A 144,179-nucleotide genomic window follows, 5' to 3' on the forward strand; every position below is an offset into this window, starting at 1 on the left:
CAGGTGTTGCAAATAATACAAACTATACCAGCAGGGCACTGACTGAATCAGCTATGTTTTATACATTACTGTATTGGCCATTTGGAATTATCTTGTGAAGGCTGCGTGCATTTCTAATAATTCCCTTTCCAGTGCAAAAAATCCTGAAATCTAATAATCTTAGCACATCTACAATATACGCGGGTGCGTTCGTAAATTCACTCTGGCAATCTTCCCGATTTCAGAGGACTCTAGTGTGAGGGTACCAGAGCGCAAAATAATTGATGTATTTACGAACGACCTTGAATCCGGTTGTTATGACACGTGTCAGTAAACATCAGCAAAAAAAAACAGAAATAAATTGGTGCCAGTTACACAGTTAGTCATTAACCCTCAAGTTAACATGAAAACTGTATAACCAGCTCTGATAGGGCAAGTACAATGACCAAGTCTAAATGGGGACCATTGCAGGCTCTCGGAGGATGAAGGGGAATACTATCCTCCTCAGTGAATTTCATGAAAATAAACCTTTACTAAATATATTCACGTCACCAACATTTTTTTTTTTTTGCAATGAAGGTCTACAGTAGCCTTAACAGTACTCTGTAGGGTAGTGTCATAGTGTAGCTAGAGGACAGCTGGCTTCTGTCATACCTTTGCAGATTGAAAACCTGTGGTTTGAATTGGAGACTTGTTTTCCCTCGCTCAACGTTTTTCATTCAACTTTTTCACTCCGGGCGCAGTATCTGGACGTGGTTCGTCAGGACCTCCACCAGCCGAAGCTAAGTAGTAACATTAACATGATGCCTTCTAATGCAGTCGCTGTACTCATAATATACAGGAGAACGATCGCCTTCCGGCGAGTATAGCTGTGCTACAGGCCCAGCTTCAGACGCAAGGGTAATTTAAGTGTAGGAAAGTATGAAACACCGTCTGTGCCACCAGTAAGTACAGATAGTAGTATAAATCCCCTCACACAGTTCCCGCAGCCGGACAACTGGAATGAAATGCTGTAGGAATGCTCCACCGGTGTCGCTCATTCAGCCAACAGAAACTTTCAACAGTTTCTCCCCATTCAGCAGCTTGCTCCTACCTATCTTTCCGAATTTGGTCCTGCCGTACATACCTACACGTACGCTACGGTCACAAGACTGCAGGCCTCCTAATTGTCCGTAGAATTTCTAAGCAAACAGCTGGTGGCAGGGCTTTCTCCAATATAGCTACATTTTTATGGAATGGTCTGCCTACCCATGCGAGAGACGCAGACTCGGTCTCAACCTTTAAGTCTTTACTGAAGACTCATCTCTTCAGTGGGTCATATGATTGAGTGTAGTCTGGCCCAGGAGTGTAAAGGTGAACGGAAAGCCTCTGGAGCAACAAACCACCCTTGCTGTCTCTGCCTGGCCGGTTCCCCTCTCTCCACTGGGATTCTCTGCCTCTAACCCTATTACAGGGGCTGAGTCACTGGCTTACTGGTGCTCTTCCATGCCGTCCCTAGGAGGGGTGCGTTACTTGAGTGGGTTGAGTCGCTGACGTGGTCTTGCTGTCTGGGTTGGTGCCCCCCCTTGGGTTGTGCCGTGGCGGAGATCTTTGTGGGCTATACTCGGCCTTGTCTCAGGATGGTAAGTTGGTGGTTGAAGATATCCCTCTAGTGGTGTGGGGGCTGTGCTTTGGAAAAGTGGGTGGGGTTATATCCTGCCTGTTTGGCCCTGTCCGGGGGTATCATCGGATGGGGCCAGTGTGTCTCCTGACCCCTCCTGTCTCAGCCTCTAGTATTTATGCTGCAGTAGTTTATGTGTCGGGGGTCTAGGGTCAGTCTGTTATATCTGGAGTATTTCTCCTGTCTTATCCGGTGTCCTGTGTCAATTTATGTATGCTCTCTCTAATTCTCTCTTTCTCTCTTTCTTTCTCTCTCTCTCAGAGGACCTGAGCCCTATGACCATGCCTCAGGACTACGTGGCCTGATGACTCATTGCTGTCCCAAGTCCACCTGGCTGTGCTGCTGCTCCAGTTTCAACTGTTCTACCTGCGGCAATGGAACCCTAACCTGTTCACCGGAAGTGCTACCTGTCCCAGACCTGCTGTTTTCAACTCTCTAGAGGCAGCAGGAGCGGTAGAGATACTCTCAATGATTGCCTATGAAAAGCCAAATGAAATTTACTCCTGAGGTGCTGACTTGTTGCACCCTTGGCAACTACTGCGATTATTATTATTTGACCATGTTGGTCATTTATGAACATTTGAACATCTTGGCCATGTTCTGTTATAATCTCCACCCGGCACAGCCAGAAGACGACTGGCCACCCCTCATAGCCTGGTTCTTCTCTAGGTTTCTTCCTAGGTTTTGGCCTTTCTGGGGAGTTTTTCCTAGCCACCGTGCTTCTACACCTGCATTGCTTGCTGTTTGGGGTTTTAGGCTGGGTTTCTGTACAGTACTTTGATATATCAGCTGATGTAAGAAGGGCTATATAAATACATTTGATTTGATCAGAGCTCTTGCAGCGTGAACTGACATGTTGTCCACCCAATCAAAGGATCAGAGAATGAATCTAGTACTGAAAGCATAAACTACAGCTAGCTTGCACTGCAGTGCTTAAAATGTGGTGAGTAGTTGACTTAAAGAGTGAAAGACAATAGTTGAACAGTTGAATTACTTTTTTTTGCCTTTGTTTACTGACACCGGTCATATTCAACGGGTGTTGCATGTTCGTAAATTCATCAGTTATTCTGCGCTCTAGCACACTCAGATTTGAAATCAGAATAAATAGCCAGAGTGAATTTACGAACGCACCCACGTGTTAGAAAGTATTGTATCTCGCAAACTAGATAGCTTGGGTGCTTGACTGCTTTGTGAGGTCAGAACGCTTGCCCTGAGAGCGAAACGATCTGAATTTACGAACAAACAATATGACAACGCTCTAAATTTACGAACGGCCCAGAGCGCACTCCATGGTGGATTTATGAACGCCAACTGTGGCCTAGTTCAAGAAGGTCGGCCTGAGCTAGGCGCTGCGTGGATTCGATTACAAAATACAAGGTGTATGTGTTCACCACATGTTGTTTGATATTAAAGCGATGTACAGATTAAATAATATATTATGTGTACTAAAATAAATAGCGGACAGTCTGAGACCTACTCAGATGTTTTTGTTGGAGATTATCTTGCTACATCGACCATCTTGAACAGGCCATGGGTTGACGTCGTCACATAATTGTCAATGACATGCGCATTTGGGTTGTTGTTGAGTTTGTTATGAGAGGTTGAGGCCTCGGACTAAATTAGGAACGGAACCCTGTCTCTGTCCAGGGAAATCCACGATGGAGGGCATGGATTTGGACCTGGACCCGGAGTTAATGCAAAAATTTAGCTGCATGGGCACTACCGATAAGGACATACTCATAGCCGAGTTTCAGAGAATGCTTGGGTTTCAACTGAACCCCGCTGGATGCGCCTTCTTCTTGGACATGACCAATTGGTGAGTTCGGGGAATTGTGGCCTCTCTGTGATTGCTAATACTAGGATTTTGTTAGTTGCATGACGGATAGTCAGCCAACACGGTTTATTTGTGACTTTCTTTTTTATTTACAATTCAACGAGACAAAACTATATTGTCATGTATATTCTTAATTGTAAAATGTAATTAAATTGGGTTGACATTTGGATTGCATGCTAGCTAATTAGCTACAGCCAGGATAGTCCTTCCTTGGTTGAAAAATCATTGACAGATCTGGGTCTATTTTCTATCATTTTATACAGGGGAACGTGTCAATTACATATCTTTATTTTCCAGTATTCAGTTGTGTTATGGTCAGACTAATTCTAATGTCTGGAGAGGGTCTTGAATTAACTGAGCCTAGTATAATTAGCTAGAGTAATCATAGCTAGCTAACTACAACAGAAGGCTTCAACCAACGAGGTTCGTTTGTCCATTCTGTTTTTCTTTTTCAGCTATGAATTTCTTACCACATGAAAGTGCCCAGTCATTACAAGATCGCTAGTGCTATACGGGATATTTGGGACGTACCTACCCTAAACACTACCCTTAACAATTGTAAATGTAAACTTCAATGGAGTAGGGACATTTCAAGGATCACTGATAGCACGGCCTGCCTCACGACAAGGTTCCAAGACCCTCCTTTAGATCAGGGAACATGCTGCAGCCTGTGTTATGTAACAACTTGGTGCAAATCAAGTTTCATGGGCAACAATGTTACTGGTGGAAGCTTTGCCCCCACACAACTGTGTTCTGCAGTGGAAACGTGTCACAATTAGTTTTTTAATGTAATTAGTTAGTAATTGCACTTACAGAATGAGCTGTCTAAAATTAGAACCGCTGCACACACAGCTATATTATGACAGTTGGTTTGTTGCTGCACATTCAGATTTCTGTAGTGTTGCTCTGACAAACATGCATAATTCAAAAGGTCAATGTCCACTCGGACATCTGGCCAAATTGTATGAGGAAGGAATGTTTGAAAACCCTCTTATGTCAGAGAATTTCCGAAATATTTATAATATTTGGTTTAATTCCTGTTGACCAGCTTGTTAGCAAAGGCCTTTAGGGGTGGTGGCTTAAGTTGGCTTGGCTCCCTGTCATTATATCCGTGTGTCACGGGAGGGGTCCAAGAGGTAATACAAGTTTCACTGCTGAGATTCATATTTGACAAACTGACTTGACTTAAACCAATTTATTCCATAAGGAGCATAGGTCATCCATACATTTTCTCCATGCACTCTGTTTTTGGCCAGTTCAATAAGCAGGCCTTTTGGTAAAAATATGATATTGATTTTTGCTTCTAGTTTCCCCCTCTTTTTAACCTCTGGGGATTGTTGTATTCTACTAGCTGATATCCATTCCTTTCCCTAAATTGTTACGTCTCTTATAGGAACTTACAAGCAGCCATCGGAGCCTACTATGACTTTGAAAGCCCCAACATCAACGCACCATGCATGTCTTTTGTTGGGGATGTGACGATCGGGGAGGGGGAGTCTGTGCCCCCTGACACGCCCTTCACTAAGACGTGGAGGATACAGAACACAGGTTGGTTGTAGTGGAAAAACCCTTTAGGAGCTGCACACAGTCATAGACAGTGTTGACAAGGCCTTACTGTTAGCTTTCAGGCTTTGAAGTTCCATCCTAGTAGTAAACAGCATCCCAAACAAGCTACTGATAGTCACTGGAGCTGGCAATTGAGGTTATTGTTTATTAATTTCATCATGCATGTTTTGTTTATTTGTCTCTTGCAGGAGCAGAGTCTTGGCCCCCTGGGGTATGTCTGAAGTATGTTGGAGGGGACCAGTTTGGTCATGTGAACATGGTGATGGTGCGCTCATTAAACCCCCAGGAGATGGCTGATGTCAGCGTACAGATGCGCAGCCCCCTTTCCCCTGGCATGTACCAGGGCCAGTGGAGGATGTGCACAGCCACCGGACTCTTCTATGGGGGTGAGAAACTTCATTTGGCAACCAGCTTAATGATAAGCACACAACTGTTGTTAACAATTTAAACAATTATAATAATCTGTAAATTAATTTATAATTTAAAACTTTTATACATCCTTTATAAAGTATACTTTAATGTAAAGTGTTACTGCAGTCTAATGTTGAATTCACCAAAGTTAGCGTTTACATCACTTGAATATATTCAAGGTCTAATCAGGGCTCTGAAGTGTGACAAAATATTTTGCTGTGCGACCAGGATAACAATTTTGGGAGCACTGTGCAACTAGGGAAAAAAAAATCCCAGATAATAATTGTTGATAATGATAAGGCTTCGCTGTACTGTTGTTTCCGAGTGCCCCAGAAAAAAAGCATCCTGGTTGCAACATTACTATAGTGAAAACGGCTTGCTGATAGCCTCCAGTGTGTCAGAGTGCACTCTGTGCCGATCGTACGTTGAGTGTATTCAGATTGTTTGTTTGTAAATTCAGAGCATTTAGTTCTCGGAGCATTCAGAGCGCACACTGGACACTGGCCGATGAGTAGGGTTGATCCGAGCATTCTGACCTCACAACGGCAGTCAATGGCCAAATCTAACTGGCTAAAGTTGGCTAGCTTGGAAGCTACTTTCAGACACAAATGAGAGATCACCCCACTCTGACCAATTTACTTGCCATAGCAGAGCTGGTTAGACTTTTCATGTTGTCTAGAGCTTTAGTAACTGTAACTGCTGCTGGCAGCAATTTATTTATAAAAAAAATTTGCCGACGTTTACTGACACCTGTCATATTTAACGTGTGTTGCGCTTTCGTAAATTAATCGGTTATTCTGCACTCAGGCACACTTAATCGAGAGTGCTCTGTAATCGGAGTAGATGGCAAAAGTGATTTAACAAACGTACCCGAGGTCAAAAGATCTGACCCATATTACAGGCGCAACATTTTTTATCTTCCTATTATCCGGGAATGCATTTTACATTCATAAACCATGTTGTGGGCCGTTGTAAAACTACTTGCTCGTTAACCATTTGTTTACACTTTGTTCAGTCATGCTGCTTAATTGGCTAGCTAGATAACATTACCAGTATATCCAAACATTTGGGGGCACAGAAACCTAATATTCCACAAATGACTTTGTAATAATAACAGGGATTTGTATCAACATTTGAGCTTTTATAATAAACGAATGTCTTTACAGTGTTACATATTAGTTTCTAGGGCATAACATGTGCTTTAAAATTAGGTAGAATTCATATAGGCTGTATCTAAATCTTATTTTCTGCTGTTTTAACGTTCAGCGCACCAATTCTACCAATGCAAAATGTGGAGTGTTAATGTCTCTCCCCACTGTAGATGTGATCTGGGTAATCGTCAGCGTGGAGGTGGGAGGCCTCCTTGGCGTGACGCAGCAGATGTCCTCCTTCCAGGCCGAGTTCAACACCCAGCCTGCCCGCAACGTGGAGGGAGACTACAACCCCTTCGCCTCGCCACAGAAACACGCCGGTGCCCACGATAACAGTCACCGTGACGACAGCGGCCTCGAGGACCCCGCGGACGTCTGGGAGGGTGGCCCGGACCGAATGCAGCAAGAGCAAAATGGACTGTCACACAACTCTGTGAATATAGCAACAAACGGGCTCCAAAGCAACCTAGTGACTTACAGTCAGGTAAGGCCTATGTGAAGCAACTGCAAACCTTTTAGGGATACCCTTCATTGTTCAATTATACCATATCTCATCAGTACACAACTTTGTACTTATAAAAAAAATCTATATCCACAAAATGGTCCTTTATCTTTTACCCACAGGGTATTCACGAACCCTATCCTTTTGGGCAGTCTTAAAACATGGGAAACATCGTCACATCCAGGCAGCGCTGTGTTCCTGGATCCACAACATCTATTGTGGGAGGAGGCTTTACTTGTGGCTGGTAGAGTATCCTGAGATTCATACAAACACTTATGCAAAGTTCCCCCTCCACTTTACGCAACACAAACGGAAACCAGAAGACAAAGCTGCTCTGTTCTCCCAGCATACGACTCAACCAACAAGATCCCACATCCAGTGTATGCATGTGTGAATGTTAAGTTAAAAATGAGTGCTACAAATCTTTTTTTAAAGAGATGAGATACAAGTTTTTTTTTTCTGGTCTTTATTTTTAGTTATTTAGTTGTCATGTCCGAATGCTGTTGAGACTACAGTGATGAAAGGAGGAGTGTGTGTTTGCGTCGGAGTGTGCATGTGAGTGGGTATGTGTGTTTGCTTGGTTTATGCAACCTGAAAGAGACAGACTAGGGAGGAAAAGCCATTTATTTTGCGTACTGATCCTCTAGTTCCTAAGCTGACTTTAAAAAAAAAAGTAATCTCTCTTCTTTTCATACTTTTTAAAATCCTAATTTCACAGTGTATACTTTTTAGGGACAGGAGAATAATTCAGCAAATTTAGCAGCCTGATAAGCATGTATTGTTTTGGATGTTTTTCTAGTAACAACAAAGGAAGAACAGCTTATTTACATGCAAATCCCATTTGCTGCAGCTTCACTTTTGATTGTTGGTTGGTTCTGTTACTCTGAAGTTGAGCTACAGTATATCCATCCACTAGAGGGAGGTCTTTATCAAAATTGCAGTTTCCCACTTACCAATTGGTGAAAAAAAAGAAACATTAACTAACATTTACTCAAAGGACCCTCCATGTCAGGATCAATACTTGGAAAGTAGATTATATCACCACACTGTAGGTTCAATTTGTTTTAATAGGGCTTCATCATTTTGTTCTGTGAGATTGCAAAAGTTCACATGTTGCAAAGCAGTGTCGTTTCTTGGTTTTGTCATTTTGAGTTGAATGTATTTACTGAATGTAGAGCTATGTTGTTTTGAAGCATTTTTGTTTTATCTGCCCAAAGATCTTATACATTTGCCTTGAAGACACAGCTTCATTTAAGGTTTTCAGATTTCTAACTCTTTTTGTTCATTATTATTTATTCCAAAGCCCAGGAAAATGAATCTATTCTTGAGAGAAAATTCTGAAATTACAATTACAGTGTCCTCTTGTTCAGACAATGTTAAACTCAACCATTTATTCAAATATACAGGCATTCATTTTGTTAGTCCCTCTAAATACTATATTTTAAAGAATGTTTTAAATTACATGCACTAACTGGCAAATCTCTATGCACTGAGTAGTTTGGCCTCCAGCCCAAACGTGAGATATTTTACTATTGCTCCTTATGATGCCAGTTGTCTTTATGCTTCAGTTTCATGCCTGGGACACTACATGCCTGGTAGGCTACATGCCTGGGACACTACATGCCTGGGACACTACATGCCTGGTAGGCTACATGCCTGGTAGGCTACATGTGTGGTCCTCCTCGGTTTTGTTATCTTTCCATCTGCAACCAGGGATTGACTTTGAAAACCTGGCTTGCAAGATTACATTTTTCAAATATTTACTATTTACTTCATTGCATTGGGGCAGTTGGGCAACAAACGGCAGAAAACTTATTTGCACACAGGGATGATTGACTGTACTTTGTCAATGTGACAGCAGTGTCATTGTCCAGAACCACACCTCCTGTCATAGCTAATCTGCTTATGTTACAGTTTTCCCCTGAAGGCATTTGGTAATATCTTAGATCAATTGCATGTGCTCTTCAAATTTATGAAGCAAGTTAATGACAAATGTTTCTCCTCGTCGTAACAGGTATACACTGCCCATTAATCTCCTTGGTTGTGTCTCAAATTGCCCCCTATTCCCTTTATAGTTTCCTTACTATATAGGGTACCGTTTATGACACACCCCACATTCGTATGTTTTTTGTTTACAGTCGGATGTCACATATTGAGTGATACATTGCTTTTTTTTAGGGGGTATGATAGATTTTTTTTCTGTGAAGTTTTCAGGGGTTAGAATGGTGAATGGATGACTTTTGGAATTCTACAGCAGAACATTTATGAGACAGAGTCAGCAAAGATATGAAAGCATTTTTCCTGTATGTTTGAAAGAACGTTTGTATGATTAAATTATCACTGAAAACAAAATGCTGGGCATTTCTCCGTGGTCTTTATTTTGCACATACTTTAGATATATAGACTCAGTAAATGTTTTTATTTTATTTTAAAGTTAATATTCAGTTTTATGATTTTTAAAAGAACTGGAATGTTAATTTATCTTGCCTTGAGTATTGTTACAGTAATACATTTCTCTCCAGATTAATTTCTTCAACTGATTAGCTTTAATCATGCACTAAAGACGCATAAGGACAAAAAAACATTTATTTACTGTGTATAGGTAGTGGAAATGGATGCCTGTAATATTTACCAAGCAACTTGAGAATGAATAACTTGCATTCATCAACTGTACATTTTCCTCTACTAATGTCAATAAGGTGTCCAAATCAAATGTCCTAAACTCAGGTTATGACGACGGTCACTGGTTTTTGTTTAGGTTCCCACTCCACGATAATGGATTATTTTCCCTGCACCAAATGTAACAGAGCCTCATTCATAAATTAATCCCAGCCATCAGTCACCTTGTGGGTGATTGAATCTCAGGTAGCATTGATCTACATGTTTTTGGCATGGTAAAATTTGACTGAAAAGTCAGCCAATCTTATGAATAGCCAATACATGTCCAATTAGACCAGGATATAAACGTCATTATTGTAAGGTAAAACTGCATAGGTAAAAGGCATGGATAGTGTAGAGCTCTGACTGAAGGGGGATAGCTTCCACATACAGTATGCTGTGTCAAACCCCCAGGGCATAATTGATGGACAGGGTGGGTGGGTGTTTCAACCAAAGTGCTTTTTCAGTTTAAAGAGGTTTTTGGTTACAATCACTAGGTCTGCAGGGGCTAACTTGCCAAAATGCTACGGTTCACTAGTTTCTGTTTATCTGCTGAGCATACAGCCTCAGGGAACGCTGCTCATTTGAATGTTGGCGACCTTGAGCATTATGTAAATATCTTAGAGCTCATCCACCTGAGACAGCAGGGGAGAAGGCTATAGCAGAGCGTGATAATGACAGTGAAAATACGTTTGAAGACAAGATGAGTTACTTACTATGATTATATGTAATAGTAGGTTGGATCAGGGGTTGAGTGGATGGAAGAGGTTACCCACCCAGTTCAACGGTTAGTTTTGATTTCCTTTACATTTTGACAAAATTCCCTGACATTGTTTACTTTTTGCAAATCCAATCATTTTCCCACGTTGATTAAACGTCATTACATATATTTATTTGTTGTTGAAATAACATAGAAACAACGTTGATTCAATCAGTCAGTGTAACAGTGTTACTCTTCTGCACCTTCCATTGCAACCAGTGATTGACTTTGAAAACCTGGCTTGCATGATTGCATTATTCAAATATTTACTATTTACTTCATTTCATTGGGGCAGTTGGGCAACAAACGGCAGAAAACTCATTTGCACCCAGGGATGATTGACTGTACTTTGTCAATGTGACAGCAGTGTCATTGTCCAGAACCACACCTCCTGTCATAGCTAATCTGCCTATGTTACAGTTTTCCCCTGAAGGCATTTGGTAATATCTTAGATCAATTGCATGTGCTCTTCAAATTTATGAAGCAAGGTAATGACTAAAAATACTAAATTCCCTGACATTGATGGCTTTTTGCAAATCCAATCATTTTCTCACATTGATTAAACATCACATAGATTTTAGTTGTTGTTGAAATGACGTAGAAACAATGTTGATTTACCTAGTTAGTGTAACAGGGTCACTCTTCTGCACTTTCAACTCTTCAATGAAAATAGATTACAAAAATAAAGTATATGTTGTTTCAGAGTGGAGCCCATTGAAACTGTGCATCGACAAATTCAATAACAGGTTTTTTAACATTTTAATTGCTATAGGCAAGGGGCATAATCTGTCATTGGCATCAAACCAACACTGAGATGTTAGATATGTCTATTAACTTACTCCGATGATTCATCCAACTGTGTTGGCACATGGTAGCTCTTTTAGAATATTTCAACAGCACTGCACAAACATTGCTCTTTTGTTTAAGCAAATATTTGTGCTCTCTCTCAATATTGCTGTTACACAATTTCTCTGAACATTTAAATGAAGGATATCGCCTTTTCTGTGGCAGATCTTTCAACATTTCATAAATGTCTCCGTCTTTTCAGTACAGCTCTCACACACACATAGTCTGATTGAACACACAAGTCCCTCAATTAATTTGTCATTGTGATTCCGTGGGCTAAGCTTTAGCCTCTTGTGTTATACCTCTGTCCCCTGGCTCTGAGCATGTATGTTAATCAAGAACACTGGCTGTAACTTACCCCTAACCCTGACTGGTTAGTTAGTTCTCAACCTCACCAGACTGCTCAAACAATTCTAAAGCGCGTGCTTGTCATCTCTGTATCCCTTCAAAATAGTTTGACCTAAAGTTGCCCCCTTTCCAAATAAAAGCATACCCTGGTACTATGACAGTTTCAACTCATGACAACTTTCCAAGTAGATTTGAATGGCATGATTGTGGTAGATGGAATATTGGTAGAAGTTCCAGGAAGATTTACAGATTGGGAAAGAGGTGAATTTGCATCTTAAACTTCCCTTTGGAAGTCTGCATTTCCTATTGTCATTTTATCCTGGTATCCTTTATCCTTATCCTTTATCACTTTTAACAGCAGTTCATCAGAAAGTTGCAGATCCTCAACTTCACCGCAAACTGTTGTCATGAGAAAACATAGTTTGGCTAGTGACCACATCAGACAATAGATAATGGTGCAATTAATTATCTTGGATGCCACAAACCCAGTTTGAGTATATCAAGAAAGTGGGTTTTAAACACATTTAGGGAATTCCTGGATCTATACCTTGTGAGTTGGTTTCTGGCAGAAAACTGCTTTGCTTTAATGTCCTGTTGTGCTAGTATTTGATTTTAAATATACTTCAGTATCAAAAGTATCAAAAGTAAATGGAATTGCTCAAATGTACTTAAGTATCAAAAGAAAAGTATAAACCATTTCAAAATCCTTATATTAAGCAAACCAGACGGCATTTTTTTTATTGACGGATAGCCAGGGGCACACTCCAACACTAAGACATAATTTACAAACGAAACATTTGTGTTTATAAAGTCCCACTGTGCAAGTCAGACGAAAAAAAACAAGCTTTGAGGTCAAAATAATTGTCAGTGGAGCTCCGAGACAGGATTGTGTTGAGGCACAGATCTGGGGAAGGGTACCAAAACATTTCTGCAGCATTGAAGTAAAAGTGATAGTCACCCAGTAATACTACTTGAGTAAAAGTCTAAAAGTATTTGATTTTAAATATACTTCAGTATCAAAAGTAAATGGAATTGCTCAAATGTACTTAAGTATCAAAAGAAAAGTATAAACCATTTCAAAATCCTTATATTAAGCAAACCAGACGGCATTTTTTTTATTAAGGATGACCAAGGATGTTCTGTTGACAAGTGTATGAATTGGACCATTTTCCTGGCAAGCTAAGCATTCAATATGTAACGAGTACTTTTGGGTGTCAGGGAAAATGTATGGAGTAAAAAGTACATTATTTTCTTTAGGAACATAGAAAATTGAAAGTTGGCAAAAATATAAATAGTAAAGTACACATACCCCAAAAACAACTTAAGTAATACTTAAAAGTATTTTTACTTAAGTACTTTACACCACTGGTCACGTCTGGAGGAAACCATACACCGCTCATCAACTGGTCAAAACCATCCCTACAGTGAAGCATGGTGGTGGCAGCATCATGCTGTGGGGATGTTTTTCAGTGGCAGGGACTGGGAGACTAGTCAGGATCGAGGGAAAGATGAACGGAGCAAAGTACAGAGAGATCCTTGATGAAAACCTGCTCAAGAACACTCAGGACCTCAGACTGGGGCCAAGGTTCACCTTCAAACAGGACAATAACCCTAAGCACACAGCCAAGACAACGCATCATACCCAAGAAGACACAATGCTGTATTCACTACCAATGGTGCTTCAACAAAGTACTGAGTAAAGGGTCTGAATACTTACAGTGGCAAGAAAAAGTATGTGAACCCTTTGGAAATACCTGGATTTCTGCATACAATTGATATATTCATCTAGGTTACAACAAGACAAACACAGTCTGCTTAAACTAATAACACACAAACAATTATACGTTTTCATGTCTTTATTGAACACACCTTGCAAACATCCACAATGCAGGGTGGAAAAAGTATGTGAACCCTTGGATTTAATAACTGGCTGACCGTCCTTTGGCAGCAATAACCTCAACCAAACGTTTTCTGTAGTTGCGGATCAGACCTGCACAACGGTCAGGAGGATTTTTGGACCATTCCTCTTTACAAAGCTGTTTCAGTTCAGCAACATTCTTGGAATGTCCGGTGTGAACTGATCTCGAGGTCATGCCACAGCATCTCAATTGGGTTGAGGTGAGGACTCTGACTGGGTCACTCCAGAAGGTGTATTTTCTTCTGTTGAAGCCATTCTGTTGTTGATTTACTTCTGTGTTTTGGGTCATTATCCTGTTGCATCACCCAACTTCTATTGAGCTTTAATTGGCAGACAGATAGTCTTACATTCTCCTGCAAAATGTCTTGATAAACTTGGAAATTCATTATTCCGTCGATCATAGCAAGCTATCCAGGCCCTGAGGCAGCAAAGCAGCCCCAAACCATGATGCTCCCTCCACCATACTTTACAGTTGGGTTGAGGTTTTGATGCTGGTGTGCTGTGCATTTTTTTCTCCTCACATTGTGTTCTGTGTTCCTTCCATATAACTCAACTGTAGTTTAATCTGTCCACAGAATATTTTGCCAGTAGCGCTGTGGAACATCCAGGTGCACTTTTGCAAACTTCAGATGTGCAGCAATGTTTTTTTGGACAGCAGTGGCTTCTTCCGTGGTGTCCTCCCATGAACACCATTCTTGCTTAGTGTTTTACGTGTCCTAGACTCGCCAACAGAGATGTTAGCATGTTCCAGAGATTTCTGTAAGTCTTTAGCTGACATTCTAGGATTCCTCTTAACCTCATTGTGTAATGCGGTGCGTGCTGGTGGCAGGGAAGTCAGGTGCAGGAGAATGAACTTGGTAAAAACGGAGCTAAACATTCAAAAAACCTCCGACAACCAAAGTATACAAAAGTTACATAATAGGGTGCAAAACCCGTCGCACACCAGAACAAATAACACACCTACATACAACAAACAATCTCTGCCAAGGACATGAGGGGAAACAGAGGGTTAAATACCCAACATGTTATGAATGGGATTGGAACCAGGTGTGTAGGAAGACAAGACAAAACCAATGGAAAATGAAAAATGGATCAATGATGGCTAGAAGGTCGGTGACGTCAACCGCTTAACACCACCCGAACAAGGAGAGGGACCGACTTCGGCGGAAGTCGTGACACATTGAGCATTCTGCGCTGTGCTCTTGCAGTCATCTGTGCAGGACGGCCACTCCTAGACAGAGTAGCAACAGTGCAGAACTTTCTACAATTATAGACAATTTGTCTTACCGTGGACTGATGAACAATAAGGCTTTTAGAGATACTTTTGTAACCCTTTCCAGCTTTATGCAAGTCAACAATTCTTAATCTTAGGTCTTCTGAGATCTCTTTTGTTCAAGGCATGGTTCACATTAGGCAATGCTTCTTGTGAATAGCAAACTCAAATTTTGTGAGAGTTGCACCCCTTCTGAAAAAACCTACACTCGATCCCTCCGATGTCAACAACTACAGACCAGTATCCCTTCTTTCTTTTCTCTCCAAAACTCTTGAAAGTGCCGTCCTTGGCCAGCTCTCCCGCTATCTCTCTCAGAATGACCTTCTTGATCCAAATCAGTCAGGTTTCAAGACTAGTCATTCAACTGAGACTGCTCTTCTCTGTATCACGGAGGCGCTCCGCACTGCTAAAGCTAACTCTCTCTCCTCTGCTCTCATCCTTCTAGACCTATCGGCTGCCTTCGATACTGTGAACCATCAGATCCTCCTCTCCACCCTCTCCGAGTTGGGCATCTCCGGCGCGGCCCACGCTTGGATTGCGTCCTACCTGACAGGTCGCTCCTACCAGGTGGCGTGGCAAGAATCCGTCTCCACACCACGTGCTCTCACCACTGGTGTCCCCCAGGGCTCTGTTCTAGGCCCTCTCCTATTCTCGCTATACACCAAGTCACTTGGCTCTGTCATAACCTCACATGGTCTCTCCTATCATTGCTATGCAGACGACACACAATTAATCTTCTCCTTTCCCCCTTCTGATGACCAGGTGGCGAATCGCATCTCTGCATGTCTGGCAGACATATCAGTGTGGATGACGGATCACCACCTCAAGCTGAACCTCGGCAAGACGGAGCTGCTCTTCCTCCCGGGGAAGGACTGCCCGTTCCATGATCTCGCCATCACGGTTGACAACTCCATTGTGTCCTCCTCCCAGAGCGCTAAGAACCTTGGCGTGATCCTGGACAACACCCTGTCGTTCTCAAATAACATCAAGGCGGTGGCCCGTTCCTGTAGGTTCATGCTCTACAACATCCGCAGAGTACGACCCTGCCTCACACAGGAAGCGGCGCAGGTCCTAATCCAGGCACTTGTCATCTCCCGTCTGGATTACTGCAACTCGCTGTTGGCTGGGCTCCCTGCCTGTGCCATTAAACCCCTACAACTCATCCAGAACGCCGCAGCCCGTCTGGTGTTCAACCTTCCCAAGTTCTCTCACGTCACCCCGCTCCTCCGCTCTCTCCACTGGCTTCCAGTTGAAGCTCGCATCCGCTACAAGACCATGGTGCTTGCCTACGGAGCTGTGAGGGGAACGGCACCTCAGTACCTCCAGGCTCTGATCAGGCCCTACACCCAAACAAGGGCACTGCGTTCATCCACTTCTGGCCTGCTCGCCTCCCTACCACTGAGGAAGTACAGTTCCCGCTCAGCCCAGTCAAAACTGTTCGCTGCTCTGGCCCCCCAATGGTGGAACAAACTCCCTCACGACGCCAGGACAGCGGAGTCAATCACCACCTTCCGGAGACACCTGAAACCCCACCTCTTTAAGGAATACCTAGGATAGGATAAAGTAATCCCTCTCACCCCCTTAAAAGATTTAGATGCACTACTGTTCCACTGGATGTCATAAGGTGAATGCACCAATTTGTAAGTCGCTCTGGATAAGAGCGTCTGCTAAATGACTTAAATGTAAATGTAAATGTGAGTGTTTTTGATGGGGCAAGGTAGCTCTAACCAACATCCCCATCTCATCTCATTGATTGGACTCCAGGTTAGCTGATTCATGACTCTAATTAGCTTTTGGAGAAGTCATTAGCCTAGGAGTTCACATACTTTTTCTAACCTACACTGTGTATATTTAAATTACTTATTCAATATAGGCAAGAAAAATACAGTAGTTTGTGTGTTATTAGTTTAAGCACACTATGTTTGTCTGTTGATGATCGGATCAAATTTGATGACCAATTTATGCAGAAATCTAGGTAATTCCAAAGGTTTCACATACTTTTTCTTGCCGCTATGTAAATATGATATTTCAGTTTTTATTTTGAATACATTTGCTAGAATAAAAATCAAAAACAGTTTTTGCTTCATCATTATGGGGTACTGTGTGTAGATTGACTTGGAAAAAAATACATTTTCGAATAAGGCTGTAATTGTCACGCCCTGACCTTCGAGAGCCTTTTTATTTCTCTATTTGGTTAGGTCGGGGTGTGACTTGGGTGGGCATTCTAGTTTTTCTATTTCTTTGTTGGCCGGGTATGGTTCCCAATCAGAGGCAGCTGTCTATCATTGTCTCCGATTGGGGATCATACTTAGGCAGCCCTTTTTCCCACCTTAGATTGTGGAACCTTGTTTTTGCATAGTTGCTGTCTAGCCTTGCAGAACTTTACGTTCGGTTTTGTATTTTGTTGTTTTGTCTGAGTTCAGTATTAAAAATCATGAACACTTTCCACGCTGTGCTTTGGTCTCATTCATCTAACGACGGACGAAACAGTAATGTAACAACATTTGGAAAAAGTGAAGGGGTTAGGGTTAAACAAACATGGTTTCCATATGTTTGATGTGTTTGATACCGTTCCATTTATTCCATTCCATCACAATAAGCCCGTAATCCTATAGTTACTCCCACCAGCCTCCTCTGGCGTGTGTGGGTGTGAGTGTGTGTTTTCACGGGTGTGTCTGAGATGTAGTTTGTAAGCTGCTTTTTCTGTGCAAACAGTGATATACAGACATACTGTATGAATACGATAACACTGTAGCGATCCAAAGAACCTCCAGGTGTGGTTCTGTTCTCTTGCAGATCATGGCTCGCCTCCTGCTGCCTCATCACATCTGATATGGCACCGTTGAATAGGCTGGGTAACACTATATCCAGGAAAAATACAAATATTTATGTGGTGTAAATTACTATGGTAATTTGTGCTAGTAAGGACGGTTATTTTGAAAAAAAACAAAGCACACTCTATAGCACGTGTCAAACTCATTCCGCGAAGAGCCGAGTGTCTGGTTTTTCGCTCCACCCTTGTACTTGATTGATGAATTAAGGTCACTAATTAGTAAAGACACCCCTCACCTGGCTGTCTAGGTCTTAATTGAAAGGAAAAAACAAAAACCTGCAGACATTCGACCCCCGTGGAATGAGTTTGACACCCATGCTCTATTGGCTTTATACTCCAAAATATTTAAAGGAGAGAAATATACGGTATATGTAGAGAGTTTGTGACTTTCTTAATTTTTTTCTCAACTTCACCTAAAATGGCAAAAAGTAGAAAGCATGTCAAAAATCACTGCATATTGTAATATTGTAATTGCTCATTTGCTCATTTGGTAGACAAATTTGTTGCCTCTTATTAAGACAATGCAGCCTGATTCATTATGCCCATTTTTAAGTGATGAGAATTCTTTGAAAAATCCCCTCAGGCTAATGGAATGTTTTCTTATTCACAAATCACAAACATTGTATAGATTATAACAAATACTGAAGGGAACACTTTTAGAGAACTCGTCCTTTCACTATGAGAAGGCATGGCTGACAGCAAAGAGTTAACTGCCACTCTTCTTAAGAGGGGAGGGAAGCTACAGATGTCATCACAGAGTTGCTCATTCACCTGTGGCTAGGCAGAACTACATTATTCATACTGTTTACATAGGGTAAAATGGCGCCTTATAAATATGACTTGAAGTCACATTGAAGCAAGTATTCCTATGCGCACGCTTGCTTGGGCACACACCCTCCTCTGGCATGAATTTGTCAGTATTGTGAGAACTTTATTACAGATAAGGCTGGCCGGCAATGACCAATAACCTCGCCTTACACTCAACCAATCAAGCCAGCTGAGGACTCCCTCACAACTGTCAGAGCATCAGACAGAGCTTCGACCACCTGAAAGTGTTTGAGACACGTCTCCAGGCATCCTAATGACCCTCTCTTTGAGACATCACTGCCTCATGACCTGAGGGCCACCTTCATCTGTTACAACCTGACGACTGCGACAGCCAACCAGAGAGGACCACTGAGGTAAAGCCTACATAGACTCATCCACCACCAGAGGAGCTTGGGACTTGGGCTTCTGACTAACCGGTATCTGTACTGTGACTCACTGTGGAACTCTTCCGCACTTTGACAAGAAGACAGTCCTTTGACTGACTCAAAGACAGATATCCAGAGTGACAGTATATCAGCTCAGACAGCATCAGCAGCCTACACCTCTGACCAGGTAAGTCTACGGGCACACCTGGGCTTGGGAGAGATGTTTATAATTTTGTAATTTTTTTATTTAACCTTTTATTTAACTAGGCAAGTCAGTTAAGAACAAATTATTGTTTACAATGACAGCCTACCAACCTTGTTCAGGGGCAGAACGACAGATTTGTACCTTTTCAGCTCGGTGATTCGATCCATCAACCTTTCAGTTACTGGCCCAACGCTCTAACCACTAGGTGGATTTTTAATGATGAAGTGGTCGACTTGCTTGAACTATGTAAGGATGTAGAGGTGGTGGTTTTGATCAGTGTGATTTCAAATTAGTTATATTCATGAGGATAGCAAACTATGGAACCAGTTTGATAGGATGTGTTTCAGCCAGGGACTGAGACTGTAGCAGTGGACAATTGGTGTTGTAGCTACAGTACCAGGCCATTCTTTACAGAAGGGGTCACAGTTCAAGACACTGATGATGCATGTTTGAAGGAAACACTAAGTTTATATTCCCTTTTTCAGTTTTTGAGCATTTACAAGTTCCCTTGTTTTTACTCGCAATATCAGAGGTGATTCTCTTTTTTATGGCATTTTCATGCCCCTCAGATATAAAGTGCAGGTGATTTTCTTTCCTTTTGATGCACTGACATTTCCTGATCTTTTCTTGCATCCATGGAAAGTGCACAAAACTGCTTGTTAGTAATCACTCACTAGCAATGTTTTTCATTTTTATTAACAATGCCCCAAGGGGAACAAAACCAGTTCAACAGGTTGTAATGAGAGTTTAACCACTCTCTGCTAATGATAATGTGTGCCTGAATTCTGATTGAAAGTTTAGAACAATACAAACACACTCAGATTTTTTTCTATGTTGGTAAAGTAGCTAGATAAAGAAATAGGTGTGCATTTTAAAGTAGCCCTCCCTTTGATTAATGTGTGGGAGAATGCAATGAGTAATACATTACCAAATATCTTCATATCGACTGAATTCCTCTGATATCAGTTTACCATTGTTATCTAGCAAGGTATATTTTTGGAGCCAGTGCTTTGTTCTAAAGCAGTATTTCTTTCATGTGTAGTATAATAGTCACACGTGCATGCACACATACCCACAAAGGAACACATAGAAATGGAGCATGACTGTAAGACACTTGAATAAAGGAAAAGTATTCTTTGAGTATAACACCATGTAAAAATCATTAATATTTTAATAGTTTTGAGAATCAATTGAGATGTATTCATTCTAATGAGCTATTTCATTTTCCATAGAAGATGAAAGGCCCCCATTTTACAGTATTTAGTCAATTAACTTCCCTGTAATAACTCACCAATTATGTTACACTTAGTCTTGGAAACGATAAGCCATATGATCTGACCAAACCCCTCAAGCACTAAATAGTAATAAAACCCAGCGGTGTAAAAATACTTAAGTAAAAATACTTAAGTAGTTTTTGGGGTATATGTACTTTACTTTACTATTTATATTTTTGACAACTTTTACTTTTACCCCACTACATTCCTAAAGAAAATTATGTATTTTTACCCCAAACATTTTCCCTGACACCCAAAAGTACTCGTTACATTTTCAATGCTTAGCAGGACAGGAAAATGGTCCAATTCACGCACTTATCAAGAGAACATCCCTGGTCATCCCAACTGCCTTTGATCTGCCGGACTCACTAAACACAAACGCTTTGTTTTTAAATGATGTCTGAGTGTTGGAGTGTGCCCCTGGCTATCGGTATATATATAAAAAAGCTCAAATATTGTGCAGTCTGGTTTTCTTAGTATTAGGAATTAGAAATTATTTTTACTTTTACTTATGATTTAGCAATTACATTTACTTTTGATACTTAAGTATTTTTTTTAACCAAATCATTTTAGACTTTTACTCTTGTAGTATTTTACTGGGTGACATTTTCTATGAAGGTATCTTTACTTTAACTCAAGTATGACAAGTGGTTACTTTTTCCACCACTGTAAAAACCTTTCCCATGTGATATCTGGAAGGACAGGCATTTTAACAAGCCATGTCAGTCAGCAGTAAAATGTTATTTGATGTGATATGGATTTGCTAAGATAATTGGTGTGAAAACGTGTCATGGTCTTGCGTGCCTAGTCCATCACCCAAAGACAAAAGCACCTGAAAACACACACCTAGGGGTAAATATCTCTTCCATGATAATCTCTCTCAACTCTAGTCATTTTGGGAGGAAAAGCTCCTAGGCTCAAACAGCTGCGCTATACTGTCGTTTGTACACCTTAGTGTCAATGGCAACAGTACAAGCTGCAGCATAAGTCATACATAAGGATGGTGCATTCTGGTTTTAGTGCCCAGAGGCACAGCACTTCTCAGCAGTGTAATCCCTCCCGCTAAGTGAGCATGGACAGGGCAGCATTATGAGCTGTTGCGGTCACACCATGGATATGGGCTGGGTTATTCATTATCCACCTTTTATCGAATATGCCATGACGGCAAGGACTTTCTTTTTTACTATTAAGCTCAAATCAATCTTGGTGCCTGAAAAACTTAACTCTGTCAGTGTCCAACAGCACATAAGCAACCAGCCAAACTTCCTAGGCCTAAGACCTTAGTTAATAAGTGCTGATTCAGCTGTCATTGATACAGTATTGTATGACATTATTCCTTGACATTACAATATGTCTGTTACCTCAGGGTAAGATAAGAGAGTCAGTGTCCCCCCCCCCCCCACCCCATAGAATTCTGTTCTCACTGAACGAACTGTCACTCTGGTATCCAACTGAACTGTCATGTTTCACCTGCAGGGTTTCATCCTATAGGGTTACTAATTACATCACAAAAAGTCAGGCATTCAAGATTCTTACACACCATACTCAAATGTGCTACTCTACATAATGAACTGTTGTTTTTATGAAAAGAGATTGTTTAATTCAACATTTTGAAGAAAGTACCAACAGACCAAAGAAAATGTATGAAATGTCATATTTGCTTTAGGATTACTACTGTTTAAATATTTGGGCATTTGGTCTTGGTTTCAATGCATCATAAAGACAGTACTGTCTGAGAGAAAATAATTCCATGTAAATTTAAGGAAGATAAAACAGTCAAACAAAGTGACTAGAAAGTGTAAATAGAAAGTGTCACTCATGGATGACAGTTTCTGTTCTTCATCAGATATTATTTAAAAAAATGTTTGTTCTTACTCATCTCATTTACTATGTCAATATATTAACAGTTTGCCATTGAGTTCGCTATTGTTTCCAATTGAGCCTCATGAGATACCGAAATTATATTTAGGTGTATCCAGTAGAAATCCCTTTATACAACATGACTGATGAAAGTCTTCCTTTGTTTTCTCCAGCACTGTTGAAGCTATGGGGAGTCCAGGCTGTGACCGCGTGGGGAGCACAGTGCCCCTTCCCCTGATGAGTTTCAGTGACTACTCCCACAGTGGGTCTGCCCTAAGGGCCTGGGAGGAGGAGGAGGACACCAAGCCGCCCCGGGGACTGATAAGTGTGCCTAAACACACCGCTCCTGAACGCAGTCTGCAAGGGGTCTTCCTGCCCTGCTTCGACATGCTCCTCACTGAAAACAGCTCGTGGCTGTTGAAGAAGTCTGACGCAGCGCCCCCTGTGCTCCCCTGTAAGGCCCTGGAGCAGTGCCCTGTCATCAACAGCCAGGGCCTGGGGCTCCCCCCTGGGCTAGAGGGACAGGTTGAGGAACGCTGTCTGGAGCAGGTTCAGAGCATGGTGTTGGGAGAGGTACTGAAGGACATAGAGACTGCCTGCATACTGCTCAACATTACTCCAGGTAGGAAAACGGTTAATTACCAAGCTATTGTTTGCCTATAATTTGATACAACACCATGTTATTACCACCTTATCCTGTGCTATAAACTGTACTACCGTTTCATATGTTAAATTCTCAGAAAGGTATAGACCTCATGCCTCTATCAGTCTCAGGGTCTATTATGTTCACTACAGTTGAGCATGTGACCTGTCACTGTCAGTAGATTGGCTGAGGATAAGGTTTAAAGAGCACAGAGAAAAGAGCACCTTTCATGCACTACTTTAACAGTTGAAGTAGCTCCTTATGCACTGTTGGATCTTACTTACAGCAAAGCAAACTAAACAGTGAAGGTCACCATTAAGGTTGGTCTTTCTTTATGCGACACTCCGACTTTATGGCAATGCTACTGACGATAGGCTAAACCCAATGAAAGGAAGTGTCTAGGGCCTCCCCGCCCTGTGCAAATGGCTCTGTTGACAATTCATCATTTCACACACTCACCAACTCGGTACTTGTCATAAAGCAACACAAATATGAGTTCAGAAATTGCGTACAGTACAATGCACACACACCTCATCTCCTTCTCCTCAAAGGCTCCTTAAAGATGCACTAGCTCACATTTGAATAGGTAACCTATGCATTTGCATGAGTGCCAACCAGTGATTTATATATAGACTAGATGACTGACGGGGTGCTGACTCCATCTTGACACTCCCCCCACCATTTTTAAGCTATAAAAAAGCATTTGTTCATGCTTACATTTGTTTTTCCCACATTTATTCGATTACAGATACCTTATTAATGCATACATTTAATTTAAACCATTCACAGAGACAAACTGCAATCTTTCCGACAGATAAGATCTAAACCAGGCCAGAACTTGTCCGTGTAGACCAATTTGGGTTTCCAATCTCTCCAAAAGAATGTGGTGATCGATGGTATCAAAAGCAGCACTAAGGTCTAGGAGCACGAGGACAGATGCAAAACCTCGGTCTGATGCCATTAAAAGGTCATTTACCACCTTCACAAGTGCAGTCTCAGTGCTATGCTGGGGTCTAAAACCAGACTGAAGCATTTCGTACACATTGTTTGACTTCAGGAAGGCAGTAAGTTGCTGCGCAACAGCCTTTTCTAAAATTTTTGAGAGGAATGGAAGATTCGATATAGGCCGATAGTTTAAAAAAATATTTTCTGGGTCAAGGTTTGGCTTCAGCCAAAATCTCAGAAAAAAATGGTAGACCTCCACAAGTCTGGTTCATCCTTGGGAGCAATTTCCAAACACCTGAAGGTACAACGTTCATCTGTACAAACAATACTACGCAAGTATAAACACCATGGGACCACGCAGCAGTCATACTGCTCAGGAAGGAGACGTGTTCTGTCTCCTAAAGATGAACGTACTTTGGTGCGAAAAGTGCAAATCAATCCCAGAACAGCAGCAAAGGACCTTGTGAAGATGCTGGAGGAAACAGGTACAAAAGTATCTCTATCCACAGTAAAACGAGTCCTATATCAACATAACCTGAAAGGCCGCTCAGCAAGGAAGAAGCCACTGCTCCAAAACCACCATAAAAAAGCCAGACTACTGTTTGCAACTGCACATGGAGACAAAGATCGTACTTTTTGGAGAAAGGTCCTCTGGTCTGATGAAACAGAAATATAACTGTTTGGACATAATGACCATCGTTATGTTTGGAGGAAAAAGGAGGATGCTTGCAAGCCGAAGAACACCATCCCAACCGTGAAGCACAGGGGTGGCAGCATCATGTTGTGGGGGTGCTTTGCTGCAGGAGGGACTGGTGCACTCCACAAAATAGATGGCATCATGAGGACGGAAAAGTATGTGGATATAAGCTTGGTCGCAAATGGGTCTTCCAAATGGACAATGACACCCAGCATACTTCCGAAGTTGTGGCAAAATGGCTTAAGGACAACAAAGTCAAGATATTGGAGTGGCCATCACAAAGCCATGACCTCAATCCTATAGAACATTTCTGGGCGCAACTGAAAAAGTGTGTGTGAGCAAGGAGGTCTACAAACCTGACTCAGTTACACCAGCTCTGTCAGGAGGAATGGGCCAAAATTCACCCAACTTATTGTGGGAAGCTTGTGGAAGGCTACCCGAAACATTTGACCCAAATTAAACAATTTAAAGGCAATGCTACCAAATACTAATTGAGTGTATGCAAACTTCTGACCCTCTGGTAATGTGATGAAAGAAATAAAAGCTGAAATAAATCATTCTCTCTACTTTTATTCTGACATTTCACATTCTTAAAATAAAGTGGTGATCCTAACTGACCTAAAACAGGGAATTTTTACTAGGATTAAATGTCAGGAATTGTGAAAAATTAGTTTCAATGTATTTGGCTAAGGTATGTAAACTTCAAACTTCAACTGTATATACATTTTTTCCTTAAAGTATATATTTTTAAATGTAAAATGTTACTTCCCCCATTACAACAACAAAAATAATTAAATACATGTTATTTTGTCCTTGAAACTGACTGTTCCTTCGGGGCAGTGCCAATATGGACGACTGGTGGCTTCAATGCCTCTCACTGGGCAGTACATAGCATCAGCAATACAGCGTTTATATACATCATTGGTGCCACCAGTGCCATTGTATTTAACTGTATATATAACTTGCTGTGGATAAATGTTTACCATTATATTGGTCCATCATGAACAACTCATCTCCTGTGCAGACCCCATGGAGTGGAATTGTGGGAACGTCCAGAAGTGGCTGCTGTGGACAGAGCACCTGTACAGACTACCCCAGGTGGGCAAGGTGTTCCAGGAGCTCAGTGGAAAGGATCTGTGCTCCATGACAGAGGAGGACTTCAGGCAGCGCTCAATGCAGTGTGGAGACCTGCTGTACGCTCATCTGGACATCTGGAGATCAGGTAGGACAACTGACAACCTTCAATGGGTCCGTACTTGTACTGTGGTATATATAACATGGCATGTATTTCATCTTCGGTGTGGGTCATTCCATTGTAAAAGTATTGCGTGTTTTATAGCCACAAGCAGAAGGAATACCTGGCTCATTCACTACACAGATTGTGCTGTAGTTTTCAGGTATTTTCTTGTGTAAAGATCACAAATGTGTAATTCTGTTCTATGTTGTTTTGTCACAGCTGCATGCATGAAGGAGCCCTGCACACCAGGAGATAACAGGTTACATGGTGCTGAGGAGTCGTGGCCAAAGGCAGACTCCTCCTGCTCAGGCCAGCCCATCCACCTGTGGCAGTTTCTTAGAGAGCTGCTCCTCAAGCCGCACAACTACGGACACTGCATCCGCTGGCTCAACAAGGAGAAAGGTGAGTGAGCAGGGAGAAGCCATAAGGGTGGAGTGCATGCGGGTGTACGGCGTACATTTTAGGGCAACCCTCCTAGGTTTGAGGCTGAGGGTGTCCTAAAATGTACACCATACGGGAGAGAAAAGTTTGCCATGGGAGCTGACTTGGATTATTCAACATTGGGGCTTATTGTTCATTGGTTGCTGAAAAAGGTGAAATGTTCCATCTCTCAAAAGTAGTTTTTCTTATAATCAACAGGAATCTTCAAAATAGAAGACTCAGCTTATGTGTCCAGGTTATGGGGCATCAGGAAGAACCGTCCAGCTATGAACTATGACAAGCTGAGTCGCTCTATCCGGCAGTACTACAAGAAGGGCATCATCCGTAAGCCTGATGTGTCCCAGAGACTGGTCTACCAGTTTGTCCACCCTGTATGAAGCTGTGGGGCAGCCAGTCAGAAGAGAAGATTAGTGTTGATGATGACTGGAGACCACTATCTAGCCAAACAGGTTTTGGCTAAAGGATTGTTTTAGCTCCAGCAACACAATGTATAGACTGCTTCCTGCATTGTGCACTCCTGCCTAATTCCAATATTATTAGCTAAACTGAATGGATATGGGGTTTTGTTCTTTTTTATTGCCACATTGCATTAGATATGCAAAGTTTTACATTTCAAATATTTTTAATACTAATTGTCCAATATTTCATTTTCACAAAGGTCAAAGCCATATGTCTGTATTCTTTTTTCTCTGATTGTGACTTCACATTACTGTAACCACCATTATTTACTTTTTAAGGTGGTTCCTCTTTCATTACCATTACACAATGTCCCTCGGATATAAAAGCATTCGTACAGTTCATGGCATTTTGTTACATGCCGGGTGAATATTGGAGTGAATGTGTGCAATGTGTTTACTACTGATCTGTAGTGGTATTCCCATGTATGGGGCTCTTCATGAGTCACAAGTAACCACAGCTGTTAATCACACAGATCTGATGTTTACGTTGGTAATTTCATTTAAGTATAGAGAAATTATTTGACTCCGGGGCCCGTTCACTGGCGGAAGAATCAAGTCTAATAGGAATTTGTGAATACAGTAAACTACTGTAATAGAAGCATTTCAATATCATTGCCACATTTCAAGTGCTAGAATCCATATGTAGAGACAAACACCAGTGATAGAAGAGCTGTTTATACCTGGTTCTAAGATGCTGCCTTTGTCCTGATCTTGTCCACATTCTGATTGTGCCCACATTTTTAGTGAAGACGATTAAAAGAAACATTGTGATCAAATCTTATAAATGTAAACAGGCAAGATCAAGTCAAGATCATGACGAAGGACGCGTGTTAACGGCAGGTATAAACAGGGCTAGAGATTAGTGACTGAATACATACTGTACACATGTTAGAACATAATATTGAATATTTATGATGAGAGTGTGAGCAAGATGTCGTTTGTAAATATTTAGGTATAATGACCTAATGCATACTGTATATCCTTCTATGTGTTTACATACTGAATGTGTCTAAAATAAAATGACACAATAATGTGTATTTTTTCTGCTTTCTCATCAAGCACCCTGAGACTACAATCATAGCATATCCCAATGTACAGTCAAAATCCATTCAAGAAACACACAAATGACACAAAACGTTTTGTTTGTATTCTCAACAAACTTGTTTTCCCCTTTCAAACCAATATCGCAATATTGACACCATCACAACAACTTTGATTTAGGATTTGCATTACTATCATAATTATTATCATAATCATAATCATCTTTATGCATATTTAAATGAACCTTTTGTTACATTAAGATGAACAGGCACTACACCAGTTAGGAGATCCAATTACATCACTAACTAGAAACATACATACACTGCTAATACAGGGGTTTCACGACATGAGCCGTGTCCCCCTTGTGTGCATAAGGAAGAGAGAAATCAACATAAAAAAGCATTTACATATACACTGTTTTTACTGCCTCAATGTAGTTAGGTTTCCTTTCCAACTCAACACAGTTGTACAGTTACAATAGAATATAATCTTTAAATTACATCATCATATACAAATTTGACAGCGTGGGGTAACGTCACGCTCTGGTACATTGACAATTCCATTGCAATGAAATTCATACGATATGGTACCTATTACTTAATATGCTTTTCCATTGCTGTTAACACATTTACATGTATGACACTTGCATTTTTTTCTTTTTTTTCTTTACAATTACACAACTCATGATGATAAGGATGTTTGACCCCAAAATATCTACCCGAGATGTGTGTGTTCCTGTGTGTGTGTGTGTGTGTGTGCGTGTGTAAAGGACATAGGATATCTCAATGATATGAGTTATTTTTGCTAGGCTGTACAGCTTACACTAATACACATTACTTGTGAGCTGGTGATGTGATCTCTCAACAGTGATACCAAGACCTGGTGAAGTCTCCTCTTAAGCCTCAACCTAAACACATCCTGTCGTTAGAGAATGTTCTACGACATCAAACTTGAAGAGAGACCTACTGCATAACCTCATGTTCATGAGCATTCTGCTCTCACAACATCATTGCATGTCTGATTTAAACAGCTTACCATTGGCAACCATATTTGCATCGGACAACATCTGATAAGTTTGATTTCTCAACAAGTACTGTAGTGTTTTCTGTATATTTAAGCAATAAGGCACGAGGAAGTGTGGTATATGGCCAATATACCACGGCTAAGGGCTGTTATTATGCACGAGGCAACTCGGAGTGCCTGGATACAGACCTTAGCCGTGGTATATTGGCCATATACCACAAACCCCAGAGGTGCCTTATTGCTGTTATAAACTGGTTCCCAATGTAATTAGAGCAGTAAAAGTACATGTGTATTCAAAGCGGGGGCTGCATTAGGTGTGAGAATGTGAAGTATACTACTGGGAGCAATCTAAAGTAGAGTTAATTACTGTAGACAAAGAAATTAGTTCTGATATACTGTGGTCACTGTTGTATGCAACTGGCCTACCTGGTTAAATAAAGATGAAATAAAAAATAAATATAAAATGCTCTTGTCTTCCCCATGTGGATCGCCTATTGAATGAACACAGAAATATTCAGAGGACAGGAAGCAGTTAGTTGCATGAGTTGCATCTTGACAAGAAAATCCTTGACAGGGTTATGTGAGTTATTGCATGGATAGAGAGAGTTTTATGCATTTTCGGATTTCGGTCATTCTTTGGCCTAAGTAGGTAAAGGGGCTCAAAACCACTTTTTTTTCTGGTAGCGTTCTCTATGACAATGGAACAAAACATGCCTAGTTAAATACAGCATGTCTCCTTCCATGCCCCTACAATAGTACATTCATGTCCACGTTTCCATTTTAAGACAAGGATCTGCAGCATGGTACCGTCAAGATTGATGTTCCTATTTTACCAGGAGACAACCATCGAACAGTAACATAGTTCAAAGCCATTTTTCCAAATGCTGTTTTCCCCCTACAGCAGGAAAACAACTAAATTCACATTAAATATGCCTGAATACTTCACCTGAACAATCAAATTGTCCAAAACGTTCTTGTCAGCATGACAGATTAAATCAAAGCAAGCTGGTGATAATACCTTGCCTACTGACCCTAAAATGTTCCCTCACAGGTATTCTAGATAGAACTCAGCAATAGATCCAAATGAACAGATATTCTACAAATACCTCGCAATGAAATGGAAATGAGACAATGGTGGTGGTTATGATTCAATGGTGGTGATGGGGAAGAGAGAGAAAAACAGCTATCCAGCCTCTCCACTTCCGGAGATGAAGGCAGACACAAGCTCATGGTGTTATTCCAATGCTGTGTCTGTGTCTAATGGTGAACTCTGGTCCTCTGCATTGGTCATATCAGGGAATTAGTTGCATCTTGTAGCCGTAATATGGCTTGGAGGTTAAGGGAATGCATGTTGCATAGCACATGCTGCTATTGCAAACCAATTGAGAAACAGAGACAACAGATACTGTACCACTGCACAACTGGTAAAAGGGATGAGACCAAATCACAAAAGAGAAAATAATAAAATCTAGGATACATTTTGTGGTACTTTTAACACTACACAGCATTCCCAATGTAAGGAGGAGGACTGAACACACAGCATCGAAACTGCTACACAAAACGGTGTCATATATACACAACGCAGGCCGAGTAGCTTGTTCTGGTTAAACCGGCAGGTAAATATAATTGGTTACATTATCGTCACACTGTTATAGGAGGATATACTGCAAAAACGTTGAATCATCCGCATGATCTTTATATTGAACACAGCTACACAAATGTGTCCCTGCATTGGCTTGATGTTACAGTATGTTTGAGTGTGTGTACTCTGGAATAAATGCTGCTCCTCCTGTTTTAGTGTTTATGTCCTCCTCACTCCAAATACTGGATAAATATAATATAATATACTACTAATATACTAAGATTTTATTTAGGCAAGACTCTGATTTGCGCATCTGTTGGGCAAGGGATGTGTTGCTCATAAGTCTCAGGCTATGTGCAGTGCGATTGGATGAGACAGTCCGAGCTGCCTCCAATGGCATGTCCTCCTCCTTTGGGGTCATTAGATCTCCTCGACGTAATTGGCCGGGTACAGTCCCTCTCGGCCTGTATCCAGGCGACCTCTACACCAGCCTTGGTCATCTTCATCCTCAGTCTTGGTCAGTTCATCACCTGTGAAGAACATATGTACATTACTCCTTAATCAACATGCATTCTATGCTCTTTTCCATGGTCAATAGTACATCTGGTCACCTTCATCGTTTCCTTTATCATGTCACTATTAGCAAAGATCAGGCAGGATGTGCATCATGTGGTTATGAAGGCCCTACTAACACCATCTAACATAGGGACATTTAGAAGACAATTGCTAATAAGTAGCAGGTGCCTGTAATTGAAGGAAGTGGAATATGGCCATTATTGACAAACCACTACTATCTTCCTCCAGGAATAGAGGGGCTTCGAAATGGGATGAACAGAGATAGCGGGACATTTCATGTGACCTCATCTCCAACCCCCTATCTAGCCAGCCTGTCCATGATACACCATGTGATACTGATAGTGTCAATTACAGAGTTTGTCTTACACTGTTTGACTCAAGAATAGGCTTTAGCTGCAAATGCATTGTAGCAAAAATGAAGAGACATCAAAGATGGTGAAGTGTTGTCGTTGCTTACCAGCTTTGAAGGTGAGTTCGTCTTGTTCCTGTCCGTCATAATCATACAGAGCACGCACTCGGACCCCGGATGCGGTCCCGGTCCCTGCACCCCCTTTCCCTGCACTGCCAGAGTCTTCCTCGAAGGAGTTTCCATTTCCACCCCCGTTGGTCTCACCGCCTGAGTAGGCTGCAGGTGCATCGTCATCGGACCACTCAGTGGAATAGGCCTGGTTCTTTTCATAGCTGCTCACACTGCAATGGAAGAGTTAGGGAAGATACAGGGATTTGATCTAGGGAATTTTATCAAGAATACAAACATTGCTGTACCGTAGACTATAGCAACTGTTATTAACAGACTGAATGAAATACATAAATAATCAACATCAATCCAGTTAATTATATGGAGACTGCAAAAAAAGTCATGGCATCATGTTAGATCCCAGGGTGTTTAATTAGTTGGACTAGGGTAGGTCCCGGCGTTGCAGTAGCTGGTGTGTGGCAGTAGCAGGTGTGTGTGGCAGTAGCTGGTGTGTGGCAGTAGCAGGTGTGTGTGGCAGTAGCTGGTGTGTGGCAGTAGCTGGTGTGTGGCAGTAGCTGGTGTGTGGCGGAAGATGGTTTGTGTGGCGGTAGCTGGTGTGTGACAGGAGCTGGTGTGTGGCGGTAGCTGGAGTATGTGGCAGTAGCAGGTGTGTGTGGCAGTAGCAGGTGTGTGTGGCAGTAGCAGGTGTGTGTGGCAGTAGCTGGTGTGTGTGGCAGTAGCTGGTGTGTGTGACAGAAGCTGGTGTGTGGCGGAAGTAGCTGGTGTGTGGCTGTAACAAGTGTGTGGCAGTAGCTGGTGTGTGTGGCAGTAGCTGGTGTGTGTGGCAGTAGCAGGTGTGTGTGGCAGTAGCAGGTGTGTGTGGCAGTAACAAGTGTGTGGCAGTAGCTGGTGTGTGTGGCAGTAGCTGGTGTGTGTGACAGAAGCTGGTGTGTGGCGGAAGTAGCTGGTGTGTGGCAGTAACAAGTGTGTGGCAGTAGCTGCTGTGTGGCGGAAGATGGTGTGTGTGGCAGTAGCTGGTGTGTGGCAGTAGCTGGTGTGTGTGGCAGTAGCTGGTGTGTGTGACAGAAGCTGGTGTGTGGCGGAAGTAGCTGGTGTGTGGCAGTAACAAGTGTGTGGCAGTAGCTGCTGTGTGGCGGAAGATGGTTTGTGTGGCGGTAGCTGGTGTGACAGGAGCTGGAGTGTGACGGTAGCTGGAGTATGTGGCAGTAGCAGGTGTGTGTGGCAGTAGCAGGTGTGTGGCAGTAGCAGGTGTGTGGCAGTAGCTGGTGTGTGGGCAGAAGCTGGTTTGTGTGGCAGTAGCTGGTGTGTGTGGCAGTAACTGGTGTGTGTGACGGTAGCTGGAGTATGTGGCAGTAGCAGGTGTGTGTGGCAGTAGCAGGTGTGTGTGGCAGTAGCAGGTGTGTGTGGCAGTAGCTGGTGTGTGTGGCAGTAGCTGGTGTGTGGCAGTAGCTGGTGTGTGTGGCAGTAACTGGTGTGTGTGGCAGTAGCTGGTGTGTGTGGCAGTAGCTGGTGTGTGGCAGTAGCAGGTGTGTGGCAGTAGCAGGTGTGTGGCAGTAGCAGGTGTGTGTGTGGCAGTAGCTGGTGTGTGTGGCAGTAGCAGGTGTGTGTGGCAATAGCAGGTGTGTGGCAGTAGCAGGTGTGTGTGGAAGTAGCAGGTGTGTGTGGCAATAGCAGGTGTGTGGCAATAGCAGGTGTGTGGCAGTGGTGTTTGATCAATGTTTTGGTCCTCTCACCTGCCACGGTCACCAGGTGGTGCCACATGATCAGCGCTGATGCTGATCAATTGAAGGAAGACAGAAAAACAAATGATATGGCATCATAGGAGATATCGATATGAACCCTGGCATGTCATTGTGTGTGTGTGTGTGTGTGTGTGTGTATGTATGTGTGTGTGTGTGTGTGTGTGTGTGTGTGTGTGTGTGTGTGTGTGTGTGTGTGTGTGTGTGTGTGTGTGTCAGTAGTAGTTTGACCAGTGGAGTGGTCCTCTCACCTGCCACGGTCTCCAGGTGGTGCCACATGGTCAGTGCTGGGGGTCGGTGGGGCCCCAGCCGGCTTCTGCACCTTCTCCCTCTTAACAACAGCAGCAGTAGCATCTGGGTTGTACTCCTGGAGGTCAGAGGAGAGGATTAATACTTCTGAAAGTCTATACTGAAGCAGAGCCTCAGATCTGGCCAATGTCCTTCACTTTTCCTTTTAAATCAGAAAGTAGGCTAAATCAACAATCTTACAAATATAAGAAATGGTATTAAGAAGTCGTAACAAAAAGCAATATTTGCATCTGTGGGGGAATAAAAAAAATACCTGAACCTTTGCTACATGTTGTAAATAATCCTGAAAAACAAGTATATGGATGAACTACAGAGTATATAGGCCGCAGTACCTCAAACATCGGCCAGTTCATATGCATGCCAGGGCCATGGTGGTTGCTAAACCACTGCAGGTCCTCCTGTGTGTTGGCACCCAGGATGGTGCGCTCCAGTTCTCTGTAAACTGTGCCATAGCTGGGAAGAGGAGGACAGAGAGCACATTGTGACACGCAGAGAGAGAAGGAGCCTGTTTAATTAAGCAATAAGGCCCGGGGGGGTGTGGTATATGACCAATACACCACGACTAAGGGCTGTTCTTAGGCACAACGCAACGTGGAGTGCCTGGATACAGCCCTGACTGTTTTGTCATACCCATGGTATACGGTCTGATATACCATGGCTGTCAGCCAATCAGCATTCAGAGCTTGAACCATCCAGTTTTTATGGGACAATAACACATTAGGGCTGCCAGCGCCAACTGTCCAGCACTAATGGTGCTGTTTCCTGTAGAGTTTCTAGTTGTTTATGAAGCTCCACTACTCAGAACAGGGTGAAATAATTGAAAGACAAAGCCATTCAGTCAATACATAGCATGAGGTGAAGCTACACAGAACACAGACACGACATTTGCATTAAAATTGGCGTAGTGAGGTGGAGTCTCGACAGAGCTTCAATGCCATACAACACTCCTTCCGTGGCCTCCAACTGCTCTTAAACGCTAGTAAAACCAAATGCATGCTTTTCAACCGATCGCTGCCTGCACCCGCATGCCCGACTAGCATCACCACCCTGGATGGTTCCGACCTTGAATATGTGGACATCTATAAGTACCTTGGTGTCTGGCTAGACTGCAAACTCTCCTTCCAGACTCATATCAAACATCTCCAATCGAAAATCAAATCAAGAGTCGGCTTTCTATTCCGCAACAAAGCCTCCTTCACTCACGCCGCCAAGCTTACCCTAGTAAAACTGACTATCCTACCGATCCTCGACTTCGGCGATGTCATCTACAAAATGGCTTCCAACACTCTACTCAGCAAACTGGATGCAGTCTATCACAGTGCCATCCGTTTTGCCACTAAAGCACCTTATACCACCCACCACTGCGACTTGTATGCTCTAGTCGGCTGGCCCTCGCTACATATTCATCGCCAGACCCACTGGCTCCAGGTCATCTACAAGTCCATGCTAGGTAAAGCTCCGCCTTATCTCAGTTCACTGGTCACGATGGCAACACCCATTGCACGCGCTCCAGCAGGTGTATCTCACTGATCATCCCTAAAGCCAACACCTCATTTGGCCGCCTTTCATTCTAGTACTCTGCTGCCTGTGACTGGAACGAATTGCAAAAATCGCTGAAGTTGGAGACTTTTATCTCCCTCACCAACTTCAAACATCAGCTATCTGAGCAGCTAACCGATCGCTGCAGCTGTACATAGTCTATTGGTAAATAGCCCACCCATTTTCACCTACCTCATCCCCATACTGTTTTTATTTATTTACTTTTCTGCTCTTTTGCACACCAATATCTCTACCTGTACATGACCATCTGATCATTTATCACTCCAGTGTTAATCTGCAAAATTGTAATTATTCGCCTACCTCCTCATGCCTTTTGCACACATTGTATATAGACTCCCCCTTTTTTCTACTGTGTTATTGACTTGTTAATTGTTTACTCCATGTGTAACTCTGTGTTGTCTGTTCACACTGCTATGCTTTATCTTGGCCAGGTCGCAGTTGCAAATGAGAACTTGTTCTCAACTAGCCTACCTGGTTAAATAAAGGTGAAATAAAAATAAAAAAATAAAAAAAGATGGATATTATTTCACCAGAAGGTGGAGACAAAAACACAGAATAACTGACAGTCCAGCCCAACAAATGACGACATTTCATGGTGATAAAACTGCCAAGAATTGAGGAGTAAGATGCTATAATGAACAATAAAATGGACGATTCAAATGCATCCACAGCACATAAAAGTTACAAGTGATTTTTCTCTTTTCACTGTCTGTATTTGCATAACTGTATGAGAGGGAGCTGAGGACTGGGTTTTTAGCTATTAGCTTACCATTACCCTGTCTATGGTTGATTTATGGGTTATCACCAATACTGTGGCTGAAAGGCCCATGTTAGTACTCCACACCACACTATACAAGCCTATACTCATCCACCATTCAGATCATAAACCAAGACTATGCATCCAGGAAACAGCTTGAATTAACTCCTTATTCCAATCACCATGGAATCTGGCTTTGTATCACATGCAATTTGATCCACAGTCAAGAATATGACAAGAGTTCACTCTGACATGATGTAATTTGGCTGAAATGTCATTAACTGCATCCTCTGTATAATTGGTGTTGTGACTCTGAAAGACTGAAATGTGTTGAAACTAATCTATTTGACAGGAACTGTAATGAAAGCAATATCATAAGCACATTGGAGTAAATTCCCTCTGAATGTAATATTTCAACTAATCCATAGACTCGACTAATAACAAAAAGGAATGCCGACGAGCGCTTAAAGAAGAGATCAATACTGTAATGAAGGTATTCTGACTATATTAGATACACTAATGTGGAAATCTTTTCAAGGCAGACTTGCTGTTGTGTAGATGACTCCAAGCTGATAATATGTACATACGTATACGTACTGTACCAACTGAAATTGAAGACAGACATGTTTTTCCTCTATAACCTTTCAATTCAAAGGCCATGTGGGAGGAAAGGTTGATGGAGGTAATTTAATACAGCAGGATGGGCTACAGTATGTATGGGACGATAGAGGATAACACCAGTCACTGACCTTTGGTTCTCAGTGAGATTGAGGTGGCGTTTGATGTCCAGCAGGATCTCCTTGAGGAAGGTGAGTCTCTTGACCTCATGCTGCTGGCACTGGTCAAACACCTGCTCCATGCTCTCCTGGTACGGGGGAGTGACAGCACTCAGCTCTGACAGAGACTTCTCATACTTCTCCTTAGCCTGGGGGAAGATAAGGACAATATCAGCTCTGAGAGACTTCTCATACTTCTCCTTAGCCGGGGGGATGATAAGGACAATATCAGCTCTGAGAGACTTCTCATACTTCTCCTTAGCCTGGGGGAAGATAAGGACAATATCAGCTCTGAGAGACTTCTCATACTTCTCCTTAGCCTGGGGGAAGATAAGGACAATATCAGCTCTGAGAGACTTCTCATACTTCTCCTTACTTCTCCTTAGCCTGGGGAAGATAAGGACAATATCAGCTCTGAGAGAGAAGATAAGGACAATATCAGCTCATACTTCTCCTTAGCCTGGGGGAAGATAAGGACAATATCAGCTCTGAGAGACTTCTCATACTTCTCCTTAGCCTGGGGGAAGATAAGGACAATATCAGCTCTGAGAGACTTCTCATACTTCTCCTTAGCCTGGGGGAAGATAAGGACAATATCAGCTCTGAGAGACTTCTCATACTTCTCCTTAGCCTGGGGGAAGATAATGACAATATCAGCTCTGACAGAGACTTCTCATACTTCTCTTTAAATGGGGGAATGATAAGGACAATATCAGCTCTGACAGAGACTTCTCATACTTCTCCTTAGCCTGGGGGAAGATAAGGACAATATCAGCTCTGAGAGAGACTTCTCATACTTCTCCTTAGCCTGGGGGAAGATAAGGACAATATCAACTCTGAGAGAGACTTCTCATACTTCTCCTTAGCCTGGGGGAAGATAAGGACAATATCAGCTCTGACAGAGACTTCTCATACTTCTCCTTAGCCGGGGGGATGATAAGGACAATATCAGCTCTGACAGAGACTTCTCATACTTCTCCTTAGCCTGGAGGAAGATAAGGACAATATCAGCTCTGACAGAGACTTCTCATACTTCTCCTTAGCCGGGGGGATGATTAGGACAATATCAGCTCTGACAGAGACTTCTCATACTTCTCCTTAGCCGGGGGGATGATAAGGACAATATCAGCTCTGACAGAGACTTCTCATACTTCTCCTTAGCCGGGGGGATGATAAGGACAATATCAGCTCTGACAGAGACTTCTCATACTTCTCCTTAGCCGGGGGGATGATAAGGACAATATCAGCTCTGACAGAGACTTCTCATACTTCTCCTTAGCCGGGGGGATGATAAGGACAATGTCAGCTCTGACAGAGACTTCTCATACTTCTCCTTAGCCAGGGGGATGATAAGGACAACACGAGGAGTTGGACACAGTGTATTTCATCCACAAGAGGTGAGAAGAGCTGTGTTACTGCAGATAGATGTCATGTATCATTATAATCAACAATAGGCAGTGCAAACATTTCTGCTATTTTTGTTACCAGAGCTCCGTGAATAGAGTGGGAGATCCACCTTCATGGATGATTGTGGTGGCAGGTAGACTAGTGGTTAGTGTTGGGCTAGTAATCAAAAGGTCCTGGATCGAATCCCCGAGCTGACAAGGTAAAAATCTGTCGTTCTGCCCATGAACAAGGCAGTTAACCCACCGTTCCTAGGCTGTCATTGTAAATAAGAATTTGTTCTTAACTGACTTGCCTAGTTAAATAAAATGAATGTCCTGTCTGATCACTAGAGTAATCTGCCACACTGCATTGATTCTGTTTTTCACAGCTTATTTCACTTAAGCCGCTAACAGAAACAGATGAATGTACTTATGGTAGTATGGAATTTTCTCCTGTTTGATATGGAGAACGTCAAATGGCATCGTGTAAAGTCTCACCTTTTCATACATTTGTACAGAAAAGGTTGTCATGTCATTTTGTTGCTCTATCTTCCATTTGCCAGACCCTGAGCCTCTCTGTCTCACCTTCTGAACGTCATGTTTGCACTTGTCTGTTTTCTCGTGGAGTTTCTTCTGCTGGTCAGTTGTGACGGAGGCCTGTGTCTTCCCATCTGCCTCGCGGGTGGCGGCCAGTTTCTCCTCCTTACATGCCATGTGGTATGTTTTCTTAGCAGTCTCCATCTGTGGAAGCACCCACAGAATCTTAGTATCCCTATAGATAAACTGTATAAATACTAATACATCTAAGCATGACAGTGACTTAATTGAGTTACTTTCGCAAAGGCAATGTTGTTCTCTGATGCTAAGCTTGGATGAGTGATGCAGCAAGAGTCATTATGGTACACAAAACAGAACTAACACATATGCCAATAGCTACAGTACCTAGATGTTTGGCAAAGCAACTTGTATGTTGACTCAGATGTAAGTTAAACAGCCATTGTTTTTAAGATGGCCTCTGTAAACCCTATTAGGGCTGATTCAAGTGGGTCCTAGTCCAAGGACAACTGTGTAGTGTGCGTCACCTATCTTACACACATGCAGTACCTTTGTAGCCAGACACACACTTCGGAAAAAAGGAGCTAACTAGAACCTTAAGGGTTCTTCGGCTGTCCCCATAGAAGTACCCTTTGAATTCCCTTTTTCATTTCAGGTAGAACCCTTTTGGTTCCCCTTCAACAGAGGGTTCTACCTGGAACCAAAAAGGGTGCTCCTATGGGGACAGCCGAAGAACCCTTTTGGAACCCTTTCTTCTAAGAGTGCAGACTGATGCACAGCCAAATGAACTAATCTAACCAGTTGTGGTCTCAGAGGTCAGTCATGAAAACAGCCAAGTGCATCAAATGCCTACTCACATATCAAATATAGTGTCCCCTGTATTGGATTTAAGAATAACGTGGTTTTCCTGTTAGAAATCCAAGTACACATGGAGGATACAACAGATCCCCTTCCCTAACCCTTCCAGTCAATTTACCTCTTTGAGCTTCTTGGCCCATGGTTTCTGGGCCTTCTTGAAGCCCTCGTCGGCCTCTTTGGCCTCCTTGAAGCCTCCGATCATCTGCTTGTGGTACGCCTCCTTCTGCCAGTTCTTGACCTTCTCCAGGTCTTCGTTGAGCAGGCCGTTCTTCACCTCCTGGTGCAGCTCACTCACCTTCTCAGCCTCGGTCATCACACCCAGCCACGCCCTCTCCACGGTGCCATACTGTGGTCCTGGGGTTAGAGAATATCACAGGGGGACATTCAATCACAACATATAGGTGGCAGAAAAATATGATGGAAAATATGAACGTGACCAACTCAGTGTTAGCCCTGAGATTGGAAGGTTGGGAATTTGATCCCTGACCAAGTCATACCAAAGACTGTAAAAATGAGACCCAATGCACTTGTGCGTGGCACTAAGCATTAAGGAGATAGATTGGGGTTAAGGCCCTGCGATAGACTAACATCCTGTCCAGGGGGTGTACTTGTACATCAAGCTGCCTCGTGCTACAAAAACAGGAAATAGGCTCATTTAAGTCATTTAGCAGAATGCTCCTGCTCCTATGAGGTGTTCCGGCTCATGCAAGGCTACTTACATTCAATCAAAACATATAGGTTTCAGAAAACATGACTGTTGTCATCTTACAGAAAACACTCACAATACAGCTGAGCAGTGAGATGAATCAAATGAATTTAATATGGGATGAAGACCTCAAAACAGACTGCAACAAAAGCCACCATATGAGTAGCTTCTAATCCACACAGTAAGATTTGGTTCATTGATTGAACCTCTCCAATCCCGATATTGACCTTTCTCGATCAGCTGTCTCCATCTCTTGGACCAGGCGGTCAGCTGGTCACCATAGGCCTTCTCAATCTTGGCACGTTCCTGAAGGCAGCCCATGAGGTCATTGCAGAGCCGGTGGCCGTCGTCAATCCGCTTGACGGCACGCTTGTAGTTCCCCACCTGAGAATAGTGAGAGGTTAGATTAAAGGTCCAAGTTACATAAAATAGGAAAACACAAGGCTTCCCTTGAATTGAAATACTGGTATCAATGATTGAGGATGAGGATGCAGTCATTTGCACACAAAAAAAATCTAAAATATGTAAGTGCAACACGCCAAATCTCTAAGACCACTAAGATATTTTGAAATGGAAATAACTAATCTGATGGGCCAACATAAACTGTAAATTAATTTTCTTTGTCGAGAGAGTCAAATTAGAAATGGAGTTAAATACTACAACTCTGATGTAGTGATAAAAATGATATATTATCTATTAATACCCTTGAGTAACAAAGAATCATCTGTACTCTCTTTCATCATTCTCATACTACCTTAAGATATGCCACCTTAAGAGATGGCACCGTAAGAGATGCCACCTTAAAGACGTCATCCAGTGATTTTGGAACTATTCCTGCTGAAAAGTGATATCCCAAGAATCAATGACAGTGAATACCACACACTAAAGTGTCAAAAAACATGTTTTTAGCTAAATAATGTTTTTTAGACACCTGCAAACTTCAAGGAGTAGGCCATTCTAGGAGTTGGTCTGATGGTGACTTTGTGATTGCATTGGCCTTCCCCCTTGCTTGAGGAAAAATAGAGGAGCGATAGAGAACAAAATAGGAAAGGCCCACCCCCAGCTTGTGCCATGTCATGAGGATACCTGGACCACCTTTTGAGATGTGCCTTTTATTAAGTAAATCAGGTCTTAAATAAGGTGAAAGGGAGACTGGAATAGGACTTTATTATATGCAGTACAGAGATCTGAGGCCCCTCCCCCCAGAGCCTGCAGGGGGCGTGAGCTCATGGTGCATGACGGAGGGAGAGGTGGGGGGGGGGGGGGGGGGCTCGTGCCTGTGCATGTGTAGTTATGCAATGGCAGTGGCTTTGTGTGAGTGTGTGTGCGCTCTGTGTGTGTGTCTAATGGCCCGTGCATGTAAGTGTGTTTGTCCCTGTGTGCACGCGCGCATGTCTGTGTGTGTGCTTGTGCACTGTGACTGCTATAATCCTGTACTCTGCTCTAATGCAGGCAGACAGATTATCAGGGATAGGACACTGACAGGACGAGGCAGAGACAGGAATGCAGCCCACAGTCACAGACCACTCTGTCCATTCAGACAGGATGGGCCCTGGGCTGGGTGGGACAGGTGTGGGGTACAGGGTACAGTGATTGCATCTGATTGCAGCAACAACAACCCGACATACATAAACTTGAGTTCTCAATTTCAGGTTATCAACAGTGTCTGTAGCCATACATTGTCCTCTATGTAAGATTCAAAACAAAGCCCCTTTGAGCAGAGTTCACAGTATATAGATGATATTCAGATTTGTATTTGGTGTGTTTTTTGTCAGATATGTGCTTTTCATATCAAAACATCTAGCCCTGTGAGAGTCATTATGCTATTCACTATGCTGTGGCCAGGGCTTTCTTGGCCACATAGAGATCTATACAGGGCAGGTGCATGTAGGCTGAATGGCTCCCTCAGTGCTGCTTCTAACTGAGAGGCTCTGTCTGTCTGTGTGTCTGTGATCCTCCTCCATACGATGACACAAAAGGGTCTCTGTGTTCAGTGAATTCATTAGCACTAATTGGATATGTTCTGTGCAACAACAACAATATCAACGCATTGGAATAAGCAACCATATTCCTATGGATCTTCGCGGAAATGAAATGACCTACTGTATCATGTTTGTTTTCTGTTGTCAATAACCTTTTCAAACAGAGAAAACAAGATGGTGGCCAGTCATGTCCATGTTTAATGCCTCCTAAAGAGGGATTGTTGTGTCTGACTTGGCTTATAAAGGTCGATAGGTTTTGCTTCACAACCCAAAAGAACAGCATGGATGGTGTTTTCTGAAGTACCTCCCAAAAGCTGTCCATAGCGTCGTCAGCAGCAGCAGCAGATTCATCGTAGGACCCCGACATTTTCCTGGTTGTGGCAAAGCAGGCTAAACTCTAAATGTGTCAGCAGCAGAGCTGGGTTCCTCATGCACTGGAAGAGAAAGAGAGAGAGAAAGAGGAGAAAAGGAGGAAAGAGTGAGAATGCATAGCTATATAAATGCAATACAGTAGAACATCCTACACACCTAGAAAAAAAGGTGCTATCTAGAACCTCAAACTATTCTTCGGCTGTCCCTAGAAGAAAACCATTTGAAGAACCCTTTTTCCAGGTAATGGAATCCAAAATAGTTCTACCTGGAACCAAAAAGGGTTCTCCTATGGGGACAGCCAAAGAACCCTTTTGGAACCCTAAGAGTGTACAACATTCATAATTTACATGATGTGATATGATATACAATACTTGGGCTCTCTATGGTATTCAGAAACCATGTTTTCCATAACCACTCAATGAGCAGCACCGATGAAAGGCTTCCTTTGGAGGCTCTGAGACAGCTCTAATAGTAAGGTAAAAATAGTATTCTGTCCCAAAGAATACTGCTCCCTGGCCCCGGGGAACAGAAAGGCCATTTTCCACACGCCTGTCCCAGAAACCATAGCACAGACACCACAGGGCACACAGCATCACTGTCATCATGGAGGTATGACACTGCGTTGTACTACATAGTAGCTAAGCATAAAGTGTTCCTCTACCCTGACATATTCCATCTGGAAGACTGCAACATTACACATTCACTGCACACAGACATGTAGGCATACTAACACACATGCATGTGTGCCAAAGCACGCAAGGCTGAGCACATTGACACAGACACACACATGGACACACACATGGACACACACAGACACACACAGGACACGCACACCTGGATTTCCGTTTGGAAAATGTGGCGCCAGACAATGTGACCGGGAAGATTTTAATTTACCTTCCATTTGAGAAATTTACCGGACCCATATGCACTGGGTGCATAACCCATTAGTCCGTCCATCCACAGAGCTCAGAATTATAGAAATCCCATTTAGATTATGGAAATGTTTCTAACAGAACATGCAACTCATGTAATGCTGCAGCCAATAAAACGTCCTTTTCAAATATTCGCCAAAATACAATTTGCGGGAAAACACCATTCTAAACAGCATACATGACAGCGGTGCTATTATGACTAGGATTCTACTTTCGGCTTCTGGACAACGGAAGAAAGATGGTATTAAAACCAATAGAACAGAAAAGAAATGGCAAAGCAGGGAAATAAATTGAAATACATTTGACAAAATAATATAATTACTCCTGTCTATACTAAAATAAAGAAATAATGAAAAATACTTCACCAGAAAGCAAGACTTAGCAACGGAAGAATCATCATTAGCTTATTATTATTTATTTTGGGCTGTGGATTGTTTCAAATCACAAGCTCGTAGGCCTATGCCTATTTGGAAAAAGTAGCAATAGGCCAAGTTGATTATTTAGCTGTGGCTGTCAGTGAAAAGTATCTAAAATATGTCTGAAGATAATGTGGATTGAGTATAATTTAAAATGTTAAGACAAGAAGGGGGGTGTGGCAAAGATACAGACGAGTCTCTCTCCAGAATGGCTCTACTGTCGCTTGCCAATTCCTTGTGATTGTCTCCACCCCCCTCCGGGGGTCACCCATTTCCCTATTACCCTCAGTGTATTTATACCTGTGCTCTCTGTTTATCTGTTGCCAGTTCATCTTGTCTAGTCAAGTTAACCAGCATGGTTTTTCTGTGCACCTGCTGTTTCCAAGTCTCTGTTTTTCTAGTCCTCCCGGTCCTGACCATTCAGCCTGCCCTGACACTGAGCCCGCCTGCCTGACCATTCAACCTGCCCTGACACTGAGCCCGCCTGCCTGACCATTCAACCTGCCCTGACACTGAGCCCGCCTGCCTGACCATTCAACCTGCCCTGACACTGAGCCCGCCTGCCTGACCATTCAACCTGCCCTGACACTGAGCCCGCCTGCCTGACCATTCAGCCTGCCCTGACCTCGAGCCTGCCTGCCACTCTGTACCTCCTGGACTCTGACCTGGTTTATGATCTTTTGACAGTCCTTTGTTTTATAATAACTATCAGAGACTCGAACCATCTGCCTCCAATGTCGGCATCTGGGTCTCACCCTGTATCGTTATAGAGACTGCGTGAATCAGGCCTTCATGGTCAAATTTCTGCAAAGAAACCACTACTAAAGGACACCAATAAGTAGAGACTTGCTTGGACCAAGAAATAAGAGAAATGGACATTAGACCAGTGGAAATCTGTCCTTTGGTCTGAGGAGTCCAAATTTGAGATTTTTGGTTCCAACCGCAGTGTCTTTGTGAGACGTAGTAGGTGAATGGATGAACTCTGCATGTGTGGTTCCCACTGTGAAGCATGGAGGAAAAGGTGTGAGGGTGCTTTGCTGGTGACACTGTCTGTGATTTATTTAAAATTCAAGGCACACTTAACTAGCATGGCTACCACAGCATTCTGCAGCAATACGCCATCCCATATGGTTTGCGCTTAGTGGGACTATCATTTGTTTTTCAACAGGACAATGACCCAACACACCTCAGGCCAGGACCTGGTTTATTTCATAACCGTTATTTATGAGATTTGACTTTTTTAAATTTGTCGTTTGTTTGGAGTGCTCCATGTGAGCAATGAGCATGTGTCTGGTTTCTCTTTCCTGCTAATGTTGAGGGAGTACGCCCACCTGAGCACACATACGAGGTCCTGGCCTGCAGTGTGGAAATATAGGGAAATGTATATACAGTGGGGAGAACAAGTATTTGATACACTGCCATAGTGTGTTACTAATGGTTTTCTTTGAGACTGTGGTCCCCAGCTCTCTTCAGGTCATTGACCAGGTCCTGCCGTGTAGTTCTGGGCTGATCCCTCACCTTCCTCATGATCATTGATGCCCCACGAGGTGAGATCTTGCATGGAGCCCCAGACTGAGGGTGATTGACCGTCATCTTGAACTTCTTCCATTTTCTAATAATTGTGCCAACAGTTGTTGCCTTCTCACCAAGCTGCTTGCCTATTGTCCTGTAGCCCATCCCAGCCTTGTGCAGGTCTACAATTTTACCCCTGATGTCCTTACACAGCTTTCTGGTCTTGGCCATTGTGGAGAGGTTGGAGTCTGTTTGATTGAGTGTGTGGACAGGTGTCTTTTATACAGGTAACGAGTTCAAACAGGTGCAGTTAATACAGGTAATGAGTGGAGAACAGGAGGGCTTCTTAAAGAAAAACTAACAGGTCTGTGAGAGACGGAATTCTTACTGATTGGTAGGTGATCAAATACTTATGTCATGCAATAAAATGCTAATTAATTACTTAAAAATCATACAATATGATTTTCTGGATTTTTGTTTTAGATTCCATCTCTCACAGTTGAAGTGTACCTATGATAAAATTACAGACCTCTACATGCTTTGTAAGTAGGAAAACCTGCAAAATCGGCAGTGTATCAAATACTTGTTCTCCCCACTGTATATATATATATTTTTTTACATCAATTGCAAATGATAACATTAAAACTATAGTTCCTCACAGTAAGCTATTTGAAACATCTTTCCAACAATCTCCCTCTCAGTAATCCCCAATCCTCGGGGTGATATAGCAATGGAAGTTAAAGGATTATTTTGGCTTTTTTTCCCTCCTGTCATTTTGGCCAGCAACAGTTTTTTATTTATCGCCTTTTCATTTTTTTAATTGGCCAAAAGCCGACTAATGGAAACCCTGATGCACACACTGTATATCCTTTCTCTGAAAAGTCTACAAGAAGTTATACAGCCCAGATATCAGACAGTAAAAGAGACCAAAATAGACATTTATTTCACATTAACATCTAGTGTAAGTTTATACAACTGTAGGTGCCCTCTAACAATGTGATTCAACTGCCAATTACTTTGTAAACCTTTCCACTTTCTAAAAAATATAGTGCTTCCTGGCTTTCCTCCAAGATTTGAGATGAATAGACGATTAGTATCTATTCCTTTGACGGCTGGTCGATGTTTCCCTGCGAATAATAAAATAGCACAGACTATTCTTGTATTGAGCTCTAATTGAAACCTAATCTATTTTGCTCTCCTTTCCTGTCTCAATGAACTATTTATTAGTGGCACCTCCTTCAGGCCTAAACGTCTCCACAACTACCCAGTGCAAAATAGCAACCACATGGAGGGATACACTACATAAAACAACATTAAATGGTCCCTAAACAAGGAAGGAAATGTCTTAAAGACAAAATCCTGAGCATGTGTGCCAGCCCAACAACAGCACCAATACTTGGTTTGAAACAGAACAAGCTACATAACAAGCTTTGGTTTATTTACAAATCATAAATGACAAAACATAAACAATGGAGCAATACAATCTCGGATTTGGGTTGATCGTAGAGTAAGACGCTAAGTTAGCAAGCCATTTAGACATGCTATTTTTCTCTGGTGATGCTCCCTAAGAGGACAGAAGTAAAGGTGGCATGTCTGTTCGTTCTTCGGCTGTCTGCCATCTAGCATCTGTGTCACAGGGAATCACCAGGTGAACTGACTTACACACTGGCCATGTTCAGTAAATCCTTAGAGGGACCAACATAAGGTGAGTGTTGTGATCAGTTTGAGCCAACCTGACATATTAGTGTCTTTAACACCTCACAGATGAGGATTGGTGGATCTCAGAAGCCAAGTTGTATGCACATGATAGATAACAGCTACACATTTTCAGCCCTAATCTGTTACAAGGTCACCATAATCATGAACAGTCTACATTAAGACAGAAATTGTGTGGTTTGTGTGGTTGTGCCTGGGATTCTATAGCAGTGGTTCCTAACTCCACTTCTCAAGTAACCCCAACAGTACACATTTTTGTTGTAGCCCTGGATAAACTCACTTGATTCAACTTAACAGGACTTGGTGATTAGTTGATAAGTTGAATCAGGTGTACTTGTCCAGGGCTACAATAAAAATATGTGCTGTTCGGGGTACTCGAGGAGTGGAGTTGGGAAACACTGGTCTATAGGCTACTTGATACAGTATGCAATAGAGAGGCAATATAGATAGACAGTGTGTTTACTTCTTCAAACACATTTCTGCAGTATATGACCTTGAAGCCTTGATGATGGGCTACTCATCTCAATCGGAACCCTGGAACATTTTGTTCCTTGTGTGATGAATCGTGACTAGCAGGAGCACCGAGAAGCGCAGGCAGGGCAGCTATACTGCAGATACAGGACAGCAATGTCTGCATCAGCCCCGCAGTAATACAAACACAACAGTTATCGCCACTGCGCATCACGCTATCTTGCGTAAACCCAAGGCAGTTACACTACTGGTCAAAGGTTTTAGAACACCTACTCATTCAAGGGTTTTTCTTTATTTTTACTATTTTCTACATTGTAGAATAATAGTGAAGACATCAAAACTATGAAATAACACATATGGAATCATGTAGTAACCAAAAAAGTGTTATACAAATCAAAATATATTTTATGTTTGAGATTCTTCAAATAGCCACCATTTGCCTTGATGACATATTTGCACACTCTTGGCATTCTCTAAACCAGCTTCATGAGTTAGTCACCTGGAATGCATTTCAATTAACAGGTGTGCCTTGTTAAAAGTTACTTTGTGGAATTTCCTTCCTTCCTAATGTGTTTGAGCCAATCAGTTGTGTTGTGACAAGGTAGGGGGATATACAGAAGACAGCCCTATTTGGTAAAAGACCAAGTCCATATTATGGCAAGAATAGCTCAAATAAGCAAAGAGAAACGACAGTCCATCATTACTTTAAGACATGAAGGTCAGTCAATATTGAATTTTTCTAGAACCTTGACAGTTTCTTCAAGAGCAGCCACAAAAACCATCAAGCGCTATGATGAAACTGGCTCTCATGAGGACCGCCACAGGAATGGAAGACCCAGAGTTACCTCTGCTGCAGAGGATAAGTTCATTAGAGTTACCAGCCTCAGAAATTTCAGCCCAAATAAATTATTCACAGTTCAAGTGAACGGACACATCTCAACATCAACTGTTCAGAGGAGACTGTGTGAATCAGGCCTTCATGCACGAATTGCTGCAAAGAAACCACTACTAAAGGACATCAATAAGAAGAAGAGACTTGCTTTGACCAAGAAACATGAGAAATGGACAGTAGACTGGTAGAAATGTGTCCTTTGGTCTGATGAGTCCAAATTGGAAAGTGTCTTTATGAAATGTGGTGTGGGTGAACGGATGATCTTCGCATGTGTATTTCCAACCGTAAAGCAGGGAGGAGAAGGTGTGATGGTGCTTTGCTGGTGACGCTGTCAGATTTATTTTGAATTGAAGGCACACTTAACCAGCATGGCAACCACAGCATTCTGCAGCAATACACCATCCCATATGGTTTGGGCTTAGTAGGACTATAATTTGTTTTTCAACTGGACAATGACCCAACACACCCCCAGGCTGTGTAAGGGCTATTTTACCAAGAAGGAGAGTGATGGAGTGCTGCATCAGATGACCTGGCTCCCACAATCCCCCGACCTCAACCAAATTGAGATAGTTTGGGATGAGTTGGACCGCAGAGTGAAGGAAAAGCAGCCAACCAGTGCTCGGCATATGTGAGAACTCCTTCAAGACTGTTGGAAAAGCATTCCAGGTGAAGCTGGTTGAGAGAATGCCAAGAGTGTGCAAAGCTGTCATTGAGGCAACGGGTGGCTATTTGAAGAATCTCAAATATAAAATATATTTTGATTTGTTTTTTTAACTATGTACTCCGAGAGTCGGGAAGGAAGTTCAGGGAGTGAATACAGGAGCGGACCGGTCACCTCTGCTAAGGCGCGGGAGCATGATGACCTAGAGGCCGGAGAGAGAGCATACCTGACAGTACCGTCTCCCCGGCGCGTTCGGCTCCAGCCGCAGGACGCCAACCACAGGGACGATCCTGAGCGGACCTGTCGCCTCCGCTGTTTACTGTTTACTGTCACAGAGTTATTGCCTTGTAGTTTTATGAGCAATAAGATCTATACCATGCATGGTAATCAGAAGTCGTGACTCAGCAAGGCATTACATCTGTTTGATATGCTGCAGACAATGTTTCATCCAGGGGAACCAAGACATTTCATACTTTGACCCGCTGGTCAGGTTCTCTAGATAATCTCAACCAAGCTAGGACCCGCCCATTATTATTGGTGCGCTTCTCATTTCAGTGAGATCATAGGTCCGTCTACCTGTCTGTCAGTCTGGCCCTCCAATTAGCCTCTGGATCCCTGGCTAAGAGGCATGCTGTCCTCCAGAGCCGGCTAAGCCCCTGCAAGACTCTAAAAGCTGAGCTCATGAAGAAGCCCACATGGTTCTATACCGCACACTACTATAATATAGTTATTATACCATAGGCAGTTTCTAAATGTGAATAAAGCTAGATTATGTTTTCAACATTCATTCATTTGGGTGAAGTATGTGAATGTGAAATGTCATTGTCAAACATGCTCCATTTTGCAGGCATTTCCTTACATTGAATTATATTGGATAAACACTCAACCACACCTAAACATAACTGCATACTCTTTGAATAAACTGTGTAAAACCTTTGCTTTAGCGTTAAGTTATTTACTGTATTTTTGTGCAAAAACAAAAAACATTTTACATTATCAATGCTAATACTGTATATTTACATGTTAACACACTTGTGACATTGAAAAGCTAACTAAGCACACCTAACCTTCAGCAGCATTACCATTATTGTGAAATAACAAGGGAAAAACAGAACTCATACCATTCCAAAATCATCTTGTGAGACAAGCTACATGGAAGGTCACAGTCCTTTCATGCATGGTTAACCTCTCAAACTATTATAGGGTCAAAGGCTTATTGCTAGATCGGTTACTGGCACAATATTTGTTAATACTAAAGGACAATGTGGACACAAAGGTCCTCAGGGTCAGATGGTCACACTACAGAATGAGAATACATCATCCTCCGGTACTCAGGGTTGTAAAGTGGCATGTGCCAGAAAACAAAAATGATCATCACTTGAGGGGATGTGTACCCCGCACATTGAATCGGTACCGGTACCCCCTGTATATATATAGCCTCTTTATTGTTATTTTATTGTGTTACTTTAAAAAAATATTTAAGACATGATTCTCTTACTTTAAAAAAATTTAAATATAAAAAAGTTTGATTTAATTTAATTTGGGAGGTAGGGAGACATGCTGCTTAATTATTTTGGTCAATCTGCCAGCAGATTGTCTCCCTTTGCAACGCGCGGTGAGGAGATGAGAAAGACAGAGAATAGCCCAATTGATTGAAGCGTCAATTGATGTTCAGTATGACAGGTGTCAAATCTAAACATGAAAATAGCTACATCAAAGTTTCAATATATTGCACATCATTTTCATGTTGCTTGTGGTTTCAAGGCCACTAAATGTGCCAGTCCAAACAGATTCTACTTCTCCTTTTCAGAACAAGACTCAAAAGGTTATTTTCACTTCCTGTACCTAAAACTGATACAGTAAGCTGATCTTAGTATCAAGCCTTTTCCACCATAAAAAATGATTGAGTATATTTTGCTTAATGAGGAGAATATGCCTATAAAAATGATCCAAACAGTTCTAATAGGCTACTACGTTTTCTTGACAATTTATCAAACCCTATCTCTAATATAAACTTGGTGCCCATATAAAAAACACAACCAGTACACAGTCTCTCCCTTAATCACTAGAGGATAGACAATTTGACCAACTGAAAGCAACTTTAAATGACTTGGATAAGAGACATACATCCGAATGTCATATAATTGGGTCCATTAGAGTTTTGATCCAATCCTTGGGCAATTAATGAATCAACGACCTCTCTTGAAGACATAGCTTGCAGGATATTGCACTGTACAATCAACATACTAGGATCTGTCTAACAGCACAGCCAGAAGGAAATAAAGGCAAAGGTCAAAGCCATTATGGCTCAGAAATGAGCAACAATATTAATGATTTTCGCTTACCCTATTCGCACCCATGAAAACAGATTGAAGGACACTATCAAAAATAAATGTACATCCACAAGCCCTTGTGGGAACCATACACGGGCTACTCCCTCTTCGAGTCTTATTTTGTAGTCCAGATTTGGCTTCTGTTTGAATTCATTAGCAGGGAGAACAGTGGGCTCTGTTGAATTTCTTTGTTTTTGGCCGTCTTGGCCAGACCCAGTGTGAACAAGCCAGTGTTTCTCAATGGTGGACAGATAATCCTGCAATGTTCCAATTGAATGGCTTAGAAGGGGAGGGAGGGTGAAGAAGAGGATAGGAGAAGATAGGAGGAGCAATATAATATACATGCATTGCAGAGTGTGAGAGAGAGGAGGATGCAATGAAGGAGTCTGAGATTACACTAACTACCAGGATGTGATTATGTATTGATAGGCTAGCTAGCTAAACGTGCAAGGCATCCCAAACGTGTGTGTGTGAGAGAGAGGGAGATATATTGAGGCTGTGCTTGGTGTGTGTGATTGTTTATGCAAAAAAGCAGCATGCAAACCTACTGCCTGAATACAGATGGTATATGCTTAGATGAGGTGACTGGTGTGGAATAATGAAATAAGGAGTGGTATTGTTAAACATAATGATATATTATCTATGACTTCGTATATTGTGTAGCATGGGAGACCATGTTCATACCTTCGTCATAGGGCTGTTTGTCGCTCTTCTAAAGCCTTGTGAGTGAGAACCACAAAACACTTGTAAACCTATTACAGTAATCAGATTTCAGTCAGGTTCTAACTTTATTCTCTCACACCCTACCATCCCCCTTTCTGACACGTTTTAGAAATGAGGCTGATCACCAAACCAGGTAGCTTACTCAAATACGCCTGAACCCATCTATAACTCACTCTTACCTAAACAATATGAATTCCATAAACATTGGTGGTTGTCATGGCTACTGTTGGACAGAAATACACTCTGAGAAGACCTTCAACTGAGAAGCTGATAGGGAGGACACTCAAGGAGAGAGAGGAGGAACTGGAGAGAGAAAGTGATAGGGAGGGGGAGAGTGAGGCTTCTGAAGGAGAGCGAGAGAGTGAGAGCGAGAGAGATAGACAGCGAGGAAGGGAGGTAGGGAGATGAGACTTGGTGGAGCAGGTGCATAGAGCAATGGAAGCTGTTGTGAGAAAACAGTTGGTGAGCGGAATAGAGAGTGCCACCGGGTCAGAGTGGTAGCTAAATAGATCAGGAGAGAGACGTGATTCATCTCCGGGGCGTGCGGGCACTGCGGTTACAGCGGCAGGGTGGAATAAACAGGCTGTTGAATGTTGCTAGGAGACAGACAGAGCTACAGCGCTGTGTGCACGGGGCTTGCATCATCACAGTGGAGATGAGATGAGGGTGGGAAGCTGGCCATTATCCACATTCAGGCGAAAACATAAGGGGTGGTTAGGTGGATGAGTGTCGTCAGGTGACTCTGCAATCAACTCCTATAGGGTCTTCTCATATCCATAACAGCACAGCACCTGCACTCCAGTAAAAATGAGCAGACTATCTCGGTAAACGCATCAGGCATTCAGCGGTGTGTGTGGAGGGAGGATGGGTGTTTGTAAAAGATTGTTAGAAAGGAAGGGGCAGAGGGTAAATGTGATGGGGGGGGGGTATTGTTGTATTTATCAGTGGAATGTGTTCTACAGTGGGCCCTGTGCTCTGCTCTGCTCGCTGGGCCATGGATTGTGAGAGTTAAATCAGAGCTGACATGGCCATCCAGATGGGGAGACTGCAGCAGCATCTAAAAAATAACCTCCCTCTCCCCATGTACCTTCTCCCCTGTCACACAGACAACAGAACATGTTCATAGCCTCCCTCTCCCCATGTACCTTCTCCCCTGTCACACAGACAACAGAACATGTTCATAGCCTCCCTCTCCCCATGTACCTTCTCCCTGTCACACAGACAACAGAACATGTTCATAGCCTCCCTCTCCCCATGTACCTTCTCCCCTGTCACACAGACAACAGAACATGTTCATAGCCTCCCTCTCCCCATGTACCTTCTCCCCTGTCACACAGACAACAGAACATGTTCATAGCCTCCCTCTCCCCATGTACCTTCTCCCCTGTCACACAGACAACAGAACATGTTCATAGCCTCCCTCTCCCCATGTACCTTCTCCCCTGTCACACAGACAACAGAACATGTTCATAGCCTCCCTCTCCCCATGTACCTTCTCCCCTGTCACACAGACAACAGAACATGTTCATAGCCTCCCTCTCCCCATGTACCTTCTCCCTGTCACACAGACAACAGAACATGTTCATAGCCTCCCTCTCCCCATGTACCTTCTCCCCTGTCACACAGACAACAGAACATGTTCATAGCCTCCCTCTCCCCATGTACCTTCTCCCTGTCACACAGACAACAGAACATGTTCATAGCCTCCCTCTCCCCATGTACCTTCTCCCTGTCACACAGACAACAGAACATGTTCATAGCCTCCCTCTCCCCATGTACCTTCTCCCTGTCACACAGACAACAGAACATGTTCATAGCCTCCCTCTCCCCATGTACCTTCTCCCCTGTCACACAGACAACAGAACATGTTCATAGCCTCCCTCTCCTCTATACCTGTACTGCTATACCCAGACAACAAAACATGTTCATAGCCTCCCTCTCCTCTATACCTGTACTGTTATACCCAGACAACAGAACATGTTCATATAGCCTCCCTCTCCCCATGTACCTTCTCCCCTGTCACACAGACAACAGAACATGTTCATAGCCTCCCTCTCCCCATGTACCTTCTCCCCTGTCACACAGACAACAGAACATGTTCATAGCCTCCCTCTCCCCATGTACCTTCTCCCCTGTCACACAGACAACAGAACATGTTCATAGCCTCCCTCTCCTCTATACCTGTACTGCTATACCCAGACAACAGAACATGTTCATAGCCTCCCTCTCCTCTATACCTGTACTGTTATACCCAGACAACAGAACATGTTCATAGCCTCCCTCTCCTCTATACCTGTACTGCTATACCCAGACAACAAAACATTTCCATAGCCTCCCTCTCCTCTATACCTGTACTGCTATACCCAGACAACAGAAGATGTTCATAGCCTCCCTCTCCTCTATACCTGTACTGCTATAACCAGACAACAAAACATTTCCATAGCCTCCCTCTCCTCTATACCTGTACTGCTATACCCAGACAACAAAACATTTCCATAGCCTCCCTCTCCTCTATACCTGTACTGCTATAACCAGACAACAAAACATTTCCATAGCCTCCCTCTCCTCTATACCTGTACTGCTATACCCAGACAACAAAACATTTCCATAGCCTCCCTCTCCTCTATACCTGTACTGCTATACCCAGACAACAGAAGATGTTCATAGCCTCCCTCTCCTCTATACCTGTACTGATATACCCAGACAAGAAAACATTTCCATAGCCTCCCTCTCCTCTATACTTGTACTGCTATACCCAGACAAGAAAACATTTCCATAGCCTCCCTCTCCTCTATACCTGTACTGCTATACCCAGACAACAAAACATGTTCATAGCCTCCCTCTCCTCTATACCTGTACTGTTATACCCAGACAACAAAACATGTTCATAGCCTCCCTCTCCTCTATACCTGTACTGCTATACCCAGACAACAAAACATGTTCATAGCCTCCCTCTCCTCTATACCTGTACTGCTATACCCAGACAAGAAAACATTTCCATAGCCTCCCTCTCCTCTATACCTGTACTGCTATACCCAGACAACAGAAGATGTTCCTTGAAACGATTCAAATGTATTTTGGGTCAAAATAATCTCTCTCAAACATGTACAGTTCTATGCAATGGCTGCTTCCAGTAGTCTCGTGTTGCCATACCTCCAAAATCACGTCGTTGTCACGCCTCCCTTTGAGAAAAAAATGGTTTGAACGGTCTGCTGGTACCAGCGGCACAATTTTGATTGTATGTTTCATTTCAAGACCCCTCCCTTGACACGCCCATAGAAGGGGTGCTGTAAACGTTACTGTTTTCCTGTCGGGGTAGTTGCTGCCTATGCTAGTTTCAAGTGCTAGTTTTCACATTATAAAGTGTGGGTGACAGTCTGTGATTTATATTTATTGAAAGTGGATTACGCTGCTAAAGACAAACGTCACAACACGTTCTAAATCGCTCGAGTGACACTTTTTTTCCCCATTCACCATTCAATGTGAACAAGACAAAGGAGCTGATCGTGGACTACAGGAAAAGACGGGAACGAACAGGCCCCCATTAACGACAGGGCTGTAGTGGAGCGGGTTGAGAGTTCCAAGTTCCTTGGTGTCCACATCACCAATGAACTACCAGATCCTCAAAAAGTTATACAGCTGCATCATTGAGAGCATTCTGACCAGTTGCATCACAGCCTGGTATGGTAACTGCTCTGCTGACCACACCGCTCACGTCGCGTGCGTGCTTCGCGTTGCAAAATACATTTCCACACGTTATTCAATCATTGCACCCACACTGCTCGCTCATGCCAACGAGCATCTGTGTTGCCAGGCGCTAACATAGAAGCTGCTTCTATTTGTGATGCAGATCGCGCTGCAAATCCTGCCTCTCCCATCTCCTCATTAGTTTATAGAAGCAGATACCCACACGCCATCTCCTCATTGGTTATACCCACATGGGTGATTGAAAGAGGAACTGAGGTCGATCATCGTCATGGTAATACTATTAGATGCCAATCGCCATGTAAGGTCCAAAGAAGAAAAAGCCTGAAAGGAGGAGAGATGACTAGAAACAATTCGGTTGACTGTTTTATTTGATCCACATGGTTGCTGGCTGCGCTTTGCTACCACCAAAGATATTGTGAAGATTGTCCATTATTTAGTTTTTGTAAGAACCCAAAAAACAGAGGCAGTTGGAGAACCTATTCAAGTGAGTAAATACATTTTTTCAATAAAAAAAACAATGTATTATATGATAGATAGCTAGCTAGCTGGCTACAGTAGGCCACTTTGTAGGCTAACTCATCTAAGCTGCTAGCTAGCTAGCTAACTAACTTTACACACTGTTTAGTTAAGTGAATTAAATGTCATCAGCTAGCTAACTTCCTATTAGCTAGGTATCTTAATAAATGTAAATTTAAAAAATGCAGTCTCCAAGTGCATTTGTAGATAATAGCCATGGAAGAGGATGAAATTGCAGCTCCAGATGTCAGTAAAGGGAGAGTGTAGGCTACTGGATAAGGGAGGTCATTTTTTGGAAGGACATTTTTAAAAGATTCACCAGTACCTAGAGGGGAAAACTTTGAGGACATAGAGATAATAGCAACATAATGTTAAGTGCTGTCTAATTTGAGTATAATGAAACCCGTTTCTTTGTGATGTTTTCTGTCCTCAGATATGGAAAGCTGTGAAAGCCTGTTTCCAAATGAAGAGAGAGGTCCCAATGAATATCCTAAGAGACTAATGGTATATCCTAAATGCCATGGGTTATGTGTGTAGGCCTACCTATGTTAGAAAATGTTGTATACAAAAATACAGTTAATCACTCACAATGTATAAACCTATTACAATTGGAGCAGGCCAGCCTTGCTGGAGGTCTGCAGGGTTATATTTCAGCCCAGCAATAACACACCTGATTCAACTCAAATCAAATCTAATGAGTTGATAATCAAGTGTGCTATTGCTGGGCTGGTATAGAAGGCTCCTCACCCAGTAGATTAGGGATCAGTGGAGCAAAGTAGATCAGTAGATTAGGGATCAGTGGAGCAAAGTAGATCAGTAGATTAGGGATCAGTGGAGCAAGGTAGATCAGTAGATTGCTGGTATAGAAGGCTCCTCACCCAGTAGATTAGGGATCAGTGGAGCAAAGTAGATCAGTAGATTAGGGATCAGTGGAGCAAAGTAGATCAGTAGATTAGGGATCAGTGGAGCAAGGTAGATCAGTAGATTAGGGATCAGTGGAGCAAGGTAGATCAGTAGATTAGGGATCAGTGGAGCAAGGTAGATCAGTAGATTAGGGATCAGTGGAGCAAGGTAGATCAGTAGATTAGGGATCAGTGGAGCAAGGTAGATCAGTAGATTAGGGATCAGTGGAGCAAGGTAGATCAGTAGATTAGGGATCAGTGGAGCGAGGTAGATCAGTAGATTAGGGATCAGTGGAGCAAGGTAGATTAGTAGATTAGGGATCAGTGGAGCAAGGTAGATCAGTAGATTAGGGATCAGTGGAGCAAGGTAGATCAGTAGATTAGGGATCAGTGGAGCGAGGTAGATCAGTAGATTAGGGATCAGTGGAGCAAGGTAGATCAGTAGATTAGGGATCAGTGGAGCAAGGTAGATCAGTAGAGTAGGGATCAGTGGAGCAAGGTAGATCAGTAGATTAGGAATCAGTGGAGCAAGGTAGATCAGTAGATTAGGGATCAGTGAAGCAAGGTAGATCAGTAAATTAGGGATCAGTGGAGCGAGGTAGATCAGTAGATTAGGGATCAGTGGAGCGAGGTAGATCAGTAGATTAGGGATCAGTGGAGCGAGGTAGATCAGTAGATTAGGGATCAGTGGAGCGAGGTAGATCAGTAGATTAGGGATCAGTGGAGCAAGGTTGGCCACTGCTGGTATGGAGTTTTTCTTTTTTACCTGAAATAAAGTTTTTGTAATAATAGCCTACTTGTTACTGCTCAATTATCTATTGTTGGTTAGACTAAAATGTCTAATCTTTACATACGAGTTAGCTTATTTGTACATGTTGAAGTGACGAAGTGTTGATTCTTTGAAGTGAAGTGTTTATACTATTATTCAAAATGAACTAGTGTCAATGTTGATGAATCACCTATCACAATCCTGCAATAAAGAGGGGAAGGGTTTCTGTCTGTAATGGGTCTGTGTTTTCAAATGAACATTTCCTTTTTGTCTAGTTGTAAGATCTCCAATGTGTTTTATTTGATTGTCACTCTCTCTCAGTATATCAACGATGTGAATCCATTCTGCAGCTTATGTGGCATGCATCACCAACGCAGCCTTAGGCCTACAGTATGACGGCATTACTGGCCTCATGGGCATCTGTCATCTGAAGCAGAGAATAGCTCAACTCACACATGTTGAGCTATATGTTCTCAATTCAAAATGATACCAGTAGACAATGTATATGAGGCAAACCATATAACAGATTTTTTACATGCCTTTTAAGTGCTGAGAAATACATTGGTTTAGAGCAAATCCAACCCTTGTAATTTAGTATGAAAATAAGGAGATGACAATTAGGCTACAGGAGATGAGCATTACAGGCATTAACATTTTATGAGGTTCATTTTATTTAATTCATTACAGTAATGTCGCTTGCAAAATGATTGCAGTTGTTCCCATAGATACTGTAGACAGTACATGGTTGCTCTATGTATCACTGACTCTGGATAAGCTAGAGACACAGCTAACCTTTTATAAAAAATGTGGTTGGCCTTATAATCGTGAGAGAAAATGAACTAGCTATTACGTTATACCTAGGTATCTTACAAGGTCAGCTGACTTTTCTCAAAACTAACCTGTGTTGGTCCAAAAAAGTGCAAAGTATTCAGACCCCCTCACTTCTTACACAATTTGTTACATTACAGCCTTATTCTAAAATTGATTACATTTTCCTCATCAATCTACACACAATACCACATAATGACAATGCAAAAACAGTTTTTTAGAAATGTTTGCAAATATATTTAAAAAACCTATTCAGACCCTTTACTCAGTACTTTGTTGAAGCACCTTTGGCAGCGATTACAGCATTGAGTCTTCTTGGGTATGCAACTACAATCTTGGCACACCTGTATTTGGGGAGTTTATCCCATTATTCTCTGCAGATCCTCTCAAGCTCTGTCAGGTTGGATGGGGAGCATTGTTGTACAGCTTTTTTCAGGTCTCTCCAGAGATGTTCGATCTGGTTCAAGTCCGGGCTCTGGCTGGGCCACTGAAGGACATTCAGAGACTTGTCCAGAAGCCACTCCTGCATGGTCTCGGCTGTGTGCTTAGGGCCGTTGTCCTGTTGATTGGTGGAGTGCTGCAGAGATGGTTGTCCTTCTGGAAGGTTCTCCCATCTCCACAGAGGAACTCTGGAGCTCTATCAAAGTGACCATCGGGTTCTTGGTCACCTCCCTGACCAAGGCCTTTCTCCCCCAATTGCTCAGTTTTTCCAGGCAGCCAGCTCTAGGAAGAGTGATGTGGAAATAATCAGAATTGGTTGGTAACATAGGTAAGATGTTTTATATTCATCATATGTTTGTAAGTTACTTCTCATCAGAATGTTATTTTTGTATAATACTGTGGCGGGGTTGCAGTTATCTGTTCTATGTCAAGACTAAGTTGCATGGGCCGCAGAGAGGGGAGAGGTCAAAGTGGAGTGGAGTCTTTTGCTCCACTGTGTGTGTGCCAGTCACTCCCTACTTTTCCCAGCGGGGAAAGGAGGGTGGCAGTGTCTGGAATCATTCTATGCTCCCTCTAATGTTGTCCCTATCTTAACCTATAGCAATCATTCTCCTCTCCGTGAGTTTGTCCAGGATTGGTTGTATTTAGAATTGGTTGTATCTAAATGACAATTTGATATATGCCTGTTGATATGGAGGATTGGTTTATGGTTCTGAGTTTGAGAAAGGAGACAAAGCTGAACAATGAATTATGCCGATGCTGTCTTATCCTGTGTATCTTTGCTATAAAGGATCCCATTTGCCATTATGTTGGGACTCTCAACTTTTCATTAGAGATACTGAACTGTTGAAAGTCAAAATGCTATTGCAATGTGGAGGGGGCTCTCAGAGAATTCATTGAGAGACACTGAATTACCTGAGAGTCACAGGGTTATGATAGAGCTCATATAATTAAAGATGGACTTTGATAACTAACTCTGACTTGTGTGTGGTTTGCGCTCATGATTTGGTAAATAGAGGAAATTTCCACGACAAGAGTCTTGGTGGTAACAAACTTCTTTCATTTAAGAATGTGTTGGTACCCTTCCCCAGATCTGTGCCTCGACATAATCCAAAAGGTGCTTCAACATAGTACTGAGTAAAGGGTCTGAATACTTATGTAAATGTCATATTTCAGTTTTCAATTGTTAATAAATTAGCAAAAATGTCTAAACCTATTTTTGCTTTGTCCTTATTGGGTATTGTGTGTTGATTGATGATAACATTTTTTAACCAATTTTAGAATATGGCTGTAATGTAACAACATTTGGAAAAAGTCAGGGGGAATACTTTCCAAATGCACTTTGTTGAGATTGACATAGTCTATTTATTGTGCTATTGGTTGTGTGGTGCATTGGCACACAAACCTATTGGTGGATTTTTTGGGGCATATATTTTATATACTTACAAATATGGCATCAAAATGTTGAAAATCTGATTTCGCCCTAGCCAATGATTGTCTGATTGTAGTGTAGGCCTCAATGAAACAGGCAGGGAGATTAAGCTTGTTCGTTGTGGTCAGTGAACCCTCAACCTTCTGGCCCGTAGCCCTCAGGGGCATTGACTTTACCACAAAAGTATGTTGAATGGGCAAAGTCGATATCCATTGCTACCGTTATTGTTATTTGTGGTCGTAAACATTATTTTGAGTTAATTCTATGAAGGGGAAGGGTGTGCTAATTTTTTACAGTACAAGGGGAGAGTCATGTGAAAATATTTTTTACGTTGGGGAGGGGGATGCACTTTTTTATGACACCTTCAATTGGACCAGTCCCTATGACACCTTCAATTGAACCAGTCCCTATGACACCTTCAATTGAACCAGTCCCTATGACACCTTCAATTGAACCAGTCCCTATGACACCTTCAATTGGACCAGTCCCTATGACACCTTCAATTGGACCAGTCCCTATGACACCTTCAATTGGACCAGTCCCTATGACACCTTCAATTGAACCAGTCCCTATGACGCCTTCAATTGGACCAGTCCCTATGACACCTTCAATTGAACCAGTCCCTATGACGCCTTCAATTGGACCAGTCCCTATGACATCTTCAATTGGACCAGTCCCTATGACACCTTCAATTGGACCAGTCCCTATGACACCTTCAATTGAACCAGTCCCTATGACACCTTCAATTGGACCAGTCCCTATGACACCTTCAATTGGACCAGTCCCCATGACACCTTCAATTGAACCAGTCCCTATGACACCTTCAATTGGACCAGTCCCTATGACACCTTCAATTGAACCAGTCCCTATGACACCTTCAATTGAACCAGTCCCTATGACGCCTTCAATTGGACCAGTCCCTATGACGCCTTCAATTGGACCAGTCCCTATGACACCTTCAATTGGACCAGTCCCTATGACACCTTCAATTGGACCAGTCCCTATGACACCTTCAATTGAACCAGTCCCTATGACACCTTCAATTGGACCAGTCCCTATGACACCTTCAATTGGACCAGTCCCTATGACACCTTCAATTGAACCAGTCCCTATGACACCTTCAATTGGACCAGTCCCTATGACACCTTCAATTGAACCAGTCCCTATGACACCTTCAATTAGACCAGTCCCTATGACACCTTCAATTTCTAACTTTCCCTAATCTGGTGCACACATTCGGAGTGCCGCCCAAGCAAGGCATTTCATTGGCTTGACGTGTTGCGAGGTGTCACTGATTTACATCAGCTTCCGACCCGTCTTTCTGCCATGGAAGTTCTCCGGGCTTCCTGTTTTAGGGAAGCCTGTTTCGCGATGAGCCTACCCTTGCAACAATGTGAGGAGGGTGAAACGTCATATGAGGACGACGATATGCATACTGCCCCACCCCCACTACACACCCACTGATGTATGAGATTGAAGTACTGTTGCAACATATCAAATGTCCTCTCAGAGAGAGGGAATGAAGAGAGGGAATGAAGGGGCTGCAGCACTGAGTGAGATATAAGTTCTACAGGCTGCTCTTTGGAGAAAGGACTGGATCATTGACTGGAAGCAAACCTAATCCAAGGCAGAATCTGAGCAGTATTGAGCATAATGTGAATGCACTGCAGTTTGTGTGCGTGGGATGCATTCCTCCTCGTGTGAGTGGGAGGGAAACCAGTATGGTGCAGAAATGCATGTGGGCGGGACTGCGCTGTACACCATCACAATGATCATAATGAGCTCAGCCAGAGTGATTCAGTACAAATACACCAGTAACCACTGCATTCACATTGCCCCTAAATGTCTACTCAGATCTGGCCTTAACAAACAGACACACAGATGTAATACATCCTGCTCATACAACTAATCTCTGTCATCATGAATACACACACCCTCTCTCTCGCTAACTCATACAGGAAAAATAAATGAATTACCATTTGTAAATATTATATTTTTCTCTTTCGTTACTACAAAATATTAAAACATGTTTTAAAGCTCCCTAAGTTGTCTGTCTGCACAGAGCGGTCTGGCTGGATGGGATCACTATTTGGGGAGACAAACGTGTGACTCAGTTCTCTGATTCAGAGGTGGCCTACAGTAGATAACAGAGCTCTAGGGCTTGCTGCAGGGCCAGGCCTTCCACCTCTCCATCTCTCCCTGGATGGTGGAGGAACAAAATCACCACACCCAGCTCCCTCACATCTTTCCCTGCTTCCCTCCCCATTACAATGAGCTCTCATGCTAGATATTTCATCCTAGCCTGCCCAGCCCAGGCCCAGCATTCCGTTAGAGTACAGCAGGAACAGCTGCTGATGTCATTGCTCCAGCAGGCAAGAGCCACTGACCCGGTCATATGGGACAAGCTTAGCCTGGTCAGTATTGAACTCTGTGGGCTTGTTAAGATTCAAGGGACAGACAGATTGGGCCCTCTGTCCCTGTCAAAAGACTCTCTGCCTTTCTTTTTCTATATCTCTCTTTCTCATTATGTCTTTCTTTTCTTTCTCCTGAGAAAATGAAGATGGGTAAAGCAGACTCAACCTATGTTCTCAGGGGGACTTGATTCATTTCCCACCTTCACACCACATACTAAATCACTCCTGTCAAATCAACAAGAGTCAATACACAGTGTCAACAAAGAGCGGATCCAGCCCTGAGCATGGTGCTGAGAACAAACACAGCTACAGGATGAGTATAATAGCCACAGTAAATGTCTATATGCTACAAGACAGGCCAGAGCCAAGTAGACTAGCCATGCAGCAAAGCCAAAACCTTGCCATAATGTTAGAATAGCAATATCGGAATAAGCAGCTTTGAGTTTTTTTTATGTGATTTTATTAGGATCCCCATTAGCCAGAGCTAGTCTAGCTAGTCTTACTTGGATCCGACGCGTAACAAAAAAGACATTACAAACAAAAGACTTTACAATTTACATACATTTACATAACTTAGCAGAAGCTCTTATCCAGGAGCAATTAGAGTTAAGTGCCTTGCTCAATGGCACTGGCAGATTTTTTTACCTAGTCGGCTTGATTCGATTCAAACCAGCGACCTTTTGGTTACTGGCCCAACACTCTTAACCGCTAGGCTACCTGCCGCCCTAGCATCTGGGCCAACGCGGGAACAATGAGCTACTTCTCTGGAGCAAAATAGACATACTATCATTCCCTGTTATACATTGAACGCCGTACACCTTAGTGTGATGTTATATGTGGAAAATTATTTTGTTAATTCATGAGCGACAACCTACCATTTTCTATTAGAATGTTATTTTACTATTGCATACTCCATAATCCCTGAGGGGGCATTGACTGACTGGTCCGGTGTGAAAAAGCTCTTAAAGGAAAAGGAGGGGGAAAAAAACAGAGAATGTACATAAAATAACTCACAGTCTATCTTGGAGCTGTAAGATGGAGGAATGTCAAAATGACAACATGAAGAGATCAAAGTCAAGGTATACTGAACATAGTTCCATTCATTGTAATTGAGAGATTAATAGAGCTTAATGCAATGTTTGAATAGCAGTTTTCTATCAAGAGCCTCAGAATATACAGGTATGAATTCCCTGTGCACATACTGCATTACACATTTCTCTCTGTCTTGAAAGTCCTTACTGCACACACTGCATTATGATTAGCAATCATTTTCATTACAAAGCTTCAAGGAGAGCAAAATGTTGATGCAAATTTATAGCAGAGTACAATGGGGCAGCATGGTTTTCATTATTTTGATGGCGGCTCTGTTGCTGACTGTGTGTGCAATTTAAGGACTGCATGTCCCCAATGTTACAGAAGCATTATTATTAGCAGCCACTGTGTAGCATCATACTCATATTCTACAGCCCTGTCCAGGTAACAGAGAGAAAGAAAGACAGAGAGAAAGAAAAAGAGATAGGTGCTGAATGGATAGTGTGTAGATCCCCAGGCTTGGAACTGCTGATATCGCACGGCACAAATTGCAGAGTGCACATACGTTGGACACACACATCCATCCACACACATACACGCTAACCTACAACACTGACATGTATTGCCCCCATACATCAAACCACCACACACACACACCCTTAGCACATGTGACGCCTAGTCCTGATATAACACACCCCTGTCCAGATAGTTCTGCTGCAATGCTTATGTAACCCACAAGCCTCCTGGTGACATTGAGTGTGGTAAACAGAGAAACCCATGGAGGGAGGGAAGAGAGTAGGGTGGAGAGCCGAGGAGGAGAAAGGGAGAGGAGGAGGAGGAAGACTGAGATATTTTAAAGGATTTTAAAGGAAGGGAAGAAAATTAGCTGCACCAAAGATGATTTTGCCTCTTCCTCTTTGGCTGCACTATACAGGAAGCAGCAATGTCTGTCCGCTCCACCACTTCCTTCTAACTGGGAGAGAGATAGTGAATGTGGACAGGGCTCTCATGGCCCTTCACACCGGTCCAGGTTTTCACAGAGCCGGGGCTGAGATACAGAGACAGAAGGAGCAGGGAAAGGAGTGAAAGGAAGGAGGCGATAGTAAATCTGTGAGCGGAGCTCTTCAAACACCAGCCTTCTTCTTCCTTCTCTACGTTTAACTGCCTGTCGCTCCCCAGAATACTGATGGGGGCTCTTCAAAGGCACGGTAAATACTGCCAGAGTGTGTGTGTGTGTGTGTATATATATGTGTGTGTGATTCTTTTAACATGGCTGAATTAGGATTTTCATTCATTCTGAGTCAGACAACTTCAATAGAGAATTTCTCCATTTTGTTCTCAGAGTTCCCACCTTCTCTCAAATGTTCCCCTGGCTTCAATAGGTCTTAATAACCTGAATACATGTCTGTAATAACCTCTTATTACATTATATAGAGAATAAAAAATGTTTGTGGAATACATACATGATGGATGGTTAACAGCACTGAGGTGCAAATTGACGTTGTGATAACCAAGTAGAGACATTACATACCTTGACACACTCTCACAATAATCCCATGTTAATCTAGACTGATCACAGACACGATGTGTCAACGGAGTCCCTGCCCATCTTCCAAAAACATCTGAGTCCCTACCTATTCAAAGAGGATCTTAAATAAGACATCTCAGTCTTAGCAGCCCCCCTTCTTCTCTTCCTACTGGCACTGACTTTGCTGATTACTTCTTTATTGAGGAAAAATGGTTGTCTCAACTAGCTATTAGATGAATGCACTAACTGTAACTTGCTCTAGATTAGTGTGTCTGCTAAACAACTAAATGTAAAAATAACTCAATGTAAATGGAGGGTAAAAATAAAACGGCAGAAGCCCTATTTCAATTTGTATTTTATGTTATTTATTTGACTTTTCTAATTAATTCATTTTTTTTCAGAAGGACTAATGATGACTGACATTAATCTACATGCTATATAACACCATGTCTACCTACTGACATTAATCTACATGCTATATAACGCCATGTCTACCTACTGACATTAATCTACATGCTATCTAACACCATGTCTACCTACTGACATTAATCTACATGCTATATAACACCATGTCTACCTACTGACATTAATCTACATGCTATCTAACACCATGTCTACCTACTGACATTAATCTACATGCTATCTAACACCGTGTTTAAACTACTGACAATTCTAAAATGGATTCAATATTTGTTTTCCCTCATCAATCTACAAACAATACCCCATAATGACAAAGAGAAAACAGGTTTTTAGAAATTGTAATAATAAAAACTGAAATACCTTATTCACATAAGTATTCAGACCCTTTGCTATGAAATGTGAAATTGAGCTCAGGTGCATCCTGTTTCCATTGATCATCCTTGAGATATTTCTACAACTTGAGTCCACCTGTGGTAAATTCAATTGTTTGGACGTGATTTGGAAAGGCACGCACATCTCTATGTAAGGTCCCACAGTTGATAGTGCATGTCAGAGCAAAAACCAAGCCATGAGGTCGAAGGAATTGTTCGTAAAGCTCTGAGACAGGTGTGTGTCAAGGCAAAGATCTAGGGAAGGGAACCAAAAACTTTCTGCAGCATTGAGGGTCAAGAACACAGTGGCCTCCATCATTCTTAAACGGAAGAAGTTTGGAACCACTAAGACTCTTCCTAGGGCTGACCGCCCGGCCAAACTGAGCAATCGGGGGAGAAAGGCCTTGGTCAGGGAGGTGATCAAGAACCAGATGGTCACACTGACAGAGCTGCAGAGTTCCTCTGTGGAGATGGGAGAACCTTCTCTACAGCCATCTCTACAGCACTCTACCAATCATGCTATTTAAAACCATGTCTAAACTACTGACATTAATCTACATGCTAACTACTGACATTAATCTACATGCTAACTGCTGACATTAATCTACATGCTAACTACTGACATTAATCTACATGCTAACTACTGACATTAATCTACATGCTAACTACTGACATTAATCTACATGCTATCTAAAACCATGTCTAAACTACTGACATTAATCTACATGCTAACTGCTGACATTAATCTACATGCTAACTACTGACATTAATCTACATGCTAACTACTGACATTAATCTACATGCTATCTAAAACCATGTCTAAACTACTGACATTAATCTACATGCTATCTAAAACCATGTCTAAACTACTGACAATAATCTACATGCTAACTGCTGACATTAATCTACATGCTATCTAACACCGTGTCTAAACTACTGACATTAATCTACATGCTATCTAAAACCATGTCTAAACTACTGACAATAATCTACATGCTAACTGCTGACATTAATCTACATGCTATCTAACACCGTGTCTAAACTACTGACATTAATCTACAGCTTAGCCTTTGTAACACCTATACATAACACCTACATAACTACCTTACTACAATGATTATGGTGTGTCAGAGAGAGTTTAGAAGTGCCAGAGAGAGTTTAACAGATGCATACATACAGAGCAAAGTGTACGGGGTCTACTACGGGTTTGGTCGTATCACAACCTCAAGTCAATCAAGGCAGTATATGAGCAGCACCAAACAGACATGACCAACCATGCCTGACAGTTGAGATACAAAGACAGGAGCTGGGTCTAAATGTGCAGACCATAAGCATCTTATGCTTCTATTAATACACAACTCTTAAGTCCACAGAGAGATCAGTCACTTTAAGGTCTAAGGTCTTGGTTGATGAAGGTTAATCTGACTATCGCGTACAGTCAGTGTATGCATTATGACTACAAAAGAACAATGGGTAACCTGACTAACTATTTTCATTCTTGCAGTTTGTGCATTTGATGGATCGCACGCTATTGATTTACAGGACTTCATGCATGTACTGTACATGCACACACACTATTCCTGGAGTCCCTATTTTCCCACCAACACAGATCAGTATGCTTGAGTGGTTTGGAGTGTGCAGGTTAGGTCCCCTGTGTTTGTTCTAGGCTCCAGTTTGCTCCCATGCAGCTCCCTTCTATTCCCCAGCCCAGACAGCTGTGCTTCCCGGAGTAGAGTAGACCCACAGATCCGGGCCATGATGTGTTGATGATGAGCAGAGAATCCACTCTAACGACCCTGCATATGCAAACAACATGTCTGTGCTAACCAAACACAGCCTCCTCTCATCACCTCCCGGGAGTGGGAAGGAAGGTGCTCTTTTACAGACCACAAAGAGGAAGTGATCAAACAAGAAACTCTGTAATTATTCCAGAATTATTGTTTGACAGTGTATGTGCTATATGATGAAAGCGCTTGTGATTTTATCATTTACTTTACCAGCAAAACTGCAAGGGGAAGTCAGCAGTAAAGGATTGAACAGCAATCCATAGACCAGGTGAGACCAAATTTGGAATGAAAGGTTAAATACTAGAGGACACCAAGAACAAGTCAGAGAAGGTCTAGGGTATGTGGACATAGGTAAGTATTTACTGTATGTAACAGGTTACATTGGATGGCTGTTTATCTGAGCGCAGTGCCCTTTTACAGGAAACCCCCAGTGACCCCGGGGCTGTAACGGAATGACCTCCTCATGAAATATTAGTGGGGTTGCTGATGTGCTTTTTATTAGCCCAATGGGAGTGCTTACTTAGTTAAAGATTAATGATCCAAACGGACATTAGAACAATGCCTCAGAGACTAAACTACAGCCAACAACATGTGGTTCCTCTGAGAAGCCTGATGACCATTGCAGTGCTATCCCATGTAAACAGACAATCATACTAAATCCTACAGAGAATTAGACAAAGAGGACAAGGTTGAAGACTCACCTTCACCGCCGGATGAGAAATCAGGTTTCCATAAACCCTGGAGAGAGCTGCTGTCCTTTACAGGAGGTCACCTACACAGAGAGACAGACAGAGAGACAGGTTCAGGGATACGTGTCGCGGACGCCCTCTATTTTCTGCAGTCTTATTTGAATAAAACTGATCTGACCATGATTCAGCATGTGAAAGATAAGATGGCAGTGTGTCTCCTTGGCCAAACATATGACCACCAGACACAGCACAGAAGATGGGACGGACAGTCTATGGATCTGAGCCAACGACCAGCTCTTATAATTCACTAACACAAGAATTGTTACTAACCATGATATTTTCTTCACTCTCCTACACTCACACTCTTTCCATGCATTTTAGCAAAACTGTAGAAATGCATTTAGCTGTCATATTCAGCTCCCTGGAGTAAATTCTAATTGTTCCTGAAACAGAGAGGCAAAGTTTTCAAAGTGCCACTTTGAAGCCGATAACAGTCATTTTGGTAGCTACAACAGTAAACCCATACCCTCCAATTGCTCCTCCTTGACTGTGGAGCCATGAGTTACAAATCCTTTAAAAGGGTAACACAGCCCATTATATCTCCCTTGTGCCCTCCATGTTCCTCTCTAATGTGTGACTGCATGTCTAGTCTGCTTACTTACATTTTGGAGGACACAGTCTCTGTGTTTGACTCTGTGGCAGGCCAGGAACCTTCTGGGACAAGGAATTATGAGACTATAAAAATATGCAGTGCCTCTGATATCATACCACTCCATATGCATCCCACACAGACCTAGTGAGAGGGAACCGACTGTAGCCAGGATTCTCAGCAGCACAGTTGATCAAACATTTAAAGAGACACTGCCTCTGATATACAATGTCAGTGTGAGCATCACTATGAAAACCCCACATCCACACATAGGCTGCTCATGCCTCTCACTCTGAACTGAGGACACACAAAGGATACATTACATTATGGGAACATATCTGGAACATTTGAAGAGAAGCTAATGCACACATAAGCAAACAGATACACCTCAAATGCTGACCAGTTCAAATGGTGAGGCCTACGTTAATGAGGAATACAACCCCTAGTGTTCAGAATGACACACCTGAAACCCAACCCTTCAGTGGGTAACCAACCCTGGGTGGTTACAGTATTACCACCATAAATAAATGTATTTATATACATCCTTGATTACCACCCATCCAAAAGGAAATAAAATAAACAAACCAAAGCTAGGAGAAAACGCTGATCATTGAATGTGACAGACAGGCCATGTAGGTGAGACAAACAGGCCATGTAGGTCGCCATTATGGGAAGCCCAAAGCCACTTGTATGACACACTGAGTCAGTCCATCCCTTGAGGCTGGGGCTGAAGCTGGGTCATCCAGTCCATCCCTGCAGGCGGGGGCTGAAGCTGAGTCATCCAGTCCATCCCTGCAGGCGGGGGCTGAAGCTGAGTCATCCAGTCCATCCCTGCAGGCTGGGGCTGAAGCTGAGTCATCCAGTCCATCCCTGCAGGCGGGGGCTGAAGCTGAGTCATCCAGTCCATCCCTGCAGGCGGGGGCTGAAGCTGGTTCAGTCCATCCCTGCAGGCTGGGGCTGAGTCATCCAGTCCATCCCTGCAGGCGGGGGGCTGAAGCTGAGTCAGTCCAGTCCATCCCTGGAGGCTGGGGCTGAAGCTGAGTCATCCAGTCCATCCCTACAGGCTGGGGCTGAAGCTGAATCATTGTCATCTTTTTCACAATGGCCAACGATCATGTTAAGATAAAATGTCAGAGGTTGGAAGATAAAGCATTTTGTCTTAAGCACAGACAAGAGAATAAGTATTATTAGCTGTGCCTCAGCTACCTATTGGTAAAGGCTTCATCCCAGCCAATAAAGGGAGATATCACATTATTACTTCCTTCCTGTTCTCCCCGCAGCCTGGAGAGATAAGACAGCCGGGCTATCCTTCAGACTCACCGTTCTCACATTCCCTCCTTTCCCTCTTCCACTTTCACAGGTTGTCAGACACCACTGCCTGCTCTGAGAACAGGACTCCATACAGTCACAGCAACAACAAATGACTATCACCTCCCACTAACAGATTGGCTCTCACGGTGGGACCCCTTGGACCCGCACCATCCAAGAGCTTCTCTCTTGGTAACACTATCACATAGGTCATGTCCACACACATTATATTACGTACAAAACATTAAGAACACCTGCTCTTTCCATGACATAGACAGCCCAGGTGAACCCAGGTGAAAGCTATGATCTCTTATTGATGTCACTTGGTAATTCCAGTTCAATCAATGTAGATGAATGGAAGGAGACAGGTTAAAGAAGGATTTTTAAGCTTTGAGACAATTGAGACAAGGATTGTGTATGTGTGCCATTCAGAGGGTGAATGGGCAAGAACCAAGATTTAAGTGCCTTTGAATGGGGTATTGTAGTAGGTGCCAGGTACACCAGTTTGTCTCAAGAACGGCAATACTGCTGGGTTTTTCCATGCTCAAAAGTTTATTGTATGTACCACCACCCAAAGGACATCCAGCCAACTTGACACAACTGTGGGATGCATTGGAGTGAACCTGGGCCATCATCCCTGTGGAACACTTTCGACACCTTGGAGTCCGTTCTCCAACAAATTGAGGCTATTCTGAGGGCAAAAGGGGGGTGGGGGTGTTCCTAATGTTAGGTATACACAGTTTGTATGCAACAAATATGAGAGCTGTAACAAGATAGACACTCAATAACAGCATGCCTGTCCTGTGAAAGGTCACCACTAACGTGGCTTTTAAAATCAAATCAAATAAAAATGTAACCTTTATTTAACTAGGCAAGTCAGTTAAGAACAAATACTTATTTACAATGACGGCCTACGGGGGAACAGTGGGTTAACTGCCTTGTTCAGGGGCAGAATGACAGATTTTTACCTTGTCATCTTGGGGATTCAATCCAGCAACCTTTCAGTTACTGGCCCAACACTCAAACCACTAGGCTACCTGTCGCCCCGGGTTTGAAGCTGCAACATGTAACTTTTTGGATGACCGGACCAAATTCACATAGAAATGTGAGTTCTCATTGAAAGCAAGTCTAAGAAGCGGTAGATCTGTTCGATGTGCACTATGATTCCAGTTCTTAAGTTTAGTTGTTGTGTCTTTTACTTTCGGTTTTGTACACCAGCTTCAAACAGATGAAAATATAAAGTATACATATACTCCCTCTCCGGCCTCTAGGTCATCAGGCTGCTGATTATTCCGCACACCTGTCACTATCGTCTCGCGCACCCTCACCTCATGACAATCACCTGGACTCCATCACCTCCTTGATTTTCTTCCCTGTATCTGTCACTCCCCTTGGTTCTTTCCTCAGGTGTTATTGACTCTGTTTTCATGTCGGTGCGTTGCTTGTGTCTCTCCCTGAACTTGCTTCCCGACTCTCAGCGCACTCGTTACAGGTACAATGATTCTCTACACTAGCTTGTTTTTTAAATATTTTTTTACATAAACTGAAATTAGGCAAACTATTAGAATTTTAGCAACCAGGAAATGGTAGAGTGATTTCTGCATATTGCACCTTTAATAATAAGGCCTCTCGCTCCAGAGGAGCAGGAGCTCTCTCTCTCCCTCTTGTATTTCAACTAAATGAGATCTGAAGTGAACATCAACTGATCAAACCAAAAGTTGTTACCTTGGCAACAGATTTCCTAATCTGAGTAAAAGACAAACAAGTGTATTTGATAAGTAAATCTACATTGGAAGACTTTGCATTTGAAAATAAAAATAGTTAATAACATCATAATAGTTAATAGTGCAACTTCTTGTTCCACTTTTGGAACTTCAATTTTGGATTACTAGAGAGACAAGGGTGCCTGTGAGTCATGGCAAATGTGAAGGCAAATATGTCAGTGTACCGGGCTTCCCACAGAAAGTGAATGTGTTGTGTTTTATGAATCACTGGATAATTTGACTGAGACATGAGTAAGGCTTCCTAACATTTGGTTGGGAAAGTCAATATGGCTGAATCAGGTTAGCAGTAGTTCTCAGAGGAGCCATTCGCCATCCAAGCTCCCAGCTTCCTAGATAGGCCAACTCGAATGGAGGCTGCTGAGGGTAGGATGACTCATAATAATGGATGGAAGCCATGTGTTTGGTGTATTTGATACTATTCCAATTATCCCACTCCAGTCATTACCACGAGCCCGTTCTCCCAAATGAAGGTGCCACCAACCTCCTGTGACCTACTCCCCATTATCTTGCTAGGGATTTCCTCGGAGCAGAACCTATGAGAGAAAACGGTCGCTGTTTAGGTGCTGAATCTGGCTGAATGGTCGCTGTCCATTCTAATGTCACTGAAACGCTGATAATACTGTTTTGTTTTATAAATAAAAATGTATCCACTCACTATAAGAGCATCTGCTAAATTACTCAAATTTCAATGTAAAAAAATAATATTTGCTCTTAATCGTGATATAGTCACCGCAACAACCTCTTCATGAAAACAAGGTTCAATCTTTGAGGATCATCTAATGTTTTATATTAATGGAGACTGGTCATCTGTTATTCTGTTAGCAAACAAACCCAACATTGTGTTTATATTTGTCCTGTTTCGCACTTGTACAACCATGTAACCTATACAAGTGTGTAGTGTGAAAAGTGCATATCCCATGTCGGCTTAGGGATTTAAACTAGCAACCTTGGAGTTACTAGCCCAAAGATCTTACCACTAGGCTACCTGCTGGGTGTTAGATAACACAGTTGCCAAAATGTTGCACTGACCATACAAAGTTGTTGTCGTTTACAGCCAATTTGCAAATCTGATATCAAATTTCAAATGACACATCTCAGAAATACAATGTGATGTAATCTTCCATGTTTCCACAAAGCTATATTTGTTCATCCTCAGTTTTGTTTCAACACATAAAAAACAGATAAACACTGAAGTGGAGGAGGGGGATTAAAAACTACATAGAGTGCCCTATTCTGTTGTGATTAAGCTTGCTATCTATTCCCACTGCTTTCCTTCTGACAGACCGGTCACTAGCTGCAGAATTAAAAAGCATTCCATTACTCTCTGGATCAGTGGCATTCAAAGTCAGGGTCAGGGGGGACCTGCAGTGGGGTCGCCAAAATGTACACAAAATCATGTCATTTTTTTAGGAACAAAATTTGTGTATTGGACAATATACAAAGGTTTTTGAGAAAGATGTAAATGTAGTTATTGGTTTCGTTTCATTTTGATAAGAGATATAAATGCAATGAATTGAAGGTTATTTGTTGATGTAAAAAGTTTTTTAAAATGTATTTACCGATTGTGTCATTAGATTTGTGGTGGGGTCGCAAATATTTTTAAATGTATTTACCGATTGTGTCATTAGATTTGTGGTGGGGTCGCAAGTTTTTAAAAATGTATTTACCGATTGTGTCATTAGATTTGTGGTGGGGTCGCAAGTATTTTTAAATGTATTTACCGATTGTGTCATTAGATTTGTGGTGGGGTCGCAAGTATTTTTTTAGGGGAAAAATTGTGTCCCCAAAAGTTATGGTAAAAAAGAATTGGGTCCTTGCTGAAAAAGCTTGAATACCACTGCTCTGGATGATAACTACAGTGATAGAGCCGTTTGGATGCATGAGCACAAATCATAATCGAATGCTAAAATACAAACTTTCAGGCTCTAAGCAGCAGCAGTTTCCACAACCACACGGAGAAGCAAGAAAAGTGAAGCATGTTATTACACCTACCTACACAGTGCTTGACTTGGACTGAAATAAGTGCCGATACTCATTTTCGGTGCCGGTACTGTTTATATTTAGGTGTAGGAGCTCCACAATACTTTTGAGATAATTTTCTACAAGAGGAGCAGGAGCTCAAGCAGTAGAACATTTGAGGTGCCAGTACTCAGCTCCGGTGAACTCTTGTCTAAGTCAAGCACTGGACATACAAAACAACCCACAAATGTGATTGTGGATAAAACTCACATACATACAGTACCAGTCAAAAGTTTGGACACACCTACTCATTCAAGGGTTCTTCTTTATTTAAAAAAAAACTATTTTCTACATTGTAGAGTAATAGTGAAGACAGCAAAACTATTAAATAACATATATGGAATCATGTAGTAACCAAAAAAGTGTTAAACAAATCAAAATATACTTTATATTTTAGATTCTTCAAAGTAGCCACCTTGAAGAACACTTTGCCTTGATGACAGCTTTGCACACTCTTGGCATTCTCTCAACCAGCTTCATGAGGAATGCTTTTCCAACAGTCTTGAAGGAGTTCCCACATATGCTAAGCCCTTGTTGGCTGCTTTTCCTTCACTCTGGAGGCCAGGTCATCTGATGCAGCACTCCATCACTCTCCTTCTTGGTCAAATAGCCCTTACACAGCGTGGAGGTGTGTTTTGGGTCATTGTCCAGTTGAAAAACAAATGATAGTCCCACTAAGCGCAAATCAGATGGGATGGTGTATTGCTGCAGAATGCTGTGGTAGCCATGCTGGTTAAGTGTGCCTTGAATTTTAAATAAATCACAGACAGTGTCACCAGCAAAGCACCCCCACACCATCACACCTCCTCCATGCTTCACGGTGGGAACCACACATGCAGAGATCATCCGTTCACATACTCTGCGTCTCACAAAGACAAGGGCGGTTGGAACCAAAATTTGGACTCATCAGACCAGATAACAGATTTCCACCGGTCTATTGTCCATTGCTCGTGTTTCTTGGCCCAAGCAAGTGTCTTCTTCTTATTGGTGTCATTTACTAGTGGTTTCTTTGCAGCAATTGGAACATGAAGGCCATGAAGGCCACACAGTCTCCTCTGAACATTTGATGTTGAGATGTGTCTGTTACTTGAACTCTGTGAAGCATTTCTTTGGGCTACAATCTAAGGTGCAGTTAACTCTAATGAACTTATCCTCTGCAGCAGAGGTAACTCTGGATCTTCCTTTCCTGTGGTGGTCCTCATGAGAGCCAGTTTCATCATAGCGCTTGATTGTTTTTGCGACTGCACTTGAAGAAACTTTCAAAGTTCTTGAATTGTTCCGCATTGACTGACTTTAATGTCTTAAAGTAATGATGGACTGTCGTTTCTCTTTGCTTATTTGAGCTGTTCTTGCCATAATAAAGACTTGTTTTTTACCAAATAGGGCTACCTTCTGTATACCACCCCTACCTTGTCACAACACAACTGATTGGCTCAAACGCATTAAGGAAATAAATTCCACAAATACAATTTTAACAAGGCACACCTGTTAATTGAAATGCATTCCAGGTGACTACGTCATGAACCTGGTTGAGATAATTCCAATAGTGTGCAAAGCTGTCATCAAGGCAAAGGGTGGCTTCTTTGAAGAATCTCAAATATTAAATAATGTAGGCTATTGAAGATAATAGTGTAAGCTAGGGAAAACAGACAAAGGTTAGAAGGGCCTACTGGGATGCAATAACCATGTGAATTGTGCAGATATTATAATTCTAACTAATTGCCCAACACACACTTCTCTGATCTCAGTTACTGTATGTCATTACAAGAAAAAAAAAATTGCGACAGGTTCTCAGAAACTAAGAGCACAATACAAGTCCAGAAATCAATGGCAGTTGTGTTTGCCTCTGACAAGCTTTGTGTTGAGGGCCGGTGCCCCACTTTTATTAACGCCTTCTTCCATCACAACAGAGATGCATAGACATATTTTCCAGATGACTCATATTGCATGATGGGCACTGGGCACACATGGCACTTGTAGCAGTTGGCTTTTGAATCATGTCACTGTGGAGGCTTCCCTGTCTGCTTCCATTTTAGGAAGTTATAGGAACTGAGCATCTCACCCACAGACATGTAATTTTGGTTAACCAAGAACTAAAGTATCACGTAATTGGTCATATGTAGTCTGCCCACAAGAGATTAACAGACATGACACAGAGAATCTCAACTAATCCAAGATCAGTGACAAACTGACATTGTCTGTGAGAACAAACAAATGGGTGAAGGTAGGACACAGTTTATGTCAAGAGACTTGGATGCAGTGCATGACCTCTTTGAATGTTGGTGCCAACTTTAGACTAGCTTTCCCTCCAAGAGATTGTGTGGGCACTTGGAACACTGCAAGTGTGTTTTTGCAATGCACAATGAATAAAGAAAATATTCCAGATTAATCCAAGCATGGACTCAGTATCAATCAACAAGAGAGATTCATTTTAGTCAACTGATATTGAACGGTTCCTGTTGAAAGACTCCACTCCAAGGTATAGGAGAGTGCATGGAGTCAGCTAATTAAAAGAAAACCCGCTACAACTGCTTATGGCGCACTACAATTGGATTATTCCCCTCACTGCATTATGTCCATCCTCTTCCTCCTCTGCAGCCACATCTCGTTCACTCAGGGGCACTGGCACCTTTGCTGACAGGCTTACAGACAGTGCGGTCCACCAGAGCTCAATTTCAGCACCATGGACAGCTCCCAAGAGACAACGGACAGAACAGATGGCGGTAATAGGCTACCTTCCCTTCCTCAGCATCAATAAACTATGCTGAGGCAGTCAATCCCCTCATGGACAGTGTTGACACCCTGATGAGTGAGGCATAAACAACCCGTTTCTCTAAAGGGCCTAACATCCCCTTATTCAACCCCTTAACACACAGCCTACAACTGGGAACTGGCTATCTCCTACAGCCATCACTAGTGGTGCAGAAGAATCATTAATGATATAAACATCTCCAAACTGCATAAATGTTTAGGCATGTGCATTCTACCAGACTATCTTCTGTTTTGACTGTGCTGAGATATATTTCCTTAAGACACACGATAGGAAATACAATTCCACTAATGGCAATAATGTTATTGATACGTGAGGCGAGCAGCAGTGCTTCCACCGAGAAAAACATTGACGATAGAATAACGATGGCACTGTGTTATGACAGGCTATTACATAACAGCAGACCGGAATGCCCTCATTAGTATTCAATACCCTATTCATACCCTATTCTGCATTACGATTTTCTGGCATTACATATTACAAATGTTGCACCTGATAGCCTACTAAACAACAAATATAGACTACTATTCATCGTTGGTCGACTGCTTTATTAAATAGTTTTCAGAAGCATCGTTGCGACCTTGCTTATTCGTCCAGGCTACCTCAATTGTCTAGTTCCTCTCACTGTTCGTGCTGGGAGGGGGCATAAACGGCAATCTCACAACCTTGGTCAGTCTGTTTTCTTAAGGACGTGTGGTGATAGCATCTACGGCCGATAGCCTGTAGTATTTTATCCTAAAGTCATTATATTCGATCTCTATTCATACACAGGTTAGGTTACATTGTTACAATTACCCCCAGAAAACGCTTAGCCATGCTTCAATTTCTCAAGGAAAACATGAGCCTATATAGCCCATATAAGGTCAAAACTCAGGAATAACCAGGCAATATAACTTAATAGTGACAGTATGTGATCAGAGGAAAACATCTGCATGGTGGAAAACATCATCTCTCGTAGAATCTCATGAAATAAAAAATTGAAATAAAAAAAACATTCACGTAGCCTAAAGCAATAAGACAATTGCCAAAGATGTTACAATTTAGCACAACCACATTTTTGAAATGACATGTGAAACATAAAACAGTCTACAACATGCAAAATAACAACATACCTGGCATAAGATAGGCTATATCCAGGTCTTGACAACAATACATTAGAGTATTCATTTCATATTTATGAAGAATACGTCGTTTAGAGATCGAAAACACACTGGATTGCAATCTGACGTGGTCGAGAAAAATGTATGGGAAGGAACCATGCGAGAGATTCCTTCATCCCTGTGTTGCCCTAGCGTTATATAACCATGGACATAAACTATGTAACGCCAACAATGGACAAACATGCACGGCTGACTTACCAGGGTGTAGGCTAAGCGTGTTATCCAAATATATTCTAAATGTTTTCAGCTCTCTTTTTGGAATGACAGAAGGTGACACTGCTTCTTCTGCATCTGCGAGATCACGATGCACGCAGCAAGGGGGAGCTGCAAAGCACTCGCGCACATTGGGGGATGGTCCAACAAAAAGCTATCGCGTGTATCTTTAAACGCTTCAATATTGTCCACAATCAGAGTTTTGTCATTAACATAATAAGATGGATTGGAAACATTTTGGTCTGGTCATACAGTAATTTCGATATAGTCACATTGTAGGCTATGGTGTGATATGATTAGCGAATGCTGCGAGGCTGTAGCCCACTATGGGTCATGGGCCATTGCTATGGGCCCACTCCTATAATTAAAAGTGCAATCAAGATGTCCTGCTACATATTGGCAATTGCAAATGTTTTGAATACCCCTTGAATATGACATAAATGTCTCAATGGGCGTAGTACAACTCATACAAGGCTATTTCGCCTAATTAGACATACACAAGGTAAATACTATTCATGTGTAATTACATGATTCTGACACTTAGTATATTTGGAAAGAAAACATCTGGGAGCTTGGGAGAGAATGATCAGAAGATAGATAGCAGTTACATAGTTCAGAATACATAAGATCAAGCACACATAAAATATATTTTTTCAGTTTTTTATTTTGAAAGTCATCTTTCATTGACAAGCTATAAGTGAATTATTGATGCCCAGAGCTGGAAACACATCAGATGGCTTCCACAACATGGGATTGATAGACCTAACAACTATAAATGGACAGATGTTTTAGTAAGTGGTATCAGGTGTGGTCATGAGTTGTTTCTAAGCTAGGTAGCAATAGTTCGCATTACATATAAGTTCTAGGGCTTGCTTTGTCCCACCCAGGTCAACTGCATATCCCTCGAAAGCTTATCTCATTGGCTACAAGACTGTCAAGGTGCCATAGTAGCCAATCCCATGTGTAATAGATGCCTACAGCGCTTAAGCGGGCAACATCAAATATATAGTCACTCATTGGACATTCGATGTTGCTATTAAGTCATACATCATCAGATAACATTGGCAATAGGCTAGATTTGTTCCTACCAACCGAATGATTAATTTGAAGTAGCTATAGTTCAAACACAGACCAAAACTAAGCTTACATTGTAAGATGTGCGCTGTTTGGTAAAAACAATGTGTAAAATAAACATTTTAACTCTTGGGGCTGGTGATCAATAATGGTAGGTCACAGGCAGACAAATAAGATATAATCATGATCTGTGGAGTCCAGGCTTTCGGTGTGTATCAACGTATTCCGTGTTTAATTTGTTTATGCTTCACAACCTTAAAAGGAATGTAGGTAGCAGCCATCTAGAAAGGAGGTAATCTGCTCTGCCTGCCCTTATTCCTTCGTAAGCCCATATATGGTAGTAAGTCATACAAAAGATATTAAGACACCAATCAATAGCCAAGATACTCAGCTTTACGCATACACCCTGCTTTGGAGATAGGGGCTACCGTTCTCATACCAGACTGAATTGAATAAAACAAATCTAATAGGGTCCCAAAATATGGGGACTTCACATTTAAGGGTTAAAAGTGCAATCAAGATTTCCTGCTACATATTGGTAATTGCAAATGTTTTGAATACCCCTTGAAAATGACTTAAATGTCTCAATGGGCATAGCATACTAGTACTAGGCTATATTTGTAAGTGTAACCAACAGGTTTATGGGTTTACATCATACATAACACAACATAACAGATAAACTACACTGTGTGTTGCTCTCTGACAGTTAAAGTGCCATCAGGAAGTATTCACACCCCTTGAGCTTTTCCACATGTTGTCATGTTACAGCCTGAATTTAACATTGATTAAATTTAGATTTTTTTTTGTCACTGGCCTACAAACAATATCCCATAATGTCAAAGTGGAATTGTGTTTTTAGAAATGTTTCCAAATTAATTAAAAAGGACAAGCTGAAATGTCTTGAGTCAATAACTATTCAACCCCTTTATTATGACAAGCCTAAATAAGTTCAAGAGTAAACATGTGCTTAACAAGTCACATAATAACTTGCATGGAATACCTCTGTGTGCAATAATAGTGTTTAACATGATTTTTGAATGACTACCTCATCTCTCTACCCCACACATACAGCTGAGCAGTGAAACAAATATTCAATCACAAAGACCTGGGAGGTTTTCAAATGCCTCACAAGTGGCACCTATTGGTAGATGGATAAAAATAAAGCAGACATTGAATATCCCTTTGATCATAGTGAAGTTATTAAATACACTTTGGATGGTGTATCAATACATGCAGTCACTACAAAGATATAGGCGTCCTTCCTAACTCAGTTGCAGGAGAGGAAGGAAACCACTCAGGGATTTCACCATGAGGCCAATGGTGACTTTAAAACAGTTACAGAGTTTAATGGCTGTGATAGGAGAAAACTGAAGATGGGGTCAACAACACTGTAGTTACTCCACAACACTAAGTTAATTGACAGAGTAAAAAGAAGGAAGCCTCTACAGAATACAAATATTCCAAAACATGAATCCTGTTTGCAACAAGGCACTAAGTCAAACTGCCAAAATGTTTGCAAAGAAATTAACTTTATGTCCTGAAAGCAAAGTGTTATATTTGGGCCAAATCAAACACAACACATCACTAAGTACCACTCTTCATATTTTAAAGCAGGGTGTTGGCTGCATCATGTTATGGGTATGCTTGTCATCAGAAAGGACTAAGGAGTTTTTTATGATAAAAAGAAACGGAATAGAGCTAAGCAGAGGCAAAATCCTTGAGGAAAACCTGGTTCAGTCTGCTTTCCAACAGACACTGGGAGACAAACTTACCTTTCAGCAAGACAATAACCTAAAACACAAGGCTAAATATACACTGGAATTGCTTACCAAGACGACATTGAATGTTCGAGTGGCCAAGTTAGAGTTTTGACTAAATCGGCTTGAAAATATATGGCAAGACTTGAAAAAGACTGTTTAGCCATGATCAACAACCAACTTGACAGAGCTTGAAGAATATTTTTAAATTTTTTATGTGCAAATATTGTACAATACAGGTGTGCAAAGCTTTTTGAGACTCACAGCTGTAATTGCTGCCAAAAGGGGTTCTAACATGTATTCACTCATGGGGTTAAATACTTATCTAATCATGACATTGTGTTTTATTTTTCATACTTTTTTGTACAAATCTCAGAATTTCTTCTACTGACATTACAGAGTATTTTGTGTAGCTCATTGTAAAAAAAATACAATTAAATCCATTTTAATCCCACTCTGTGAAACAACAAAATGTGGAAAAAGCCAAGGGGTGTGAATACTTTCTGAAGGCACTAAAGGCTGGGGTGAGGGGCCATCTTCTTCTTTAGCCTATCATTGCCTTGGCAAAAGCTGATCAGGCTGGTATTCCGGTTGTCCACTCACAATATTTGCTAGTATCATAAAGTACATTACATAATGAATTTCCTATGAAATGTATCCTAATCATGAGTGCTGCTGATGTGACGTCACCACAGCACTCAGTATCCCTTGCTCCCTCCCTCCCTGTCCTGTACCTGGCTGAAAAATAAATGTAAAATATAGACAACCATAACACTCAAAAAAAATGCCATAGGCACACCTGCACAAAAACATATTAATATTGAATTATGAATTGACAGTTCGATAATCAGAGATGTTTTAATTTATCATGGCTATGCTGCATAAAATCACATTAATACGCATGCGTCGGTCTCTCGGCTCCGGTCTCAAAACACTCATTCAAGGTACAAAAACAGCTTACTTTAATCATTCTGTATGATCCCAAACATCATGAGACATGGCGTTGTCATAACTGAAAGTGGTGTCTAAATTGTGCTTCTTGAAACAGTCTAACATTTATTTTTAAATGTAATTTTGTTGGTCCTTATTATGACTGTTTCTACGAATACCTACGCGTTAAGCGGCACTACTTATAACTATGCATGGCGGCTGCTAGTTAGTTGGCTTGCCCTGCTGTATTCATTCCACTGATACAATAATACCATTTAGCATAGTCTTGGCTTTATAACTAGCTCATTGTAACTTTATCGCGTATATCCCGGTGTATGCCTTTAACAATTGTGTCTGATGTTTTAAAAAAGTGTAGTGCTACACTGCCCCCAGAGGGACACAGGCATTATGTAGTTAGCTAACTGTTAGTTGGGTAACGTTAGCAAAGCGAGTAGTTAACTAGCTAGTTGTAACTACCAATTAGCTAACTAGGCATACTTGCCATGATTTAGAAACACTGACAAGTGTTCAACCTTTCTACCATATTTGGTTAATCTCTTCTATGAACTCACTCATGGTGAAGGAAGTTCCCGATGACTCCAACGGAGTGGCGCAGAGACCAGGCAGCAGGCTTTGTGGAATCTTCTGACTACATGATTCGCCCAAGGTCAATATTTAAAAAGTAATTATGGAACGCTTAATAAACCTTTTACCGATATTTGATCTCTGTAGTTGCATGCCTTTATTAGCTGAAATCCATACTTTTTCAATAAACGTTCATGAACCACAACAGACTGTCCTTGTTGAGATTCAATTGGCATTTGAGCAGAGTTGTCATCTTAAAGCAACAGAAATGAGCAAACAGTCAGTTGTATTTTATTGTTTATTGAAAAAGTATGGATTTCAGCAAGCTGCTTCAGAGGACAAACATGGTAGGTGATACAAAATGTGTAATTATGAAATTATTGACATTGGGCAAATCGATGTAGTTAGAGCAAAATTCCACAAAGCCTGGTCTCCGCTCCACTGTTGGAGTCATCAGAAACGTCCTTCGCTGTGTAGTTTAGTCAGCTAACTAACTACATGTCCTGCATTTTTAGATACACACCCAGAATCAGAAATGTATTTGATTTACCCAGTGTGTCAATTCAGTTGAGGTAGCCAGCATATCAAGTATCCTTTAGCTGCCGTATGACCATTATCTTACGGCACAGCTGATGCCTGTTGACCTTTCTTGCATGTAACGTTAACTTGAGCGGTCTGTTAAACAGCTGACGGCCATGTTTTTCTCCGCCCCTCCAGATGCTGATGCCGAAGAAGAATCGTATAGCCATCTACGAGCTCCTCTTCAAGGAGGGAGTTATGGTGGCAAAAAAAGGATGTGCATCTGGCTAAGCACCCGGAGCTGGCCGATAAGAATGTGCCCAACCTTCACGTTATGAAGGCCATGCAGGTTAGATTTTGTACTCTATTCTGGTGCCTCATATAGTGTCACATGATTGAGAGTGAAACCAGGATAGGATCAACTTTATTGTCCCTACGGGGAAATTTGTCTTTGACACCCAGTAATGTAGCTGTAAAAAATTATACGGGTTAGTTGGAAAAATGTCCAACTGAATGTGACCCTCCCTCTGCAGTCTTTGAAGTCAACTGGGTATGTGAAGGAGCAGTTTGCCTGGCGCCACTTCTACTGGTACCTGACCAATGAGGGCATCCAGTACCTGAGGGACTTCCTGCATCTGCTCCCAGAGATTGTTCCTGCCACTCTGCGTCGCCAGATGCGCCCTGAGACCGCTAGGCGCAGGCCTAAAGGTAGGCTGCATATCATGACTGTGGCCTTTTCTTATTTGGGGAAAAATACTTTCCTCCATGACCCGGAAACCGATAAGTGGTCAAGGAAAGTTGCCACATTCAAAACAACTGGGAAAAATACGAAGTCAAATCATGTCGGTGATCTTCAGGTCGGAAAGACGGAGTTCAAAAAAGAGGCCCGAGTTGGATGACCATTTTCAAATGATTTTTCCCAGTCGGAGCTTGTTTTTTCCCCCCTTAGTTCCAAGTTGTTTTGAACGCACTGAAGTTGGAGATTTTCGAGATCCCAGTTTTGAAAGCGGCTGGTGCCTAATAACGAATTGACAAACGGAAGACTGTTCTCCATTCCGCTAGCCTCCGTTGGCGACAAGTGTATCCTACCAGAGTCCTTTGTGGAAGAGTTTTCAAATCTGCCACTCCCTTTGAATCTGCTTTTGTTTTCTTGAAGGAGAAAATCATGGCGAACATTTAAAAACAATATGCATTGCATAACTAGCCAAATGTTTTATCACTTTATACATTTATTTTGGGATTCCAACGCGCCTCATGACGCGTGATTAGATGAGTCTCATTTCATACAAGCGCATTTTCGTCCACTTTCCCTCTCCGCCGCTCCTCGATTGCCTTTGACCTTTTTCCAATTGTGAAAATGTTGAATATGTTTCACCTGGGGACTGTTCAGGAGGGTGCACTGTAAAAATATAACTAAACTCAGCAAAGAAAGAAACGTCCCTTTTTCAGGACCCTGTCTTTCAAAGATAATTTGTAAAAATCCAAATAACTTCACAGATCTTCATTGTAAAGGTTTTAACTTCTCTAGGGTAGGGGGCAGCATTTTGAATTTTTTCACCATTATTTAACCAGGTAGGCAAGTTGAGAACAAGTTCTCATTTACAATTGCGACCTGACCAAGATAAAGCAAAGCAGTTCGACACATACAACGACACAGAGTTACACATGGAGTAAAACAAACATACAGTCAATAATACAGTATAAACAAGTCTATATATGATGTGAGCAAATGAGGTGAGATAAGGGAGGTAAAGGCAAAAAAAAAAAGGCCATGGTGGCAAAGTAAATACAATATAGCAAGTAAAACACTGGAATGGTAGATTTGCAGTGGAAGAATGTGCAGAAATAAAATAATGGGGTGCAAAGGAGCAAAATAAATCAAATAAATACAGTAGGGAAAGAGAGAAAGGGGTAGTTGTTTGGGCTAAATTATAGGTGGGCTATGTACAGGTGCAGTAATCTGTGAGCTGCTCTGACAGTTTGTGCTGAAAGCTAGTGAGGGAGATAAGTGTTTCCAGTTTCAGAGATTTTTGTAGTTCGTTCCAGTCATTGGCAGCAGAGAACTGGAAGGAGAGGCGGCCAAAGAAAGAATTGGTATTGGGGGTGACCAGAGAGATATACCTGCTGGAGCGCGTGCTACAGGTGGGTGATGCTATGGTGACCAGCGAGCTGAGATAAGGGGGGACTTTACCTAGCAGGGTCTTGTAGATGACATGGAGCCAGTGGGTTTGGCGACGAGTATGAAGCGAGGGCCAGCCAACGAGAGCAGAGCGTACAGGTCGCAATGGTGGGTAGTATATGGGGCTTTGGTGACAAAACGGATTGCACTGTGATAGACTGCATCCAATTTGTTGAGTAGGGTATTAGAGGCTATTTTGTAAATGACATCGCCGAAGTCGAGGATTGGTAGGATGGTCAGTTTTACAAGGGTATGTTTGGCAGCATGAGTGAAGGATGCTTTGTTGCGAAATAGGAAGCCAATTCTAGATTTAACTTTGGATTGGAGATGTTTGAGGTGGGTCTGGAAGGAGAGTTTACAGTCTAACCAGACACCTAGGTATTTGTAGTTGTCCACGTATTCTAAGTCAGAGCCGTCCAGAGTAGTGATGTTGGACAGGCGGGCAGGTGCAGGCAGCGATCAGTTGAAGACCATGCATTTAGTTTTACTTGTATTTAAGAGCAATTGGAGGCCACGGAAGGAGAGTTGTATGGCATTGAAGCTTGCCTGGAGGGTTAACACAGTGTCCAAAGAAGGGCCAGAAGTATACAGAATGGTGTTGTCTGCATAGAGGTGGATCAGAGACTCACCAGCAGCAAGAGCGACATCATTGATGTATACAGAGAAGAGAGTCGGTCCAAGAATTGAACCCTGTGGCACCCCCATAGAGACTGCCAGAGGTCCGGACAGCAGACCCTCCGATTTGACACACTGAACTCTATCAGAGAAGTAGTTGGTGAACCAGGCGAGGCAATCATTTGAGAAACCAAGGCTGTCGAGTCTGCCGATGAGGATGTGGTGATTGACAGAGTCGAAAGCCTTGGCCAGATCAATGAATACGGCTGCACAGTAATGTTTCTTATCGATGGCGGTTAAGATATCGTTTAGGACCTTGAGCGTGGCTGAGGTGCACCCATGACCAGCTCTGAAACCAGATTGCATAGCAGAGAAGGTATGGTGAGATTCAAAATGGTCGGTAATCTGTTTGTTGACTTGGCTTTCGAAGACCTTAGAAAGGCAGGGTAGGATAGATATAGGTCTGTAGCAGTTTGGGTCAAGAGTGTCCCCCCCTTTGAAGAGGGGGATGACCGCAGCTGCTTTCCAATCTTTGGGAATCTCAGACGACACGAAAGAGAGGTTGAACAGGCTAGTAATAGGGGTGGCAACAATTTCGGCAGATAATTTTAGAAAGAAAGGGTCCAGATTGTCTAGCCCGGCTGATTTGTAGGGGTCCAGATTTTGCAGCTCTTTCAGAACATCAGCTGAACGGATTTGGGAGAAGGAGAAATGGGGAAGGCTTGGGTGAGTTGCTGTGGGGGGTGCAGTGCTGTTGACCGGGGTAAGAGTAGCCAGGTGGAAAGCATGGCCAGCTGTAGAAAAATGCTTATTGAAATTCTCAATTATGGTGGATTTATCAGTGGTGACAGTGTTTCCTATCTTTAGTGCAGTGGGCAGTTGGGAGGAGGTGTTCTTATTCTCCATGGACTTTACAGTGTCCCAGAACTTTTTTGAGTTAGTGTTGCAGGAAGCAAATTTCTGCTTGAAAAAGCTAGCCTTGGCTTTTCTAACTGCCTGTGTATAATGGTTTCTAGCTTCCCTGAACAGCTGCATATCACGGGGGCTGTTCGATGCTAATGCAGAACGCCATAGGATGTTTTTGTGTTGGTTAAGGGCAGTCAGGTCTGGGGAGAACCAAGGGCTATATCTGTTCCTGGTTCTAAATTTCTTGAATGGGGCATGCTTATTTAAGATGGTTAGGAAGGCATTTAAAAAAAAATAACCAGGCATCCTCTACTGACGGGATGAGATCAATATCCTTCCAGGATACCCCGGCCAGGTCGATTAGAAAGGCCTGCTCGCTGAAGTGTTTCAGGGAGCGTTACGGATGCAGGCAATGAGGCAGTGATCGCTGAGATCTTGGTTGAAGACAGCAGAGGTGTATTTAGAGGGCAAGTTGGTTAGGATGAGATCTATGAGGGTGCCTGTGTTTAAGGCTTTGGGGAGGTACCTGGTAGGTTCATTGATAATTTGTGTGAGATTGAGGGCATCAAGCTTAGATTGTAGGATGGCTGGGGTGTTAAGTTAACCTCTTCAACCTATGGGGGCGCTATGTCATTATTGGATAAAAAGACGTGCCCGTTTTAAGCGCAATATTTTGTCACGAAAAGATGCTTGACTATGCATGGAATTGACAGCCTTGGAAAGACAAAACTCTGATGTTTCCAAAACTGCAAAGATAATATCTGTGATTGCCCCAGAACTACTGCTACAGGCGAAACCAAGATGAAGTTTCATACAGGAAATGCCCCAGATTCTGAAGGCGCTGTGTTCCAATGTCTCCTTATATGGCTGTGAATGCGCCAGGAATGAGCCTGCGCTTTCTGTCGTTTCCCGAGGTGTCTGCAGCATTGTGACGTGTTTGTAGGCAAATCATTGGAAGATTGACCATAAGAGACTACATTTACCTGGTGTCCCGCCCGGTGTCCTGTGTCGAAATTATTGCATAATCTGTAGGTCCATGCGCGTTCCATTTCTTCAGAAGAGAAAGTCAACTGCCTCGATGGATTTTATCATCGATAGATATGTGAAAAACACCTTGAGGATTGATTCTAAACATCGGTTTGCCATGTTTCTGTCGATATTATGGAGTTAATTTGGAAAAAAGTTTGCGTTTTAATGACTTAATATTATTATTATTTTTTTCCTTACCCAAACGTGATGAACAAAACGGAGCGATTAGTCGACACAAATAATATTTTTTGTAAAAACGGAACATTTGCTATCTAACAGAGTCTCCTCATTGAAAACATCTGAAGTTCTTCAAAGGTAAATGATTTTATTTGAATTCTTTTCTGGTTTTTGTGGAAAATGTTGCATGCTGAAAGAGGCATAATCCTATGCTAGGCTATCAATACTGTTACACAAATGCTTGTTTAGCTATGGTTCAAAAGCATATTTTGAACATCTGAGATGACAGTGTTGTTAACAAAAGGCTAAGCTTGAGAGCAAATAGATTAATTTCATTTCATTTGCGATTTTCATGAATAGTTAACGTTGTGTTATGCTAATGAGCTTGCGGATAGATTTACACAATCCTGGATACAGGTTTTTTTTCGTAGCTAAACGTGACGCAGAAAACGGAGCGATTTGTCCTAAACAAATCATCTTTAAGGAAAAACTGAACATTTGCTATTTGAGAGTCTCCTCATTGAAAACATCCGAAGTTCTTCAAAGGTAAATGATTTTATTTGAATGCTTTTCTGGTTTTTGTGAAAATGTTGCCTGCTGAATGCTAATGCTAAATGCTACGTTAGCTATCAATACTGTTACACAAATGCTTGTTTTGCAATGGTTGAGAAGGATATTTAGAAAATCTGAGATGACAGTGTTGTTAACAAAAGGCTAAGCTTGAGAGCAAATAGATTAATTTCATTTCATTTGCGATTTTCATGAATAGTTAACGTTGCGTTATGGTAATGAGCTTGAGGCTGTATTCACGATCCCGGATCCGGGATGGCTCGACGCAAGAAGTTAAATGTTCCAGTTTAGGTCGCCTAGCAGCACAACCTCTGAAGATAGATGGGGGCAATCAGTTCACATATGGTGTCCAGAGCACAGCTGGGGGCAGAGGGTGGTCTATAGCAGGCGGCAACGGTGAGAGACTTGTTTTTAGAGAGGTGGATTTTTAAAAGTAGAAGTTCAAATTGTTTGGGTACAGACCTGGATAGTAGGACAGAACTCTGCAGGCTATCTTTGCAGGAGATTGCAACACCACCCCCTTTGGCAGTTCTATCTTGTCTGAAAATGTTGTAGTTTGGGATAAAAATTTCAGAATTTTTGGTGGTCTTCCTAAGCCAGGATTCAGACACAGCTAGAACATCCGGGTTGGCAGAGTGTGCTAAAGCAGTGAATAGAACAAACTTAGGGAGGAGGCTTCTAATGTTAACATGCAGGAAACCAAGGCTATTACGGTTACAGAAGTCATCAAAAGAGAGTGCCTGGGGAATAGGAGTGGAGCTAGGCACTGCAGGGCCTGGATTCACCTCTACACCGCCAGAGGAACAGAGGAGTAGGATAAGGGTACAGCTAAAAGCAATAAGAATTGGTCGTCTAGAACGTCTGGAACAGAGAGTAAAAGGAGATTTCTGGGGGCGATAAAATCGCTTCATGGTATAATGTACAGACAAAGTATGTGAATACAGTGGAGGTAAACCTAGGTATTGAGAGATGATGAAAGAGATATTGTCTCTAAAAACATAATTGAAACCAGGAGATGTCATCGCATGTGTGGGTGGTGGAACTAATAGGTTGGATAAGGTATAGTGAGCAGGACTAGAGGCTCTACAGTGAAATAAGCCAATAAACACTAACCAGAACAGCAATGGACAAGGCATATTGACATTAAGGAGAGGCATGCTTAGTCGAGTGATCAAGTGTCCAGTGAGTAGTGAGGTTGGTTGGGGTCACGGCGATTTAGACAGCTAGCCGGGCCATCGGTAGCAAGCTAGCATAGGATGTCTGTTATTAGCCACCTCGTGCGTTTCCGTCGGTAGGATTAGTGGGGTTCCATGTGGTAGAGGGGACACACAAAAAAAAAAAAGTTATAGAGGCCCAAGAAATGTTTTCATTCAATGTAAAAATTAATTGTCCGATAGGTCTATTCAGATAGCAGCCGATAAGACAGCTAACGGTTAGCGGACCGCAGATGGGCGTTCAGGTAACGTCGCGACGGAGGAGCCAGCCGGATAACTCCCTCGGGTAGATAACGTCAGTAGTCCAGTTGTGAAGGCCCGGTGGGGCTTCGCGTTGGCAGTAAAACGGGTCCGGATAGGTGATTGTAGCCCAGGAGTGATTGATGTTTGCTCCGGAATCGACGAAAGCCGATAGTCACACGGATAGCAGCTAGCTAGCTGCGAGATCCAGGTATAAATGTCCAGAGTTAGCGGTTGTAATCCAGGGACATGGAGAGAAAAATAGGTCCGGTATGTTCCGGTCCTAGCTGCGCCGTACAAAACTGCCGATAGATTTTCGAGCTAAAGGATAGCTGATGACCACAGACCGTGGTTAGCTGAATACTAACGATTAGCCAGTAAAGGAGCTAACTAGCTTCTGATTAGCTTCAGGCTAGCTTCTGGATTAGCTTCTGGCTAGCTTCTATGGAGGATTATAGATTTGAGGTAAATAATATATATTTTTTATAAATATAAATTGGTGAGGCGGGTTGCAGGAGAGTGTTTTGAAGATGAGTTTATGGAAAATAAAAAATATATATAAAAAGGTATGCGAAAGAAAGTTGGAAATATATATATATATATACACGGGACACGACGAGGACAAAAGACGTCTGAACTGCTATGCCATCTTGGAACTCACAAAATGCATGAATGAAAAGCATGCCCAAATTAAACTGCTTCTTTTTTTATATATTTTTTTATTTCACCTTTATTTAACCAGGTAGGCTAGTTGAGAACAAGTTCTCATTTGCAACTGCGACCTGGCCAAGATAAAGCATAGCAGTGTGAACAGACAACACAGAGTTACACATGGAGTAAACAATTAACAAGTCAATAACACAGTAGAAAAAAAATGGGCAGTCTAAATACAATGTGTGCAAAAGGCATGAGGAGGTAGGCAAATAATACAATTTTGCAGATTAACACTGGAGTGATAAATGATCAGATGGTCATGTACAGGTAGAGATATTGGTGTGCAAAAGAGCAGAAAAGTAAATAAAATAAATAAATAAAAAACAGTATAAAAACAGTATGGGAATGAGGCCTAGAAGATAGGATATGCATATAATTAGTAGATTTGGATAGAAAACACTAAAGTTTCCAAAACTGTTAAAATAATGTCTTTGAGTATAACGGAACTGATTTGGCAGGCGAAAACCTGAGAAAAACCCATTCAGGAAGTAGGATTTTTGTGTGTGTAGTTTTCTATTCAATGCCATTACAGTATCCATTGACTTAGGACTCAAATTGCAGTTCCTATGCCTTCCAATAGATGCCAACAGTCTTTAGAAATTGTTTCAGGCTTGTATTCTGAAAAATGAGTGGACCCTGCCGTGTCACAGAGCTTTTTCATGCGCGCGGCCGAGAGTGCCTTTCTTGTTTACCTTAAATTGACAATGTTATTGTCCGGTTGAAATATTATCGATTATTTAGGCTAAAAACAACCAGAGGATTGAATATAAACATCGTTTGACATGTTTCTATGAACTTTACAGATACAATTAGGATTTTTTTGTCCGCCTGTTGTGACTGCATTTGAGCCTGTGAATTACTGAGGAAAACGTGCAAACAAAACGGAGGTTTTCGGATATACAGAAAGACTTTATCGAACAAAAGGAACATTTATTGAATAAATGAATGTCTTCCGAGTGCAAACCTATGAAGATCATCAAAGGTAAGTGATTAATTTTATCTCTATTTCTGACTTGTGTAACTCTTCTACTTGGCTGGTTACTGTTTGTAATGATTTGTCTGCTGGGATATGTTCTCAAAGGTATGCTTTCGCTGTTTTTTAAATCTGACACCGTGATTGGATTCACAAGAAGTTAATCTTTAAACCAAAATAGTTGTATCTTTTCTGAATTATTATAATGAGTATTTCTGTATTTGAATTTGGCGCTCTGCAATCTCACTGGATGTGTGCCTGGTGGGACGCGTCCCACATACCCTAGAGAGGTTAAACACTGTTTCCCATGCTTGTTCAATGAACCATAAACAATTAATTAACATGCACCTGTTAAATGGTCGTTAAGACAAACAGCTTACAGACGGTAGGCAATTAAGGTCACGGTTATGAAAACCTAGGACACTAAAGAGGCCTTTCTACTGACTCTGAAAAACACCAAAATAAAGATGCCCAGGGTCCCTGCTCATCTGTGTGAACGTGCCTTAGGCATGCTGCAAGGAGGCATGAGGACTGCAGATGTGACCAGGACAATAAATTGCAATGTCTGTACTGTGAGACGCCTAAGACAGCGCTACAGGACGGACAGCTGATCATCCTCGCAGTGGCAGACCATGTGTAACACATGCACAGGATCGGTACAGCCGAACATCACACCTGCGGGACAGGTACAGGATGGAAACAACAACTGTCCGAGTTACACCAGGAACGCACAATCCCTCCACGTCCTCAGAGCATGCGTAGACCAGCTGACTGGTGTGTTTACGGACATATTCAATCAATCCCTATCCCAGTCTGCTGTTCCCACATGCTTCAAGAGGGCCACCATTGTTCCTGTTCCCAAGAAAGCTAAAGGTAACTGAGCTAAACGACTATCGCCCCGTAGCACTCACTTCAGTCATCATGAAGTGATTTGAGAGACTAGTCAGACTAGAAAGTTCTAAGTTCCTCGGTGTACACATCACAGACAAACTGAAATGGTCCACCCACACAGACAGCGTGGTGAAGAAGGCACAACAGCGCCTCTTCAACCTCAGGAGGCTGAAAAAATTTGGCTTGTCACCAAAAACACTCAAACTTTTACAGATGCACAATCGAGAGCATCCTGTCTGGCTGTATTACAGCCTAGTCCGGCAATTGCTCCGCCCACAACCGTAAGGCTCTCCAGAGGGTAGTGAGGTCTGCACAACACATCACCGGGGGCAAACTACCTGCCCTCCAGGACACCTATACCACCCGATGTCACAGGAAGGCCAAAAAAACATAAACGACAACAACCACAGGAGCCACTGCCTGTTCACCCCACTATCAACCAGAAGGCGAGGTCATTACAGGTGCATCAAAGCTGGGACCGAGAGACTGAAAAACAGCTTCTATCTCAAGGCCATCAGACTGTTAAACAGCAATCACTAACATTGAGTGGCTGCTGTCAACATACTGACTCAAATCTTTAGCCTCTTTAATAATAAAAAATTGGATGTAATAAATGTATCACTAGTCACTTTAAACAATGACACTTTATATGTTTACATACCCTACATCTCATATGTATATACTGTACTCAAATCAAAATCAAATCAAATGTATTTATATAGTCCTTCGTACATCAGCTGATATCTCAAAGTGCTGTACAGAAACCCAGCGTAAAACCCCAAACAGCAAGCAATTCAGGTGTAGAAGCACGGTGGCTAGGAAATACTCCCTAGAAAGGCCGAAACCCAGAGAGGAACCAGGCTATGAGGGGTGGCCAGTCCTCTTCTGGCTGTGCCGGGTGGAGATTATAACAGAACATGGCCAAGATGTTCAAATGATCATAAATAATCATAGGTCTGGGACAGGTAGCACATCCGGTGAACAGGTCAGGATTCCATAGCCGCAGGCAGAACAGTTGAAACTGGAGCAGCAGCACGGCCAGGTGGACTGGGGACAGCAAGGAGTCATCATGCCAGGTAGTCTGAGGCATGGTCCTAGGGCTCAGGTCCTCCGAGAGAGAATTAGAGAGAGCATACTTAAATTCACACAAGACACCGGATAGGACAGGAGAAGTACTCTAGATATAACAAACTGACCCTAGCCCCCCGACACAAACTACTGCAGCATAAATACTGGAGGCTGAGAAGGGAGGGGTCAGGAGATACTGTGGCCCCATCCGATGATACCCCCGGACAGGGCCAAACAGGAAGGATATAACCCCACCCACTTTGCCAAAGCACAGCCCCCACACCACTAGAGGGATATCTTCAACCACCAACTTACCATCCTGAGACAAGACCGAGTATAGCCCACAAAGATCTCCGCCACGGCACACCCCAAGGGGGGGCGCCAACCCAAACAAGAAGATCACATCAGTGACTCAACCCACTCAAGTGACGCACCCCTCCTAGGACGGCATGAAAGAGCACCAGTAAGCCAGTGACTCAGCCCCTGTAATAGGGTTAGAGGCAGAGAATCCCAGTGGAAATAGGGGAACCGGCCAGGCAGAGACAGCAAGGGCGGTTCGTTGCTCCAGAGCCTTTCCGTTCACCTTTACACTCCTGGGCCAGACTACACTCAATCATATGACCCACTGAAGAGATGAGTCTTCAGTAAAAACTTAAAGGTTGAGACCGAGTTTGCGTCTCTCACATAGGTAGGCAGACCATTCCATAAAAATGGAGCTCAATAGGAGAAAGCCCTGCCTCCAGCTGTTTGCTTAGAAATTCTAGGGACAATTACTCTATACCATCTACTGCATCTTGCCATGCCGTTCAGCCATCGTTCATCCATATATTTATATGTACATATTCTTATTCATTCCTTTACAGGTGTGTATAAGGTAGTTTTTGTGAAATTGTTAGATTACTTGTTAGATATTACTGCACGGTCGGAACTAGAAGCACAAGCATTTCGCTACACTTGCATTAACATCTGCTAACCATGTAAATGTGATTTGATTTCAGTGCTCAGACTGTCTGCAATAGGTTGAGAGAGGCTGGACTGAGGGCTTGTAGGCCTGTTGTAAGGCAGGTCCTCACCAGACATCACCGGCAACAACGTTGCTTATGGGCACAAACCCACCACCACCAGGACTGGCAAAAAGTGCTCTTCACTGACGATTCGCGGTTTTGTCTCACCAGGGGTGATGGTCGGATTCGCATTTATCGTTGAAGGAATGAGCGTTATACCGAGGCCTGTACTCTGGAGCGGGATCAATTTGGAGGTGGAGGGTCTGTCATGGTCTAGGGGCGGTGTGTCACAGCATCATCGGACTGAGCTTGTCATTGCAGGCAATCTCAACACTGTGCGTTACAGGGAAGACACCCTCCCTCATGTGGTAGCCTTTCTGCAGGTTCATCCTGACACGACCCTCCAGCATGACAATGCCACCAGCTATACTGCTCGTTCTGTGTGTGATTTTCTGCAAGATAGGGATGTCAGTGTTCTGCCATAGCCAGCGAAGAGCCCAATCTCAATCCCATTGAGCACGTCTGGGACCTGTTGGATCTGAGGGTGAGGGCTAGGGCCATAAATGTCCAGGAACTTGCAGGTGCTTTGGTGGGGTAACATCTCACAGCAAGAACTGGCAAATCTGGTGCAGTCCATGAGGAGATGCACTGCAGTACTTAATGCAGCTGGTGGCCACACCAGATACTTACTTTTGATCCCCTTTTGTTCAGGGACACATTATTCAATTTCTGTTAGTCACATGTCTGTGGAACTCAGTTTATTTCTGTTGTTGAATCTTATGTTCATACAAATATTTACACGTTAAGTTTGCTGAAAATAAACGCAGTTGACAATGAGGACGGTTATTTTTTTGCTGAGTTTACTGCCAATCAGTATTACAGGGTTGACTGATTCCTGTACTTAGCATGTTTCCTTCATAGATGTATTGTGGTGAACATTGCAGGTGTTATGCCAGTTGTATGGAGATGAGTGGTGTAAAATGGCCTCGTGTTTCAGGTATGGAGGGTGACAGAGCTGAGACGCCAGCCAGGTTTAACCGTGAAGGAGGCGACCGAGACAACTACAGACGTTCTGTTGCACCACGTGAGTACCCAAATCACCTGTTATGTTTGATAAGCATGCACCAATATGGAAATATTGGGCCAATACCAATATTTTCCATGGTGGCTGACCTACATTGCAAGTTACCTAATTCTTTACTTGTCTGATGATCAAATGTCCTTTTAGCTGGTGCAGACAAGAAGGCTGAAGCAGGTGCTGGTGAAGCTAAGTTCCAATTCGTAAGTAAATACTTTTCCAAGGATGGGTGCCATGCGATATTGTAGCCCAATAGAGATCTTCAAGGACCGAAAACATACCAACTTTGTGTTGCAGAGGAGGTTTTGGACGTGGCAGAGGACGGCAACAAAGCAGACTGTTCTTGTACAGTATAATAAAAGGTGATTGGTGTAATCTCAATGTGTCATGAATTTAATTGCATGAGATGTCAGTGCTCATTTATCATAAGATGTATACACTTGAATTTGTAGGTGGTAATGACTAAGCTTATTTTCAAAGTAGGTTAATTTACAAACGAATTGTTCCATCAGCTGAAAGAAACCCAAAGAAAAGAACTGAAATACTGGTGTTTTTATTAATTGGCACAATTCATTTTACATTCAGGCTTACACTTTGTACCCATTGAAGAAATCTGAGTTGACAACATGGAGATGTTTAGCCATGTAATTGCAAGGCCAATTGAACAATGAACAAATGCCTGTCTGGACCATTGCACGTAACGACTAACAATTTCTGAACACCAGTCTTCAAGAAATATTATCTCATTTGATTTATCCTGTTAAGACCCTTAACCTTACCAGTAAACTGAAGTAATCAAGAATGGGGGAAACACTGCGATAACTACCATCACCTGGTTAGATGACCCATAGCCAGTACATGGCACAACCTCATGACAGGCCTCAAGACATTGGCATACTGAGGAAAACAATGAAATTCCTACTGGCCCTATAGTGGGGAAATAAAGCCATGTATGTCATTACATCCTGGTGCGATATTATGACTACCATGAGTAGGCCTAACCCTTTCTATTTTTACATGTGCCATAGGCAAGTAGTCAAAAGAAATTTAAAAAATGCAGTTCACATTCTTATGTTCAGGGTCAATGTTGAAAGGGACCAAAACTCCACATGATAGGCAGTTACTAATACATAAATGTTGCATAACCAACTGAAGGAAATGCAATGCAGCTAGGCAAAACTAGCCAACTGAGGGCTCAAGATACCACAGGGCCATAAAGGTTAAGAGGCTGTAGAAAACTTAAACATTGGCAAGAGACAGTTCAAAGATGAACAAAAGGAGGCTGAAAACTGAACAGCTCTTTGTACCAGATCTGTTGGGTCAATGTGTAAATGTGGACCAATGCAGCTCAGCAAGAATATCCAAATACTTGCCTAGATGCTCAGTGGCACAAGCTGTTCTGCCAGAGCCAGACAGTTTCTCACACCATGGACAACATGACACCTTACATTGTTTGTTCTTGGCAGGGTAACTTGGTGGGCCTGAAACATAATTGAAATGATCACATACCTAGCCCATCAGGGTTTTGAGCTGTTTAGCACAGAGGTCTCAGGAGTAAGTACTTCATCAAAACCAGCTAGCAACTACAAGATGACAAGTGTGAGCGAAGAAGAATCTACACATTCATTTGTGGGCCAGAGAGACGAGCAAACGACAGTACCAAACTCCAGGGTCAGTAGGAGAGTTTGCTCTCTGCATTGACAGACTATAGCTCATTAACATATCTACCAATCCCAGTTATTTGTTCCCAAGTCCTGACAGGGCCAGAATAACTATGGTTCTGAGACTCGGCATCCATCCATTCGTCAGAAATACGGCATTTAAAATATTTAAATGATTAATTTGAACAACCAATGAACATACCAAAAGTAGACAATATATTAAGACCTGTTAAAAGTATTTTTCAAGAAACAAAAAACAAATCTCACTGACAAAAAACAAGTCCAGTGTTAATTTAAGGGAAAATGCAGAACTACATCACAGTGTAAACATTTGTTAGGAATACAATTTAGAATTGATGAAATCATGAGTGTAAATGTACTCACCAACGTGCAGGTGATTTACCTTGGCATTGCATCTCAGGTTGTGCAACCTTTTCCTGCATCACACACTGGCTGCATTTTGACAGACAGCCCAATTCTGATCTTTTTCCACAAATTGGTCTTTTAACCAATCAGATCAACTCTGAAAAAGATCTGTGATTGGTCAAAAGACCAATTAATGAGAAAAAAAGAGAAAAAAAATCAGAATTGGGCTGCCTGTCTAAATGCATCCATAGTCACACACGCAAATACACACCAATCAGCCCTCAACTTAAACAATACACACACAGAAAGGCTATTAGTACAGACTGATAAATGTCCGTCATCTGCAATCAATCACCATAACATAAGAAAATAAATATGAATATTAACAAAGTAAATTGATATAAGATTATCAAATAAAGTGGAAACCATAACAATGAGTGGGGTCTAGAGTGGGGTCCACATGTTATGCAGCAGTGGCATAATCTTCCTAGTGCCATTTTAAATTAGCCTTACTATTCAAGCACAAACACCTAACGACATTACTCCCCACCTCCTGATACACAACCAGATTCAAAAGACTAGTCTGGGTTCTTGTTCCTTTCCCCTGAGGATCAGAGAACATGCACAATTCTCTGTCTTTCTGGTCATTGAATTATAAAACCAATCAATAAATCATCTCCATAGTCTGACAAGATGTGAGACAGCAGATGACTTAGATTTCAATGTTCTGGTTAGATGTCCCCCAGTGTGGTTAAAGGCCCAAGCTACTGTGGGAGTAGTTTTTTTTGTCAGACCCTTATCAAAGCTTCTCTTTCAAAACACCAAAGCTTGTGCTACCTTCACAATGTAATACAAAGGGAGACTGTTTGTACCAGATAATTCCATTCCTACAATTTGCGTCACACAAGACACACCCATGTAGCTTTACCACACATGCAAAACAAGAAACTTTCCCACAAGCCTATCTAACCTAAAGCCATTCATTCTTAGGGGATTAGGAAATATATGAAAAAAGCAACAATAGAAAATGTCACACAGAAATAGACTCATACTTTATAACTCTTAACACCGTTGGGAGTAGGTATTACACTAATGATCTGTCACGGTATATGGTGAGAGGTTGTCATTCTTATGAATGCCATATAAAAAGGGGTGTGGCAACTTCAAGTAGTGTAAGCAAAACAAGACCCTGGAAAGCCTGTTTTCTTCTGTAAACACATTCTATACCAATACTTTACGTCGCCAAAGCAGAAAGTTTCATTCGTCAAACCTCAGATTTATGAGAGAGGAACCGAGGTAAAGGAGGACAAGAGTTTGGGAATATCTCATGCAATCACTAGTAAAAAGCAACAACAAAAAAAAAACATTCGAATTACAAAGTGTTATATCTTCTTCGCCCAACACTTGTCAAGTCTGTACCTCCACTCTGGCACAAGAAGGCTGGCAAGGCAAACATTTCTGTTGATATTTTGAAGATATAAAAAAGGAAAAAGTAGTAGGAGCAGGATTAAGTAAGAAAAAGAAGCAGGTAAAAGATGTGGAGAAGTCTCCAGGAGTTTCTGTGTTTTAGTTATCTTATACTCGATCTGGAGCTCTGGTTGATATTGTAGGTAGGGGAGTGCTCTTCTCCCCCTATCGTGGTCACCAGGGGTGTCCTGTTGCTGCTCAGGCTGCCCTGTTGTAGGGCCTCAAAGTACGAGGCCTGCACAGGCTTGTGGCACTGCAACACTCTTCTGGCATCCTCAATATTAAACCATTCCCTTTTTCTCCCTGTCAACAGAGGGATAAAGACCAAAGGGGAGTCAGGAAGGGAAAAACACCCAAAAACAAACAGGTTTAGTCTAGATTAACTAAGGACTGAAACTATGAAGGATCTACAATAGTAGTAGGCTCTTCTGGCTAATCCATGTGTCAATGAATCAATTTGATAACAAAAATGATTGTCCAGTCATCGCAGCTTTCACAAACACCACAAAAACTAGAAACATACCAATATTCACAGAGTCCTCCCAGTCTTCCAACATCTCTGTAACGATGAGGACATAGACATATGTTCTGTGCTTCCTGTCTGTGTTCTGAGTAAATCGAGAAATTGTCAGTGCTCAAGGTTAGGAGGCAAACAGTGGAAATAAATGAGCAGTTCCTCCCACCAAGTTTAAAGACAACCACACAGACATTAAAAAAATAGATTATGTAAAATCTTCCATTTTTTCATCTCACCTCGAAAATTCCTAGTAGACGCCCCAATGTCCCCTTGACACCAGCCTGAAAAGACAACATGGCCAGTGGAAATGAAACAGCAGAAAAAATATCATTCTTAGTAAAAGCAGGACACTTGTGATAATGTTTCTGCATTTTCACCCGATGAGACCTGGGGATTCTGAGAATTGATGCCATTTTCAGTCACGGGGTGGGGGGAGGCCATGGTTGTGTATGGTCATGAAGGAGAGGGAGAGATCAGTTCCTATTAACATGGCGTCATCGTAGTACTTTCTTCTTCAGGTTACAGTTTTACTCTATTTATAAACATGGACTCTCAATCAAGAGGCTCCTCCATCCCCATTTAGTTCATAGCTTCCATAGAGGAACATCTAGACTCAAAGAACGCATAGATTTTTCAGGCTTGAAATAAGGGCTGCTAAGGTAACGGGTATAAACTTGGTACATCAACAAAAAAAACAAATCCTGCAAGAACATTTTGCAAAGACAACAATGCATCAGATTGTGTTTCACTGACAAATGAGCTCAATATCAATCACAAGGAACTCACAAAAGAGGCTGAATACACTTAATGGAAAAGCAACAAACTTAAAATTACTGGAAGATCTCATTTGTTATAAGAGAAAACGCTAACTTCAGTTAGGGAGAAGTGAAATACTATATACCCTCCTTAAGAGCTTTAGGCAACACTTTAGCATGAGCGTAACCCTTCTAGAAAATGTTGCTGAAGGACAGGATGTTTGGGGAAATCGGATCAGATTAATAAGCCTAAACCAAACCATTTAAAGGCCACCTGTGCAGACGTGAAATTTTACTTCCCATGAGCTCCTTGCTTAATAAAAACTCTGAATGCACAAGTCAAGTTGACAAGTAATTCAGCCTACCTCTTCACACACCTCTCGAACAGCAGCAACGTTGGGCTCTTCCTCCGGCTCCATCCCTCCACCAGGGACGATCCACTTGCCTGGATGCCGGATACTACTCACCAACAACACCTGTAGGATTGACAGTTATTTCAATTCAGATATGCCCCTACAGTCACAAGATTGAGTTGCTCTAATTGAATACCATTACTTGATCACTAATATAGGCCTATAACAGAAATCAAGCACTTGAGCCCCCAGGTGTTATAATACCCACAAAAAAAACTCAGTCAAACAGGGAAATGGTTCCAATAATTCTTTCCATCTTTCATTTTCCCATAGGGAATTTTAGAAACACTTAAAATAAGGGCTGTAGGCTCAAGTAGGCTTACCCTGGCATGATGTTTTGATAAACAGGTAAATCTCTCAGACAAGGTGACTTTTATCAATATATTTCAGCTACATTTACTCAGTTTCGAAAATGCCAATTAGCATCAAAGTAGACATCAAGCAAGACTACAAATCCCTGCAAGTCATCTCCAGCTGCCACCTTTGCTAACAGGTATTGTGTCAATTTAAATCTTGCACAAGACAGTTCACAGAATTGTCAATTTAAAGAAATGTAGCCAATTTCTTCATGACTACATTTAGCTAACATTAGATAGTCAATCCAGAGATTCTTATTTTTGGGGCAGTCTCATCCATGTCATCATGACATTTGTTCTTTATGATAGCCACATTCACAGCTAATTAGCGTTTCATTTTTTTGGTGGGGGAAACACAGGCGAATATATTGATACATTTCACCTTGTCCAAGAGATTTAAATCTGTATCATCAAAACGTCACACAAGGGTAAGCATACACGAAACACAGCCCTTATTTTAAGTGTTTCTAAAATCTCATATGAGATAAATTAATGGTGGAAAAACGATTGGAACCATTTCCTTGTTTGACCACTAGGTTTTATGGGTATTATGACTCATACTGTGGTACTCTATTTGCACAAGGCATGTCATGGATGCATTTGCGCCATGCCTTACATTTTTTGTTGGCCCACTCCTTTGATGATATGCACACATTGCAGAATTTGTTGCAATGGCCCAAAACTAAATGGAAACTGCATTGCATAAACTCACTGACAACTCTGGGGAAATACAATTACATTACATTTAATCTAGGCGTCTACGGTTAATGTCAGTTTGAGAATTGTAATAGTTTTTGACACAAAAACATGGCAACCGCCGGTGATCTTGTTGCCAGCAATTCTATTTAGGCCTTCTCGCCACCAAATATATGCCTTTCGTTGACAACTCGCCCTCTTCTCTTCATTCGGAATCGCTACCCCCAGACTATCTGCTGGCAACGTGGCAAACTGTTTATTCACAAGGCCCGTTCCACCACACCACTCTAGCCTCGGACTTACCTCCTCCTCACTCTCGTTTCTGAAGCACAGACAGGCGGCGCGCTTCTTGTAGCCATCCCCGTCATATGTCCGCGTTTGATTCGATTTGATCTTCATCATTTCGGGGTCTCAAAAAAGAAAAAAGTGAACAAAATCACTGGAAGACGTTCACAGCCCACTTACTGAAACCCTGTATAAGTCTCGAAATTTCTAGAATAGACTTCTTCTTCGCTTCATTTTTGAAGACCTGGTCGCATCTCTCGTACAGACGCCATTATTAAAAAGCTGCGTAAATTACGCACCACCGGAGATAGAATAGTCGAACGTAGCCTAGGCTACACATTTCGGTATTCACGTTTCAATATTTGAGAATAAGCGTACAGTATAAACGCAGTTGTGATGTTTCTGGTTGGTCTCGTTTTACCTGGTTTGTATTATATTCTGAGTCCAGGAGCCGCACCCGGTTTCCCCCTATCCCCTCTCCATCATCCGCCTTCTTTATTTTATTTAACTAGATAGGTCAGTTAAGAACAAATTATTATTTACAATGACGGCCTAACCAGGATGACGCTGGGCCAATTGTGCGCAGCCCTGTGGGACTCCCAATCACGGCTGGTTGTGATACAGCCTGGAATCGAACCAGGTCTGTAGTGACGCCTCTACCACGGAGATATTTTATGCACAGATATGATTGTACTGTACGTTAAAATCCACGCCAACGTTGGAATTTATCAACCTTGAATTTGGCATTAATTTTTTATAATGTTTTTTTTTCATTAAAAAAAAAACATTATGAAGGCTATAGAAAAAAAGCAAGTAGGCAATAAAAGGAGGGTTTTGTAATATAATATAATATAAATAATATGACAAGGAGGAGTTATAGGAGGACAGGCTCATTGTATTGTCTTGAATGGCATAAATGGAACGTATCAACCATACGGACACCACATGTTCTACTCCATTAGAATACTCCATTCCAGCAATTACAATGAGCCCATCCTCATATGGCTCCCCCCACTGGCTTCCAAGTCGTGTTTATCCTCTATATACAAGCACAAAATAGCCTATGAAATTAAAGGGATCTGGCAAATTAACAAATCATGTTTTAATTATGAATAAATAGGCTATGCATTGTAAGCATGTTATTGCCACTATTCCGAGCTATAATGTAAAGTCATATCGCACATTTTACGGAATGCACCTTTCAGTGGGGCCTAAACCCTTTTCCGTTCGCTCCACTGTGTCTGTGGGTGACTTCATTGTCTTTGCCATGGATTGCTGGAACGGAGCCAGACCAAATCACACACACGTGTGACCGGTCTTTCTGGGAATGTTCATGGAAAGACCTGCGCTCGATCAACAATTAAACTAGAGAAGGAAACATTGTAAAAAAATAAATTAAAAAAACGAATCGCCCAGACGGATAGAGCGTCAAATCGTGCGTTTAAACGGCAGGCAGCTCGTGGGGAACATTGTTGATTATTTGTTGATTATATTCCTGAAATGTTCTGTTTATACAGCTGGAAACAAAACAAGTGCTTCAGAACAGATCTTTCCATCGTTGTGTCCGCTCAAGGCTTCAATCATGAATTTCGGAGGACATGACCTGTTTAACCAGTGCAGGTAAAATGAATGATCAGTTGTAGCAGCCAAACATATATTTTCTGTGTTATTGAATGTATGTTGCCCAAACAGGAGTAACTGCCATGCGATTTCTATGACAGGAAATGGCTTCATGCCTCAAGGAGACGTCAGTTGAGATTCAACACAATCTTTTGTTTGCAGCATTAACACGAATACTTTTTCAGTTCAATCCCATCACACTTTACTCAGCATATTCATTAGTGTATTCGTAAGCATGTTCTATATTGCCAATTGACGATGTAGGCGATATAGAGCGTAGGTATCCAGCCTAACCGTTGCGCAAACTATACAATTTTCATGTAAAATTGTGAAACGTTGAAACTGTGAAAAACGTGAAAAGGTTGTCATTTGGTTCTAGGAGTTAGAGATCTCCTGAGTAGGCTATTTCAAGGGTTGAACCACAGAACAATGAGATTTAGTTAGTTATAAAAAAAAATATTGGGTTTGCCCTTTGGGGTCTTCCAAGAACGCATTTAGTAGGTGAGAAATAGCACACTTTCAAATGCCGATATATAGGACTACAAGTTTAGTCTAAGATTTGTCCAACGACCATACTATTCAATATAGTGAGTGGAATTATTAGGACACATGTAGGACGCATGTACAGTGCCTTTAGGAAGTATTCACACCCCTTGACTTTTTCCACATTTTGTTTTTACAAAGTGGGATTCAAATTGATTTAATTAACATTTTGACAAAGAACTACACACTACTCTAATGTCAAAGCAGATTTTTTTTTTTTTTACATTTGTAAAACATTTATGAAAAATAAAACACATATCTTGATTAGAGAAGTATTCAAGCCCCTGAGTCAATACATGTTAGAATCACCTTTAGCAGTGATTACAACTGTGAGTCTTCCTGGGTAAGTCTCTAAGAGGAAAATTCACTGTCTTATTGGTAAACAACTCCAGTGTAGATTTGGCTTGTGTTTTAGGTTATTGTCTCATGACATTCCAGCTTTTCATTTTTAATTAATTTGAATTTTTTTCGAAATACATAGTTCCACTTTGGCATTATGGGGTATTGTGTGTAGGCCAGTGACAAAAAAAAATCACAATTTAATCCATTTTAAATTCAGGCTGTAACAACAAAATGTGGAAAAAGTCAAGGGGGTCAATACTTTCTGAAGGCACTGTAGGCTATTCAACACAGCACACTTTTCAAATCATGGAGTGATAATAACACATGTATTATGGCTAGGCGTCAGTGTCTAGCTTTTGTAATTCTTTTATATAATTTTTATCCGGCATTCACAGTGCATTCAGAAAGTGTTCACAATTTTTTTCCAACATTTTGTTTACGTTACAGCCTTATTCTAAAATCGATTTTTTTTTATTCCCACAATCTACACACAATACCCCATAATGACAAAGCAAAAATAGGTTTTTAGACATTTCTGCAAATCTATATACAGTGCCTTGCAAAAGTATTCATCCCCTTTGGCATTTTTTTCCTATGTTGTTGCATTACAACCTGTAATTTAAATAGATTTTTATTTGGATTTCATGTAATGGACATACACAAAATAGTCCAAATTGGTGAAGTGAAATATACATATATTTTTTACTTGTTTCAAAAAATTATTGAAACCCCCCCCCTGAAAAGTGGTGCGTGCATATGTATTCACACCCTTTGGCGTATCTGTCCATAGGACCACTTTAAGCCGTACACTCCAGAGAGCTAGGCTTTACGGAAGAGTGTCCAGAAAAAAAGACATTGCTTAAAGAAAAAAAGAAGCAAACACGTTTGGTGTTCGCCAAAAGGCATGTGGGAGACTCCCCAAAAATATGGAAGAAGGTACTCTGCTCAGATGAGCCAAAAATTTAGCTTTTTGGCCATCAAGGAAAATGCTATGTCTGGCGCAAACCCAACACCTCTCATCACCCCGAGAACAACATCCCCACAGTGAAGCATGGTGGTGGCAGCATCATGCTGTGGGGATGTTTTTCATCGGCAGGGACTGGGAAACTGGTCAGAATTGAAGGAATTATGGATGCCGCTAAATACAGGGAAATTATTGAGGGAAACCTGTTTCAGTCAACCAGAGATTTTAGACTGAGATGGAGGTTCACCTTCCAGCAGGACAATGACCCTAAGCATACTGCTAAAGCAACACTCAAGAGGTTTAAGGGGAAACATTTAAATGTCTTGGAATGGCCTAGTCAAATCCCAGATCTCAATCCAATTGAGAATCTGTGGTATGACTTAAAGATTGCTGTGCATCCAACTTGAAGGAGCTGGAGCAGTTTGTCTTGAAGAATGGGCAAAAATCCCAGTGGCTTGATATGCCAAGCTTATAGAGATATACCCCCAAGAGACTTGCAGCTGTAATTGCTGCAAAAGGTGCCTCTAGAAAGTATTGACTTTTTTGTGTGTGTGTGTGTGTGTGTGCGTGCACGCGTGCGTGTGTGTGTGTGGCACAACAGTATTTGGGGAGCTTCTCCTATTCTTCTCTACAGATCCTCTCAAGCTCTGTCAGGTTGGATGGCACAGCTATTTTCAGGTCTGTCCAGAGATGTTCGATCAGGTTCAAGTCCGGGCTCTGGCTGGGCCACTCAAGGACATCCAGAGAATTGACCCGAAGCCACTCATGCGTTGTCTTTGCTGTGTGCTTAGGGTTGTTGTCCTGTTGTAAGGTGAACCTTCGCCCCAGTCTGAGGTCCTGAGCGCTTTGGAGCAGGTTTCCATCAAGGATCACTCTGTGCTTTCCCTCGATCCTGACTAGTCTCCCAGTCCCTGCCGCTGAAAAACATCCCCACAGCATGATGCTGCCACCCCCATGCTTCACCGTGGGGATGGTGCCAGGTTTCCTCCAGACATGACAATTGGCATTCAGGACAGACTTCAATCTTGGTTTCATCAGACCAGAGAATCTTGTTTCTCGTGGTCAGAGAGTCTTTAGGTGCCTTTTGGCAAACACCAAGCGGGCTGTCATGTGCCTTTTACCGAGGATTGTCTTCCGTCTGGCCACTCTACCATAACAGCCTGATTGGTGGAGTGCTGCAGAGATGGTTGTCCATCTGGAAGGTTCTCCCATATTCACAGAGGAACTCTGGAGCTCTGTCAGAGTAACCATCGGGTTCTTGGTCACCTCCCTGACTAAGGCCCTTCTCCCCCGATTGCTCAGTGCGGCCAGCTCTAGGGTGAGTATTGGTGGTTCCAAACTTCTTCCATTGAAGAATGATAAAGGCCAATGTGTTCTTGGGGACCTTCAATGCTGCAGAAATTGTTTGGTACCTTTCCCCAGATCTGTGCCTCGACACAATCCTGTCTCGGAGCTCTACGGGCAATTCCTTCTACCTCATGGCTTGGTTTTTGCTTTGACATGCACTGTCAACAGTGGGACCTTATATAGACAGGTGTGTGCCTTTCCAAATTATGTCCAATCAATTGAATTTGTCTCAGGTGAACTCCAATTAAGTTGTAGAAACATCGCAAGAATGATCAGTGGAAACAGGATGCACTTGATCTCAAATTCGAGTCTCATAGCAAAGGGTCTGAATACTTATGTAAATTAGTTATCTGTTTATTTCTTTTTTACATTTGCTAACATTTCTAAAAACATATTTTTGCTTTGTCATTATGGGGTATTGTATGTAGATTGAGGAAAACAATTATTTAATACATTTTAGAATAAGGCTGTAACGTAACAAAATGAATACTTCCACTTTAGATGATTTGTGTGTCTGTTTGCGTTCTCAGTGCGTGTCTGAAATGGCAGACAGTGACTCATACCAGACCTTGGGTCAACAAACAAATTGAGAACCATTGGACGCTCAAATCCTCAAGTGTTCCATTGCTGTCATGCACAATGATTATACCGACCGGTGCCCCTGACAAATACCTCAACGCAATCCGGCTAAAGGACTGCAAGCTGGAGTCATGTCAAAGTGCGTCAAGACTAAGAGAGGATGTCACACTGTTGCAAAGAGCCATGTCTCATCTTCGGGAGTCAGGTTAGCATATTTTCATTATTGTAGGCCGACATTTCGATTAATGGACTATTTCAGTTGCCGTGTAAGGACTCTGAACACATTTTCCATTTTATTAGAATATTCAGACTACATTGAATTACAACAGATTGATTTTTTTTTTTAAATAAGCAGAATTGAAACTTTATAGCCTGCTATATCTGACATGAATGTAGCCTAACATTTAAATTCAGATGACATTATGTAAAGAATATTTGACAGCCTAAACGTATTGCACACTTATGAATCTAATATTCTCAGCCGCATGTCCCTCTCCCTCTTGCTCCCCTCTCTCAGTGTTCTTCAGGCTGGTACTGGGGCCCCCTGACAGCTACTCAGGCTAAACAAGTTCTGATTAAAGCTCCAGAGGGGACTTTCCTGTTGCGGGACAGCTCCTACCAGGACTACCTCCTTACCCTGTCTGTGAAGACCAGCCTTGGCCCCACACACCTCCACATAGAGCATGGCACTGGCATGTTTCGACTCTGTGATTGTGGCATGGCCACGAATGCGGAGGGTTGAGGGGGCTGTAGATCTGGTGCAGCACTATGCCTTGACTTATAAGCTTCTGGTCAGTTAAAAGGCGAGACTCAGGGCTCAAAAGGAAACAGGAGGAGCAAACCATCCGTCCCCTGAAGAGAGAACTCTGCAGCTCAAGCTCATCTGCCCCCTCCATAAAGTTTTCCCTAGTCTCCAGCACTTTTGCCGCGTCACTATTAACCAGCATTCTCGCTGTCACCAGGACTTACCCTTGCCAGGGTGGCTACATGACTTCTTGCTGGAATACCCTTTTGTGCTGTAGGAAATGCTCATCTGATGTTTTGATATTCCTGAATTAGACTTTAATTGGACATCAATGATCAATGTCCTAATGTTGTGTTGAAAATTGGCTCTCAGCTGTATACATGCTGGTTCCTAGATGATCATTTAGCAAATCCCTACGTGTATTTTTATATTTATACTTGAGTCCTTTAGCAGATGCTCTTATCCAGAGCGACTTACAGGAGCAATTAGGGTTAAGTGCCCTGTTCTAGGGATCATTGACAGATTTTTCACCTAGTCAGCTCTGGGATTTGAACCAGCAGCCTTTTGGTTACTGGCCCAACGCTGTTAACTGCTATGTATCAGAGGCAAAATTCACCTACCTATCACCATCTTAGGTTAGTTCAACTAAATTAACAATTGAGAGTACTGAAATGGAATGCTGAAATAAATAACAGTTAGAAGAACATGACAAAGAGGAATAGATAAAAGCTTTGTTATTGTTCTATAAACAGTATTAAAGAACGATTATTGTATAATGGACCACATTAATTAAAAACACTATACAGTATTCAACCAATTCACCTGATGTACCATGGCTTTTATTTATGGGGGATTTTTTATGCTGATGTGAAAAGGGCTTTATAAATAAATTGGATTGAATTTGATTGATGATGGATTCCAGACTATCGTCTTGCCTTAGTTGTCTTATAGTGTCTTTATGTCTTCATGCTGCAAAGGTGGCTGATCTGAGTGTCCTATTCATTCCCATTTTCTCTTAATCCTGCAGTGTAACTTGGTCATTATCAAGGTTGTGTAGTTTCAGCTGATTACACTTTTAGTTTTTTTTTAAGACTGTCATTGTGTTACTCAATTTCAGGTCTAAATTTGGGTTCCTTTATAGATCTTCGAGATTCTGAAATAACCATCTCTTGAAATGAGCAAAAAATACTTCCAAAATCCTCCTACATCTCCTTATGTACAGTGTAAATGAGCCTCTTATGGTATTTGCAAACATTTGGCAGAGCCATTGGGATATGGCATTGATCTGTTTTCATGTGTGACAGAAGCTAAAGTAAAACATGTTTTTTTTTAGATAAGCCATAGACATTTGATAACTGCCTATTTTATAACTGTTTCTGTATCTGCCACTTGAGAATGATTGAGAATAGCAAAAGTGCATTTTAACCCTATTTGGCTTAATCCCTTGATGTTGACTCAGCTCAGCTTGAGCTCACCGCTCTTTCTAGGAAAATAAAGACAGGGAAAATGCAGTGCTCTTTGAGGAAACCATAGAAACTGAGAGAGAGCGTGTGTTGCAGGGAGTGGGGGGAGTTTAAAAAAAAATCTTTCCCAGAATGATTAAGCCTGTTTCTGTTTGACTCCAGTTCAACCACAGAGTGTTTGAAGTGTCTCAGATTTTTCACTAATGCAGAGGTGTTTCTGAGTGAGTCTGTGTGTGTATTTGTTGAGCCGATTGAATGACAGTTCCTGGAATGAGGATTCCTGGAGGCTGCTGCACAACTTACCCACACCGGATTCCCACTCAAAGACCCAACTACAGAAAGAGAGAGAAAGAGAGAAAAATAGACAGAAAGAGAGGGGGTGGGTTAAGATAATTTTGAACAATGACTTTTCATGCCTTTTTTTCACAATAATTTGCCATATTCATTCTTGTCTCATCAAACATCTTTATTACAGTTCTTTATAGCTTTACTACACATTCTTATCTACTGCTTTACTTACCAGTATGTGACTTAGAGGACCCTGTCCTTGAACAAAACACTGTAAATTATTTAAATAGCAGGTATGATTAATGTAAACACATTACTTTTCTTTTTTTAAATTATAGATTGAATAAACATATCTATTTTTTTCCAGAGTTCATGCTCTTACTCCGCTGTAGATAGGCTCTTTATAACTGCCCAAATAATCTAAATGTTCTAGGTTCAGATCATGCATAAACAGCAGAGCAACCAGTCGATATACAGTAAATGCCCATGCCTTAATGTAGGTTTACATAGAACCACAAGTACAAAGATGATTTCATCTCCCAAGCACCAACATGAGTACAGGTCTCCCACCAGTACAAATTTTCTCAGTGCCATATATGATTGCTCTTTACTTTGTCCATCCTCTCCATACCTGAGCAAGGACTCATCTTTTTTCTTACGTTTACTATAAGTCACCATGGTCTACTTAGTCTATGGTTCACACTGTACATGTTTGTTTCCCCCCCAATTTGACCAAGCGTGGTCCATTATCTGCCCTGGGCCTTCTCTCATTGTGTCTGCCTGCAGTTCTTGGTATTGAACTTCGTATTGAACTGGCTGCCTATGTGCCAGATATAGAGTCATCTGTTTACATGAGCTATGTTTTCGAGGGCCTAGTGAGGGGAAGGGATTGGTGGTGCAGAGCCCAATGGAGGGAGAGGGATGCGGAAAAGAGTTGCTCTGAGAAATAATGTAATTGCAATTCCATCTTTCTGCATTCATGGAAGGAGGGAAATGCTGTAAGTCAACCCTCTCACTGCACGGACTACCTCTTCCTCCATACAATAGGCCTATTAAAATACCAAAGAGTATTTGGTAAATTGATATGACAGGCCTTAATAAATGGTGTACAGTATGAGTTTGGCGACACGTACCGACGCATCAGGTGCATAGCACTCAGATTCTGTCTGTTCCAGAGACGCTTCATTGGCTGCATTCCTCCGTCTCCCATTCCCTGCTTTCATGAATTGGCTTGTCAATCAAAGGGCTATTATGTTTTCTTCCTGGTTAGCTGCAGAGTGAAAGAGGAGCAACGTTCGGTGAGTGTTCATTACAATCACTTTCCTGATTTAAGGTAAATTGGACAAATAATTTCGAGCTACCCATATGGTTATCCGCAGTGGTACTCTTCTAAGACACTTGCAATACGCCAAAGTGAAAAATAAATTGAGCTGTATAATCCAAAAGCTGTGCTACCAAGTTGGTCTGTGACAACGTTAGCTGGAGCTGTTCAATTCAATTCAGCAAGCTAAACACACGATGCATGACATTGTTTGCGTAGCAACTTTAACGAGCCAAGTAATACAGCTAGTTACTAGGTTACCAAACATCGGGTTAAGCCCCGTTTGACCTACACGGTTTTGGCCACCCAAAACCATCATACAACCAAGTGTAGTGGTGGCCAGCATATTTGATGTATGCTATTCACGTGCCTCGGCCTGGGTGCTGCGCACATAAGATACATCTGAATCTGTTACAATTATTTGTAATAATTTAGCTAGAAATTTTAGTATTAGTTTGCTAAAGCTAAATCAGATAGTCCAACCGGAGCAGCATTTTACCCGGGCCCACACATGTGAATAATATGGACATTGTTGTGTGGACCACATGACTACTAGGTAAAAATGTAGGACATATCCAAAAATGTGACTTCTATTATGGGTCATGCTCTCTACTATTACCGTTTCATGTGGAAACGGTGGCTAGAAAGCAGATTAGAGGCCTCCATAAAAAAGTTTGCCATCATAGCTAGCTATTAGTGAAACTATTTACTCTGTGCACTTTGATCTATCTGTATCAAATTTGGGTGAAGATTTCTCTGCCATTTTTCCTCTTTCTCGTATGCCTAACCATGTGATTTCTACTTGTTTTGTCTTTTGGCCCTCTCAGGCATATTTCACACTGATTAGTGAAAGGGGAGAGACCATGTGGAAGTCACATGAGCGACAAGGATGAGGAAAAAACAACTGGGAGAGGACTACTACCGCCTAACTTGTCAATCCGACTGGGGATTTGCTGCTTCCGAAGCTTGGCTGGGACAGCCTAGCAGCCCCTGACTCACCCTCTACCCACACATATGCAATGAACAGCACTACTCAGCCCCCTGCCCCCATAGACAGGGATGTGGCAGTCAGCTCATTGTTGGTACCATTCTTCCTGATCACCTTCATCGGGATAGCTGCAGCTGTGGTGAGTGGCTAACAGGAACATCACATGTTGGCCTACAGTGATACATTTAAGAAGTACTACTTTGATGAGCTAAAGCTTTTGATTTAATAACCTTTAAAATGACCACATAACATCTCCTGTATTTTATTTGAACCAGCTAAACTAGTCATCTTTTTTTATTGCAGGTGCTGTATGTGCGCAAGAAGAGAAGGTAACTTCCTTTTATTCTCTTCCTTATTGCTCTCAGCAGGTGTATGGTGTATGGTTACTTATTAAAGCTACATTATGTAACTTTTTGGGTGACCTGGCCAAATTCACATAGAAATGTTCGTTATAGAGCTTTCATTCCCTGGGGTGGCAGGGTAGCCTAGTGGTTAGAGCGTTAGAGCGTTGGACTAGCAACCGGAAGGTTGCAAGTTCAAACCCCCGAGCTGACAAGGTAAGGTCGTTCTGCCCCTGAACCCACTGTTCCTAGGCCTTCATTGAAAATAAGAATTTGTTCTTAACTGACTTGCCTGGTAAAATAAAATATAAAAAAATTGAAAGCCAGTCTGAGGTAGATCTGTTCTATGGGCGCTATTTCTATGCTTAAGTTTAGTTTTTGTGTCTTTTGCTTTAATATATAAAATATTTTTGGTTTTGGAAAATATATTTCACAGCGGTTTAGTTGGTACAAGGATTCTCTACACAATGTCTGCTTGTTTTGTCACAAACTGAAATGAGGCAAACTATTATAATTTTAGCAACTGGAAAATGGTGGAGTGATTTATGCATAGTGCACTTTTAAATTGGCCAACTCCTTTTGAACAATACACAGAAATCTTACAATAATGTCAAAAAAATGTATTCTTGCATTGGTCACCATGTTACGGTATACTCCTTTCCTATTGTGTTTCAGAATTGACAGGCTTCGGCACCAGTTGCTTCCAGTCTATACTTACGACCCCTCTGAAGAATTACATGAAGTTGAACAGGAAATGCTGTGGAAAGAGGAAGATACTAAGGTATGATTTCACCCTCGTCTTTGAATTAATTGATAGGCTACAGTAACATCTGAGTTCCTTCCCTATGTGGCACTTTTACAAACACTAGATGGCAACATTGGCCCCGTATAAATAAAGGCCTTTTTATGTAATGTAGTAGTATCAAATGGAGCCGCATTGTGCTTCATCTTTGTAAAAAAATTAAAGATCAGTTCTGAAAGTGCTGCCTTTTAAAAATCTTTTATGAATGAAGATATTAACGAATGTAGACATTTGAGAACTTGGTCAACCGGATAAGTGTGTCTGCTAAATGACTAAAATGTAAAGGTAGGTTTATTTTGCGGAGATGCGGTACGACTATGTACCCTCGCTTATATGTGAATAATAATTCGGAGCATCCTGCCCGCGCGTCGGACGCCTTTCTATCTAACTCCCAGAGAGTCTGGTCACCCGACTTGATATCACTTTACATTTCTGTTCGGTATGAATTGCGTGGGGAAAACTCCCCTAGCTGGATCTGTTGGAGCTTGTTTCCAACTCTGGTGTAAGTCAAGTCATCTTTAGGCACACATTGTGCGTCACTTAAGGTATTTGCACACAGTGTTTATTTCAAATGCATGCCATATACAACAGTAATGAAGAAAAACTCAGATTACAGTCAGATTTTCTGAAATCTAGTATGTGACTTTGTGTCTGCAGGTGGTGAAGGGTTGGGCACGATCATACCAGCAGCAAAGACCCCTGTTGATGAAAGATACCCATGCATGAGTGTGTTGGAGCAGGACATAGATCTGTGACATCATACAGATCAGTGGAGTTAACCCTTGAGATGCCAGATTTGTCAGTCATTCAACATAAAGGGGTTTTAGGAAAAGCATGGAGCCTGTCATGCATTTCACATCATACTCCTCCTCAGTCATCATCTCTGTTGGAGCATTTACTTTGTACAGCGTCAGCCTCTAAGCTAAGAGGAGTTTGGTTATTATGTGATTGTGAACCTCTGATGCCATGCCCCTGTGCCCGAAAGCTGCGACATACCCTAAACCACGACATGTTGGCTAACTACTGGTGGACATTTTATTTATTTGAGATTATTTATTCAAGTTTTTTAAAGTTTTTTTTACTGTGTTTGTGTGTGTCATAATGTGGGCGTTACTGAAACTAAGATGGTGCCATCCATCCAAACAAGATACTGGTGTTACATTTGCCTTAAATGTCTATTGTTTCCAGTGAGATTAGCAAAGCCTTGACCTTGGGTGGGATGCTTACCGTTGTACTACTAGTTTTAGTGGTGTAAAAGGTTACTATATCCCTCACTATTCAATGTAATAGAAGTTACACAGAAGGTATGCAATCAATCAATTTGATTTCTTAAGTTGCTGTTTTGTTTCCCTGTTTGTGGCACTTTGAATGCCATTATGAAAGCAACCAAAACAATACCTCCTCCTCATCATACAGATACTGTATGTTATGATGAAAAGGTGGTGAAATCAGAAGGAGAATGTATAGAGAGAGAAGAGATGGCAAATTAATGTAACTAGTCAACCAACCTCCCCCTACCCCACCCACTCCCCTCCACTATTTAGCTGTGACTACTGCCCTAAAAATGTCCTGTTGGGAAGACAGGGCACCAGGAGGATTGTTCTTCTAGCAGAAGAATCTCTTTTGAAGAATACCATAGGCCTGACTGTATACAGTACTCAGGAAACATCAGCCACCCATATTTTTTAATAAATAAGTGACCAGTGATTCATCCTTGAATTATATGTGCTCTAAGTTACCCTCCTTTCCTCCTTGCATTTGTGAATGTCATGTATTCAGGATGAGAAGGATGAAGGCTTCCATTGAAATCAATCATCTTATCAGCACATGTATATGTACAGTATGTTGGAATCCACTTGATAAGAATTTAAACATACACTGTGTACAAAGCATTAACAACACCTTCCTAATATTGAGTATTGCCTCAATTCACCTGGGCATGGACTCTGCAATGTGTCGCAAGCATTTCACCGGGATGCTGGCCCATGTTGACTCAAATGCTTCCCACAGTTGTGTCAAGTTGGCTGGATGTCTTTTGGGTGGTGGACCATTCTTGATATACACGGGAAACTGTTGAGTGTGAAGAACTCGGCAGCGCTGCAGTTCTTGACACACTGGTGCACCTGGCACCTACTCCCATACCCCATTCAAAGGCACTTAAATCTTTTGTCTTGCCAATTCACCTTATGAAAGGCACACATCCACAATTCATGTCCATACACAACACAATCCAAGGCTTAAAAATCATTCTTTAACCTGTCTCCTTCCCTTCATCTACACTGATTGATGTGGATTTAACAAGTGACATCAATAAGGGATCGTAGCTTTCACCTGGTCAGTCGATGTCATGGAAAGAGCAGGTGTTCATAATATTTTGTACACGCATTGTACATCAGGTATTTCAATTTATTTTAATGTGGAATTGAAACTTTTGACATGAATAGTTGACTTTCTCCTGAATGCGAACTGCTACATTACTCTCCACTATTTATAAAGTCTATGATTTAATTCCCATGCACATTAAACATATGCATGATGTTAATTAGCCTATCAGAAGCTTCTAAAGCCATGACATCATTTTCTGGAATTTTCCAAGCTGTTTAAAGGCACAGTCAACTTAGTGTGTAAACTTCTGACCCACTGGAATTGTGATACAGTGAATTATAAGTGAAATACTGAACTGTAAACCATTGTTGGACAAATTTGTGTCATGCATAAAGTAGATGTCCTAACCGACTTGACAAAACTATAGTTTGTAAACAAGACATTTGTGGAGTGGTTGAAAAACGAGTTTTAATGACTCCAACCTAAGTGTATGTAAACTTCTGACTTCAACTGTAATAATGCATTTGATTAAAATGCATTGCACTGTTCCAAACATTGCTACCCTGCTTACTATTAACAGTTTCTTTGGGGAATTGCCATGGCGAGTTCTGAAGAAACCCAGAATATAAACTACTGATGAAAATACATTTTTTAAATGTAATTTTGACTGTTAAAGGTTTCACACACTTGTTAAAATACTGAATATTCGTGTTTCTTGATTTTACTGTCCATGAAGTAAACTTGTATATATCTTAGTGAGTAAATGGACTTTTTATGGATGGTCTGGATGTAAAGTATAGCAAAAATAAAATGGAAAGAGGAGTACATATCCAGGCTTTGTAAACATTTGATAACGTCAGTGACAATTGGGAGAAACTGGGAAAGAGCTGCAAAAAGCCAAGGATAAACTATGTGTAATAGATCTATACATTAGTCTAGCTTTTGTTAGTCTCACAATGTAGGCCTATATATTTTAAGTGAAGAGGATACAGGACAAGACAACTGAACAAATTATACATTCTTGTATTTATTGACCATTTCTGGATACAAATTGTCATAGGGCACAATAGAAATATAGACATTGTACATTTAAAAGAATGATCCCATTTCAACTTTGCATGAATTATTGTACATGGATGATGTTGGTACATAAGGACATTGTACATTGTCAAAATAGTTGCAGCTGTGATTGGATATATTTCATTACCGGAGTTCCACATGAACATGATACCCCTCAAATGGTACCCTATTCCCTATATAGTGCACTACTTTTGAACAGGGCTCTGGTCTAAAGTAGTGCACTATAAAGGCAATAGGGTGCCATTAGGGACTTATACATGGAAAAGAGCAAGGTGCCAAAGCTGCACGAGGCCTACAAGGGAATTACAAGCTGGAGAGAACACCCAGTTTTTGTCACTAAACACACACATGACAATCTGAACAACCTGAACCAAGCTAACATTTCAGTGCACCAGAAGTAAGATTTATTCAAAAGATAGAATACGCTGGCTAATCAACTACAGTCAGCGAACACAGTTTGCAAAACTGCCAGATCTCCCTGACTTTACACATCAGGGGGGATGAGCACACTTTCACTAGTAGCTTGGCAGTTGTCTTTAAAATACCAAGCTACAGTCAGATTAAAAAATACAGAAAATACACAGACTATGTAATACAAACAATTCTCAAACACTTGCCAGAGGTTACATTGTACATTTGAAACCAGTTGATGAATGCAATATGGGAAAGTTAAGTGAGTATGAGATTCTGGGCCTTGTCAGGCACAATGCAGTTTTACGGGTTTTATAACTGAGTTTGTAGCAGCTTGTAGGTTTGAGGAGAGACCCAGTAACTGGACTGTGATCTAGAGATCCCTGACACTGAGAAACACTGAGAAACAACAACAAAAAACAGTTCTTCTAGAGTAGACAGCAGACACTGACTGTATCCTCACAGACAGAGCAGAGTATTTCAACATCCTGTACAAAGTGATGATGACACGGCCTTGGGCATGTAAAGAGGTGAAATGGAATGATCAGCTATTATACAGACCCATTGGATAAAACAGTGCTACAATAGTAACAATCCAGCTCCTAGTTTGGGCAACCACAGTTTGTTTCACCTAAAGCTGACCAAGTGGCGATGGGTCGCAACAAGTACTGTAGACTGGAGGACCACATTAAGAGGAACAGCAGATGCCAGAGTTCAATAAAAGCTCCCTGGATTGATGAGAGTGTAGCTCCCCACTCAATGAATGCCTACCCACCCTTAAGCCATTATGACATTATTATGTTGAGTTTTCGTAGACGTCGAAGCAGCACAGTTCCTCAGGTATTTGAGGGCACGTAATGACCCGGAGGAACATGATAAAAAACAATCAGCCTGATCAGATCTTTGATTAATAACAGTACACTTTAGTTTACACAAGCCTTTTCCAGTGGCGCCCCAAAGAGGCTATAGGGAGACAAGCACAAGTCACACCAGAGAGACTAGTAAGGGACAGCTTATTTTGGGTGGGAGGAACAATTCTGCACAATCAGGAGTAACGGGGAGATGTCTACTACAGAGATTTACATGAATAACTTTTCTATAACCATATATTTAATGATCATACTGTATATCCTCGAGATCACTGGTAAGTAGGTCTAATGGATAGATTAACCACTTCACACTTAAAAAGCAAGTATAGGCAAAACTCACCTTTTGTCCAATAGAAAACCTGGAAATAAGTGTATATGCCATACCAGCTCAAGATACCGGTGTTAGGGAAGAAATAGTACCGCTAAGCTACAGTCTTTTGAAAGATGCGTGTCCAAAAACTCATCATCAGAGCATACTTTAGTCCAATATAAAAGACTTGCAATACCATGACATACCCACAGAGAAAGTGTTGTCTGTCACCTGTCCTGTGATTCTTTGATAGATATATGCTTGTCGAGAAACATCCATTGGTTTTCCAGTGCATTTGCAGATAGAGGTTGGATGAACTGTGTTGTTGACCCTCCTTTGGCTAGAAGGCAAGAAAGTGAACAGTAGAACAGGGGTTGGGGTGGCATCAGTATTGGAGATTCAGTCCAGCTCTGGTTGACAGGAAGTCAGTATGTTGAGCGAGGTAGCAAGTTTACTGGTCTTCCTCCTCCTCTCCTTCTTCAGATGATGATTCCTTGGCTGTCTGTTCCTCCTTTTCCTGAAAAGACACCAAACACAGACCGGTCAACCCATGTTTCTCCTGGTTCACACCAACAACAAAACGGAATTGGATTAAATATACTCTAAATCACCAGCAGGCAGTGCATCAATCTTTCAACTACAATAACTGATTTGCAATACAAACAACAGTATCTATTAGGAGTCAACTATACCTAATCGGGTCAAAGACTCACTCAAGACAAACATTTTCAGTGCATGTTTTATTCAAAATTAACTTAAATTAACATACAATTGTGCAAAAAAAAATTGTAACGGACAACAAAAAAGATTGGATATGTAAATATGTAGAAAATAGTATATACATAATACGAAGCAGATACAATATGAATGAAGTAAAATGAAAGACCAACTGGTCTGTGTTTCAGACAAGTAACAGTGGTTCACTCTAGTGCACCATCGACTCAATAAAAGCATGTCTGTAAGGCAAATACACATTTTCTTTCTCTGTAAAGAAAATGGCTGACAAAGTTTTCAACTTTGACAGGTCCTCAATAGCTCTATAACAGAACATACAGTTCAAGTCGAAAGTTTACATACGCCTTAACCAAATACATTTAAACTCAGTTTTCATAATTCCTGACGTTTAATTCTAGTAAAAATTCCCTGTTTTAGTCCAGTTAAGATCACCACTTTATTTGAAATGTCAGAATAATAGTAGAGAGAATTATTTATTTCAGCTTTTATTTCTTTCATCACATTCCCAGTGGGTCAGAAGTTTCTTCCTTGCTGAATGGCCTTTCAGGTTGTGTAAATATAGGACTCGTTTTACTGTGGGTATAGATACTTGTGTACCTATTTCCCCCAGTATCTTCACAACATTACATTACATTTAAGTCATTTAGCAGACGCTCTTATCCAGAGCGACTTACAAATTGGTGCTTTCACCTTATGACATCCAGTGGAACAGCCACTTTACAATAGTGCATCTAGGTCTTTTAAGGGGGGGGGGGGAGGGGGAGAAGGATTACTTTATCCTATCCTAGGTATTCCTTAAAGAGGTGGGGTTTCAGGTGTCTCCGGAAGGTGGTGATTGACTCCGCTGTCCTGGCGTCGTGAGGGAGTCCTTTGCACAAGGTCCTTTGCTGGGATTGATTTGCACTTTTCGCACTAAAGTACATTCATCTCTAGGCGACAGAATGTGTCTTCTTCCTAAGTGGTATGATGGCTGCGGGGTCCCATGGTGTTTATACTTGCGTACTATTGTTTGCACAGATGAACGTGGTACCTTCAGGCATTTGGAAATTGCTCCCAAGGATGAACCAGACTTGTGGAGGTCTACAAATTATTTTCTGAGGTCTTGGCTGATTTTCCATGATGTCAATCAAAGAGGCACTTGAAGGTAGGCCTTGAAATACATCCATAGGTACACCTCCAATTGACTCAAATAATGTCAATTATCCTATCCGAAGCTTCTAAAGCCATGACATCATTTTCTGGAATTTTCCAAGCTGTTTATAGGCACAGTGTATGTAAAGTTCTGACCCACTGGAATTGTGATACAGTGAATTATAAGTGAAATAATCTGTCTGTAAACAATTGTTGGAACAATTACTTGTGTCATGCACAAGGTAGATGTCTTGACTGACTTGCCAAAACTATAGTTTGTTAACAAGAAATGTGTGGAGTGGTTGAAAAACGGTTTTAATGACTCCAACCTAAGTGTATGTAAACTTCCGACTTCAACTGTACATAGTGATGCATAGCACGCCTTAATAAGTCTCTCAGTCCAGTGCAGGCTTGCCAAGAGTTCCTTGAGCTCTTTCCGCTGGCACTCAATCAAACCCGGAGATATACAGACTTAAAACATTTGCACATCTCTGGCGTACAACTGGCCACTAGTTGCATCCTAGCTTCCACCATATCCCTTGCATAAGAACTATTTACTAGCTTCCATCCCTCTTGCTCCAGCTCTTTGTCCTGACATAAATACAGAGCATGCATTTTGGCGCTGGCAAGACAACGCTCATATTTCTCCTCAGTCCCAGCCAGTGTTTGTTCCCCCTTAAAGATAAATAAAGAGTTATGACATGAGTTATCATGAAAGGATAGTTATCGATAGTTAGGGACCGCTAGGTTTAGGTTTAATCAACAAAATCAATACCACAAAACATCTAGTGAACACATTCCCCTTAATGCAAAACACAACTACTTCAAAACAAGCTAAACTATATTGTCATATATGTAAGTCTTAAATAGTTTTATTTTACATAGTGTTTAGAGAATTCAACAATCATTGCTTACCTTGTCCTTACATGTCCCAGGGGTCAGCTTTAGGTCAAAATGTGTCAATTCCTCATCAGAACTATCTGTGTTTGTTGCAAGAAAGTCACCCTGAATGTTTCTTCAATGCAAGTTGTCTGGAATATTTATTGTTTCAAATTAAGCAATATACTCCAGGTGTAGTTGACTTCACATCTGGTAGCTGGTTGTTGCAAACAGAAAAGGTTAAGTTGAATGTTTTAATTTGCAAACAATAGCCACCATGTTTTTTTGTTGGTGGCTGAATAGCAGTGGAAGATAAGCAGTAGCCACTGAAACCCCTCCCCCAACTTAATTAAACCAATCACGTTGTACATCATTTTGTTTGTATGAACTAGCCATAAGCATTCTAACCTTTGGGATTTCTGGCAGCAGTGAGCATGTGGAGGGGAACCACCAAAAACTATTAGTCCACTGTTGATACAGTCCCAAAATGTTTAGCATGTCAGCAGTCAAGTTTTTAAGATGTTCAAGAAGCAAAGTGTTACTTGTCACATTATCATGATGATGTGTTTTGCAGCACCATGTTGATGTGTTTTGCAGAACCATGTTGATGTGTTTTGCAGCACCATGTTGGTGTGTTTTTCAGCACCATGTTGATGTGTTTTGCAGCACCATGATGATGTGTTTTGCAGCACCATGTTGATGTGTTTTGCAGCACCATGTTGATGTGTTTTGTAGCACCATGATGATGTGTTTTGCAGCACCATGATGATGTGTTTTGCAGCACCATGTTGATGTGTTTTGCAGCACCATGTTGATGTGTTTTGCAGCACCATGTTGATGTGTTTTGCAGCACCATGATGATGTGTTTTGCAGCACCATGTTGATGTGTTTTGCAGCACCATGTTGATGTGTTTTGCAGCACCATGATGATGTGTTTTGCAGCACCATGATGATGTGTTTTGCAGCACCATGATGATGTGTTTTGCAGCACCATGTTGATGTGTTTTGCAGCACCATGTTGATGTGTTTTGCAGCACCATGTTGATGTGTTTTGCAGCACCATGTTGATGTGTTTTGCAGCACCACGATGATGCATTTTGCAGCATCATAATAATGTGTTTTTCAGCATCATAATGTGGAACATGAAACTTTGCTTCTTGAAAGTCCAATATCTAGAAAACGTAGCTAATAACATGCAAAACATTATGGAACTGTAATAACAGTGGGCCAATGAAAAAAAGGGTTTTTCATTTAGGAGTGTGTCAGAGTCGAGGGACATTATTGAGGGAGGCATTAGTTAACCATAATATTAAAACCTATGATAATAAAAATTACTCTTACCTCCTTCTTAGGTCTTCCCCTGCGTTTCATCCCTGCAGTTGAGGCTGCTGGTGTCTTCTGTAGAAACCGAGGGAAGAAAAACAAACAATTAATCTAACTGCACAGAAAACTGCTAAACTACTGTCACTAGAGGGCACTAATACTCCTATAAGAAAGCAGATGGCTTGAGGGCATCAGGTTCATTGGCTATTATCTTGGAAGCTGACAGGAACTGCACACAGGGCACTCCAGTTCGCTGGCCACCTGGTCTGGGGCTCAGAGACAGCTGGTGAAACTGGGCAAGAAGAAACGAGCCCACTTCAGATCTATCCTTGAACCTAAACACACATGCATATATACACATATATCCCTTCCCTGAGCCCAGTTCAGATCTATCCTTGAACCTAAACACACAGTCATATATGCACATATATCCCTTCCCTGAGCCCACTTCAGATCTATCCTTGAACCTAAACACACATGCATATATACACATATATCCCTTCCCTGAGCCCAGTTCAGATCTATCCTTGAACCTAAACACACAGTCATATATGCACATATATCCCTTCCCTGAGCCCAGTTCAGATCTATCCTTGAACCTAAACACACAGTCATATATGCACATATATCCCTTCCCTGAGCCCACTTCAGATCTATCCTTGAACCTAAACACACATGCACATATACACATATATCCCTTCCCTGCACATACACATAGACACACCAACACACAGCGCTTAGAGGAGCGTGGGGGTTGGGGCGAGGAATAGAACTCGCCTGTTGCTATGGTGACAACGGGGAGAAAAAACTAGGGATGTGTGTTCGGGGGGGGGGGGGGGGTGTGTGTGTAATGTCAGCTTGGAAACAGTCTTGCTGCACCTGCACCACACTGTGCATGACAAGCTACAGGAAACTGGAGGACAGGAAGCCAGGGGGAAGTATTAACTCAAAACTGAGTGTTTCTTCAAGCAGCCAGTAAACCAAGATCTTAGAAAGGGAAGCTATGGCCCTGTTATTTTTTACACTTGAGGCGAGAAGGGCCAAAACATGTACAGTTAACGTATAAATCGTACTTAACAACAGGACATCCTTTGAACCTAACGAGGTTAGCTCCCCTTGTGATAACAAAAGGGTCATCAACCGTCATAGGGACATGAAAATTACTTTTTGCTTGACTATGAGGATGGGGTTGAAAACTCAGGTAATATCAAGTTAAAACCATAGGGGCAGATAAAACTATAGGGGCTTGTGACAGCTGCTCCATCTGACCCTAATGGTAACCTGTGGTCAACAGGGGCCTGCGGGTTCTGGTAGGATGACTGCTAAGCGTAAGTGACAGTAGCAGGTCACATTCACTCAGTTGTGTAAAAATAGGGCTACCAAATTGCCTTACCTTGCCCTTGGTGACAGTCTTGTTCTTGCTGCCTTTTGGCCTTCCCCTGGGCCTCTTTGGGGTAGGGGACCCACTGGGCTCCTGGTAGAAAAATATGGGAAATGGTCAGGCGGACAGCACAACATTACAGCCAAAGATGAAAACATGTAAATGGTGGTTCTATAGTCGTTGCATCCCAAGGTTTGACACTATGGGCGCAACAATAAATTAAGTGTATTTTTTGGAGGTATACGATGTGAAGCACACACCTTCTTAAATGGAATACTTTATTATTCAAGACACAAAGAGTGCGCTGTTCAAGGTCAGTGCAACTGACACCCGTTGCTACTTTAGGACTAACAGGTGGTCACAGCCACAGGCTGCCAAGTTCTATTTACTGTAACAAGCTCTAGAGAAATGACAGTGGTTTAAATCAGGCCATACAATAAGAGGTATGGAGGAAGTAGTGGCTTACTATAACCCAACAATAATATAGCTTTATGAAGACCAGTGAAGACTGCTACGGGAAAACATTGCTTCTACTTTGCTTACATAAACCGATCAGTTAGAAGCAGAGGTAAGAGTATGTGGGTTACTACTGGTTTAAGGGGTTCAGGCTACATATCACGGACAACCTGACAGAACACATGATGACCATTACAGATGTACACAGCCATGGTTGGTGGGGGGGGGGGGGGGGGGTCTGGTTAATGACCTAACCAGGAAAACCTGGGGCCCTAGTTGGGTGGTCATAACCAGGCCTGAGAGCCATAACCAGCTAGGGCCCTTAGTTTTTCCTCTGCAGGCAAACTTCAGGGCCTACACATGATCTACCATACACAGAGAAAGTAATGTTGTGTTACAAAGACACTTACATCAGAACCACTTTTCACCGGTGGCTGTTTCCTTGGCCTTCCACGTCCCCTCTTCTCTGCTCCCTCTTTTGTTGAAATGGTGCCCTTATCACTCATGTTGAGGTGTAATCCTAAGAATAATAATAGTGTCTATTTTCACAATGCATGTAAATTCCATATACTACAATCTCTATTGTTGTATGTAAAACTGACACTTTACCGTAGGGTTCTTAATGGTGTTATTACATAGTAAGTACAGTGACATAAGCATTTGACACGTCCCAATGCATTTGCAGCACTATTTGTGTCTCATCTGTGCTGCATCCGTGGACTACTGATAAATAAACGGGGTGACACCAACCGGTTGTGTATAACACTACATACAGACGGAGTCCGCGCACAATGGAGACAGTCTACCAAGGAAATCTTTATTTAAGCGAAAACAATGTGATGAATGCAATTGACACAATTCAAGAACTGCACAAATAGCAAACTGCATGCGAGGATACAGCAGAGTGAAATGTCCTAGTTTGGTATAGGCTGAATGTTTAAAACCCAGTCGCTACGGGTGCCCCGTTGCTCCATCAAGCACAATACGCAAACGAAAACAAAAAGAGGAAATTCAATCGGAATAAGACTGTATGCAATATCGTTATTTTAGTCAAAAAAAATGTTATCGAAGCACATTTACAACATTTACGCTTCCAGCCCATCGAATCCTATGTCAAAATAGAATGAAAACGTGACCGAATGCAAGGTCAGTTTTGTGTTCGTTGCAATAGGTTGGATTGCTCCTACCTTGATCCCTTGAAGATTATGGCCCTCCGCCGAATTATAACGAATGGTTCACCCACAAACCAGTCGCTTGTTTTACCGGTTAAATCCTTTAGCTAAAGCTCTTGTTTTATTCGACAGAGACTAGGCTACACAAAATCCGCCCCAGTGTGCAGCACAGCAAATAGACGTATGCTATAGAAGAGAATCCCTTGACAAGAGAAAGTAAAAAATACTGTAGGATTTTTAAAAATTACCTTATTTAAAATGAAGCAGGTCCAAAGCGTGCTAAAAATAGCTGTCTGTCTTTTCCCCAAGATAAAGAAAATGCGCCAGTCAAGGAGTTTAGGGCAATTTAAAGAGGCGTCCTCACAGGAGCTATAACATTGGAGGGCGGAGAAATGATAAGTGGGCCACCATCATCAACCCAACACCCCAGCCCCTTCATCCATCCCCAACCCCCATTCACATCCAGATGTATTGTTTCAGCGTCCAGGTGGCTAACCTGTAGTCTGACATTTCTTTATGCATTTAATCCTACAGCCAGGTTAAAGCCACAGTCTGTAGTGTTCCCACATCAATATTAAACAATGAAATATCTCCTTTGGTTTGAAAGAAATGATGTACCTTGAAATCACGTTTTTAAAAAGTAGTATTGTAAATTGGCCTAGTAGGCTTGTTGCCTATCACATTTAGCATGTTCTCCATTTATAAAATAAAAAATGGTGTCCCACTCTTTGAGTGTATCTATACATTAAGGAGTTTGCTTTAATAGTGTGGTTAATGGTTTCAAATCATTCAGGACTGTGTGCCATTTTTTTTAATTAATTTTTGTTTGGTCATATAGCTTAAGGATTCATATTATGAGCTATAAACTTGGCTTAAGGTGCATTCTGTGAACTGTAACAAGAGATTTAAATATATGAGATAGACAAGCTAGATAAGAAAACATGAAATGAAAAGAAACAAAGGGAACCTCTGTCTGTTATCAGATAGATGATGTTTACTGGCGTGGTTACTGCATGACGTAACTGCCTCCGTAGTGTATGCATAGTCACCCTCCTCCATTGGTAGACCTCTCGACTAGACCTATAGCTTTACTTGAATGTAAATCTTCCCCCATCCCGGAGTTGATGGGTTCACAATGCATGTGAGAGAGATAGGTGTCAAACCATTAACTGATGTCCCATTGGAATACACCTTTTTAGCAGCAAATGGCTCCATATCCCCCACTCTGCCCAAACATAGAATAAGGGACAGATGACAAGGAGCCATCTACTGTGGTGAAATGTATTACACCTTGCCACCTTTCCCCCAGACACACACCTCCCATCCTCCTAAGCCGGAACAGGAACACTTCCCAATCCCCCCGCTCAACAAATGCTTTCCATGTGCCTGCTAGGCTGCTATATTGTTATCTTTGGTTCCATCTGACTGTCTAGGACTCAGTTTCACACCAATAAGCACACATAAAACAAAACAATTATTACTGGAATGTACATTTGCTTAAATGTACTATGTGTTGCTCAAGTAGTCATTTTAAAGAAACAGTGAACAGGGAAGTAAAATGTAATAATGCAGTAATTACAACAACCACCAGTGTGATATGTTTATTTAGCAATTGACACATTATTGAATCATTTCAATAACAGCTGGTACAACTGAAACATTAGAACAAAACAAAAAGCAGTTTCACAGGATACTTTTAACACAGTTTCTGACACAGTTTCAGTTTGTTTTTAAAAGTATATTGTTGAATGAAATTGTGTTAGTTTCAAATGTAAATAGTTAGGTGAACAAAATAGTTAGGTAAATAGAGATTTTAGTTTATGGTGAATTGGGTTAGTATAGGGGCTTCAGAGTATGAGCCTGTGTGTACAGTATCTGGTGAGATATACCGTGTATGTATACTACTGTACATGGTGGACAGATAGGATGAGTGGGTAATGGGGGAGACTAGATGGGGAATGAATGGAGAGAAGTTCTCTTTTTCTGAATGAATCAAATGTTCTGCTCAGCATGTGCTTGCCTGGCACGCCAGCTCCCCCTCTCACTCTATTCATTTCCTTCCTCTCTTTTTTCCCCCCAGTCCCCCTAACTCCCCCCCCCCCCCCATCCTCCCCAAGCCTCTGCCATGCTCTCTATACTGATGAGCACAGGGCAACCAGCCCAGTGAGTGTGTGTCTAAGGAATGTCCTCCACCCAAAGATGGGATGAGCCTTGCTGCTTAAAGACTCACTATTTCTTTACCTTTCCTGTTGAAAAACAATATCCCACGTATAAATACAATAATGTAGACACTTAAGGGTGAACACATATGTTTTGAGAAAATGGTTATTATTATTATTTTTTTTTTTACTTCATAGAGTAAGCCAATTCAAGGAGTTGGTCCGATGTCATCGGCCTCCCCCTGCTCGAGGAACAATAGAGAACAAAAGAGGAAAGGCCCTAGCTGTTAGCTGTTACCGTCCAGTTAGCAATTGCACTAACGCTAGTTAGCAACTTCCTTAAACTGCACGAAGAGTTGCAGAGACATACAAATCCACGAGTTCATCTTACTCTGGGGATGTAGATATTGCCAAAATCCTGAAGTATCTCTTGAAGTAAATCAGGTGATAAATGAGCTGAAAAGAAGACTGGAGTTGGACTTTAAAAAATGTTTCCCCAGTAAAGTATTTAAAATACATACCCCAAATAGTATTTAATCGCAAGTAGACAACACCTGTATTCTAAATTGTGAGTTGGGTTCCAGTAAAAAGCAGTCTGTTGACAGTTAACACTCAAGCTTGAATATAAATACTTTAATTTCAATGGATAAATAATCATGCATAATTCAGCATTACAAAGTGATAAGGAAACTCCCCTAGTTGCAGTTGAACTAAAAACAAATGGCTTTCTTATCACCAACCACAAAAGGCTGCAAAACATTCCAGTTAAAATTCAGCAAAAACACTAAATGAAACACACCAAAAAGCCAATCACCTCCATTCCAGACTTAAAGCACTCTCTGGAGAACCGTCTCCTGGCATGTGGACGATCACAGGGAGTTCTAGACTATGGGAGTCCTAATAAACTCTGGGGGGGGTCTTGGCCCACTTTGGCATGCTAACCCCCTTTCTCCTATATTTATTCCTCCTGTAGGCTCTGTGCAAACCACAGAGCTCTGCAGCCAAACTGACTAACAGATGTGGACCAAAACATCCTATTCCTGCCTGCGCCTGGGTTTCCCCCTGCGTGTGCGACTAGTATTGGCCCAGGCTGGATCTGGAAATGACTCATACTACGCACACACTTGTCCTGCAAGAGGGAAATACAGAAAGAGGGAGGGAGAGTGAGAAGGAGTCAGAGAAAGGGATAAAGAGAGAGAGAAGAGGGAGACATATAAACATACACTTAGCACAGTTCTCCAGACAGGCCCTCAGGAGGGGTGAATGAGGGAAAAGGGCATGCAGAGGCAAGGCAAGGTGGGTGGGGATGGGAGAGAGTGTCATTTTTCTAAGCGGAAGGGGCGGGTGGAGGTGAGGTGGCAACGGATGGTGGCTGATTCACTGAAGTTCATGATGAGTAATGGCTGACTCACACAAACACAGGAAGTGGCGCGTGCTGCTCATTTAATGAATAAAGTGCTGGTATTTATTTTAAACTGAAATAACATATCGCACTACCTAATTTCACCGTGATGCATCATTCAGAAAAATAACTTCCTGTGCGAGTCAGAGCTCCACTTTAATTTTCACATCCTGAACCCTCTAGGTAAGGATCCTCTGGGTGACATTCCAGGGTCAGACTTTGGCGCCATTTAGGCATAGCCCTACATCTAATGTCCTTCATTATGCAAAGGCTATAATTTACAAAACCTTACAATAAAATTGGGTTGACACACAATTACTCTGACTGATATGTGAAACCCTTCTGATGTAATTATAATAACAGGAATAACAAAATGAATCTTAGAATGTAAAATGGAATTTGAATTGCATTAAAATCTCAACGCCTATACCAAATCAACCCCTGCCCATCCTCTACCCTTCTATGCACTATTGTAGATCTGAAAGGATTGGATAAATGTAAGCAATATGTAGTATTGGAGAGTAATGACCTACATGTAGCTCAACTAGTCATTTAATGACATTTGCAGAAACTTGGTGGTTGTTGAGCTAAAATTACATTCTGGTAGTGTTTTCAGTATTTCATTACTTTGTTTTTGCCATGCAGCGATGTAGCTAACTACTGAAACCACACACTACTTGTTTAGCAACAATAAAATAAAATGGGTGAAGTAGGCAATAATGTATTTGCATTTCCGGCATCAGACCTGCTTAATTCTCACTTGAAACCAGTGAAGGCTGCTGAGGGGAGGACGGCTCACAATAATGGCTGCAATGGAGTAAATTAAATGGTATCTAACACATCAAAGATGTGGTTTCCATGTGGTTGATATCACTCCATTGACACCATTTTAGCCATTACTATGAGCCTTCCTCCCCTCAGCAGTCTCCACTGCTTGAAACATAGTTTTTATGTTTAATGGGCTAAATTACACATTCTGTTAACATCTGACTCCAGAGTGATATGTTTTAATCTATGACATTTCAGATTTCGATATGATAATTTATCACAAAGTAGTTTGAATGTGGTGAACTATTTTTCAAAGAAACTTTAGTTAAGTAAACTATATTTAGCTTTAGTGTATAGCTTAACTTCTTCCAGCATTAAGTAATTGCTAGCTTGGTAAATTATATTTTCAGAGTAGCTTTCCCCAACACTGGCAATGTGGCAGACATTCTACTGAGCCTATCAGAGGCAATGGTGGAACTATTAGCATATTGCTTATACAATCCTTTCAGATCTATAGAAATACATACACTACATAACCAAAAGTATCGTCGAACATCTCATTCCAAAATCATGGGCATTAATAGTGAGTTGGTCCCCCCCCTTGCTGCTATAACATCCTCCACTCTTCTAGGAAGGCTTTCAACTAGATGTTGGAACATTGCGGCGGGGACTTGCTTCCATTCAGTCACAAATGCATTAGTGAGGTCGGGTACTGATGTTGGGTGATTAGGTCTGGTTCGCAGTCTGAGTTCCAATTCATCCCAAATGTCTTTGATGGGGTTGAAGTCAGGGCTCTGTGCAGGCCAGTCAAGTTCTTTCTCACCAATCTTAACAAGCCATTTCGGTGTGGACCTTGCTTTGTGCAAGGGGCATTGTCATTTGGGCCTTCCCCAAACTGTTGCCACAAAGTTGGAAGCACAGAATTGTCTAGAATGTCATTGTATGGTGTAGCATTAAGATTTCCCTTCACTGGAACTAAGGGACCAAGTCCAAACAATGAAAAACATCCCCAGACCATTATTCCTCATCCACCAAACTTTACAGTTGGTACTATGCATTGGGGCAGGTAGCGTTCTCCTGGCATCTGCCAAAATCAGATTAGTCCTTAGGACTGCAAGATGGTGAAGTGTGATTCATCACTCCAGAGAACGCATTTCCACTGCTTCAGAGTCCAATGGCAGTGAGCTTTACACCACTCCAGCTGATGCTTAGCATTGGGCAAGGTGACATAGGCTTGTGTGCGGCTGCTTGGCCATGGAAACCCATTTCTTGAAGCTCCCGGTGAACAGTTATTGTGCTGACATTGCTTCCTGAGGCAATTTGGAACTCGATAGTGAGTGTTGCAACCGAGGACAGACCATTTTTACGCGCTATGAGCTTCAGCACTCAGCGGTCCCATTCTGTGCGCTTGTGTGGCCTACCACTTCACGGGTTGTTGCTTCTAGACATTTTCACTTCACAATAACAGCACTTACAGTTGACCAGGGCAGCTTTAGCGGGGCAGAAATTTGACAAACTGACTTGTTGGAAAAATGGCATCCTATGACATTGACGGGGCAGCAGGTAGCCTAGTGGCTAGAGCATTGGACCAGTAACCAAAAGGTTGCTGGATCAAATCCCCAAGCTGACAAGATAAAAATCTGTTGTTCTGCCCCTGACCAAGGCCACTGTTCCCCGGTAGGCCGTCATTGTAAATAAGAATTTATTCTTAACTGACTTGCCTAGTTAAAAAAAATTATATTGCCACATTGGAAGTCACTGAGCTCTTCAGTATGGGTCATTTTACTGCCAATGTTTGTCTAGAGATTTCATAGCTGTGTGCTCGATTTTATACACTTTCAGCAACGGGTGTCGCTGAAATAGCCAAATCCACAAATTTGAAGGGGTGTCCACATACTTTTGGCCATGTAGTGTACATGGCTGAGTAAGGGCTTGAGTCTGGCACCGTCTTGTGGACGTAGTAGCACAGTGGGAAGCAAGACATTTTAGGACCCTTGTAGGTATAAAAAAATATTAAACAATTATTTGATAAAATATTGAATTTGTCCCATATGAACGCACTGAATAACACATTAATAAATGGCACAACAGACAGTCAAAGAGCGATCAAATGTGATGAAAATCTGCGAATACTTGACCAAGGAAATATTTTTGGTTGGTATCAGGGAATTTAAAACAGTTAGGAAGGGAGACATTGAAAACCGGATTAAGTGAATTAGCAGCAAATATGTTAAACGAGCAACTAATAAGCATGGAGAGCCTCACAAGTTTGACAAAATATAATATGTCTAATATAGTTATTTATTTATTTACTTTCGTAGCTCTTATGCCAAAATAATACTTTTTTAACTGCCCTCCAATTAAACTGGAATTTAGATCGAAAGGATTTTACAAATGTGATTGGTTGTTGAATATAACATTGGTTTACATATCACCTGCGCTGCACAGAATATCAGATCTCAACAACGAATGGAGAAGTGTTTAACATCACCAGTTTCGTCCTTATGATTTATATATTTTTAAAAGAGCAACGTGACTGCAAACAGAGATCTGCACATAATGACGAAATGCGCATGTCTCCGCCCTAAAAAGGAGTCGTCGTCACAAAGGCGGGAAGGCGGTCGAAAAGCTTAGGTCCAAAATAAACCCAGAGTAACGCATTGGGTTTATTTTGGACAGATTTTGGCGAGAGAAACTTTTCGCTTCGCCTCGTGCGCTCTGCTGCAAAAGAGACAGCCTGGAATGCCGGACTGAAATACGAAACAAATGCACATGTTTTTTGTAAAAAATAATAAAATGTGGGACATTGTTTGTTTGCTGGACAAAGGGCCAGCACAATCCGGGACATGTGTTTACCCTAACCAGCACCGGGTTACCTTCAGACGAGTCCCGCGACACTTTTAGGGGTCATAGAGTAAAACGTGTTCTTGACAATATCATATTTTCAGAGTGGTAATATTAGTTTGTAGCCCAAAATGGTTCGGATGCTTTAATTGAAATTACGTGGAAACAATGTTGATTCAACCAGTGTGTGCCCAGTGGGATTGTTGTGCATATCTCTCTTCACCAACAATCTCTGCAACCTTCCTCCTCCATGCCATTGACCGTCTGATTTTGTCTCTGTATTCTAACAAAGCAACATCATATGGTATTGGAAAACCAGACATGGCCAAAAGAATCACCCTGATTAACTCTTTAGTCATATCCCAGTTAACCTATTTGCAATGGTCCCACCTAATGACTGTTTATTTTAATTGTATTATATGAGCAAAAAATATTACATTTGATTTGGAATGGAAAACCAGGAAAAATTAAACTGGCCTATTTATATGTAGCTTGTTTTTGGTTGCAGGTTCTGGAATTGCTGAAGAATTGCAACATTTACCTGGAGATAACTCTGCAAATAGTACTGGGTGATTTAAAAAGTAATAGTCAATCGATCAATAATATAATATAATACTCTAACAAAAATATTTGTATTTAATTTATAATCTGTAGAAACTATGAGAATAGAAAGGTTCAGAACTTTTGTAAAACATCACAGCACAGCTGAAAAATATATGGTAAATAGAAACTCAAAACTATATTCGGAGATAGATGGGAGGGGTTGAGGAGAGCTGAATGGTGGGATCAAAAAACAACAACAACAAAAACAAGATAGATTACTAATGTATAATATACTGTGTCCATAAAATGTACAGTGCATTTGGAAAGTATTCAGACCCCTTGACTTTTTACACATTTTGTTATGTTACAGCCTTATTCTAAAATGGATTACATTGTTTTATCACCCTCATCAATCTACACACAATACCACATAATGACAAAGCAAAACAGGCCTTTAGACATTTTTTGCAAAAGTACATTTTTTAAAAACACATAAATATCACATTTACATACTGTATTCATACCCTACTCAGGACTTTATTGCTGCCACCACCATGCTTCACCGCAGGGATGGTGCCAGGTTTACTCCAAACGTTACGCTTGGCTTTCAGGCCAAAGAGTTCAATCTTGGTTTTGTCAGTCCTTTGGGTGCCTTTTTGAAAAACTCCAAGCGGCTGTCACGTGCCTTTTACTGAGGAGTGGCTTCCGTCTGGCCACTCTACCATAAAGGCATGATTGGTGGAGTTCTGCAGAGATGGTTGTCCTTCTGGAAGGTTTTCCCATCTCTCCACAGAGGAAATCTGGAGCTCTGTCAGAGTGACCATCGGGTTCTTGGTCACCTCTTTGACCAAGGCCCTTCACTGCCGATTGCTCAGTTTGGCCAGGTGGCTAGCTCTAGTAGAGTCTTGGTGGATCCAAACTTCTTCCATTTAAGAATCATGGATGCCAATGTGTTCTTGGGGACCTTCAATAATGCAGAAATGTTTTGGTACCCTTCCCCAGATCTGTGCCTCGACACAATCCTGTATCGGAGCTCTAAGTACAATTCCTTTGACCTCATGGCTTGGATTTTGCTCTGACATGCACTGTCCACTGTGGGACCTTATACAGACAGGTGTGTGCCTTTCCAAATAATGTCTAATGAATTGAATGTACCGCAGGTGGACTCCAATCAAGTTGTAGAAACATCTCAAGGATTATCCTAGGAAACAGCATACACCTGAGATCAATTTCGAGTCTCCTAGCAAAGGGTCTGACTATTTATGTAAATAAGTTTTTATTTTTTATTTGATTTATTATTTATTTGCAAACATTTCTAAAAGACTGTTTTCACTTTGTGGGGTATTGTTTGTAGATTGATGTGGAAAAAGTTAAGGGGTCTGAATACTTTACGAATGCAGTCTTTGTGTAAATGTTTTGCAACGCGGCCGGTGAGGTATGCAGGTTAGAGTGGTCGCTGCCATTACTCTACAGAGATACTGGATATAATGACGAGACGCTTGTGTCTCCGCCCTAACAATGGGATTCATTGTCCACAGAGCGGGACGTCAAGCTCCTGCCCATTCCTCTCTCTATATTTGTACCTTTATTTAACTAGGCAAGTCAGTTAAGAACAAATTCTTATTTTCAATGACGGCCTAGGAACAGTAGGTTAACTGCCTGTTCAGGGGCAGAACGACAGATTTGTACCTTGTCAGGTCGGGGGTTTGAACTTGCAACCTTCCGGTTACTGGTCCGCCCTATATGTGTTGGTTGATACATCTCGTTATTTTAAGTATTTTTTAAATACTAAATTAATAACAGCCTGTGTTCAATGGAGAGTGATGTGCTACGCTAGCCTCATGAATACCCAATGACCGTCTCGAATCTCAATAGGACCTCCACGATATGAAGTCTTTTTTTCTCAAAGTTTCCGGGATGTCACGTGCATCACACTTATATCAGTACACTCGTAACAACCGAAGCATTACGAAACTTCTATTAGATCAAATAAGCCTCACGTATCAAAATAGCAATTAATTTTTATTTTGACTAAATTCAACATTCTCTCATTGCCCCCATACTAAAACTCTCCACTTGCGTAATAATTAATTATCTGCTTAACTTGGACAGATTTTGGATGGAGTAAACCCTCTTGCTTCGCCACTTCCTCTCTGAATAGAGAGAGTGACTGGAGACAGACATACTAGAGTGCTCTTTACATGAATTCCAGCAGAGGGTAGTCTTGCCTTGATAAAGATCGTGTGATCAGTTTTGCAGCTGGATTCGTGTGATTAGGGAAGCCCTTAGGCCTAAATATTTTTTTTACATTAAAAATACAAAAACAATAAAACAACAACAAAAAATTGTGCTGAGGAAAATTAATCACACCTTAACCTGCATTTGTTGTGGCACCGGCACTATTGCAAAATTTACATGACCTTCAGTTTTGTGAAAATCTTCAACACCTTTGAAACTACAATCAAGGGCCAAATAAAGTAATCTGTTTATCTAGGCTAAATTACTTTGAGCCAGTCTACACCAAACCCAGGGAGGGATATGGAACTCAGACAACATCAATGACTCTGATGAGTTTATGTTCAGCTCTGTTTGTAGCTTTAATGGATGAGAGTCACCTTGGCGACGGTACCGGTACATCTGGAGTTTTAGAATTCCTCCTATCCTTCTCACCTGATTGATCGAAGGTGAGAGGGTGCCCGCCTGTCGCCTCCTTCCGTGGCAGCTGTAGACACAGGGGAGGGAGGGGGTGGTGGTAATGTGCTGCATCGGTGCTGCTGGTTACTTACTGACGCAGTTCGTGCTCAGATTTATCATAGCCTTTATCTTCTACCAGAACAGACAGAAGGTTATCTCTACAGAGGGCTGTGATAAGACCCATTTGAGCCCGACTCAACAGCATAGAGATACATGGAATACAAATATGTTTTACAAAAGTGACTGAGTTGCAGGTGCAACTTTTAACATTTGTTCCTCTGCATTGAAATCCCTGCAAACAAAGTAGAGGAGGGGTGAATATCTAAACACACAGTAATACTGGAGTTCCTCCAAATGCAGATAAGGAAGGTTGGCAGACACTTCCTCCTTTCTTTTGGTCTGAAGAGGCACTCTGTCTGGGAAAGAGAAGAACTTCAATCACAAGCTGAAGTCAATACACTTTTCCTTTACTGGCATCAATCGTGAGGAGATTGCCAAGTGTAGTATGGACACTCCCAAGAAATCCAGCTGTAATCATCATGCCAGTGTCTGGAGTGATATCAGTTGTCAGATCAGACACCGGGCAGCCGGTCTCTAGCCTTGACCACATCACAGTGCTCAGTGTCTCCTGGGCTGCCTCCCAAATGGTGCTCTATTCCCTACATAATGTACTACTTTGGGCCCTGTCGGCCCTGGTCAAAAGTAGGGTACTATTTGAGGAATAGGGTGCCATTTGGGACGTAACCCTGGACCCTGGTGTCGGATTGCTGTCTATTGATGAATGTTTAGGGTTTCTGTCTGAAAACAGACTGTGGTGCTACTGCCTGGCCTGCAGGGCTCTGGGCAAGACGGATGGCTACATTTGTAATTCAGATGGGGGCCGCACAGCTCCATTAACTATTAAAGTGTGGTTATCTCTGGGTAATGGGACCGCAGTATCTGAGAGAGAAAACCCTGCCAGAGATTGCGTAGTCTGAGCTTTGATGTATGAGCCTTCCCACTCTACATTATAGGATCCTCTGCACCATACTCTGACTGACTGTAAGTAATCATGATATGTGTGGTGTCATTGTGATGAAAGAAAATAGGCACTCACACCATAACTCTCCAGGCGTCAAAGCAAATTTATGGGCGACATACAGTATAACATGTCAGGTGATATAGGCTCTTGAAAGGGCTTCAGGTAGCCTAGCGGTTGAGAGCGTCTAGGTGAAAAATCTGTCGATGTGCCCTTGAACAACGTGTTCCTGTAAGTCACTCTTAAAATGTCATCTAAAATGAGACAATCATTCTGAATACAGGCACACTTAAGGAAATAACCATAATAACTCTCCTATTTGTGATGACTTAGTATGAGACGCTTTGATCAAATCAAGACCAGCTTTTGCCTTTTATAACCCTACAGACAAAAAAATACAGCTTTCTCATTGCTTAGTATTGCTACGTGTCATGGCAGAGCATAGCTGTACCCATCTGAAATTCAAAGCATTTTAGACTATTATACAAATCATCACCAGGCCTGTACCCAATAATGGGATCACACCATCATTAGTAAGCATATTTGGCATGTGTCTTCACTTACATTTTCAAACTATCCCTTACCCGGTCTATAATACCAACTTGTTCCAAGCAGACCACCATAGGCCTCGTGCCCAAGAACCTCAAGGTAACCTGCCTAAATGACCATCGCCCCATAGCACTCACACCTACAGTACAGCCATGAAATGCTTTGAAAGGCTGGTCATGGGTCACATCAACACCATCATCCCAGACACCCTGTACCCACACCAATTTGCATACTGCCCCAACAGATCCACAGATGACGCAATTTCTATTACACTCCACACTGCCCTCATCCACCAGTACAAAATTAATACCCATGTAAGAATGCTGTTCATTGATTACAATGCGTTCAACACCATAGTCTCCTCCAAGCTCAGGACCCTGGGACTGAACACCTCCCTCTGCAACTATATCCTGTACTTCCAGATGGTCCACCCCGAGGTGGTGAGGGTAGGCAACAACACTTCCTTCCTCCAAGCTGACCATCAACACAGGGGCAGCTCAGGGGTGTGTGCTTTGTCCCCTCTTGTACTCCCTGTTCACCCAAATCTGCGAGGCCATGCACTAATCCAACACCATTATCAAGTTTGATGACGACACGGCGGTGGTAGGCCTGATCACTGATGATGATGAGACAGCCTACAGGGAGGAGGTCAGAGACCTGGCAGTGTGGTGCCAGGACAACAACTTCTCCCTCAATGTCAGCAAAATAAAGGAGCTGATCGTGGACTCCAGGAAATGGAGGGGTGAGCACTCCCCCATCCACATCGATGGGGCTGTAGTGGAGCAGGTCGAGAGCTTCAAATTCCTTGTGTCCACATCACTAAGGAATTTACACGGTCCACACACCCACACAGTTGTGAAGAGGGCCTGTGAAGAGGGACTGCGTCACCAAAGCCAAAAGCTAATCAAATGGCTACCCGGACTACCTGCAATGACCCTTTTTTGAACTAACTCTCTTGCACTGGACTCTATCCGCGCGCACGCACGCACGCACGCACACACACACACACACACACTCAGTGCCGTTTACGATGAGGGAGGACAAATTTTTTTGCATCTAAAATCTAAAACATATTTTGATTTGTTTAACAGTTTTTGGTTATTACATGATTCCATATGTGTTATTTCCTAGTTTTGATCTCTTCACTATTATTCTACAATGTAGAAAATAGTACAAATAAAGAAAAACCCTTGAATGAGTAGGTGTGTCCAAACTTTTGACCGGAACTGTAAGTGAATTTGACCCAATATTTTTTGGTTCCCTAAAATGTACAAAAGGTGCTGTCATTTTGAAATGGTTTACCCAATATGGATGAAAATACCCTTATATTAAAGCTGACATTCTGCACTTTAACCTCATTGTCATTATATCATTAAAAATAAAAGAAATGTGTCACTGTCCCAATACTTTTGGAGCTCACTGTATAGCTACTGCACCTCAATCATCTCGTACGCACATCAACACGGTACTGGTACTACCTGTACAGTGACTATACAAAACATTAAGAACACCTACTTTTTCCATGACATAGACTGACTGTGCGAATCCAGCTGAAAGATCCTGTATGATCACTTATAGATGTTACTTGTTAAATCCACTTCAATCAGTGTAGATAAAGGAGAGGAGACAGGTTAAAGGAAGATTTTAAGCCTTGAGACAATTGAGACATGGAGGGTGGGCATATGGGGTATGGTAGTAGCTGCCAGGCGCACCGGTTTGTGTCAAGAACTGCAATGCTGCTGGGTTCTTCATGCGCAACAGTTTCCTGTGTGTATCTAGAACGGTCCACCACCAAAAGGACATCCAGTCAACTTGACACAACTGTGGGAACCAATGGAGTCAACATTGGCCAGCATCCCTGTGGATCGCTTTTGACACCTTGTAGAGTCCATTCCCCAATGAATTAAGGCTGTTCTATGGGCAAAAGGGATACTCAGTGTATATATCCATGTTATTTGTACTCGTTATTGTTATTCATTATTCACTGTATATGTATTCCTTGAGTCATTATTTCATTTTTATCTAATTTTTTTTACTCTGCATTTTTGGAAAAGGACCCATAAGTTAGCATTTCACTGTTAGTCTACACCCATTGTTTAAGAAGCATGTGACAAATACAATTTGATTTGATCTGTCTCGAACCCTCAACTGTCCAGCGCAGGCCAGGGTCATGTACAGGAATCACACCTTCAATGACTCTCCCTTACGGTTCTACTCTCCTTTGAACCCTCCTAAGGGTATCTGGGGAGTGTGACCTTTCAGTTGCTCGGCCTTAGGGGATGCAGGAGTAGCTGGGGTAGCGAGTAGCAGGGAGAAGCTGGGGTACAGGAGGGAACCATCCATCCAGCCAAGTAACCGGGCAGGCGGTTGAGTACCTGGGGGGCAGGGTGGCATTCCACCTGGCTGGCTAGATGCATAAATCATCCCATTATGCTATTCTGCAGCTGCAGTCCAATTAACCTACGGGGACCCTGTGAATGTAGTTACAGCCAGTGATTAATTACACTGCACTGACAACAGACCAGAGCTCACACACTCCCAAAGGGCAGTTTCATAGCTTCATTTTGGAGTTTTTAGTTTCTCAATGAAGTACTGAGCTGTTGTTATAATGTGTTGTCGTGTTTTGGTGGGTTCTCTGCCTTCCATGTCTTAAAATGTTATTGATTTCTACCTGAGTAATTGGTGGGTAGTGAGATGGCACAATATACTGTACACAGACACACAGACAGGCAGGCTGCAGGTACACATACTCACTCACACCACCAAGCATACACAATAAAGAGTATTGAAAGCAGTTTGCAATAAAAACAACATACTCTGCAGCTTATTCAAAACTATCCATACAAAGAACCTCCACCTCTTCATAGCACACCTATCAGGATACAGTTAGGTGCAATTATTTCCTTAAACATGATCTAAGACAAAGCCGCTGTTCTCCCCTCTCCCTACTAATTTGAATAGTGGCCTTAATTGAACATGAAAAGGCAGGGAATGAGGGGGAAGAGAAAGGTTAATGGGACTGACACAAAGGGCAGAACAGACAGCAGAGAAGGACTAGCCTTAACTGTCACATCCAGACTGTTTCACAGTCTATGCGTATCACAGTCTCCAGGAGCCAATTAAAGCCAGGGCTTCATCCAAAATGGCACTGTATTCCATATATAGCGCAGTACTTTTGACCAGGGCCCAACCTTTGTTTTCTCTGAATGTACAGACCCTCTCTGAGAGCAGAGCTTGTAATGACCTCTATCTTTCTCTCAATGATGTGTACACTCAGGGTAAAGTCTGGCTGCCTCCACATCCAATAGAAAGGTCACAGATGATGTAACAGAGGAGAGGGGTGGAGGGAACAGACAAGTTCTTGGGATTTAATGGCAAGAGGGCAGTGGAGTGGGGACCCGTGTCTATTATTTGGTTTGTGGCTTGGGTTGGAATCAAAAGCTCTATAAGCACTGCATCAATACATTTTTGTTTTGAAGGAGTGAGATGGTGGGTCATTGCAAGTACAAAATCAAAGAAGAGGAACAGGTGCCTTGATCGGTGTACGCCACACAATGTTTTTGTCAGCGTGTGTGAGTTTGTTTTGTTCTCATCATGATTGTGTATGCATTTGGCCATGTCTGCAAATCCTTATGCAGAAAAACATCTTACATTCCATGTTTCCATGTTTGAATGGTTTAATTATGTGCTTTAGAGTTTTTACCACTTTGCTACTTAGAGGCTCATCCAACTTAAATTGAATGTATTGTTGTTGTTTTGCGACTAGCACTGCTTGAATTGAGATTAAAACCACATACTACTCATGCCTGATCCTGCTTCAATAGCAGAGTTGCCTTGGTATACCCAATAGGCAAGGTCATGCAACACATACAGCAACAATAACACTCAGCTGCTGCACTACATACTTCTGTAAATTAGATTATGTTCACACAATATGGTAATAATTTGGTACCGTATGTGTACACCCCTCTCTAAGATGAGCTGCAGAGACTGATAAAGAAGAAGCACTGAGGAAGCTCCATGGATATCTCATGAACTACAATCAATTTTCAACATTGTAGCGTACAGAAGGTATATAGAATGTATTTTAGAAGGTATATATTCCCCCCTGTCACTTCAATGCTTTCAGCCCATGCCATTATTTGTGTTTCTAGAGCTACAGGGGGGAAATATGAAAAACTGCAATGCACACCCAATGTGGTAAATTTCAAGTTTTAATGTCACGTGCACGAGTACAGTGAAATGCCTTTCTTGCCAGCTCCAAACCCAACAATGCAGTAATGAATATCAATGTAGCACTAAAAATAACAAGCTAGATCAAAAACACAATAAATAAAAATAAGAAATAAGAAGAACACGAGAAAGTAAGAAAGCTATATACAGGATCAGTTCCAATACTCTTTACATGAAGCGCCTCTTATACCTGGGTAACAACAATGCAATTACCCATACTCCCAAAATGCAAATAGTGAATTGTCTTCAATAGGTGTAATGGCCACTCATGTACACCTGAGGACTTTATGTAAAGTCACACCCATTTCCTTTACCTGCCCTATTATTTTCAGCTACTGCGAATGTTGTGCCCACCATACACCAATCAATATGCTTTACAAATGTGCACTTAACTTCTTTTGCTATTTGTCAGGAACAGTATTTAGTATATGGGTTGGTAACATACAGTAGTTTCCAATAACAATGTTGACTGTCAGGAGTTGATAGACTCAAGTCTCATGTAAAAGGAAGCAGTGTTTAGGAAAGGCCACCTGCAGCCACCTTGGCATGGGAGGTGATCCACGGTGTCAAGGTAGGGCTTCCTCGAGGGCAGGGCTCGATGGTGCAGTCTGCAGACAACCTGGCATGGGAGGTGATCCACGGTGTCAAGGTAGGGCTTCCTCGAGGGCAGGGCTCGATGGTGCAGTCTGCAGACAACCTGGCATGGGAGGTGATCCACGGTGTCAAGGTAGGGCTTCCTCGAGGGCAGGGCTCGATGGTGCAGTCTGCAGACAACCTGGCATGGGAGGTGATCCACGGTGTCAAGGTAGGGCTTCCTCGAGGGCAGGGCTCGATGGTGCAGTCTGCAGACAACCTGGCATGGGAGGTGATCCACGGTGTCAAGGTAGGGCTTCCTCGAGGGCAGGGCTCGATGGTGCAGTCTGCAGACAACCTGGCATGTCCCTGATTTGGTGTCCAGAACCCTACTCTGAGTCATTGGGCTTAGCACTTTCACACTTTCCCTACAGCACCGAACAAAAGAAACATCTCCACCACCTCTGTGAGGTGGGTGTAGTTAATGTGTGTGTGTGTGTGTGTGTGTGTGTGTGTGTGTGTGTACACTGCCTTCCGAAAGTATTCAGACCCCTTGACTTTGTCCACATTTTGTTACGTTACAGCCTTTACTCTAAAATGGATAAAAAATAATATCACCATCATCATTAGCAACCTACACACAATACCCCATAATGACAAAGCCAAAACAGGTTTTTAGAAATGTTTGCAAATGTATTAAAAATAAAAAACAAATATACAAAAGTATTCATACCCTTTGCTGTGAGATTCAAAATTGAGCTCAGGTGCATCCTGTTTTGATTGATAATCCTCAAGATGTTTCTACAACTTGATTGGAGTCCACCTGTGGTAAATTCAATGGATTGGACATGATTTGGAAAGGCCCACACCTGTCTAAATAAGATCCCACAGTTGACAATGCATGTCAGAGCAAAAACCAAGTCATGGGGTCGAAGGAATTGTCCATAGAGCTCCGAGACATGATTGTGTTGAGGCACAGATCTGGGGAAGGGTACCAAAACATTGCAGCATTGAAAGTCCCCAAAAACACAGTGGCGTCCATCATTCTTAAATGGAAGAGAGTTGAGTTGCCCAGCCAGTGCCCAGACTTGAACCCGATCGAACATCTCTGGAGAGACCTGAAAATAGCTGTGCAGCGATGCTCCCCATCCAACC

At 41.9% G+C, this 144,179-nt stretch overlaps 6 protein-coding genes, 1 long non-coding RNA gene and 2 pseudogenes across 15 annotated transcripts; 6 read left to right on the forward strand and 3 right to left on the reverse strand.

The window, feature by feature from the left end:
* Positions 1-2,494: 2,494 nt before the first annotated feature.
* Positions 2,495-9,455, forward strand: LOC115132291 (protein ILRUN-like). Its single transcript, XM_029664777.2, has 6 exons — positions 2,495-2,582; positions 3,287-3,455; positions 4,867-5,021; positions 5,228-5,425; positions 6,772-7,085; positions 7,226-9,455. The coding sequence occupies exons 2-6, from the start codon at positions 3,298-3,300 to the stop codon at positions 7,259-7,261; spliced, it is 861 nt and encodes a 286-aa protein (XP_029520637.1). The 5' UTR covers positions 2,495-2,582; positions 3,287-3,297; the 3' UTR covers positions 7,262-9,455.
* A 9,091-nt stretch (positions 9,456-18,546) lies between these two features.
* Positions 18,547-27,725, forward strand: LOC115132290 (SAM pointed domain-containing Ets transcription factor-like). Its single transcript, XM_029664776.2, has 5 exons — positions 18,547-19,119; positions 22,445-22,893; positions 25,581-25,778; positions 26,013-26,195; positions 26,433-27,725. The coding sequence occupies exons 2-5, from the start codon at positions 22,458-22,460 to the stop codon at positions 26,609-26,611; spliced, it is 996 nt and encodes a 331-aa protein (XP_029520636.1). The 5' UTR covers positions 18,547-19,119; positions 22,445-22,457; the 3' UTR covers positions 26,612-27,725.
* On the reverse strand, positions 27,707-78,871 carry LOC115132289 (protein kinase C and casein kinase substrate in neurons protein 1-like). Of its 4 annotated transcripts, none has more exons than XM_029664771.2 (12): positions 78,773-78,871; positions 68,897-68,967; positions 42,324-42,453; positions 40,265-40,421; positions 39,450-39,685; positions 38,504-38,659; positions 36,507-36,682; positions 33,773-33,893; positions 33,383-33,498; positions 33,126-33,167; positions 31,372-31,604; positions 27,707-30,868 (listed from the first exon to the last, which is right to left on the reverse strand). In XM_029664771.2, exons 3-12 carry the CDS (start codon positions 42,384-42,386, stop codon positions 30,759-30,761), a joined length of 1,410 nt encoding a protein of 469 aa, XP_029520631.1. In that variant the 5' UTR covers positions 42,387-42,453; positions 68,897-68,967; positions 78,773-78,871; the 3' UTR covers positions 27,707-30,758. The 4 variants fall into 4 exon arrangements, with proteins under 4 accessions (XP_029520631.1, XP_029520632.1, XP_029520634.1 ...); XM_029664772.2 differs by lacking the exon at positions 78,773-78,871 and adding an exon at positions 78,527-78,664; XM_029664774.2 differs by lacking the exons at positions 68,897-68,967; positions 78,773-78,871 and adding an exon at positions 51,337-51,605.
* Positions 55,324-58,166, forward strand: LOC135572564 (uncharacterized). Its single transcript, XR_010464399.1, has 2 exons — positions 55,324-56,239; positions 56,705-58,166. It is a non-coding gene; the product is annotated as an uncharacterized LOC135572564 (long non-coding RNA).
* A 4,035-nt stretch (positions 78,872-82,906) lies between the features above and the next one.
* LOC115132294 (small ribosomal subunit protein eS10-like) lies at positions 82,907-96,685 on the forward strand (annotated as a pseudogene).
* Positions 96,686-96,847: 162 nt separating this feature from the next.
* On the reverse strand, positions 96,848-103,098 carry LOC115132293 (diphosphoinositol polyphosphate phosphohydrolase 1-like). Of its 2 annotated transcripts, none has more exons than XM_029664780.2 (5): positions 102,845-103,098; positions 101,454-101,552; positions 100,558-100,602; positions 100,328-100,412; positions 96,848-100,107 (listed from the first exon to the last, which is right to left on the reverse strand). In XM_029664780.2, the coding sequence occupies exons 1-5, from the start codon at positions 102,941-102,943 to the stop codon at positions 99,908-99,910; spliced, it is 528 nt and encodes a 175-aa protein (XP_029520640.1). In that variant the 5' UTR covers positions 102,944-103,098; the 3' UTR covers positions 96,848-99,907. The 2 variants fall into 2 exon arrangements, with proteins under 2 accessions (XP_029520640.1, XP_029520639.1); XM_029664779.2 differs by having other exon boundaries at positions 101,442-101,552; positions 102,845-103,096.
* A 197-nt stretch (positions 103,099-103,295) lies between these two features.
* Positions 103,296-109,871, forward strand: LOC115132296 (suppressor of cytokine signaling 2-like; annotated as a pseudogene).
* A 2,036-nt stretch (positions 109,872-111,907) lies between these two features.
* On the forward strand, positions 111,908-117,323 carry LOC115132826 (small integral membrane protein 29-like). The gene is made up of 5 exons (XM_029665565.2): positions 111,908-112,015; positions 112,866-113,165; positions 113,330-113,355; positions 114,043-114,148; positions 114,827-117,323. Exons 2-5 carry the CDS (start codon positions 113,058-113,060, stop codon positions 114,893-114,895), a joined length of 309 nt encoding a protein of 102 aa, XP_029521425.1. The 5' UTR covers positions 111,908-112,015; positions 112,866-113,057; the 3' UTR covers positions 114,896-117,323.
* Positions 117,324-117,501: 178 nt separating this feature from the next.
* LOC115132297 (high mobility group protein HMG-I/HMG-Y-like) lies at positions 117,502-126,625 on the reverse strand. 5 transcript variants are annotated; one of them, XM_065020784.1, is made up of 6 exons: positions 126,490-126,625; positions 125,480-125,589; positions 124,626-124,706; positions 123,251-123,307; positions 121,946-122,010; positions 121,342-121,705 (listed from the first exon to the last, which is right to left on the reverse strand). In XM_065020784.1, the coding sequence occupies exons 2-5, from the start codon at positions 125,573-125,575 to the stop codon at positions 121,990-121,992; spliced, it is 255 nt and encodes an 84-aa protein (XP_064876856.1). In that variant the 5' UTR covers positions 125,576-125,589; positions 126,490-126,625; the 3' UTR covers positions 121,342-121,705; positions 121,946-121,989. The 5 variants fall into 5 exon arrangements, with proteins under 5 accessions (XP_029520643.1, XP_029520644.1, XP_064876856.1 ...); XM_029664783.2 differs by lacking the exons at positions 121,342-121,705; positions 121,946-122,010 and adding an exon at positions 117,502-119,681 and having other exon boundaries at positions 126,490-126,623; XM_029664784.2 differs by lacking the exons at positions 121,342-121,705; positions 121,946-122,010; positions 126,490-126,625 and adding exons at positions 117,502-119,681; positions 126,257-126,454.
* Between the last annotated feature and the right edge of the window lie 17,554 nt (positions 126,626-144,179).

The sequence above is a fragment of the Oncorhynchus nerka genome, linkage group LG7 (genome assembly GCF_034236695.1).
Source record: "Oncorhynchus nerka isolate Pitt River linkage group LG7, Oner_Uvic_2.0, whole genome shotgun sequence".
Classification (NCBI taxonomy): domain Eukaryota; kingdom Metazoa; phylum Chordata; class Actinopteri; order Salmoniformes; family Salmonidae; genus Oncorhynchus; species Oncorhynchus nerka.

Excerpts from the sequence above, each read along its gene's own strand:
- LOC115132291 (XM_029664777.2), top strand. The coding sequence starts at position 3,298 with ATGGAGGGCATGGATTTGGACCTGGACCCGGAGTTAATGCAAAAATTT. Across the intron at positions 3,456-4,866 it reads TTCTTGGACATGACCAATTG|GAACTTACAAGCAGCCATCG; the intron begins GTGAGTTCGGGG and ends CGTCTCTTATAG. Across the intron at positions 5,426-6,771 it reads CACCGGACTCTTCTATGGGG|ATGTGATCTGGGTAATCGTC; the intron begins GTGAGAAACTTC and ends TCCCCACTGTAG.
- LOC115132290 (XM_029664776.2), top strand. The coding sequence starts at position 22,458 with ATGGGGAGTCCAGGCTGTGACCGCGTGGGGAGCACAGTGCCCCTTCCC. Across the intron at positions 22,894-25,580 it reads ACTGCTCAACATTACTCCAG|ACCCCATGGAGTGGAATTGT; the intron begins GTAGGAAAACGG and ends TCTCCTGTGCAG. Across the intron at positions 26,196-26,432 it reads CTGGCTCAACAAGGAGAAAG|GAATCTTCAAAATAGAAGAC; the intron begins GTGAGTGAGCAG and ends TATAATCAACAG.
- LOC115132289 (XM_029664771.2), bottom strand. The coding sequence starts at position 42,386 with ATGTCGGGGTCCTACGATGAATCTGCTGCTGCTGCTGACGACGCTATG. Across the intron at positions 36,683-38,503 it reads GCAAACATGACGTTCAGAAG|GCTAAGGAGAAGTATGAGAA; the intron begins GTGAGACAGAGA and ends ATCTTCCCCCAG. Across the intron at positions 30,869-31,371 it reads CGAACTCACCTTCAAAGCTG|GTGATGAACTGACCAAGACT; the intron begins GTAAGCAACGAC and ends TGTTCTTCACAG.
- LOC115132293 (XM_029664779.2), bottom strand. The coding sequence starts at position 102,943 with ATGATGAAGATCAAATCGAATCAAACGCGGACATATGACGGGGATGGC. Across the intron at positions 101,553-102,844 it reads GAAACGAGAGTGAGGAGGAG|GTGTTGTTGGTGAGTAGTAT; the intron begins GTAAGTCCGAGG and ends TCAATCCTACAG. Across the intron at positions 100,413-100,557 it reads GTCTACTAGGAATTTTCGAG|AACACAGACAGGAAGCACAG; the intron begins GTGAGATGAAAA and ends CGATTTACTCAG.
- LOC115132826 (XM_029665565.2), top strand. The coding sequence starts at position 113,058 with ATGAACAGCACTACTCAGCCCCCTGCCCCCATAGACAGGGATGTGGCA. Across the intron at positions 113,166-113,329 it reads TCGGGATAGCTGCAGCTGTG|GTGCTGTATGTGCGCAAGAA; the intron begins GTGAGTGGCTAA and ends TTTTTATTGCAG. Across the intron at positions 113,356-114,042 it reads TATGTGCGCAAGAAGAGAAG|AATTGACAGGCTTCGGCACC; the intron begins GTAACTTCCTTT and ends ATTGTGTTTCAG.
- LOC115132297 (XM_029664783.2), bottom strand. The coding sequence starts at position 125,575 with ATGAGTGATAAGGGCACCATTTCAACAAAAGAGGGAGCAGAGAAGAGG. Across the intron at positions 123,308-124,625 it reads AGACTGTCACCAAGGGCAAG|AAGACACCAGCAGCCTCAAC; the intron begins GTAAGGCAATTT and ends CGGTTTCTACAG. Across the intron at positions 119,682-123,250 it reads GGGGAAGACCTAAGAAGGAG|GAAAAGGAGGAACAGACAGC; the intron begins GTAAGAGTAATT and ends GTGTCTTTTCAG.